The sequence below is a fragment of the Eretmochelys imbricata genome, chromosome 4 (assembly GCF_965152235.1).
Source record: "Eretmochelys imbricata isolate rEreImb1 chromosome 4, rEreImb1.hap1, whole genome shotgun sequence".
NCBI lineage: Eukaryota > Metazoa > Chordata > Testudines > Cheloniidae > Eretmochelys > Eretmochelys imbricata.
The window spans coordinates 129,903,422-130,047,600 of NC_135575.1; positions in this window are offsets into that span (position 1 = coordinate 129,903,422).

Here is a 144,179-nt window from a genome sequence, read left to right on the forward strand (position 1 = left end):
TTGACGTTTTTAGACTCCTCAGTCTTTCCATGATACGATGTATCTCATTCAGCAGTCCTCAGCATAGGTTCCCTTTGCTCTATATTTCCTCAGTTATACCCAGTGGTGAGCTGGAGCCGGTTCGCATGAACCAGTTGTTAAACTTGGAAGCCAGTTTAGAACTGGTTGTTAAAGGGGTGGGCAAACTCCGGCTCGCAGGCACATGCGGCCCACGGGACCATCCTGTCCATCCCGCCTGAGCTCTTGGCTGGGGAGGCTCCCCTGAATTTTCACCCGGCGGCACTCCAAAGCTTCGGCGGCACTTTGGCGGCGGGTCCTTCACTGGCTCTGGGCCTTTGGCGGGACTTCGGCAGCAGGTCCTTCAGTGCCGCCAAAGACCTGGAGCGACTGAAGGACATGCCGCCAAAGTGCTGCCAAAGACCTGGAGTGACTGAAGGAACTGGTTCTTCAGCTTCTGATGTGCTTCACTGGTTATACCCTCCAGTTTCTCTGTGGCTAAGTGTCAACTTATTCATTATCATAGAGTCAGAAAACATAATTAATATTTACATTTGTCCTAGTGCCTTAAGAAGTGAATTAATCTCTGTCCCTTTTCCAAATATAATAGCCAATAGTATGTTATAGTAATTGAGAGGGGAAAATATAGGAATTGAGATATGCTAGAATGCTCTGGAATGCCATTCTGGCACTTTTGGGGGGGACTAGACTGTCATTCCAGCACTTTTTGGGGGAGCTTGAATAAGGTATTTCCAGTACAGTATGAATGATGGTATTGGAATTGAGTTCCAGCACTTTTTTTTTTTTTTGGACATGATCACTGGAAAAAACTCTCTAGTTTAGTTATGTTTCCAATTTTCTCCCATATCCCTCAGCATTTCAAAGGTAAGTTGAATCTATTAAACATCTACATTTACTTTTTTATTTTTTTCATGCACCAAGGTCACAATGAAGTTTGCTGACATACTAAATGTTTATCTTTTCCTGAAAAGTCACAATAAGGCTATCCATCCATCTGCTTTCTACTCTCTGCCTTAATTATAAAGTGAATATATTTTTCAATAATTCCTTATATCGTAACAATATTAATCTGTATTAAATATGATTTCTCAATGGATAGTATCAGTGTTGCAACTGTAACAGTATACTAGTTCAAAATCACACTCCCTTGTTTTCAAAAATCTCCATAACATTAGTATTTTATGTCTGTCTATTCTCTTGCTCCTTCTTTCTCTCTCTTTTCCCCATCCTTTGCAGATGATTCTCCGAGGTTGGAATCCCACTGTCACCTGTGTCGTCCCATTTTTATAAAATATGCACACTCAGTCAGTCACTTTATTTAAATCTGTTACCTTTAAAAAAACCTTTTTCTCTTTTGCCTTTGATTAGTGATAGGGTGTGTTCAAGAAACTGCAAAAAATGCCCAAGGAAACAAAAATGTAGAAGTAGTATCCAGAAGGCCTGAATGGGCATTTTATCTTTTCACATGTATCTAGCAGAAAAGTGGTTAATGAGCACAGGAGGTTTACATCTCAGGAGGTATTATTGCTTCAGTCTTTTTGGCTTCAGATTCAAGACAGCAGTGCATCAATATATGTTGTGAAATCTATTGTGCAAACAGAAGGGCTGGAAACGTGTTTCTGAAGCGAAAGCTTCAATTCTATAGTATACAGGAAAATTCATGAGAATCCCCTTAATCACCAACTTTTCCACAGAGTAAGTTTGAATTGCCTGATGTTACATGATAGAATTATATTCTCCCATTATGATGCCATAAAATTTCATAGCAGAGTCATCTTGGCATATTGAATATTTTTTTCTTTTTTCCCCTCCCTTTTTTTTGAAGTACTTTTATTTTGTTAGCCTCATAAATTTTTCTTGGAAAATATGTCATGATGACACAATAATATCTTATAATTGCATAAATCCATTTCATAATAATAAAATTAAAAGCAATTCTAATTATAACCTGTCCTAGAATCACCCATGTCAATATCACAGTGTTATATGTAGACATTATGTAATGTTAACCTACATTAATGTATATTACAGTAGTACAAGTTTCTTTCTTGAGCACATCCAGTTGTAGATTGGCTGATGTACCAGTAACCTATTGGTGTTAAAGACAACACTAATTTTAATCCTTTTTTTCCTCTTCCTTTATTTTTAAAATAGCTTTTATTGTTAAATCCTATGGTTATCTTGCTGACTCTTGTTCTGACTTGTGGGTAGCTTACTGTATTGAAATGCTCATTGGAAACTGTTAAGTATGTGCTCTTCACAATATTAGTTTTGGAATGTATGTGATTTAGAATCAGGAGATTTGGGTTCTAATCTCTGCTCTGACAGAACTTTTCTGTATTACCAAAGGCAATTCAATCGCTCTGTGCAGCAGTCTCCTCACCTGTAAAACAGGAATAAAAATAGTTTCTTAGGTCACACGTAACTGTTTGTAAAGCTCTTTTGAGCTTGTCAGATATAAGATGCTGCAGAAATATAAAGTATTAATATCATTATTTTGAATGGCATGTGTTTGTTCTATTACTTTACTAGAAGTGCTCGGGTTATTGAAAAGGCAAAGTTGTTTACTTTGCACCTTGAGACTCTAGTTTGAACTAGTTTAATCTGGAAACTATTTCTTTATAATAGTTTGCTTGTCTGTAAGATATCTATCTGTTCTGAGAACTAGAGAGATCATCTCTTGCTACTTAGACTGACTGCTTAACTGTTTTCTTAAACTCAGTTGACTTTTCCTTCTGTGTTAAATAAAAGTTAACCATACTGTCAAAATCCAAGTACTATAAGTGCTGTGAGAGTCTTCAGACACAATGGAGGCTGCTCTTCCTCATCAACTGATCTTTCATTCAGCAGCTAGAGAACAGAAGTGTGTAGGAACCAGTGGGAGCGATGTATGTAGTATTAAAACGGTGACTTTGGAACAACACTTTTAGATTGTTGCACTTAGAAACCTTTTATCCTACAGGACTTTAAAATATGTCCTCAAAAACTTGAAACTTGAAATTTTTTGCAGTGTCTTGTCACTATTGTACAAATATTGAGAACTTGAGGTGAGTCACAACACTATTTCAGTACTTCCCTGTTGGCCCCCAAAATGTCTGCAGAATTTAAACTTTTGTATATATCTTTAAAAGTTTCTAACCCTTATGATTGTACATCTCCAACCCATACACCTGCATACACCCCATACACAGAAAAACCTTCGGAATGTGATCCAAATTATACTTATACAGTGTTGTATTGAGACTGCAAACAGATAAAGTCTCTGAGAGACATAAACTGCTCTCCTTCATCCCCATGGTTGTTAACACTGAAACACAAATGACAACAATGGAAATATCAACATAAGTATTTAATTGGGGTTCAGTTTAACAGAAACATCATGCTAATACTTTTATTCAGTCTTTTCTCTAGTGCTTTGTCTTGTAGGAAGAGGAAAGTGTAATAGTAACCTCCACTGGAGGGAGCAAAATGAATGGAGCAGGCGTGGGGCAGTAGCAGAGGAGAGAGAGAGAGAGAGATTCTTTGTTTTTAATTCTCATTTTACTGTAGTACATTAGAAAAGGGACTTTTAAGATTTAATTATATACAAAACCAAACAAAACTGTGTGTATTATGTTCTTCTCATACTGTATTGTTTAAAGATATCTCTAAGCAGCGGTTATATAGTTCCTACTGGTTTTAAAAAATTTAATGGGATATTTGATTTTTAAAGACCTTAATGTATATTAAGATTAATTTTTAACTTGTCCAAAACTGTATATTTGGTTGCTAACACATCAATTAATTTAAATAGATAATTTCTCTACAGAATTTAATAATAGTGTATTTTGTAATATTTCATTATCTTCAATCACGACTAAACGTATTAGCTCTCATCTGGCAGCAAAAGAGCTAATATGCTGTTCTATTGGATTGAAAAAGGGGAATCCTCTAGACCCCACATGGGGAAGTCAGTTATAAAGTCTAATAGTTGTAGACACTCTATTTACAAATAGTGTAGATTCTTGGCAACTCACATGTTTCATTTTGCTGATTATACCTTGAGACAATAGGCACGAAATAATAAGTTACCTCCACTAAGAGTCTCCATTTCAATGTAATGTTGTTTACAGGTAAATAGTACCATACTAGATATATTACAGCCATAGCCAATACACAAGATGCAGATAGGCCTCAGGGCTACCATCCTGTGACCTTGCCATAAATAAATAAAGCTTGCTTAACGTTTACAATATCAACTTCTAAAAGCTGGATAATATGACATGTTTCTACAAATTATATTCACTGGACAATGTATCAGATAGAAACCAGACCTAAGGGTTGACTACACTGATTGTGGATCAGCAAATAAACTCCTGGACCCCACAATATGATTACCTGCCTGATAAGTGGGTGGTGTATGTGTGCATTCAGTGCCAGCAGTTCATGATCCTCAGAGACTGAGTACGGGCTTTGGAGACCAGAGTGGCTGAACTGGAGGAGCTAAGGGAGACAGAGAGGTACATAGATGAGACTTACCATGACAGAGTAGGATGGTCCCACCTCCAGTCTGACACCCTTTGTACTGTTGAGGAGGATGAGAGTCTCAGGGAACGAGAACATCAAACTGGGGCGGAGGGAAATGATCTCATAGTTGGGACCCTCCCTTCTGAAGATATCATGGTATCCTTTTGCACTAAGGATATCTCTCTAGAGGAGGGAGCTCCAGTTATTAGAAAGAGACAAGTAATAGTAATGGGGGATTCGATCATTAGAAATATAGATAGCTGGGTTTGCAATGACTGGGAGAACTATATGGTGACTTGCCTGCCGGGTGTGAAGGTTGCAGATCTCTCGAAACATCTAGATAGACTTATGTGTAGTGCTGGGGAGGAGCTGGTGGTCGTGGTACATGTAGGTACCAGAGACATAGGGAAAGGTAGGAGAGAGGTCCTGGAGGCCAAATTTAGGTTGCTAGGTAAGAGATTGAAGTCCAGGACCTCCATGGTAGCATTCTCTGAAATGCTTCCAGTTCCATGTGCTGGGCCAATTAGACAGGCAGATCTGCAGGGTTTCAATACATGGATGAGGGGATGGTGTAGGGAGGAGGGATTTTGATTTATTAGGAACTGGGGAACCATTTGGGAAAGGAGGAGCCTATACAGGAAGGATGGGCTCCACCTAAAACTGAAACAGAACCAGATTGCTGGCATGTAAAATTAAAAAAATCCAAGAGGAGCTTTTAAACTAAGTGCTGGGGGAAAGCTAACAGGTGCAGAGAAGCAGGCAGTTCGGATAGACACATCCCTTAGGGGAGGATCTATTAATGGGGATCTCTATATCATAATAAGGAGGAGAGGATGGAAGATGATAAAGTGCAGGTAGGATCTGATGAGAAACAGTCAAATGAGAGTCTCATTCCATTCATCACATAATGGCAGACAGCTAAAAAGTGACAAATTTTATAAGTGCTTATATACAAATGATAGAATTCTAAATACTAAGATGGGTGAACTAGAGTGTCTCATATTAAAGTTTCTTGACACCATACATGACTGATTCTTGCATCAGCTAGTCCTGGAAGTCCCACAAGAGGAGAGGCAATTCTTGATTTAGTCCTAATTGGAGGACAGGATCTGGTTCAAGAGATGAATGTAGCTCAATGGTGTGCAATCAGCACACAGCTGTGTCCAATGTGATATCCGCAGGGCCATACAGGTAGAATATATATTGTGTGGATGCAGCCCACATAACACAGAGAGCTGCATATGCGCCCCATGGTGGTAAATAGATTGAGAATCATTAATGTAGCTGAGCTATTTGGTAATAGTGACCATAATATAATTAAATTTAACATCCTTGTCGGGGTGGGGAGAACGCCAGGGAAGCCCACCGTTTAATTTCAGAAAGGGGAACTACACAAAAATGAGGATGTTTGTTAAACAGAAATTAAAAGGTATAGTCCCAAAAGTGAAATGCCTGCAAGCTTCATGGACACTTTTTAAAGACACCATAATAGAGGCTCAAATTAAATGTATACCCGAAATTTAAAAACATAGTAATAGGCCCAAAAAAGTGGCACAGTGGCTGAGCAACAAAATAAAAGAAGTGATAAGAGGCAAAAAGGCATCCTTTAAAAATTGAAAGTTAAATCCTATGGAGGAAAATAGAAAGGAGCATAAACTCCAGCAAGTCAAGTGTAAAGGTATCATTAGGCACGCCAGAAAAGAATTTGAAGAGCAACTAGCCAAAGACTCAAAACCTAATAGCAATTTTTTTTAAAGTGCATCAGAAGCAGGAATCCTGCCAAACAATCAGTGGGGCCACTGGACAACTGAGATGCTAAAGGAGCACTCAAGGAAGATAAAGCCATTGTAGAGAAGCTAAATGAATTATCTGCATTAGTCTTCACTGCAGAGGATATGAGAGAGATTCCCAAGCATGAGCCATTCTTTTTAGGTGACAATTCTGAGGAACTTTCCTGGACTGAGGTGCCAGTGGAGGAGGTTTTGGAACAAATGGATAAATTAAACAGTAACAAGTCACCAGGACCAGATGGCATTTGCCCAAGAGTCCTGAAGGAACTCAAATGTGAAATTGCAGAACTACTAACTGTGGTGTATAACTTATCATTTAAATCAGCTTCTGTACCAGATACCTGCAGGATAGTTACTGTGATGCCAATTTTTATAAAAGACTCCAGAGTAGATTCTAGCAATTACAGGCCAGTAAGCCAGTACCAGGCAAATTGGTTGAAACTAGAGTAAATAACTGAATTATCACACACCTAGATGAACACGATTTGTTGGGGAAGAGTGAAGGTGGCTTCTATGAAGGGAAATCATGCCTAACCAATCTATGAGAATTCTTTGAGTGGGGCAACAAACATGTGGACAAGGGTTATCCAGTGGATATAGTTAATTTAAACTTTAAGAAAGCCTTTGAGAAGGTCCCTCACCAAAGGCTCTCACACAAAGTGAGCAGTCATGGGATACGAGGGAAGGTCCTCTCATGGATCAGTAATTGGTTAAAAGATAGGAAACAAAAGTTAGGAATAAATGGTCCGTTTTCAGAATGGAGAGAGGTAAATAGTTGTGTGCCCCTGGGGTCTGTACTAGGACCAGTGCTGTTCAACGTATTCATAAACAATGATACAAAATTACTCAAGATAGTTAAGGCCAAAGCAGACTGTGAAAAGTTAAAAAGGATCTCGCAAAACTGTGTGACTGGGCACCGAAATGGCACATTAAATTCAATGTTGATGAATGCAAAGTAATGCACATTGGAAAACAGAATCCCAACTATACATACAAAATGATGGTGTCTAACTTAGCTGTTACCACTCAAGAAAGAGATCTTGGATTCAATGTGCAGTGGCAGTCAAAAATGCTAGCAGAATGTTAGGAACCTTTAGGAGAGGGATAGAATAAGACAGAAAATATCATAATACTTCTGTATAAATCCATGGTACATCCACATCTTGACTCCTGAATGTAGATCTGGTCGCTCCATCTCAAAAAAAGATATATTGCAATTGGAAAAGGTGCAGAGAAGGGCAACAAAAATTATTAGGTTTCAGAGTAATAGCCGTGTTAATCTGTATTCACAAAAAGAAAAGGAGTACTTGTGGCACCTTAGAGACTAACCAATTTATGGTATTTTTTCATGCTTTGTGTGTATAAAAAGATCTTCTACACTTTCCACAGTATGCATCCGATGAAGTGAGCTGTAGCTCATGAAAGCTTATGCTCAAATAAATTGGTTAGTCTCTAAAAATTATTAGGGATAGGAACAGCTTTCTTATGAGGAGAGATTAACAAGACTGGGATTTTACAGCTTGGAAAAGAGACAACTAAGGGGAGATATGTTAGAGGTCTATAAAATCTTGAGTGGTGTGAAGAAATGAATAAGTAAATGTTATTTACTCCTTCATAGAACACAAGAATTAAGGATCACCCAATGAAATGAATAAGCAGCAGGTTTAAAACAAACTAAAGGAAGTACTTCTTCACACAATTCAGAGTCAGCCTGTGGAACTTGTTGCCAGGGGATGTTGTGAAGGTCACAAATATAACAGGGATCAAAAAAGAACTAGATAAATTCCTGGAGGATAGGTCCATCAATGACTATTAGCCAGGATGGACAGAGATGCAACACCATGCTCTGAGTATCCCTAGCCTCTGTTTGACAGAAGCTGGGAGTGGACAACAGGGAATGGATTACTCGATGATTACCTGTTTTGTTCATTCCCTCTGAAGCATCTGACATTGGCCACGGTCAGAAGGCAGGATACTCAGCTAGATGGACCATTGCTCTGACCCAGTATGGCCGTTCTTATGTTATTATGTGACAAAGGAAGCAGAAAGGGATTGCTCCTACCTTAGGTGTGTTACCTTTCTCAGTTTAAATGACCCCTCCCCATACTGGTATTAACGTTACTACACAACTTTTAATTGCAATGGTTTGGTCTCCTAGTCTATTATTTTCATTAGAACTTTGTATAGGAAAGAAAATAAAAGTGTTTTCATTTATATTTAGAAATACTTTGATTAGGAATAATGTTATTTGCGATTTCTGAGGACCTCAGCATTCAGATGTTTTATTTTCTATTCAAGTTTTTAAGCTACATGCATCATTGTAGTAGCTGAGCATTACTGTATACAAATAAATAAAATAAAGTTGAGTATTTATGGGTGTAAATGAAGGAATTCAGAGTTCAGTTGTTTTGTAATTGATGTGGAGATGTTTAATGTTATCCACTGTTTGTAACTATCTGGTAGTTCCTTGCCTAGGCATAACAAGAACTGAAAATGAAACATCTTTAACTCTGGATATAATTTCTTTTGTAGACTTAAGATAGATCCATAATGTTGTTTTAAGACTATTGTTATTGAAATAGTGTACATTAAAATTTGGTAGAATGAAACATTTTTTTTAAGTTTTTGTTTTGAAAAACAAAGAGAACAGAAGATTACACGTGTATATTCACAAACACACACTCACACACACACTTCTAAAGCCATCTGATTTGCTGATGAGTAATGTCTAAAGCCTCTGCATTGGCCAGCAGTCTCTTCACTTTTCCTCTTTCAACACATACAAAATTATACAAAGTTCACAAATATCAATACATCAGACAGGTTTTGCTGGGTAGTGTCAAAATTCACTGTTTATTTCGTTTGAACTGTAACTTCTTGCCCTACTGCAGCCAGGTTGAAAGCAAAACTGCCATCTGAAGATTGATTAATTTTGCCAGTAGTTAGGCTTGAATTATGCGTGTCAGACTTGGGCCTGCAGAACTGTTCAGAATGAAACATTCAGGCTCCATACAATAAATTGTTTCTAAATTTAAATGTAGCATATTAAAGGATAGACCTAAATGTAAGCCCTGAGGTCACTGGCCCTACTTACCCAGAAAACCCATATTTTTGGTAATAAGTACATGTCCACATTGGACTACTCAAACCCAGGATTTGTCCCTTGGGGCAAGCTGTTCACTGAGTGTGTTGTGATTGCCCTCAGAACTGCTGTTCTTAGATCCTGAACATTAAGGACTCTCTTGAACTGCTTTAAAGAGATTCTGCTTGATCATTCTACGAAGAGACAGACAGGTACAAGCAGAACACTGTGTTTAAAGTCTTCGTATTGGCAATGCTTCTAAGAACACTTTACTTTTTTTAACGGAACTGGTTTTTAGGAATTTCAGGGAATATAAAGTGCCAAAGGCAGATATGCTGTATACAGTAGTAAGCCTTTTTTGCCTTTATCAGTGAAGTCCTGATTACTAAACTACAGTCAGTTCTTTGAAATACCAAGATTATCCAGTTCCAAATAAGCTACAGATCAGCTGTCAGCAGATACAAGTGTTGTCAATTTTCTGGAATGCCAAGTTAAATATGAGTTAATTCAGGCCTCCTAAAAGGTACTGTATATTGTTGGAGATAATTACAGACATCTGATTTATAAACTACAGGAAGCAATCAAAGAGAAGTGCAGAAGCAAACTGAGGTATAGTGTACTGCTTGCCTATGAAAATTAATGAACCTATGCAGCAGAATCAAAAGTTAAGAATAATACAAAGACCTTAACAACATGTTACTTATGAAAATCTGGGTTGGAATGCTCCATGATTTTATAAGTAGGGGGACAAATTCAGCCTTGGAGTCCATGGGTGCAACTTCTGTTGACTTCAGTGTTAACTGTACCCTTTTGTACCAGGGCTGAATTTGGGCATATATATCTTTGCTCTCCTGTTTAGATAAGATTATTCAGAGCTGTTGCCGCTGGCATTATGAGCTAGCTACATAAAATTACCTTACAGTTTATCTCATGATAAATTATTTACTTCTATATCATTCTGTGCAAAAGACTTTACCTTCAGTTTTGCACAAAATGCAGACATCTTTTTTTTCTTCTAAGGATGTTAGCCAGAAATATGGGTTAAAGCCAAATGCCATAGACTAGCCTTTGCATATCCACCATCTTGCCTCTTGTGTCATGGGGGGAAAAGCAATGAAGACCTCATTATTATTATTATTATTATTTATTTATTAGTATTACCATAGCGCCTACGAGTCCTAGTAGTGGACCAGGATCCCATTGCAATATATGAACAGAACAAAAAGGTAGCCCTTCCCCAAACATACTTGTTTGTTTCCCAATGAGATTAAATACCTTTAAATTGGAAGGTCGCTAATATATGGAATGTTTTAATAAAATTGCAAGCATAAATGTCTTTTTGAAAGAATAGAGAGGGAAATTTAGGGAGTAGTACGTAGGCCATATCTCCCCTGTTATTTCTAGAGTGTTACTATGTTTATCAATTGCTGTTCTGATTAAACTCGTGGTTTCTTAAAGGAGTACATTAAACTTCGGTATAACATCAGTTTGTTTTCTTATTCATATATTTTTACTGTGAATCTTTTTTCCCATCTGATATGCAAATGACACCCCTGCAATATCTGCTATCTTAACCATGCATATTTTCAGATTTTGATGAAGATTATGGCAGTAAAGAAGGAATGTCATTGGTGTTGGCAGTTTTGCAAAATGATGAGTATATTCTACCCCAAACTTGCATTTTAAGTAAAGGATGAATCTTTTTAATTCTTCCATACAACAGATTTTGACTTTATGAACAGTGTTTGCTCATGGGCCTGGGATCAGAAGGTCTTGAGACTATTTAGTATGGTGATGAATTCTATCACCATCTAAAATCTGTGTGGAGAGACATTAGTATATTTTCTCTCTTAACAATTATGTTTTCATTTTCCCGCTATGCCAGAAAATGGACAAGAGACACTGGATGTGGTTTAATTAGGCCACAACTTTATTATTAACTGTCTGGGGATACCTGCTAGGTAAAACTGTACAGTGCAGGTAATTCCATAATCATTTCAAATATAGCCAGAGGGCTTCCATCAGCCCTCCTCATTTCCTATCTTGGCCCCCAGTCTACCCGTGCTTGGGACCTTACCATTCCCTCTCCCCTCGAGTGAGGGTTAAGGTCAGCTATAAAAGAGTGGGGGGGTTGGCTTTCTACCGTGCTAGTTGTACAAGCCCTGCACGATGCTATTTCCACTCCTTTAACAAATGCCTCCTTTAAATCCTTTACCAATCCATTTATCTGATCACTGTATACCTCCCGAATGGAGTACCTACACTGGACATCTGTTCCACATCAATATAATGAGTTGTGACACCATAGCCTAACTCCAGTTCCATGTTTGTCCCAACTAAGCCCCCCTGAACCTGCTGTGGGAGGGAGGACCCGTCCCCCCGCCCCCCCTTTGGTGAGGGAAATATTCCTTCCCAACGCCCTGAGAAAGGAGCAACTAGTGCATTGCCCACAGTAGATCCTGACCCAACTAATATTTCACCACTTCCATTGATGGGAGGGTCCAGGTAAGAGAGGGTTTTCCTTGCCCAGCATGTATTTATGTAACCTCCCTTCTCTTCAGGGGGATGGATCTATGTGCCCACAGCCGACTCTGAAATCGGCTGCTAAATCACTCTGTCTCTCTTAAAGAGGTACACACCTTCCTCCAGCAAACCGTACAATGGACCCCTGGTTAAATGTGTGGTGCGGTCATTCTCAAAGTACTGTAAGGCAGGGGTCATGTGCCCTACTTATTAAGACTATAACTGCTGCTGCTTATATTAATCATAATTGTCTCGGTAGCATCTTGTTCTCCCTCTCCTCCCGCTGCCCCCATCAGCTTGTTGTAGTCCCCTGTTAGATTGTGGGCTCTTTTGGGAGAGGACAGTCTGTTTGTTACATGTGTACATGTAGATCAGGGGTAGGCAACCTATGGCAGATGTGCCAAAGGTGGCACGCAAGGTGATTTTCAGTGGCACTCACACTGCCCGGGTCCTGGCCACCGGTCTGGGGGGCTCTGCATTTTAATTTAATTTTAAATGAAGTTTCTTAAACATTTTAAAACCCTTATTTACTTTACATACAACAATAGTTTAGTTATATATTCTAGACTTATAGAAAGAGACCTTCTAAAAACATTAAAATGTATGACTGGCCCATGAAACCTTAAATTAGAGTGAATAAATGAAGACTCAGCACACCACTTCTGAAAGGTTGCCGACCCCTGAGGTAGATCATAGCACAGTGATGGTGCCACTCCTTGGTTGTCGTTTTAGGCACTACCACAACACAAATAAATAAGAAGAAAAAATAGTGTGCACTACTGCAGATATTGTTCACTATGCCATCTGAATTACTTTGTTATTTATATAACACTATAAATATACTGCTTTAATAGATGAATAAAAGGGTTTCTGCCATAAATTTTCTCAGAACTCACAATAATGAGCATAATATGCATGCCTATGTATAAAGCATGCTTTTTAAGGCCCTGCTCCTGGAAGTTATTTTATTTGGGGTACCCCCCGCCTCCACCCACACAGCTTTATTAAAGTCAGTGGGGCTCTCTTTAGATTCAGGGGTCTACCCATAGTAGAATCAGCGGCTCAGGCATACATTGTAGATTGATTATTAGCACTGGCATGGGGAAGAGAGAATAAGAGTAACAACAATAAGATCAAGCAATAGATTTATTTGGTAATGTTCACACCACAGGAGTTCCAACATTTTAAATGTTTTATTTCTTGTGAGATACTGTTACTAAGAGGGGACAACTAGGATTTTCAGAGTTCCATCGCAGTCAGAGTACACGTTACAAATTATGGGCTCGATGCAGGAATTACTAGGTGAAATTCTACAGCCTGTGTCATGTAAGAGGTCAGACTAGATGTGTCCCTTCTGGCCTTAAAAGTCTATGAAAATATGGTCATTTCACCCTTAATGAAAAGAAGTACCATCCATACGGTTGGCCATAGTACAATAACAAAAAGTCCGTTTGTCACACCCAGGTCCTGGGCATTATACAGATAATCTTCAGATATTTATGAGCAGTAGCATTAAAAACTGTCTTTGATTTGGATTTAAAGTCAGAAGAGGATTTCTAACTTTGGATGAAGTCTGTTTAAGGGCCCAATTGTCATTTTAATAGAACTATTCATGAGTTTAAAATTAAGCATGTACTAAATGTTCACAGTATCAGAGCCTACACTGAGGAATTATAGTTGCTGGAAAGTCCCACAGACATCAGTCTGCACTGTAGACATTTTATGAAGTGAGCTGTAGCTCACGAAAGCTCATGCTCAAATAAATTGGTTAGTCTCTAAGGTGCCACAAGTACTCCTTTTCTTTATACATTAAATAACTGTTGATTTGAGTTTGTAATGGAGGTTTATGGTGACAAAACAGTTGTAGCCGAACAAACTTCAGATGTGATGCTGAAGCTATTGTCATCTTTACTTCCTACCTTGAAGTGGTTAGTATTGGTTCATGTTGAATTTCAATGTCTAAAAAGATTCTGTGCTTCAATAGGGCCAGTTTCACAAAGCTGAAAACAATTCTGAGACAAATCAGCTGGAAGGAAGCATTTAATTAAAAAAATGTTAATTGGGAATCATTTAAAAACACTTTACCAGATACCCAAAAAGCTACAATCCCACAATCAAGGAAGAAGGCCATATTGGTTAAAAAACTGACTTGGTTTAGATGGGAAGAGAAAGCAGCTATAAAAAATAATATATAAGAAATGGGAATTCGATAGTAATGAATATAAATCAGAAGTTAAGAATTGTAGAAAGTTGATAAGGGAAACAAAGGGACACAAGGAGAAATCTGTGGCCAGCAGTGAAGGATAATTAAAGGATTTTAAAAATATATTAGAAACAAAACAAAAAAAATCCTGACAATTGTATTGGTCAATTACTAGGTGAAAATGGTAGAATTATCAATAATAATTTAGAAAAGGCAGAACTGTTCAATAAGTATTTATGTTCTATATTCGGAGAAAAAACAGGTGATTTACTCTCATCATATGGTGATAAAATTACTTCTATTCCACTGGTCTCTCTGGAGGATGTTAAACACCAGCTATGAAGTTTCACATTTTTAAATCAGCATTTCCAGATAACTTGCATCCAAGAGTTTTGAACTCACTGGACCACTAATGTTGATTTTTAATAAGTCTTGGAGCACTGGGGAAGTTCCAGAAGACTGGAAGAAAGGTAATGCTGTGTCAGTTTTTAAAAAGGGTAATTAGAGGCCCCATCAGCCTGACACTGATCATGGGCAAGATAATGGAGCAGTTGATATGGGACTTGATTAATATAAAACTAAAATGTAATTAATGCAAATCAACATGGGTTTTTGGAAAATAGATCTTGTCGAACTAACTTGTAATCTCACCGAAAAAAGATATCACATTTGGGTGATAAAGCTAATAATGTTGACGTAATATATTTAGATTTTTTTGTACGGTGTTTGACTTGGTACTGCACAATATTTTGAGTAAAAAACTAGAATGATAAATTCACATGGCACACATTACATAGATTAAAAACTGGTTAACTACTAGGTCTCAAAATGTAATTGTAAACAGGGAATCATCATTGAACAAGTGTGTTTCTAGTCAAGTTTTGCAGGAATTGGTTCTTGGCCCTACACTATTTAACATTTTTATCAAGGACCTGGAAGAAAACATAAAATCATCAGTGATAATGTTTACAGATGACCCAAGAATTGGGGAAGTGATAAATAATAAAGAGGAAAGTCACTGATGCAGAGAGATCTGGATCACTTAGTAAACTGGGCTCAAGCAAACGATATGCATTCTAATACAGCTAAATGTAAATCTGTACATCTAGGAACAAAGCATGTAGGGCATATTTACAGGATGAGGGACTCTATCCTGCGAAGCAGTAACTCTGAAAAAGATTTGGGGTTGTGGTGGATAAGCAGCTGAGCATGAGCTCCCAGTGTGTTGCTGTTGCCAAAAGGGCTGATGTGATCCTGAGATACATAAACTGGGGATCCTAGAGTAGGAGTAGAGAGGTTATTTTATCTCTGTATTTGTCACTGGCTTGACTGCTGCCAGAATTCTGTGTCCAGTTCTGGTACCCACAATTTAAGAAGGCTGCTGATAAATTGGAGAAGGTTCACAGAAGAGCCATACGAATGACTGAAAGATTGGAAAAGATGCTGTAAAGTGAGAGTCTCAAAGAGCTCAATCTACTTTGTTTAACAAAGAGAAGGTTAAGGGATGACTTGATCATGATCTATAGATAGGGTGACCAGATAGCAACTGTGGAAAAAATGGGACGGGGGCGGGGGAGAGAATAGGTGCTGGGCTCAAGCAAATGATATGCATTCTAATACAGCTAAATGTAAATCTGTACATCTAGGAACAAAGCATGTAGGGCATATTTACAGGATGAGGGACTCTATCCTGCGAAGCAGTAACTCTGAAAAAGATTTGGGGTTGTGGTGGATAAGCAGCTGAGCATGAGCTCCCAGTGTGTTGCTGTTGCCAAAAGGGCTGATGTGATCCTGAGATACATAAACTGGGGATCCTAGAGTAGGAGTAGAGAGGTTATTTTATCTCTGTATTTGTCACTGGCTTGACTGCTGCCAGAATTCTGTGTCCAGTTCTGGTATCCACAATTTAAGAAGGCTGCTGATAAATTGGAGAGGGTTCACAGAAGAGCCATAAGAATGACTGAAAGATTGGAAAAGATGCTGTAAAGTGAGAGTCTCAAAGAGCTCAATCTACTTTGTTTAACAAAGAGAAGGTTAAGGGATGTCTTGATCATGATCTATAGATAGGGTGACCAGATAGCAACTGTGGAAAAAATGGGACGGGGGCGGGGGAGAGAAAAAGTCCCAAAAACGGGACTGTCCCTTTAAAAATGGGACATCTGGTCCCCTATCTATAGGTACCTACATGAGGAACAAATATTTAATAAAAAGAAAAGGAGTACTTGTGGCACCTTAGAGACTAACCAATTTATTTGATTAGTCTCTAAGGTGCCACAAGTACTCCTTTTCTTTTTTGCGAATACAGACTAACACGGCTGTTACTCTGAAATATTTAATAATGGGCTCTTTAATCTAGCATGATCCAATGGCTGGAAGTTAGTCAAATTCAGACTGGAAATAAGGAGTAAATTTTTAATAGTGAGAGTAATTAACCATTGGAACAATTTATGAAGGGTGGATTTTCCATCACTGACCATTTTAAAATCAGGATTGGAAGTTTTTCTAAGAGGTACGCTGTAGGGATTATTTTGGGGGAAGTTCTGTGGCCCTGTGTTATAGAAGAGGTCAGACTAGTTGATCACAATAGTCCCTTCTGGCCTTGGAATCTATGAAATATGTATTCTCATTATAATAATTATACTAGAAAGAAAGTGTATGTCCCAGTAATGATCCCTATTAAGAAGTCTGATTTGTTAAGAATTTATTTGAAGTATAATAATGCCCCTTGGTAGGTAATAATTTTAAAAATGATTTTAAACACAAAAATCAACAAGATGTTAGCAAAAATAAATTATAGAACAAGGGAACTCTAAAAAGTAATTATTATTGTGGATATGGTAGAGGATTCTGTAACTACCATTCAGTGATTTTTTTTTATATTGGTTTGTGCTTTATAAAACATGTTTATAGACTATGTCAGCAATGTTCTTTCCCAGTTGCTGTTGCAAAGACTATTTTTGCAGTTTATCACAAAATGCCAGATTTGCTCAGCATGTAATTAAATCTTATGCTTGGAAGCATCCACAGTACTTGGTTATCATGAAATTATTCTTTAATAAAAATGTATGCTTTGTGATCTATATTTTATTAATTTGGTGAGTCAGTTTATCGATTGTTGCAGATGCCATGAATGTATAATTTGTCACTGTTATTGGTTGCCTGTCAGCAGTTACTAGCACCACAGAGTTCTTGGCTGTTGGGGCACCTTAGAAATATGTCTTTCTTGATCTGCAAAAGAAAACCTTTCTACTGTAGATTGTCCTCAAGACTTCTGAAAACACAATGAACAAATGAATAACATGGCCTGTTTAAGCAAGAGTTTGCAACAAATATGATTTTTATTTTTTGGGGAGAGAAGATGGAAAGAAGTGTTGCATCATAAAGGAGAAAATCCGGTCTTCTCATTCTTTTTTGTTAATTTCAAACCTATGAAAGTTTGGGGTCATAGACTGTGAAGCACAAAGAAACAGTATGAGCTTTTCTATTTATCCATTTATGATAGTTAGCTTTCTGGTTTTAAGATTTACTGATAGTGACCTGTGTGGACTCAATCGTTTATTTTTAGAACTAGATATTAGCGAATGAGTTTTTAAAGAGAAGGGTTCTAATGTTGAAATGGTTAGTGTCTAATTTATAAAAATGAAAAGGAGAATTGATGGGATAATGCAGTTATTTTTTCTAAAGTTGTTGGATTTGGCTTACTGATTAAGAGGATAATTTACATTTGCTTTAGAATTCTCCACATAAATAAGGTAATTTTCCACATAGTAAGGTAATGTAAATCTTAACGTGCCAAATGTAGATGTGTGGTTATAACGTTTTTTTTTTTCAAAAAGGCCAAGTTGGGTTCACGATATGAATGCACGATCTGTTAGAATCTTTATGTATTGTATACATTTTGATATATGAAAAAATTGTTGGTAAACAGCCACTCTGTTTCTCCTTTCTGATCCTGTATTTTATTAGGAATAAGCTTTTTGTTTGTTTGTTTGTTTTTTTAATTGGGACTAACATTTTGGACTCTCTAAATATTTGCCTTTTCTGACACTAAATGGAAACCCATGTTCATTTTCAGTCCCTTTCTGTACAGAGGTAATACAATTGCAGCAGGGCCTCTTAAAGTTTTAATTTATAATTTAAATTTTAGAAAATGCAAAATTGCATTCTGACTGCTTCTTTCAGACAAAAAGAAATCTTACTGTGTAACACAAAGACAAGCCTTTATTTCTTAATCTTGACTAGTTTATATTATATTAGCCATCTCTGAAAGGGTTTTTTATTATTATTATTTCCCCTCCCCCAGCCTTTTGCTGTCTGACTGAGTAATGAGCTATGATATGGTTGGCTAACATCCAATGGTAGGTGATTGTGATTGGCTAACTTGGAATGCCTGTATACACTGATTGGTCTTGAGCCTCTTTGCTTCATATTTTCACAAGCACTAGCATATTCTGGTTGAAAACCTGAAGGTGGGGATGCAAGGTTTGTATCATCTTTCATTTTCCTTTCATTCTTTCATCCACATAATCAGCAACAAATATTAAATAGTCTCCCGTGACTGTCATAATGAGGCTGGATTCATTTTTATGATGTGAAAAGCCTTGGGTGGGGTGCCTCTGATCCCACGCTGGGCAGTTCTCCTGCGAGTGTGTTATGAGAGGATGAAAAGGGGGTGGCTTGTATATTTAATAAGCACAAGCTGTGCTGGGATTGAGCTGTTGTTTTCTGCTTTTCTGAACTCTCAGACACAGGTTTATCAGCACAAAATGACACATCCTGATTTGTTCTATTGTTGTGAATCAGGGATCATAAATATTTTTCATATGTTTGGAAATGCATCGATTTTTGAAGGGATTCTTTGTTGTGTGAATAGAAACCCTTTATGTAAATGTCCATATGAGGATATACAAAGGCTATTGTTTAGCAGAAGTTTGTGCAGAGAGCTTGCCTCGAGGGCAGGACTGGGACAGCCCCATGTAAAAATGATAACAGGAGCTGATTTCTTCCTCCTGGTTCAGAGCACACACTGTTAAAATGTGAAATGCCAAAAAGCAGAGCTTTGATAAAATTGTTTTTATTTGAACCGCAATTGTCACTATTTTTTAAACAGAACTGTGTTCATTTGATTTGGTTCAGCTTTGTACTAGTGTCCTGAGGAGAGACTGCAACTGGGATTTGAATTTTATGTATATTCTTCATTATGTGTTATTGAGTAGTAGAAAATTGACCAAAATAAACTGAAGGCTGAGTTTATCAGTGATGTGCATTTATCTAATCATTTAAAAACTGAGGTTTGTACGCTTTATTAAAAACAATAAGAATCTAATTAGATCATCAGATTCTTTGCTGGAAAAGCAAAATCCGTTAACTGTTGAAAACTGGTTTCACAATTTCATGCTTTTTCTGCAATATCAGACAGCAACTTATAGTTAGTTAGAAATGAACATGTTTGTGTTTCATCATCTGAACGTGTTTGACTTCACCGTTATTTAAATTAAACAAACAATAAAAATGAAGTTAAAAGAGAGTAGGATTATTTTTTATATTTGCAGATTTTTTTCCTGACCTGTTGCAAATACTCTTGTTTATAGTTTCAGGAAAAGTGTTGCATTTATTTTCTTTTGTATCATATCTCTGGTCTTGTCATTCCTTTCAGGGGAATTGCTTGGTAAACTTGCAGTCGTCTGTTTATACTGTGTTTTCCGCATGCATTTCAGATGAATAAATGGGTTTTTTTTCATTGAAAGTTTTAACCGTTAAGCTTCCCTAATATGTCTAATTTTAGGAAGGTTACTTCTGATCTTGATACTTTTTAGCAATGAACAAGTTCCCAAATATTTTATGGCATAGTAATTTTTTCAGCATTTTAGTTTTATCTTGCACGATTGGGATAATGTGAAAGCTTGCAATAGGCTAACTGCGTATCCTCAAAATGTATTCTGTTCAGTAAATGTAGTCTCAATTCTGTATTCCTTATTCAGGCAAAACTCCCACTCTCAGTAGTATTTCCAAGCACTGGATAATAGTTGAAGTTGCATTGCATTCACGAATTGACTTCGATATGACACAGGTAACTCACAGCAAATGTTAAGCCACCAGGTGTCTAATTTAAGGTTAAGGGCCAGAGCCTGAACATCTTTCTCAGGCAAAACTTTCATTGAAATCAGGCCTTTAATGTGTCCATGTTAGAGTAGATATGTAGGGTAAAATCCTGACTCCACTGAATCATAGAATATCAGGGTTGGACGGGACCACAGGAAGTAATTTAGTCCAACCCCCTGCTCAAAGCAGGCCCAATCCCCAATTTTTGCCCCAAATCTCTGAATGACCCCCTCAAGGATTGAACTCACAACTGTGGGTTTAGCAGGCCAATGCTCAAACCACTGAGCTATCTCTCCCATTGAAGACAATGGGCGATTTGCTGTTGATTTAACTGTAGCCAAAATTTTACCCCTAGTTATTGAGTGTTTATTCTCAGCCTAAAACCTTAGGGCCTGGGCCAAACACTAGAGAGTTATTCCGGTGCTGGGGAGGAAGAACTCCTCCTCCTCTCCTACCAATACTGTGAAGTACTAATGGAGCTACTCCATGGCTGTTAGCCCAGCCTCAGAGCAGGACCAGAATCTACATTTCTGATCCCTGCCACGAGCAGCGTATGAGAAGTAGCCAGAGGATCTGCACTGCTGCAAATCCACTGTTCCTAGCCTATCACCCAGTCTCAGCTGTGCACTGCTACACAGGAAGCCAGAATGTATAGGAGGGATGCATGTTCCCAGTATGGGGTCTCAAAATCTTAATAATAAAGAACACAAATTGCACCCATTTCACTGCACGAGGGCTGTCCACAAATGCAAAGGAAAGGTCAATATCCTCCCATCAGTGAATATAATGCAAGTTCAATTATTTTGCCTGAAATTACGTATTTCCGATTGAATTTATATAAAAGTGGAAATGTTAATAGCCTATTATATCTAAGTGACCATGAATATTTGTATACATAAGTAATTCAGCTGGTTTCATATAAAATCTCTTTTTTATTGTGAATGAAATGTTTTATTTAATAGAACTGATAATATTTCTTTAATCTGGTATTTATGCATATATCACATGCTTTCAAGGAAAATATAACTGTGTTTCATTAGTTAAAGTGTTTAAAAGATTATATATACTACATATAATCTTTTTACTGATTTTTAATGGACATGGACATTGATTTTGACTATATAATTATATAAAGTAAACCTTTCAGGATTTCTTCATAGAACAACAAGAATAATACTACATGGAATTATATACGTGTTGAGGATTTTTGAGTGCAAATAGAAAATGATGGAATTCTAAACATTTTAGGCCAAACTGTGGCCAGGTTATCATGGGAGCGCCACACTAGCTACCCACATCATGCGCAGCAGCACAGGAGAGGGATTCAGGCTCTGCAGAGCTGTTATTCACCCCCCCCCCCCCGGTACAGGTGAGTGGAAGGGACAGAACCTTGCTCCCTCCCACAACATGCCCACCAGCATGTGTTGCACCAGGTATAGTCTCAGTGCAATTTACAGCAAGGGAACTGGATGCTCCAGGGGCAGAGTAGCAGCCTGAGGCCTCTTACTCTGTGCGCCTGGCTAGCCCACTATTGAGCCCTCTATTTATTGAAAGTTGTTGTTAAATGTGAACTATTTCCTTTATTTTCCAGATGAATTAGAATCTTTTCCCTCCTTTTATTAAGTATCTAAAAGGAAAAAGTTAAATTGGAGAGCTAGTTCTCCAAATGATCGAACATGAGAATAAAGATTTTTCGTCGCTGTTGTGGTTGGATTTTTTTGTTTTGTTTTTGTTTTCCACAGGTTAAAATAATGATGTTCCCAGCCAATTTTACAATCTTGATAATTTTTCTTATTATAATAGCAGGACTTTCAAAGAGTTGCATGCAGGTGCAAAGGTCTGCCCCTGCAGAGGTCCTTGCAGGATCCGGGCCTAAGCACATGCATAACTTTAATCACAAATAGTCTCATTAAACTACTCACATGATTCAAGTTACTTCATCAGGTGTAAGTGTTTGGAGATCAGGGCCTTAATTGTGTGTGTGTGTGTTTAAATTCAAACCACGTGTCATATAGTGTTTTGCTAGAGATGGGAAGGAATTGCTCGGTAAATGATTTCTATGAGATATTTGTTTCTGTCTGTACTATCTTGCCACATATTGATAAGTTTAACCTTTAGCTGCAATGTCAATTTAAAAATTAGATCTGTTTAAATATGAAGTTATAAAGTTAGCGTACAGTATTCTTGTCACTGATGTAGTAGTCTAATTCAGTACTTGCACTCTGCAGTTATTTTAAATGCATACTTTCAGTGACCACAGAAAACAAGGGTGATGAAGAGTTTTTAAAGATTTGTGATTTTCATTTAGTAGTAACGTGTTAATGTTGTCACTAACCTCTACATCACTTGCTGCTAGTTTATTATGAAGTGCAATGTGCAGATTTTTATGCTGCCAGATTTGTTTTAAGTAAAGAAATAGTCTGAGAGTATAAGGATTTTTACACTCCTCTTGTCACAATTTACTGTGTTTAAGAAACTTTGGGGACCTGTGTTTCTCTCTGTGATTGCTTAGTTTGCAAAGCATGAGCATTATGGCAAAAGCATTATAGCAGGAGTGGTACACCTCAACAGGTATGGAGGTGATTGGAAGTTTGGGGAGCCAGGGGAATTAAAACCAAGTTGCAGGAAAATTTTTATTCATCTTATGTGTAAAGATTTTCATGTTGTAGAAAACTTGATGCAGTTGATGTATATATTTTCCAATATGAATTTAGTTTCAATATTAGTTGATCCTTCAGGCCCCAGAAGATCCCTGATCCCTGACTGGCCTTGCATCTTCCCTCTACCTCATGCCCTCTCCTCATAGTCTTCATTATGGACCTTCATTATAGGCCTGCTTATAGAGGTGGATTAAGATTTATTGGGGCCCTGGGCACAAAGAACTTTTGGGTCCTCCACTCCTCCTTTGCCATGGGGCCCTGCCTCCTGCTCCTCCTCTCCTCCCAGAGGCTCCGCCCTATGACTAGGCCAGAAGTCGGAGCTGGGCCATGTTAAGAGATGATGCCTAGGGAGCCCAGGCTTCTGTGGGCAGCTCTGGACCCTTCACTTGCCCTGGGTAGTATTCCCCGGGGAGCGGGGACACAGGCCAGGGACTGTTCTCAGACCTTCCGGTCTCCCACCCCAGGCAGGTGGAAGGTCCAGGGTTTCCCACAGCGACCAGGGCTCCCTAGGCGGCTCTTTACTATGACCTGGCTTCGGCTTCTGGCCTGGCTGGGATGGGACCGCAGAGGGAAGAGGAGGAGCAGGGGACATGACCTCAGGGGAAGAGATGGAGCAGGCGGCAGAGCCACAGTTCTGGTGCCGGTGGCCCCCTCCTCTTCTACTCAGGTTCCAGCACTCCTGCAGGGGTCCCCAAATTGGCCAGGGCCCCTGGGTTAATCCACCACTGCCTGCTAAGGAGTGCAGGAAATCCTGTTTCCACAGTCTTTAGCAGGTCTGCACCTATAAGCTCCAGTGGAACAGGGACCCGGTTCTGGCATTGTGCAGATCCTTGTGTTCAGAGGAGTAGGTTTTATTCCGAAGGAACTACTAAACTGTTCAAGGTCAGGCACTCCAGTGATATCCAACTAGATAAATTCCACAGTTGGAACTATCTGCAAGGCTACAGATTATTTAAATAAAATAATATAGGATAATAATTATATTATTTTGTTATACACAAGCAACCTAAATTGATTTACATTGTCCATATATTTGATCATTATTCAAGAATGAAAAATATGTATGATACATTGATAATTTGAAAAAATATTATGTGATCATGAAATTAAAGGCTATGTTATAATATATACACCGAAGGGGTGATGTTACAGTTGCATGTATAGGCTTAACTTTATTTCCTGACTTTTGACTACTTAAACATCCAATTAAATGTTTTCTTAATTGTTTTTAGTGAATATTCCATAATGAACTAGATATTTTGCTCAAACCCAGAATGTCTTATAACACATGGTTATTGACTTATTTTTTCATTTGTATTCTCTTGCTTGCTGCTGTTGTAATAGTAGCTAAGCAACAGGATTTTCACAATACAGTATATAAGCACAGGAAAGCTAAAGGAACAGTATCAGTTTGAACACGGAGGAGAGTTTCCCATATTAGCTTCTTTTGTTGAATCTAGGTGCTTACTGCTGGATACCGTGAGACGATTTCTGTCACCCTTACTCATAGTGGAATTAAGGAGGATACTTTCATTGAATAAGGTTCTCTCCAGTGAAAGTGTGGGAGTATTTGGCTCTTTGTGTGATCTTTACTTTGGGATTTCAGCAGCTGAAATAAAATTAAAATTATATTCAGTATATCATGATGAAAGGAGGTAGGGAAAAATACGTACACCTATTCAGATATTTAGTTTAGTATTCCATTGACTATTGACAGGCGGGTTTTATTGCTAGTTGTTTTTTATTGATATTTGCAAATTATTGTTAATTGATGTGTCAAACTTAAAAATTGTGTCCAACATGTAGTCATCATTATAATGAAGTTTCATCATATGTTATACGTGAGGTAGTTTAGTTTGGTGGCTAAAACACAGGAAAAAGAGTAAAATCTTTTGAGTTAAATTCCAGCTCTGCCATTGACTTGCTATGTGACTTTGGGCAAGTCATTTAACCACCCTCTGAATCAAGTTACCCATTTGTAACATGGGAATAATCATAATTCAAAGGAGTATTATAAGTCTTATTTAATGTTTCTGGTATACTTTGAGATCCTCTGGAGGTGCTATGGAGTTGTTAATGAGTGGATTCTTGTTGGGTCATGAAACTGTTAGCCTTTTTTATTTTTGAAGTCACACCTGGATCGATCGGTCTTCAGCTGTTATTAACACTGCGCTGATCACAACACATCCACCATTGTTTTCACACTCTTGCCTTTCTTCTGCACGTACACGCAGGGAACTGAGGCCCATTTACTTGTGTTGTTTTAGCTGTTGACTTCAAGCCATCCCACTGGCTGGGCAGGCAGGCATGCGTACGTCCTCAAGCTTAGCTAGCCTTCAGACCTCTAAGAAGAAGGACAAGCGCTCTTTCCTCTGAGAGAGCAATCCCCCTTCCTGGATTGGGTAGTCCGACACCTTTGTAGCATGGTTAGACCTGCCAGGGCATATGGCCCACTACCATAGCTGTCAGACGGCCAGGGTCACCACTGCGCCACGATGAGGCGATGAGGTGCTGAGGTAGGATTTCCTGCTTGCTGATTTAAATAATGATTACAATTGGTGTATTAAATTATTTTGATTTAAATCAATCCACCCTGCATTTTATTATTTCTCTTCTTACTAATATATTATTTTACAGGTCAATGTTTTGACAACAACATCATAGCAGTAAACATAAAAAATAATTCTTGGCAAGATTTCGAGTATTATATGAGTATCTTGCTGTGGGATGCAAAGACTATGGGAAATAAAACTTTCCTTCGCCCACCTTGACATACTAGATACTTGTGAAAATAAAAGATAAGATTATAATTTCAGTCAACAAACTGAGGTGTGGCTGTTCCAACAGTATTTTATATAGATAAAGAGCATCTACTTGAAGATGTTTCTAGACTGTGACCGCACTGCTGTATGTTCAAAGGGTATGATGAATATTTGTAAAATTATTCTTGGACAAGGAGTATTAACCTCTCTTGAAGCATGGAAGAGCTGATAATTTTAACCTTTTGCTATAGTTTATTAGAAATGGTACTAAGAATAGCAACCTGAAAATAATTGATAGACATTAGCAGCAGGAACATTAGATAGTCATGAGACTTCCTGAAATTTTTCCTTCCTTTGTTGTCCTCCTTCTAAAAATAGATAGAAGCAGTTATGGGACAACTTTACCCTCTAAATATTGGCCCCACCCCCTGCTTTACATTTCAGATTGAAAAAATGACACTCAGATTATTCCCTCCCATGGTAAGGAAGGAGTTTTGGGGCAAAAATTCCTAGAGGGATTTCCTTGGGGAGATCCTTCCCACAGTGTCCCATCAGGATAAGTGGGGGTAGGGTTTGTCTGGCACCTCCATGGAGTAAGCTGCAGGGCCTGCTCAAGATCTGTAACAGGTTAAAACCACCCCAAAGTTCCGTAACTCCACATCTCTGGCCCCTAGCAACTCCATGTGGATCCCAGTGGAGCCACACTGCCAAATACACCCATGTGCTATTGAGGACCCTGGGCAACATTATCGGGCAATGGAAATCAGTGAAGGGGCTGTCTTGTCTATTCTGCTTAACCTGTGGGCCTGAAGGGTAAGCAATATAGATTCTCCCTCCACATATGGACTGCCCAGTCTTCCCTCTGGCCCACATCGTCTCCAGTCTTTCCCATAAAGGAAAGATAAACAGTGTCCTCTGTGGGATCCAGGGGCAGAAGGATGGTTCTGTACACATGGCTGAGCAGTCCCCTTCAATTTGGGAAGGGAGAGATCTACATGCAGAGGTTCTGCCCTGTATATGGATCTACATGGATGATTAGGGACTTAATTAATACTACATTAACTTGTGCTTTCCCATGGTGTCACTGAGTACTAGATACGTGATTTAAAATTATATAGCATTACAGATATTGGACAAAATTGGTATAAACTTATTTGTTACAAATAAAGAAAAAACTGTGGCTGAAGAACTATTTTATGTATTTTTTTCTTAATGGCCTAAAGGCAATTACTTGGAAGCTAGGATTTTAAATTCTATTGCTTGTATTTTGACATAATATGTTTGTAAAACGTGTCAAATTACTATTTGAAATTAATTTTATCTTATGTGAAATATAGCTTTCATATCTTCCTAGTTTCTAGTACCTATTTATGAAGAATATGAACGATAACGTCCGAGTTCCATTGTGATATATTTGTACCATACTCTTAAACTGAAGACCAAGCATCAGGTTTCCTTCCCATTGCCCAAAATTTTTACTATAGTTTGCTAAGTCATGCAAAATCTTCATGTGTCTCATACTATAGGTACCCAGTTCAAAAACCAAGATGTCAGCAGAGACTTCATTAAAACGATTTCTACCCACTCACACATACACCAGTTCACATGATTCTTGTGGGCCAAAAACTGTCTCTCTGATTTTTTTTTCACTGTTTTTTTTTTCATTCAGTTAACTGCTTGTTCCCAGCAGTTCTGGCACATTCCATTGTTCCCTTCAGAATACATGCTGAGAAAAGCGCGTTTCCAGGGGCAAAGAGTTAATCCAGCTCAGAGTGGATTGAACTGTTTCAGAAGTTCATGATAAATGTTTGTTGCACTCTTCATACATGGGAACATTGCGTTCGAAAGTATTTAGTGCAGTATTGTACCTATGTACTGTGCCTGTGGTTCTCTGTCTGTGGTGCTTGTTGTCTAATTGTTAAACTCTTGAAATCAGTTATACATTCTAGACGAACAGATATTTTAGCTAAGCAGTCTGCATAAAAGATAAATACAATCGTGTGACTTAGGGAAAAAAATGTTACTCTCTTGAGTGCGGCCCTCCTATGCCAGAGCCACCAAAATGTTCTTACTGAAGCACAGGCAAAAGCATAGAAGCATGTGTGTGTTGAGAAAAAATGAGCTGCAAGAGTCAGGTTCTGGGCGTGTTGCCATAGGTATCAATGTTCTTTTTGAGAATGTTCAGTGGAGTCCTTTGGGCATCATCAGTGTGGGCCGTTTTCCATATGAGTTTGGTGAGATCTGACTTGTTGTGTGTACTAGAGCTGAAAAGCAGTGTGTTGCTTAAACCTAGAATCTAAGGCTGGATGCAGAGTGCAAAGACTTTGGCAAGTAGAACTGAATATAGCTTTTGAGGAAATTTTCTGCTGAGGTTCCTTGGAATCTTAATTAAATAAATGCTAGATCCTTTAATGGATCAAGCAATAGTAATTTCCCAAACAGTTTACCTTGTAAATTAATTGTTCAGAAGCTACAGACACTGTATTTTGAGAATCAATGTTCAAAATGGATATCAATAGGCTCATGCCAAAATCTGTCAGCAGATAAAACCACTAACTATCCATTCTGTTTCTCTTGAAAAGAATTAAAAATTTAGAAAAATATTTACATGTTTAATATGTTACATTATAAAAGTTTCCTTGGGAATAAAGAAAATTGTATTTTGTTATGCTAATGGGAAGGATGCTTTTCTACCATCCACACAGACACAGTATTTGCTCAAGCGGTCTCTGTTATCAGCTGGACATGTATATTTATTCTGAGGCTCCCTAAACCTATGATGACCTATGACTCTTAAAGAAATCTTAAATCAGAGTGCTTTACTTCCCTCTGAGGTGACACATTTGATTCTCACTTTCACCAGAACTGAAGACATGCACATAGTAACCTAATGTGTGGATGATGAAAGAGAGAGACTGTTACACATTCATAGATCATAAGGCCAAAAGAGACCACTGTAATGATCTCGTATGATTGGCATAAAACAGGTATAAATATTCCCACATAACTAAAACTGTTGGAATAATTGCAGGTATGAGAAAATCCAGGTTTCTACAATTTTCATATTTCTCACTGATTTCCTTACACCTAAACAGAAACACTTGTTTTAATGGATACTAAACTCAGAGACTCTTACTAGGACAGTTACGCAGTGATGCCATAATTATCAGGAGCAATGCTGTGCAGCCTAACACCTAACTGGTTCTTCTGTACTACCCACTCCAGAAACACACTCCCGACTCCATTGCTTCCCAAGGGTTGATAGGAAGGTGAAAGAAGGAAGAGACTGAAATGTGAAGGGGAGCATGGAAAACACGGGAAAGAAAGAAGAAAGGGATGGACATGGGAGACCAGGAGAGAAGAGGAAAGAGGGAATGATTATTGCACAATATAGAAAAATAAGACTGAAGGAAAATAGACATCTGAAAAAGACTGAGGCGGTGACAAATCAGGGTATAGAGTAGCGGGAAATAAAAATAAATGAAGAAGAAGCTGGGAAGAAAATAGGTGGAAGGGAGTACTTTGAAATTTTAAAATGTTGTAGTAACTGCTGGTGTACTCGCAAAAAGAAAAGGAGTACTTGTGGCACCTTAGAGACTAACCAATTTATTTGAGCATGAGCTTTCGTGAGCTACAGCTCACTTCATCAGATGCATACCGTGGAAACTGCAGCAGACTTTATATATACACAGAGAATATGAAACAATACCTCCTCCCACCCCACTGTCCTGCTGGTAATAGCTTATCTAAAGTAATCATCAGGTTAGGCCATTTCCAGCACAAATCCAGGTTTTCTCACCCTCCACCCCCCCACACAAATTCACTCTCCTGCTGGTGATAGCCCATCCAAAGTGACAACTCTTTACACAATGTGCATGATAATCAAGTTAGGCCATTTCCTGCACAAATCCAGGTTCTCTCACTCCCTCACCCCCCTCCAAAAACCCACCCCCATACACGCACAAACTCACTCTCCTGCTGGTAATAGCTCATCCAAACTGACCACTCTCCAAGTTTAAATCCAAGTTAAACCAGAACATCTGGGGGGGGGGGTAGGAAAAAACAAGAGGAAATAGGCTACCTTGCATAATGACTTAGCCACTCCCAGTCTCTATTTAAGCCTAAATTAATAGTATCCAATTTGCAAATGAATTCCAATTCAGCAGTTTCTCGCTGGAGTCTGGATTTGAAGTTTTTTATATTCTCTGTGTATATATAAAGTCTGCTGCAGTTTCCACGGTATGCATCTGATGAAGTGAGCTGTAGCTCACGAAAGCTCATGCTCAAATAAATTGGTTAGTCTCTAAGGTGCCACAAGTACTCCTTTTCTTTTTGCGAATACAGACTAACACGGCTGTTACTCTGAAACCTGCTGGTGTACTGAGACCACTGCCTATCAGGCTGACTCCTTGTACTCCCCAGTCTGTCAGTATCCATTTGTTGTCTCTTGACTTATACTTAGATTGGAAGATCCTTGGGGCAGAGACCACACTACATTACCTAACATAGCAGGGAACTGGTCCATAACTAGGCTCCTAGGGGATAGGGTAATATAAATAATAATAATAAAGTAGCCCAGTAAAGTTTTGGGGTTTTTTAAAGGATGATGGATAGATGCTGCTCATCTTGAAGTGTAGCTAAGCCATGCTCTATTCCTACAACATTTTCAAACAGCTCTTTTACTTCATTCCTTCATGGACAAAAGTGGTTAGTGTTTAAAAGGAGGTGGATAACAAAAAGGGACATGAGAGGGGAAGCAAAGCTGGGAGCTCAATTTACAATTATTAGTTTTATTATCTGACAAACAGAAGACCTATAGAGCTGGAGATAATTTGTGAAATGCCTAATGAAGGAGATTCTGTGAGAATAGTAAAACAGCTGGCCTCTGTAGAATGGCTTCCCACACGAGGAGAGTGTTTTCTGCAGTTTTTCATTGATTCTGCACACAGTCTTTCTGATGCTTTTCACAAGCCCAAGACCTTATGTATTCTTAGATGTGCTGCTTTGGTGTCTCAGTGACACTGCATTAAGGTTGATGCAGAGCTTTACAGCCATTACTTTCTAGGACAGCTAAATACGTTCAATATACTGAAAGAACAGTGTACAAAGTAAATGATTTGTTGCTTGCTTTGTCTAGATTAAAAGGTCTGATTAGGAGAAACTATTTCTCTGTCAGTGTTTATAAGGCAGTGAGAAAAATAATATGGTGCCTAGATATCATTGTTATTGGCACCCAATCAATATGTAGATGGAAGGCTACTGTTCTTCATGTTTTAAGTCACGGAGATGTGGGAGGGCCATTTTTTTATATCTAGTAAGTTGTTACTCTAGCATTTATAAACCAGGTTTTGAAGGGTTTTTAACTTGACTGTTTACAAACTGCCGTCTTATTTATTGTGTTTAAAGTGAATTCAAGAATGTTATTTGTGCAGAAATGCTGTAGTAGGGTAGTCCATATGTTTATCAGAATAAATAATGCAATTTTATGGAGTTTGCTACTGGTTATTGGGATCTTATTGCATGCATCAGGATCATAGATGGGTGGAAGATGGTTCAGGTTACCGGAAGGTGAAAAGAGTACGTTTTTCAACGGCTTTAACATATTGAGCCTGCTCCTTGGCTGTGACAAGTTATTCTCAATACAGTCTAGGAAAGGAGAGAACAAAGGTGGCTTTAAGATACCTTTGGGCTCTCTGGTCTGGGGGGTTGGCCTGGTGCCAGTCTGGTTCCCAGCATAAATTAGAGCAGTGCAAAAGCTGCTCTAATTTACACCGACTGCTAATAGTCCCAAGAGGCCAATATGGCAGCTGGGAATAGGCCTAAGGCAACCCTGGTATCCTTTTCTCCTCCTAGTTCTTTTCTCTGGTTGTGTCCCCAAAAATTCTTCTGCATTGGGGGATTCCTATTGTAGCAGTCTATGCTGGCTTTGGGACAGTTTTATGCTGGTGGATGAATCAGGCTCATTATTTGTAGAAATGCAGTTTCTCTAAGATGAAAGTTTTAACATCTTTTGAGGAAATTGAGCTTTCCCACTGTATTTGTGCATCTCTGAAGAACCTGGATCTTCCTTTTACATAATTGTAACTGCTTCTGAGATGTGTGTGACTTCTGGGAGTGATTAAACATGAGTTTGTGTAAAACAGTTTCCACAACATCTCTCTCACATTAAAATTATTAAAAATAACTGAGCTCTAAAGAAGTATATAAGAATAAAATAAAATATTTTAAGGGATAGTATTCTGGAATATGTGTTCACTATTTTTACTGTGTAAATTCTTAGCCATAGGTTGGTAGAACCAGTGCACTGAAAACACTGTGCATATTTTTGGGGGGATTACAATAACAATATTCTCTTCTGTTTATTGGGATATTATACAAAATCCAATTAACAAACAGCCACTAGCTTCAACCTTTTAAAAAGAATAAATAAAGTGGATGCATTTTAAAAGGTTTTAGAGAATCTTTTTAAGAGTGATTCTGCGTATAATTTCCTGTGATCCCAGTGTTGGCCTAACACCTAAAATATCCTTTTAAAGTACCTAATATGATTTCATTGGCGCTGACTCAATAAATGTATTGTGTCTGTACATTCTATTCTTAACATGAAAGTATTCACCCTTCCATTTTCACATACCTTGTTACAATCTCAGTGAAAGAATTTTACTGTTGCTACTGCTCATAGAGTCAATGCATTTTCAAAGGAAAATTCCTGAATCTGAGGGGAAAATAGATTATGCATTTGCACATTGATTTACAGTAATACCTTACACCCAAAGACTTTATTACGATGTATAATTTCTTAGTGGTTTCTTTACTAAACATGCATAATACTGTACTTCTGGCACATTGAAATGTCTCACATACTTCCATTGAGCTCTTAATGGCTCTATTAGTGCTGTTAAAATATCAGTGGAAGAATTATAATTGGTCCAATGAAATTGTATCAGAAAGTAGCCTTTGGTCTCACAGGATATTAATGAGAGCCTTTTCTTCTTTTTTTTGAATGTATGAATTACTGTTAAGTAAGAGAAAATTAAACCACAAAAATAATTTACAATAATATTAGGGTTGAGAGACATAATAGTAAAACTCATTGCTCTTTACTCCTCCTTTCCCACCCCAATCAGTTATGTCAACTGTAGGTACTACAGAAATCTGAGCACAGGGTGCAATATGTGCTTCAATACCGAGGCACAACAGGGGCTGAGTTGAAGACTGAATGGCAGTCTTAAAAATTAATTTTCCTGTTGTTTTTGTGTGCATCAACTTTACATTATTTTAACCATTTTAGTCTTTAAAATGTGTACATAGAGATAATATTTAATGCAAGTTTGAGATTGAATTAAAGTCATTTTTATTGCTATGGAAAATGCAGACAGAGCATTGTCAGAATTTACAATATGTAGCTATGGTATTTGAAGTACGAGTGTTTAAAATACGAGCAGTAGTTTATTTTCATTTCCTTCATTAAATATCTTATTACCATCTATTTATTTTTCCCTTCCTCTCCTACAGTGCCAAAAAAGGCAATTACTAGAATGCAGGAAGTATACAACTGCTGTAAACTACCTTAAAGCATTGACCTTCCGTTGACCTCTGTGACTGCTGGTGTGAGCCTTATTTTGCTCTAATATAAGTCACTACCTTTGTGATCCTCTTTTGTTTTCATAAAATCATATTTCAGTTTCTTTTCTGAGCTGCTGCATCACCATGATATAAAAAACATGAATAATTTAATAAATTGTACCTTCTTATCTTGTAACTGTAAACATAAGGTGTCAGTACCTAACAAAATTACAAAAATGTATTATCTGGGTCTGTTCTAGCTTTCAGATAGGAGAAAGTTTACAGTTCATATGCGTCTACCATAATTTCAGGCATGGTTTTGCTAAAGGTTGTCTCTAAATGGGCAGATGAGCTAATATATAACGCTTGTCTTTCTGCCGAACCATTGATCTCAATGACAAATATCAAGCAAGTATTAAGTTCATACTTGACCTAGCAGAGCTTTAGACTAGCAGTGGAACATTTCTAAAATATTTAATCCTTTATCAGTGTTGTGCAAAATCCCTCCATGTCCCCTCATTCCCCCTCCCCAACTCAAAGTCAGTTTCTCTCTCATCCATTTACAAATGAAACTTTAAAGTCTGCAGTTTTATACTTTGTTTTATGTTATTCTGTTAGCCTGGAGCTGTTTTTAGTGTCTTTATTGCAAGTAGACAGATGGTGATATTTGGTTTCCTGTCAGTTTTAATGAATATAGATAGAAGCGATAAGAACATTTGCTTCGTTTAGCAAACTTCCTTCTCTGGCTTTTAATTAATGAAGTGCTCACTGGTGTGCCGCTGCTTTTGTATATAATACAGTTAAATCTTCTACACTATCCAACTTCTAATGTTGTCTAATGAAAAGAGATGGCAAATAACTTCTTGTTTCAATAATATTCTTTTAAAGTTTGCTTACATAAATTTTTAGTGCTACAAAGTGTCAAATTTCAGAACATCAGGGAATTTAACAGCCTTATGAGAATCACAATAACTAACTAGCAACTGTTGTTTCTCTTCATAATTTTAGAAATGTTTTTCTTCCATATAAAATTCTCCACCCCTTTGATAGACTGTGGGGGCGGCGAGTCTCCTTGTTGTGATTTTAAAGAAATAACATGCTGAAATAGACTTGTAGCTAATTTTGAAGCTAATTTTGTAAAGAAAAGAGCCCAGTTTAGATTTATGGAAACATATTTTGCTTCCCATAAAGCTTCAACAGAGTCCATTGCAAAAAGCTTGATAAATTCAACTCAATAACTGTTCATTTTGCTGTTCTTTCCATTCCCTTCTGTTTCCCCCCTCTTCACAAAGTAGTAGAAGATTGATTCAAAGATTAATATAGTTCATTTCAAACTGTTTTATTCCTTTTTTGGATTAGCACCCAGGTTAGTTTGGTTCTTTATTGGTAGCTTATATTTTGTATGTATTTTCCTCAGCATCTGTCTCCTAGTTGAACTCCAGAGGATTGGGGTTTGTTCTTCTCTGTGTTATGTTTTTAGTGTAGACTCTGTCCTGTGGGAAGACTGAATTTGCTTCTGTTACAGCAATTTTCAGTTTGTCATGGCTGCTTGCATTCCTTTCATTTGTAAGTTTGTGTGTGTGTATATATATATATATCTCCTTTTAGAAAATAAAGAAAATGTATAATGTATTATATATGGATGTGAAATGCCTGATTTCCCTTTTTGGGATATCCTGGCTAAAAGACTTAATTTGTAAACAAAGGATCTTGACCCGTGTTTTGAAACAGAACATATTGGGGCGGGGGAGAGGATTTTTGTTGTCTTATCCAGCTGACCAATGTTAAGATTTTTCAGAGACTAATTTAAAAATTCTTGTCTTTCTAAATTACCCTGTTTACAGCACTATTAATTTTCTGAACAGAACATATAGGGTCAATTTTAGTTCTTCCATGGACTTCTGGGTCACTGCAACCCCAAAAGTTCAGGATCATAGCTCCTTGGGAGACCAGTGTATTCAGAGAAAAAGTCAGTGTACTGTGGAAAGTCATTAAAAATCCCAGCAACCTGTCAGGAGATAGAAAGTTGAGTAACTGACTAGGAAGCAGGGACCTCGGGCAAATAGTAATAATTTTCTTTATATGCTGCTTATTTTCCATATCTTTCTCAGCATATCATAAAATAAATAAAAGTGATCCCTGCTCCTTTAGAAAGACTACTGGGATGGAAAGACCATTTACTGAAGGACACTGATTCTTTAAAGTAACAATTTAAAAAACACAAACTTTTATTACTAGGTTTGGTTGGTAGTGGGAAAGGTGAAAGTTAGAAGTCCGTGTGTATCACCCATTTAGCTTCTGCAGATTAGCAGCACCAAAGGCTGTTAATAAATGTAGTCCTTGGTTGTTCAAGGTCACAACAAACAGGAAAAAAAATGAAGACCTGATTTTTATAACATACTTTCTTTATGTACTTTTACTGTTGCAACATTACATCTCAGGAGCCATAATTTGACAGCTAAACAATTCAGATTCCAGAGTTGTTTTTTACAAGAGTGATAGGTGAAAGGGTTACTAGCCATATTACAAACAGTGGTGAGGGATTTTTTTTTTCTGGCAGCCTCTTCCACAGGGCTTTCTGCCTGAATACCAGGGAAATGGCTTCCAATACTGCATCAAGAAGAACTCTATCTGAGAGCCTAAGCTCTATATGTACATTTGAAGGCATACCTAATATGTATTCATTACTAAGGGCCTTTCTTATTTGAACCGGATGTCGACACAATTCTGAAATATATGGCAGAATTTAGTCCATTTTTTCATAATTTTAATCCATTTTTGGCATTTAAAAATGGTTTAAATTTTTTTTAAAGTGGGAATGTCCATGAATTTTTAGACAAGAGCATCCATAACACAGTAAGTTACTGTATTAAGGTCATGCTTTTATTTCTTTCAGATTCCCTTTCATGCTTCATGAGGCAGAGCTAAATGCCCTTTCTCTTTATTATAAAAGCACACACTCTAACCCATCTGTAAGCTGGTATGCACCACTGTATATATGACATTTTTATTTATGAATTTCACATGAAGTCTCTACACTGACTAATCTGTGAAAAAATAAATAGCAGATTTAATGTAGTCTGTTCAAATAAAACAATTCACTTTTGGGAAGAATCCATAGTCTACATTGTTTTACATATTTTATTTTTAGAATTTGCTTCTCAGTCTTCAAATGATTGTTGTTGCATGTCACTCCTTTTTCAACCTTACCCAAATCCTACAGAAGTTCTTACTCTAAGTTATCATGATTCACATAGGGAAAAAAAGACTGACAGTCACCTACGGAAAAGAAAAACTACAGTGTTCCACATCCTTATTCTCAATCATTTTACCTTCTCACTTGCGGAAGCATGGAGCAATTCAGCTCAGCCCTATTCAACTTTCCTTTTTCCTAATCTGATCACTCTTTTTGAAGAAAGAAAGAAAAGAAGAGTTCAGAAGAAAGGAAAGGAAGAGAAAAATAATGGAGAGAAACAGGATAGAGGAGTTACCCAGGAAGCAAAGCATGCAGCTTCCCTCCTCTTCTTAATCCACCCCAGATTCTACTATTTCAATTAAGTGGGTCAGGCTGATGGACAACAGCAATTTAACCTGGTTGCTTTGGGGATGAGGGGTACCACAATAAAGAAGGCCAATTTAAGTAAATTCTAGGAAGCCACTCAATTGGGAGTCCCCTGTTGAATGTCAAGATTGAATGTGCAATGGGGTCTTCTGCGTAGCCATGCCAACCAGGTGGGAGTGGAGTTAAAATGGAAATACAACAGGTGGTGGAGTAAAGGAATTGCAGAACTAGTCCAGTGCAGTGTGTCTGTGCTGTTGTTGGAACGGTTAGGGGAATGGTGGATCAAGATTTTCTGTTGAACAGGACTGTTGAACAAGGTCAGCAACTTGTGATGTACTCTGACCAGTGCTCTGGCAGACAGAGAAAGATCAGATTTCTTATGGTAAAGGTTTCAGAGCGGTAGCCATGTTAGTCTGTATCAGCAAAAACAACAAAGAGTCCTTGTGGCACCTTAGAGACTAACAAATTTACTTGGGCATAAGCTTTCGTGGGATAGAACCCACTTCATCAGATACATGGAGTGGAAAATACAGTAGCAGGTATATATATATACATAGTACATGAAAAGATGTACATGAGTGAACTAATTAATTAGTACACTCATGGCAGGACTAAGTATTATCTGGACCATCTCTGACAGTTGTTTGTCTAATCTGCTCTTAAAAATCTCCAATGATGGAGATTCCACAATCTCCTAGGCAATTTATTTCAGTTCTTAACCAGTCCGACAGTTAGGAAGTTTTTCCTAATGTCCAACCTAAACTGCCCTTGCTTCAATGAAGCCCATTGCTTCTTGTCCTATCCTCAGAGGCTAAAGAGAACATTTTTTCTCCCTCCTCCTTGTAACAACCTTTTATGTACTTGAAAACTGTTATCATGTCTCCTCTCAGTCTTCTCTTCTCCAGACTAAACAAACCCAAATTTTTCAATCTTTCCTCATACGTCATGTTTTCTAGACCTTTAATCATTTTTGTTGCTCTCTGAATTTTCTCTAATTTGTCCACATCTTTCCTCAAATCTGGTGCCCAGAACTGGACACAATACTCCAGTTCAGGCCTAATCAGCACGGAGTAGAGTAGAAGGATTACTTCTCGTGTCTTGCTTGCAAAACGCCAGCTAATACATCGCAGAACGGTTTGCTTTTTTTGCAATAGTGTTACACTGTTGACTCCTATTTAGCTTATGGTCCACTATGACCCCCAGATCCCTATCCGCAGTGCGCCTTCCTAGACAGTCATTTCCCATTTTGTATGTGTGCAGATGAGGATGTAGTAGAGGCATAAGAAGAGGTCATTTAATATTTTGAGAGCAGTTTCAGTGGAGTGGAAATGGTGGAAATAAATCCGGAGGTGTTTTTGAGAGCTTTAATGGGTTCTTCTTTAATGGGTTCTTCCTTTGAACCCAGAGGGGAAGAAAGATGGGGGAATATTGATAATTAATTTTCCATTTTCTTTTGGCCAAGAACAGCATTACATACAGCAATAAAAAGAACTGCAATTTATTTTTAAAGGAAACGTTCATAATATTAACAGGATGACTTGTTTTTTGTTTCTGTTCAGTTTCTGTCACTCAGAAAAAGCAAAGGAAGTTGCTCAGTATTTAAAAATGGAAACTAAAATCCTGATCTTTTTACTGAAGGGATTTCTTCATGGTCTTAGAAGGCACAAGTTCTTCCTTGTTCCAGGACTCCAATTTCTTGAACTTTTTCTTGTAACTTATTTTAATGGACATAATTTTCATTACCAGTTCATGCCTTTCATGCCTGCTTTTCAACCTAAGAAGCCTAAGAAAAAAATGACAAGTTTATCTTCTGTTTTGGATAACTGAAATTTCAAAATCCCTATGTTTATTTAAAAGAATCTAAATGGACAAGGTCACACCTTTAAGAATAATGTTTTTCCACCCTTTCTGTTGCAGTAACACAGACAAAGAGATCAATGGCATAAGGCAAGTGATTCATTTTGTGGGGAAAAAATGCTAGTTTTCTTAAGGCATGTATACTGGTTTTCAAGGCATGTACAAAGCAAATACATAGAGATTAAAAGCAATACTCTCTTATATAAACATCCAACAGCATACAGGAAACAGACATTGACTCAAGAGATATTCAAGAAACTTTGGCTAGGCTGCAATAAACATCTTATTATGCATTTGAAAAGCAGTGTGGTCTAATGAAATGGGCATGAGGCTGGCAGGCAAGAATGCTGACTTCTAATCCTTACTCTGCCATTGACTCACAGTGTGGCTTTTTGTAAATCAACAAGCCCTACTGTGCCTCAGTTTCCCTGCTTTGAAAATGTAAAGTATTAAATAAGTGCAAAGCACTTTTATTATTTTTCAGCAAACCATGTTGTCATAACTGTAGGAGTTTTAGAGCACAGTCTTTCCTAGAGAAACTGGAGTTGTGGCAAAATACCTTTCAACTTCACCTAATCCTTGTGGAGTTTACGAGGAACAGGTTATTTTGGTAAGTGTGACACAGAGGGCTGGTTCAGTCAATTGATTAAAGCATCAAAGCACATTTTAATCCCTATACATTATTCCACTTTCTCCTTTTCCATTTGGTGTGTTTCTGTCCTAAAGGCATAACTGTTACTCAGATCTAAATTAAATGAATATAATGAACATTCCCAACTTTTAACACTTTTCCCCTACAGAATAGTGCTCACTGTTAACCATATAAAGCAAACTTTGATGTGGATCTATTGCAGTATTTACTCTAGTGTTTTACTGTTGGTGCTCTTGAAGAAAGAAGTGTTTTATTTTGCTATTGTCTTTAGGTTTTATTTAATATTTTTAGAAGGAATCTGTCAGAAAGCTATCCCAGTACTAAAAGCATTTTAGCTGTCTGTGTTAGAAGCTCTATTAAACATGCTAAAGTAAATAAGCATCTTCACATTTTTGTCCTCTTTTAGAGTCATTGATCTCCTTAGGTCCCCATGTAGAAAAGCAGTTTGTCGATGAGATTTTATCTAAGATTTGAGCTAACTTTCTCTGTCTCTGGCTCCAAGCCTTCACAAGTCAAAACACTTTTTATAATTTTCCTAGTCATAAATTTTGCTTCTCACCTGAGTTTTGTGGAAAGAGTAAAAGAGCAACAAGCATTTTGTGTTAAGTCTTGCTTTCAAAGTTTTTCAGAGAAGTGGAATATGGAATTTATACTTGTAGTTATTGAGGCTTTCCATCTAATTCAGTGCATTGTTAGTTAAGAAAATCCATTAATTTTTTCTGGATTCTGCAATCTAAGGAATGTGTTAGCAACCTCTAGTGGCAAGTTTTTGTGTGTTTTGGTTTGGTAGTAGTGAAAATGTAGTCAAAATGTAGGCCGCTAATAAGGGTTGGGGTTCCCAATTTATGTGTAGTTGGAAAGTGGGTGTAATTTACCTCCTATGAATAATAACAAATTGACCATAAGGGATTAATGGAAAATTCATAATGAACTGTCTTGATTTTTATGCACAAGATTTCATCCTTTCATAGGTACATCCTATTACAACCAGCCTATTAGCCTCTTAGATGGTTAGGTGAGAGGGGGTCTTTGGGACATCAGACATCTTTGGGAATCCCTTGGTAAAGGATAGATAGGAGAGGAGAAATTATATAATCCCATCCATTTAATTTTCAAGGACTATCTGACCATAGTTTCTGACGGAAAATAAATAAAATTGATAAAATGCAAATAGTAAATAACACTGAAATGGGTCCTAATTCTTAATTAGCATGTGTGCTCTTTTTACTCCTATCTATAGGAAACCAAAGTCTGATGTTTAACTTTTACACTTAATTGTGTATGAAAATTGAAGAAGTAGCAGATTTTCTTTAAATATTGTTGTTTTAGGGTATTGGGCTGCTGTACGGGTGCTATATAATTTTGAGGCACTTTACCAGGCAGTCGTTGCAATGTTGGAGCACTGATGCATACCAAGAATAGGAAGAAAACTGGTCTTTCAGATGGCTAGTGACTTTTCTGTGTGCTCACTTCCAGTGCACTGGAATATTTTTTATCATACCCATGTTCCTTATAGAGGTGGAAAACCTTTTATGGCAAAGTTAATAGTAAGACATTATAAAAATAGTTAATACAAATTATTGCAGCATTTCTCATGATTGTTGGTGATTGTAAATTTGACCTATGTATTAAATATCTTTGTTCCTTAAAGTAGAAAAGATGGAAGTACATTTTAAAAAGTTCATGCTGGATATACAGCAGCATGAGCTACTGCTTCACGTGCATATTTAATAGTCTTAATACATTTTGAGGGCAATGGAGCATTATTATAATATTAAATATTATTTAGATTAAGTAGTCTGTCTAAACTGAGCGCTTAAAAGAACACTAAAATGTTTTTAAGTTGTTTACTTTTATTCTTATTGTTTGTAATTCTGGTTTAGAAGGTTGAAAAAATGTTATTTCATCTACTGACTTTGTGTTCTTGCAATTGCCAAACATTGATTTTTTTCCCCCTTGTATTTTGAATGGGGCCGAAATTAACATGCCTGTCTTTACCAATTATGGCTTCAACTTATACAGTGCCATATAATGACAAAACAACTTTGTTTATTCACCAGTACCATTGATTATGTCAGTACAGCTTTATGAATAGTATTGTGGCCACCCAGAGAACTGGATCAAGGTCCTTTTTAAACAAGCAGACGTTTTTACACCCATCTGAAAAAAGAGAGACCAAGTTCAGGCAGACAGGCAGCTTGGAAGTTTTCTTCTTCATCTCTCCTTGAGGAAAAATCACAGAATGACTATGAAGAGAGGCCCTTCTGTGAGCTGGTCTAGTGCTGTTTCTGCTACTCAGAAAAGTGGTATCTGAGTAAGAGAGACATGGTGAAATTTTTGATTAGTGGATTCTAGGAGATGACTGCCCTCAGATTTTCAACTGCTGTTTTGGAAGTAGGAGGCCAGTTGTTGCACAGAGGGCACACCAGTCTAACTAGGGAAACAAAAACAGACCAGGAAGCCTTACTATGAGAAGGGGACTGATAGGAAGAGAAAATTATTATCCTCAGTTATCTAGACAGAGTAGGGGAAAGAATTGGAATCTGGAGTTAAAAAAATTGCTGTCTCAAGTCATAGTCCAGAAGGATACGCTAGGAAATACTCAGGAGCTAATGGAGGGAAAAAAATGTGCAAGATGTTCTTAAAACAAAACAGTGGCGACAAACTAGCTAGCTAGCAAGACAAACCGTATTTACTGTAGTTTTTCTTGAATGGCGCAATTTAAGTCCAGGTCCACTTTTTAGATCACTATTTCTACAAGTATAATTTATTTACCTTATGCCAGTTTAAACAATGAAGGTTTTAGAATGGCAGGTATACCGTTAGTACAGGAAGAATAGTGGTGAGAATTGGTCGGCTCAGAAACGGGAACCTGAAATTAGTAAACTGCAATAGTTGAGGGATACATCTCTTAAATCATGGATGAGGAATATCAGAAAGGAAAGTATTGTAACTGACCCCCCCTTATCTTGGAAGGCATAAGCTGTAATCTGCATGAGCAGTGGTGCACACAAAATTGGTTTGAGTCAGTAGCCATGACCTACACTAGCATAAACTCTCCAGAGGCAAGCACTGAAAATGCACCAACTATTAGAGCCATGTGGGCATTTAACACTTGATGGGTTCACACAGGAATGAGACTCACATACAGGGGTCACAAAACAAACAAGGAACTTTACTCCCAATCTGGCAGAGAGATGGTTAGAAAAGACTACTGGGAATACTGGGTAATTCAATAAAAGGTATTACATTAAACAGCATTGAAAACACATAGATAACCTTTTTAGACAATAACACAATTAACAAAATTATAACTACGCCCCAGGCTTTCCACTTTGCAGGCTGGAACTTTAAACAGCCAGGTTGCCAAATTGTGATTTTTATCTCAAGTCTCAAATTATACGGTGCTTGTCTTAAAGCCTCAGCTCCTGGAATTGTCTGATTATGTGAAAAGAAAAGGAGTACTTGTGGCACCTTAGAGACTAACCAATTTATTTGAGCATGAGCTTTCGTGAGCTACAGCTCACTTCATCGGATGCAAATTGGTTAGTCTCTAAGGTGCCACAAGTACTCCTTTTCTTTTTGCGAATACAGACTAACACGGCTATTACTCTGAAACCTGATTATGTGAGAATCTCAGGAGGTTTTTTTTAAATAAGTTTCTAGCTCTCACAGTTGCAGAGAAAACCTTGACAATGGGACCGAAGTTCACCCTAAAGGCTTATAAACAGTTAAAAAAATCTTTATGATTTTGGGTGGCCTGACTCTCATGATTTTTGAGCACTTGTAATTGGCAATACTGGAGCCAGTGCCTGCTACAATCCTATGGATGAGGGCTCACTTCTGTGTCCCAAGCCTTCTTGAACCCTAACCTGGCTACCTTTGTTTGTTAACTGGGTTCCACTAAGATTCCTCATCAGCACTCCCTTTCTGCAGTGCTTCTTCTGGCCTTTTTTTCCTGACTCCTTATAAGCATTGCACAGGCTTTACCTTTCCTGGGCTGGATCCCCAGTGTTGTGTTATGTGAATGTTTAGAGTGACCACTAGGGGGCATAGAGCAAGGAGATGAGAGTCTGTGTAAATGTCAGTCTTCTATTCACTCAACCATGGTGTACTGGGTCTCTGTAATCTCTTCACCCAGAGCCTTTCTGTCTCCCAGGTGAAAGACACCATACTCTGTCCTTTCCTTCCACTAGTCAGATCCCAGGAGCTTCCCTTGCTCCCCCAGCACCACAGATGCTACCTCACTGTCCAGTCCTGGCAAGATGGCTCCTGTCTTGAATTGCACCCCTAGCATGATCTGATTGGCTGAGGGGAAGGGACTCAACTGTCCATCAAATCATTAATCTGACAAGTCCCAAAGCAGTAGATCCCAGATCCACAAAGATCAATTACTGTATTACTAACTGATGCAGGAAATGTAGTAATGCATAGACCGTATTAGGTGGGATATTGGGGATTTGTGTGAATGTTTAGTGACCTGGAGGTAATAAAGATGCCACGGCTTTTTCCCTGAAAGGATAGTTGTTGCTTTACATGCAGGAGAGCTTTTGTGGTGGTTATCTATTTATCGACAGGTCCCTTATTGCCATAAACATTGAGTGTCTGTTGAATAACCTGTCTCTTCTTAGTTTCTAGCCTGTACGAGTAATAGCTTGATTAGTTTATGGGGTCTTTTGTTTCTGCTTTATTTGTCTGAGTATGTGTTGTATCCTCTTTGTAGATTGTGCATTGAGAACAACTTGAGGGAGAACTAAGTTGAAGAAATGAGCTTTGCATTTAGTTCTGAAAGCAGTGGGGTTTATAGTTACTCTTATATCTTACCATAGTAAAGTTCTATGGTTTAGGACAATTTCCTGTGAAGGTTCTGTCTTCCACACCCATGAGTTCCCCTCTACTGGTTGATAGCTATTGGAGAAAGTAAACTGTCCCAGAAGTCATGGCGGCAGAGGAAGAAGCAATCTCATAGGCATTACAGATAATCCCATGGAGGGCTCTGTATATCAGGTTAGAGACCTTGAACTGGACTCAGTCTTCCACAGGGTTCCATGGTAGAGAATTCCTCACTGTGGTGATGAGTTTAGAGTGATCTGTTTTGGTAACTAGGTGGGACTGCTGCTTTGTTTTTCAGGTGGACTTTTTTTGGTTGTGGCTTCCATTCCTCAATAAAATGAGCTGAAAAAAAAATGAATCCTCGATGTAACAGATGCATGGATCACCATGGCTAGGTCTCTGACCAGTAAGATGGGACACAATCTTCTGGCTAGTCACAGATGTGAGTAGTTTTTGCTACCATAGCTCATGGGGTATTCAGTAGAATCCATGAGTCCTAAAGGGCACCTAAGGTTGTTGACCTACTTAACAGTCTGAGGGCAGATGACATTGGAGTATGTTGTAAAAAAGGCAAATTTCAAAGTGCTTCTTTGTTCCTAACAGCATTATTTTAGTCTTGCAAGGATGAGCTTTAGCCAGCTGCTCTTCATCAACATACTAATTTTGACTAGGCATTGAGAGCTGGGAGAAGATACTATTTGTGGTTCACACAAAGGAGATGTACACAGACAGCACTCAGATGTACTGCTGGCACTTCAGCTCATGCTATCTCATCAACTTGCTCTGTAGTTTCATAAAGACATTGAATAATGTTGGGAGAGAAAATGGTTGAGTCTTGTGGAATTCTAAAATAAGGGTTGTCATAAATATAAAGGGAAGGGTAAACCCCTTTGAAATCCCTCCTGGCCAGGGGAAAGCTCCTCTCACCTGTAAAGGGTTAAGAAGCTAAAGGTAACCTCGCTGGCACCTGACCAAAATGACCAATGAGGAGACAAGATACTTTCAAAAGCTGGGAGGAGGGAGAGAAACAAAGGGTCTGTGTGTCTGTCTATATTCTGTCTTTGCCGGGGATAGACCAGGAATGGAGTCTTAGAACTTTTAGTAAGTAATCTAGCTAGGTATGTGTTAGATCATGATTTCTTTAAATGGCTGAGAAAAGAATTGTGCTGAATAGAATAACTATTTCTGTCTGTGTATCTTTTTTGTAACTTAAGGTTTTGCCTAGAGGGGTTCTCTATGTTTTTGAATCTAATTACCCTGTAAGATATCTACCATCCTGATTTTACAGGGGGGATTTCTTCATTTCTATTTACTTCTATTTTTATTAAAAGTCTTCTTGTAAGAAACTGAATGCTTTTTCATTGTTCTCAGATCCAAGGGTTTGGGTCTGTGGTCACCTATGCAAATTGGTGAGGCTTTTTATCCAACATTTGGGAGGATTGTTCATTGTTCTTAAGATCCAAGGGTCTGGGTCTGTAGTCACCTAGGCAAATTGGTGAGGCTTTTTACCAAACCTTGTCCAGGAAGTGGGGTGCAAGGTTTTGGGAAGTATTTTGGGGGGAAGGACGCGTCCAAACAGCTCTTCCCCAGTAACCAGTATTAGTTTGGTGGTGGTAGCGGCCAGTCCAAGGACAACGGGGGGAATATTTTGTACCTTGGGGAAGTTTTGACCTAAGCTGGTAAAGATAAGCTTAGGAGGTTTTTCATGCAGGTCCCCACATCTGTACCCTAGAGTTCAGAGTGGGGGAGGAACCTTGACAAGGGTTTTGGAGATAGAGTTACTTTTCACCATAAAGACTTTCTATTTTTGGTCTGAGAGGAAGTACCTAAGCTGTTGCAGGTTATTTCTTTTCACCCCTTCAGTCTCGTGGAAGGAGAAGAGGAGAAATTGGTGATGAATGGCATTAGATGTCAGATACAGACAGCAGAATGTGTATAGATAGCATTCCCTTGAAAATGGACAAGAGGAAGCCATCTATCAGAGCAACACATATTCTCTGTGCCATGCTTTATTGAGAAGGTTCCAGAATACTAGTAGCTGATAGTATCATTAGAGGCTGTTTTTTGTTAGCTTCTTGATTAGGATATGGGAGGTAATTTGTGATGTCTTTAGTACTGATCACGCTATAGTATGTTTTGGGGAGGTTAGTAGATTCCACTCATCAAAGGAGGTGTTGACATTCTATGTTAGCAGAAGTTGGAGGTGTTCTCAGACTTGTCTTCCTGGCTTGTGGGGATGACAGGAGTTGAATATGATTAAATTTAACTATTTAATGTAAAAATATAAAGCGGAGGGAGATGGTTAATCCATATTTTGCCATTGTTTTTTTCCCCAAAATTGAACTCAGAAGAGCTAAGATACACTTTAATGTAAATATTAGCTTTTTAGCTATCAAAATATGCAGTATTTTGTACTTCAGTAAACTGAAGTTATATTTAAAATTTCTGGATAGTAATCTCTGGTTGGACCTATTTAGAAAAAAAAGCATTGTGTGTTGCAGGGAAAATATTTCCTTAAGTGTTGAGTGTTTTGCAAAATTGCGAAAAGTTATTATTTTTTCTATATACTTGTTTGGTCACTTACCTATTATTTGCCTGTTGTTCATGTGGCCTCTGTATAGTTTGACTTCTAGGATCAGTGCCTCCTGGTGTTGAGCTGCAGAATCAGAGCAGCGTCCATTGGGAGCACTCATCTCCACCCCTTATAAAGGATTCCAAGAATGTGAAAGGGGAACTGACTCACTGCCCTTCAGTTCCTTGTTAATCACCAAAGGTACAGTGAGCTTGGATCTCTCACAGTCTTCTTGACATTTCCCTCATTGATTGTTTTTCTTTTTCTTCTGCCCTTTCAGGGGTTATTTTTGTTTTAGTTAGACTGACAGTACAGAGTATTTTAGGTAGAAGACAAAAGAAGAAAAGGTACCCATCAGATTCAGGTGTTGTCTGGATCATCCTCAGGACCGGGTGGGCCGCTTCACACTGTGCTACTGAAGGGGGAGACTCTTCAGGCCCAGTCAGCTTAGCCTAGTAATGTGTAAGTTCAGCATCAACTCTGGATATCTTCTAGTCTATGTGGATCTATGCCTGGTTTAAGCAACATCCATGTCCCCGGTCTTATCTGGCTGAGGTCCTAGTACTGTTGAAGATAACATGGCTTATAATGGTGAGGTGAAGCTGGATAGAGACCACCATCTATCTGGTATTCAGAACTGGGGCTAAGGGCAGGAGAATAGTAAAGATAATAGCAGAAGCTGTGACTTGCAGAAAGGGAGTAAGAGAAGTTAAGTCACTTGTGCTTGGAGTGGGGGAAAAAGAGGGGGGTGAGGAAGCTTGAAACTGGGGATCATGTCATGGGAGCAGGGCTGGATAGAGGAGGAAAACTAGGGGGCCTTCAGAAGAAAAGAGAGGAGTTGAGTCTGGGGCAGCGGATGCAGGGAGCTTGGATGAGGGAAGGGTTTTGAGCAATGGTAGGGGGAAGCTCAGGGAGTGTTTGGTAGGGGTGGGAAGTGGTCAGGAGAGTTCTGAATAGTGGAGAGAAAGGAGCTTGAATCCAGGAACCCCATAAATGCTACAGTGCTGCACAGCATTGCAGAGTTCCTTTGCTGGAGAGGAAACATGGTCAGTGGGGTCTGTGGAGCAAGCAGGGGCGTATATATGTAAGCAGTGTCAGGATGAGCTCCACCCTGACATTTGGTGGTGAGGTGTGGCAAGTTGTGGAAAAGAACTTCGGGGGCCCATCTCATTTGGATAGGCACACCCACCCCGCCTAGAATGAGGCCATAGCTGCCCAAATGGTCACTTTGGCTGCTGTGGGATCCCCAGTGTCTCTGTTATTGGGGCAGGAAGAATAAATTGTTATTATCCTGATTATGGGAACTGTACTTGGCCTTTTGTTATGATGGAGGAACTCACCATCAACTAAGTAGCACTCGCTAGGCAAAGGTCATGGGTTCCAAAACTCTGTGAACTGAGAGAGGCTGGGGACAAGTAGTAATACTTGGTGGTATGGGCCCCTTGGTGAGGGCCTTACTTGTTAATTGCACTTCCTCCTCTCTCCACTGTGGAATATCAGAGCTAATTTTGATTTCATTAGAAGTCTAGTTACAGACTGCTGAGCTCACTTTGGGCTAATAGAAAAGGAGTACTTGTGGCACCTTAGAGACTAACCAATTTATTTGAGCATGAGCTTTCGTGAGCTACAGCTCACTTCATCGGATGCATACCGTGGAAACTGCAGCAGACTTTATATATACACAGAGAATATGAAACAATAGTCTGCTGCAGTTTCCACAGTATACATCCGATGAAGTGAGCTGTAGCTCACGAAAGCTCATGCTCAAATAAATTGATTAGTCTCTAAGGTGCCACAAGTACTCCTTTTCTTTTTGCGAATACAGACTAACACGGCTGTTACTCTGAAACCTGTCATTATTTGGGCTAATAGTGCACCAGCACTGAGGCTCCCCTACTACATGCTGAATTCACCAAAGAGCTGAACTGACTAAGAGCTGAAATCACTGAGTGTTGTGTTAAGTAGTGGGGGAGTCTGAAGATATATTGTGGAGCAGTTTGCGGGACGGCTGGAGTGCCTTGTGGACAGGCTGGTGGAGCAGTTCATAGGATGGCGGGAGCTGCTGGTGGGACGCGGAGCAGTTCGTGGGACGGCAGGAGCTGCTGGTGGGCCGCAGAGCGGAGCTGAGCAAAGCAGTTCGTGGGGCGGTTGGTGGAGCGGAGCGGAGCGAAGGCCTATGGAGCTGTGGGGCCTCAGCTTCAGGTCATGTAAGGTGCCTCTTAACCCCGCCCCCATCTCCACCCAGGTTGGGAGGTAAAGCTCTGCAGATAAACTTTCGAACTCTGGGGCTGCCCTGACCAGGGACAGAGACTTTTGGGTCATTGGACTTTTGGGATTTTGGGTGATTTGGGGTTGCTGGACTCAAGAACCAAAGGGAAAGGGCATGCCCCAATTTGCTTGGGGTGGGTTTTTTTTGCTCATGGGTTGTGTTATGAATCCTGTTGGTGGTGTTTCGCCAGCATAATGCCACATTGTTTCTCTCTGTTATTAAAAGGCTTTTTGCTACACTCAGACTATGTGCTTGCGAGAGGGGAAGTATTGCCTCTTGGAGGGGCCCAGCGGGGTGTGGTATATATTTGTCCCAGGTCACTGGGTGGGGGCTCGAGCCAGTTTGCATTGTGTTATTGGAATGGATCTCCTAGATATTGAACCCGGCCCTTGTTGCTGCCAACTCTGACGGCAGAAGGGTTACATATAACACTGTATAAGATTGTGTATACATAAATAGGGTCATGGGAAGTCGGGAAGGGAGATGCATTGTGTCGTCATGAAAGGAAGGGGAGGGACTCTGGAGACAATCTCACCACTTGGAAAGTGTCTGCATTATGAAAATAGATAAAAAATTGAGACCCTCTGATACTTATAAAACATACATACCTATGGAGTGGTGAACGGTAACGAGGATGTATTGTGAAAATAAATATTCTACTTCAGGATGTAAAAAGAAAAATTCATAGCCAAACAACACATATGTTGTCTGTTTTCATAACCTGCTGTACCCAATGTTAAGAAACTTCATCATCAATCCCTAAAATGTTTGTTCTCTTTGGAAATTATACCTAAAAAGTTTAACCATTTTTATGGTGAATAGTGATTGTTCACTGCTGACTACTATTCCAGAAAATCACTGTGATATTTGATATTGGTAAATGGCCCAATTCAAGTGCTAAGAATGCTTTCTTACTGCAGTCCCCTAATTTGAAGAGAGTTAAGAAAATATGAGATGGAAACTGATGAACTGGATTCCCACAGCCACTGCCTTCCTTGGGGATATGCAGCAATATGGGTTGTTTGATATGCTAGTGAGATTATTATTATTAAAGCTGATACTAAATTAATGAGTGCATAGTGACTTCTGCCAACCAAAATAAAAACATTTACAATATAACTGGGACCCTTCAGGGGTGCATCAAAAATGTAAGTTTCAATAATTATTCAAGTGTATGTACAGCAGCTGGAACTGCTTTAGGTTACGTTCCTAGCTGATCTGAGGTGATGTTATGAAAATCAAATCATTTTAATAGTTTTTGAGATTTTCTACAGGAATTTGTGTTTGCTGTAATATATGGATTAATTAATATGTAATTTTAATTCAGAAACCTTCACTTATTGTAAATAATATGCACTACAGTTTTAATAGCTTCATACTGTGTTTAATCTATTACTGAAAAGAGATTTATGTGTAAACATGGGATCTTCACTGAAAATATAGTTATTTTCAATTAAAGGGAAACAGTCAACTTAAAAAAAATCAACTTATTTCTGAAGATGTTACATATACTACGGTTGCAAATAACATTTAGGTTATCCTGACTAAAAGAGGTTAATGGAAAAAAATCTCTATTTTTCCCCAGTTTGTGTGCTTTGTCAAGTCAGTTTCCCTGTTGCTTCTGTACAGTCAGGTTCCCCTTTTGTTTGTGTGGGTTTGACACAGAGGAACAAGGAGTATATGGAAAACACCACAAAAATTGGTCAGGGGACTGAGGAATAGGAATAACATCTGAATTATTATAACACATTTTTTTAAACTAATTTGATTTTAATTTGTCAGTATCCCTTTAAATGGTCATCTTTGTCTCATTAAGAAAAGATTTTAGAAACTCACTGTTTTCTAGAGTTAGCACTGTTAGAGAGTAGTTAAGACTAATTTCAAAGTGTGAAGTTAAAACTTCAGAACAATCATTGATGTCAGACATTCACCAGCAGTCTTTATTGTATTGTGATAAAATTATTTTGTGAAAGAAACTGTTATCCACACATTTCCTGAAAACATACTTTGCGGACACATTTTAAATAACTGGAAAGTACAGAACACAATTTTCTCTTTTTATAGATTTCCTAAAATATCTTATCTGAGCAATTGCTTGTTGTCTTGAGGAAGGAGGTAGTAAATGAGTTTCCATGGTGATGCTATTTCATTTTCACTGCTAGTCAATAAAGCAGTGCTACTTCATACATTTGGCCTCTCTATTGCCCTGGATGGAGACCCCATTCAGGATTTTTTAATTATATTTTCAAAGTGGGGCAGTAGTAACCATCTTATTACACCTAGTATTGCTACGTGTGTGGAGAGAAACTATATTCAGATATGGATATTCTGTAAAATGGGAAAAACCCAGAGATGTTTAGAGACAGATTTTTTCTTTCCCTGATTGTATTTTGTTTCTTGTGTTTATAAAGCAAGAATGATTCTGTAAATGCCAGTTGAGAATTGCAAAGTGGCTAGTAAGTTCAGTGCTTGGATACGCAGATGCATTCTGTGGTAGCTCTTTTGTCACTATTTAGCTGGTTTAAAGATCCATGTACAATCTTGAGGAAAGTTGAGTCAGATAATTTCTATTAATCATCAATTTATCAATTGTGTGTGTGTCACAGGAAAGCAGACCTGAAATAAAGCTCTCCAGACTGTCAGGGTTCCTTCCCCACTCTGAACTCTGGGGTACAGCTAGTTCTCCTTCCTCCCTGAGCTCCAGGGAGTGACTGACCAGCTCTGGTCTGCAGATCTTCTTATATGGGCCTGTCAAGCCCTGATTGGCTGCTCCTCATAGCCCTCTCCAATTGGCTGTCTCCTGCACAGCCTCCCTAGGGTCCTCTCCAATTGGCTGTCTGTTGCGCAGCCTCCCTAGGATTCTTTTAACCCTTTTTGGGCTAGTGTGGGGAAGACATCCCATCACACCTGGGCAGATCTGTTTCTACTTTGTTCAAATACAGAATTTAAAACGTAATATCCCAGGACATCCCTTATTTCACAAGCTGCATTTTCACACACATTCCACAATGATATTACTGACCAGTGTGTTATTAGTTTTCAAATGATACTTCACAAGGGGCAGTTTGTACAATATCATTGTAGTAGGGCAGCTAGCACCTGGAACAGAACAGAGCAGTGCTGGGCAGGATCTGGGGAGCCAAGGGAAGCTCCTGGCTGACTGCTGGTATGCTGAGGCCCTGAGACAAGGGTGGAGAAGATGCTGGGGCTGCAGGGAAGTGGCCCAGGGAACTAGACTGTGGGATTGGAGGGGACTCAACATGTGGCTGCCATCTACAGGGTCCCTGGGTGGTGACCCAGAGTAGTGGGTGGGCTTGGGTACCTCGCTCACTCCCACTTGCCACAGAGGAAGTGGCTGGACAGTGGACTACAGTTCCCCCATATTGCTGCATATGCCCAAGGAAGGCAGTGGCTGTGGGAATCCAGTTCATCAGTTTCCATCTCATGTTTTCTTAACTCTCTTCAAATTAGGGGACTGCAGTAAGAAAGCATTCTTAGCACTTGAATTGGGCCATTTACCAATATCAAATATCACAGTGATTTTCTGGAATAGTAGTCAGCAGTGAACAATCACTATTCACCATAAAAATGGTTAAACTTTTTAGGTATAATTTCCAAAGAGAACAAACATTTTAGGGATTGATGATGAAGTTTCTTAACATTGGGTACAGCAGTTCCCCTGGAAGGGGGGAGAACAGAGAGTGACACAGCCAGAGGGCTGTGTCCTGAAGAGGACACTGTGTTCTTTGGGACAACTTGCATCTGGGAGCAGTAGTGACGGCGGCGAGATGTCACCAGACGAGGGCGCATGGGTGGACTAAGCTAATTCTCAGGACAGCCAGCAGGAGGCACCACAGTGGTGACTCAAACCTTGTCACGCCAGGTCTTGAATATAAATGAAGCAGGGTGACCAGTGAAAATGGAATTGCAATTTATATATGCTGTAAACAGAATCATCGAAGCTCACATGGTAGCTGTGGAGTCCGCATGCCTGGATCATAAAGAATTGTGTATTTGCTTGTCTAACCAGCCTGGTTGCCAGGCAGAGACAATGAAGGAAAATTTACATAACAGGTAAACAAAAGCCAACAAGCTAATAAGGGAAGGAGGGAACTACTAACTATCAATATTGGAATGCAGACTGCACCTCCAGGAAGCCTTCTTGCTTCTTGAAGCAGAATCAGCACATTTTAAGAGAGATGGTTTTCAAAGGGTTCCTGGACTATAAAGAGAGGAGAAAACTTTCACCAAGGATGACAAGGGAAACTGGCACCTCATACTTCTGTGGAAGATCCAGATCGAGAGACAGTCAGCCATGCACCCAGAGTAATTGGCTAATGAAACCGTCTTAAAGACTTGCTAGATTTTTAATCTTTTAGATCTGTGTTTTCAATTTTATCTGCTTCTAACCTTCTCTTCCTTTATTTCTTGGCACCATTTAACCTATGTCCCATTGTTAATCAAATTGTTTCATTTTAATCTAAACATATGTTTATTTTTGAGACTGTTGGTCACACTTGCCACCCAGTGCTGCACTTTGAAATTGTTTTCCATTCTTCTTTCATTTGGGGGTCAATAGTAATACAATAATTGCACTTGTTCAGCTGTTATAAATGTGAGTGCAGGTTTGATAGCTTTTCTCAATATTTATTGGATATTTTAATGTAATGTATTCTTCTGGTATTTAATTGTTCTCTAAAATTGTGCTTTAATGCTCTACACCAGAGGTCCCCAAACTGTGGGCATGTCCCCACAGGGGGGCATGGAGGAACACCTGGTGGGAGGTGCAGAGGGGCCCGGGCCGGCCCACATGGGGGGGTGGGGTGGGGAGGAAGTGCCACCCAGCCCCTCCCCACCCCCAGCTCTGCTTCAGTCCCACACCCAGCCATGTTCCCGGTCCCGGTCTTCGCCCCATCCTCAGCTTCGGCCACTGGCCATAGCTCCGTTCCTGGCCCAAGGCCCAGGCTGGGGGCTGGGCCAGGAGTGGATCCTCATCTGGCCGCAGGCTCAGCTGCGACTCCACTCCCACCTCGACCCAGCCCCAGCTCCACCCCCACCTGCTGCCCCAGCTTTGGCCCCCCTACCCCGTCCATGTCCCACCACCCAGAGCCGTGGCCCAACTCTGGGAGGGGGGCACGGACAGGAGTAAGGGGGGAGGGATGACCCTCAAAAGTTTGGGACCACTGCTCTACATTAATGTGCACCATTATTGAAATGTACTGAGCTAGGCTTTTTCTAAGGAATTTTATCCCTGTTGCAACAAGTTGATTTTTTTTAATTGGGTTTCTCTTTTGAGCATCATCAAACAGGTAATTTCAATCATAGTTTATAGATATTTATATTGAACTTGAAACAAGATAATGACTAGAACTGAAAGTTACCTGTGGTGGATAGTGATAGTCTCATATTGTGGTTTTTGGCATTAGTCTTTTGTTGCTCCCTTTTTAAACCTAAGAGATAATAGTTCTCCACAAAATCTAAACTCCATTCAGTAAATGCATGTATGTTTATAAGCTGTATAATCAATAAAGAGATGATCTTTTTCTATATTTTCATCAGGCTTAATTGTATTGTAAGAAATCTCCTACAAAATGTCGAGGCATTTACAAGTTTCACTTTAAAGGAATTGGGAAAGAAAATAGTTTAGTTTTCAGAGTAACAGCCGTGTTAGTCTGTATTCGCAAAAGGAAAAGGAGTACTTGTGGCACCTTAGAGACTAACCAATTTATTTGAGCATGACTCATGGTAGCATTTCTGTATATTAACACCATTTCTCTATTCATGGAGGTTAAGCTATACACGCAGAGGAGAATTATTTGCAGTATGATAGAGTATTTACATTTTTTGGAAAGGTTAGTAGGAGAAAGCTTTCCTTTTTGTTCCCTTAAGGTTTGAAAGTGGTACTTGTCACTTTCCATGGGCATCAGGGACAGTATTGACAGCAAACAGATAAATTGTTATAAAAATAGTTGCCTCAGGTACTAGCTTTAGCTTATTACATGCATGTCTTCTTTCCTTTTTTAATGTGATTGTTTCCCAGAAGTAGTATTTGACTTCTGTACAGAAAATTATGCAAGTTTTAAAATTCAAATTTAACTGGGAATATTTTGGGCAGAAAACCAAGTAATGTTAGTGATAAACTATGTGCGCTGGTCTTCAAATATTGTGTATTAAACAACTCTTATTGATATAGTCTAATCAGAGGTGGTTATTTATGTTTGAGCAGGAAATGCAAATATATGGTAATCCTAAAAGGGAGTATTCTCTAAAGCCAGAATTCCGCAAAGCACTTGAGCACTTGCTTAACTTTAGTGGGACTTAAACAAGTGCTTAAGTGTTTTGGTGACTAGGGATCAACTGCTAAACCAATGCCTAAAAGAGTTACAAAGGTTCTGATAGTATATTGATGTGGTTATTTTTTTTAATCTGGCTTAGGCACTGTGTTTGTTCTCAGCTTCTTTTGTTAAAGTTTTCTGAGAGTGGGGATCTAGTGAGTCATTTTGTTACCGCCTGCCTCCATCATGATGGAATCTTGCTTGTGCTAATCTGGGTGTCAGCTTCCTAACACCATCAGCCTTTTAGTCACTCAAGCACTCTCCTCTGGGCTTTTGCCAGCCCTCACTTTGCCTTGCAGGTTAACAGTATGTGCACCCCAACCCCTGAGTCCCTTTGAAGCAATCCCCTGTAGTGTCCACTCCCTTATCCACCGACCACTCTTGGAAATACCAGGTCTGCTGTCCCTCAAATGAATCTGCTTGTAAGATTCAGCTCTGGATCAGCACTTTGCATAATATCACAGCACTTAGATATATTTATAGTGAAAGCAAGAATAAGTGTATTATCAAAGGTTTAAATGATCATGAGTAAGACTACTGGAAACCAAATGGTCACATATAAAACAAAATCACAACATGTTTTCTAGAGAATAAATTTAACTAAAAGGTTAATCTCCTGTCTGAAGAAATTTCTCATCCAACATCTTTTACAGCTTTTCAGACAAGGCTGGCTGAGATCACATTTTCATGAATGTACATGCACTGCAGGATGAGGGGGTGTCATCTTTGGCTTCTTCTTCTATCCCCAAAATTCATTTTTTGCACTCAGAGACAGTGTAACTATCCGTCCCTTGTTTTTCCGATGTGCTACTTTCCTGTTGACTTCACATCCCTTCATTGTCTTTGTTTGTAAATGGGCATACATTGTGTTAGCCAGCAATGCTTAATTTACATCCCAACAGAGAGTCAGGTGAAAAAACAGCTCTTGTCTGACAGAAAACCTGTTATTTCACCTCTGCTGGTGCAGACTCTGAGAACATATTTTCAGTATATACACATAACTCCTTATGGAGTATTGGTGCATACATTTCAAAATATTATTTATGACTAGTGTGACCCTGACTTTCATTTAAGACCTCACTTGACAGTCTTTGTTGAACCAGAATGTAGCTCAGAATCAGGACATTCTTGTAACCCCATTGTCGCTTGGCATTAAGGGATTCTTGGGTCACATTGAGAGTTGAGCAAGCAATTATTTATTTATTTTTAAAAGACTTAAATGTAAGTGGAGTGCTGCAGAAAAGGCTCCGCTGATGTCACTGAATATGATGGGTTTAATCAGCCAGCATTTCTGACTCATTTCAATTAATATTATCAATTCCCTGGGGGCGTGGAGTTAAGTAGAGAGAACTTTCTCAAAACATCAAACATTATTTCTTTATGTATTTTAAAAATCTTAGGCATGTGACCTTTTTAGGCCACCTTTTTAAAACAATTTTTGGCGAAATGTTTTTGTTCTTAAAAAAATATAGACATTAAAATTACTTCAGCAAAACCCAATATTAATTAGTCTCAGCTTTGTTGTTATTTACCGCCATAAGAGAGAGGTTCAGCAGCAGACACAGGAGTGTTTTGCAGTCTCGTCACTGGATACTGCTTTGGACGTTGTTGCTGAGATGGCAAAGTGAAAACACCTAGATGTATAGAAAGAAATAAACATGACATTTCAGTGAACTGACATCTACATAGTGAACTGAAAATTACTCTGAAATAGCTATTTACATCAGGAAAGGAGGCACTTTTACATCTAATCTGGTTTCTGCATTGAGGAAGGTGTGTAAAATCCATGGAAGGTGTGTACAATCAGTTTTTCCAGGTTCATGACAGTGTACAGATTTCCACAATGTACAAGCTCAGACCAATATATCTTACTTTGTTGAACCTAGGCAATTAGGACAGGCAAGAGGACAGGACAAGGAGTAATGGTCTCAAGTTGCAGTGGGGGAGGTTTAGGTTGGATATTAGGAAAAACTTTTTCACTAGGAGGGTGGTGAAACACTGGAATGCGTTGCCTAGGGAGGTGGTGGAATCTCCTTCCTTAGAAGTTTTTAAGGTCAGGCTTGACAAAGCCCTGGCTGGGATGATTTAATTGGGGATGGGTCCTGCTTTTGAGCAGGGGGTTGCACTCGATGACCTACTGAGGTCCCTTCCAACCTGATATTCTATGATTCTATGAATTAGAGATTACAAAACAATATCAAGGGGGTAGTACAGAATCCTGAGCCGAACAGCCAGTTTAACAATCAAGTATTACTATGCACTACTACAGGGTTTTCAGAGGTTATGCAGGTAAATTACAGACCAAGGGGAATTTATCTAGAAATGCAGATCGGTGCCATTTGAAGACACCTTCATGTATTAAACAATATAACAAAAATACAATAAGACAAATAAGAAAAAAATCGCCAAGATATCTGTCTATTATCAGAGTTTGGATTAATAGTGTACTTCAGTCATCATATGAAACAAACTGCATTATGAAATTTGTAATTTCATAATTTTGGAAGTAGTCATTTGCAGCTTTATACCTTTGTTCTAATGACGGATGATATTTACAGTAACATAATTTGGTAGATTTCATTGAACTCATTGTAAAATCTGTTTGTCTACTGAGCTTTATCTTTGTGCAATTTGTTGCTTGGAACACTTCTGTTCAAACAGAAAAAGTGGGTAATCATTCACCCCTTGTTATATCTTTGCGGACAGCAGGAAAATTTAAAGTTATGAATTTTTTTGTGAAGATTGAATGCATAGCAGAAAAGTAGACTCTGAGTTGATGATGATACCTGTCCAGGAAAACCCTTATGCTAAATTTGCCACATTTTCTGTTGTTAGAATAATAATAAATGATGCCAATTTTCCAGTTAATGTACCTTGAGATGGCAAAAATAATATTAACTGGAAAAAAACTTGCTAATCAAGGGGTGATATTTGATCATTAACCATGTTAATTAAGAGGCTTAAAGGCTGCAGTCTTCCATATAGAAAATGACTGCACTCTAGTACTGAACAGAATTGATATGTATTTGTGACAAATGTTGGGGTGCTCTTTAATAATTAGTAATATTGTATCTGGAGCTGTCACTAACATGTTGCGTTTGTAGTACAAAGGGGTGGAGATTTCATTTTAGGGATCTGTCAGGATAGCAGAGCCTATCCACCTGGGGAAAGAGAGAAATGGCCATTTGTAATGGTCACCTAACTTTTTATACTTAAGGGTCATTAAGAGACAGTTACAAAGCGAGTAGACTTAATGCCTCTAATCCACTCTCATGGAGAGGACCCAATCCAGTCTGAACAAAAAGGAAACCGATTTAGAGGGCCACAAACACACACCTACACTGGAGGATCTGGGCTTGCTAGGAGAATGTTGCTCCTGTTCTGTTCCTGTAACTTTATTATCTAATCAAATTTGTAGGAAAGTGTAGGATTTGACAGGTTTCAGAGTAGCAGCTGTGTTAGTCTGTATTCGCAAAAAGAAAAGGGGTACTTGTGGCACCTTAAAGACTAACCAATTTATTTGAGCATAAGCTTTCATGAGATACAGCTCACTTCATCGGATGCCACAAGTCCTCCTTTTCTTGTAGGATTTGAGGAGATTACGTCTAGGAACAAAGAATACTGGTGATACCTACAGAATGGTGGATTGTATCCTGGAAAAGATTTAGGGGCTACAGAGGGCAAGCAACTAAACATGATCTTCCAGTGTGATGCTATGGCGAAAAGGGCCAATGTGATCCTTAGATGTATAAACAGATGAATAATAAATAGGAGTAGGGAGATGATTTTACCTCTCTCTGCATGACTGGTGAGGTACAGGAATAGTGTGTTACGGTTCTGGGTTTCCACTTATTAAAAAGGAAGTTGAAAAATTAGAGAATATGCAGAACAGAGCCAAGTATTATAGGGCTGAAGAAAATGCTTTACAATGAAAGACTTAAAAGAGCTCAATCTGTTTGGTTTATCGAAAAGAAGATTGAGAGGTTACTTGATTACAACGTGTGAATACCTTCATGAGGAGAAATCATCAAGGCAAATCCCAAAAGGATATAGCCTCCCTGCAAATTGAGCACCACCCCAATGGACATCTAGTTAGTTCCTTAAGATGGTCTAGCTGGATGTTCAGTCCATGTCCATCATTGACAATCTTATCACAGTACTAAACTTTTTGGTGACTACATGATTGCCAACCATTTACAGGCATTCATTCTTTGGTTCTTTGCAGAGAAATGCCTGTTACTTTAATAAAGTACTCTTTCATCCAGCAGAGTGGAATCACTAGAACCAATGAAGCCAGCTAAATTTAATTTAGCAATTAGGTATCCATGTTTAATAGTGAGGCTGATTGATCACTGGAACAAACTACTAGGGGAAGTGGTAGATTCTCTAACTCTTGATGTCTTTAGATCAAGACTGGATGCCTTTCTGGAAGATATACTTTTGACAAACACAAGTTACGCTTTAGTCAGATGCCAAGTATTGAGCTCAGTACAGGAGTAACTGGATGAAATTTAATAGCCTGAGATATATGGGAGGTCAGACTAGTTGATCTAATAACTCCTTCTGGACCTGAAGTTTATGAATTAAATACACATGTTTTCTGTTGTGTTAAAATGCCTTTTTAGCTAATGCTTTGTTCCAACTATTAAATAAAACAATTTTGTTTTAAGAAAGCTGTTGGTCATTTATCACTGACTGCAGGTTTCTAAAGGGAAGAAGTGTAGGTGCCCTAAAGCCAGTTGATCCTTCAGGTCAATAAGTGGTTGATATGAATGAGGTCGTGTACACAGGTTCCACAGCGAGAGGGGTAAGGACAAGATCAGAAAGAGGAGAGAAATGTAGCTATCCTGTACTTGTGATACTATTATAAACACTTACTTTTTTTATATGCATCACACTATGGTACGCCTAGTCCTTGACTTCAGAAAATATCCTTGTAGATGGGAGGGGAGAAGTTCTTTGATTCTTGGCTGCAGGTTATTGTGTTTAATTTAAGAATTATAGGATAAGGTGGTTACTACAAAAGAAATACCTGTGGACAGAAGAAAAAGATGTGGAGGTGGATTGGTGTTGTTAGTTTGGTACAAACACATAGAGAGAGAAAGTGTGTGTGTGTGTGTGTGAGAGAGAGAGAGATCATTTTAGTAAAGGAAATAAAAATCATACCCACACAGCATGAATCAGTACATGTAAAAGAGATTCATCAACAATCCTGTCAGTTGCTGGTTTTACTGTGGTTTGTAATATATGGCAAATTTAATCAATGTTTTTAACCTACTTTATCAGTAATCTGCAACATTGTTCTTTGTGGTTATATGATTTAAAGGTTGGAATTACAACTATTAGCATTTAAAACCTTAGACTTTCCCCCCTCTGCCGCCACCCCACCACCTTGCTTTAAAATGTTCTGACATTTAATCATAAAATTTAAGTTATATAGAATATAACGGCTTAGGCAAATAAAGAATTCTGTTATTTTCAGCATCTGGTTGATGACTAAATGTTGGTGAATTTCCCATATTGATGGCTGTTGTCACTGAAATATTAAACCTGACTGGGGAATTCAGTTAGTACAAATGTTTCTGTAGTATACAGTGCACTGAGAAACCCTGAGGGTTGACACGGGATAATATCTCCATTTCAGCTGGTTGAGTGAACTGTCTGATGAATCCTCATATTTTGGAAGGAGCCAGCTGTTACACTAATTCTTTCATATGTTTCAGGAAAGACCATTTTTGATATGACATTTTTATGTATAGAATTTGTTCTTGACTTTCCTTCTGTTCTTTGAATAAGGGTCTGTTATGCAAAGGTATGATAATGCTGTTCCTTGCATACAGTTGGAAAAGCTAGTCCCCATGATTAATTCATTTCTTGAGAGATGATGGAAACCTCTGTATGGGTTTTTTTGAATGATTTTGGGACTTCAGTTATCCCATCTTTGTTATTGTGTGTGTTTACTCTTTGAGATTACTTCAGAACTGTTTACTTACTGATCATTTTCTACATGTCCTGTGTCTAACGATTTTATCTCATAGACATAAAGTATGACCAGCTGTTGCTTGTAGTTTTCTGTTCTAAACGCTACTCTTTGTTCATTCCAACAGTTTGTGAAACCCTGGCATTGGGACCTGCAAATAGAGAGCTCTTGTATCTCATGTTTCAGAGTAACAGTCGTGTTAGTCTGTATTCGCAAAAAGAAAAGGAGTACTTGTGGCACCTTAGAGACTAACCAATTTATTTGAGTATAAGCTTTCGTGAGCTACAGCTCACTTCATCGGATGTCTAAGAGTCTCCTAGAGGAACAAAAGGAAAAACCAAACAAAAGCAATCACCAACAACAACATACCTCAAAAAAAAATCCAAAGGAAACTTAAAAGGGTTCAAAAAAGAACTAGATAAGTTCATGGAGGACAGGTCCATCAATGGCTACTAGCCAAGATGGGAAGGGATGCAAAACCATGTTCTGAAGTGCCCCTAGCCTCTGTTTGCCAGAAGCTGGGAATGGGCAGGGGAAGGATTGCATGATGATTACCTGTTCTGTTCATTCCCTCTAAAGCACCTGGCATTTGGCACTGTTTGAAGACACAATACTGGACTAGATGGACCACTGGTCTGACCCAGTATGACTGGTCTTATGTTCTTATCTTTTATCAATCTTCCTTCCATTTGGAACTTTTAGAACTTACAGTCCTTTCTGTTAGTCTGTTTTTCTTTTTGAGTTCCTGCTGACCTAGTGAAAGCATATCTCTACAAAGACTCCAGAGAATAATGTTCTCTGGACTGTGCTAATTCCTAGACAAATTAGAGGATTGGGCTAAAATAAATCTGATGAGGTTCAACAAGGACAAGTGCAGAGTCCTGTACTTAGGACGGAAGAATCCCATGCACCGCTACAGACTAGGGACCGAATGGCTCGGCAGAAGTTCTGCAGAAAAGGACCTAGGGGTTACAGTGGACGAGAAGCTGGATATGAGTCAACAGTGTGCCCTTGTTGCCAAGAAGGCCAATGGCATTTTAGGATGTATACGTAGGGGCATTGCCAGCAGATCGAGGGACGTGATCGTTCCCCTCTATTCGACATTGGTGAGGCCTCATCTGGAGTACTGTGTCCAGTTTTGGGCCCGACACTACAAGAAGGATGTGGAAAAATTGGAAAACATCCAGCAGAGGGCAACAAAAATGATTAGGGGACTGGAACACATGACTTATGAGGAGAGGCTGAGGGAACTGGGATTGTTTAGTCTGCGGAAGAGAAGAATGAGGGGGGATTTGATAGCTGCTTTCAACTACCTGAAAGGGGGTTCCAAAGAGGATGGATCTAGACTATTCTCATGGTAGCTGATGACAGAACAAGGAGTAATGGTCTGAAGTTGCAGTGGGGGAGGTTTAGGTTGGATATTAGGAAAAACTTTTTCACTAGGAGGGTGGTGAAACACTGAATGCATTACCTAGGGAGGTTATGGAATCTCCTTCCTTAGATATTTTTAAGGTCAGGCTTGACAAAGCCCTGGCTGGGATGATTTAATTGGGGATTGGTCCTGCTTTGAGCAGGGGGTTGGACTAGATGACCTCCTGAGGTCCCTTCCAACCCTGATATTCTATGTTTCTATGAATTCCTCAGTTTTTTTTTCTTGGATTCAACTTTCCTAAAGAGTGTTGGCAATTTCTTTGTCTGTCAGGCTTCCCAAGTATTGTATATTTGGAAAGATTCCTTTTCCACTGATGTTTTGTCATCTATGTTATGCTGTAGTTAACTGAGTCATTGCAAGTGCTTAAGCAGCTATTAAAGACTTGTTGCAATTTTTACTCCATTTATGAGAAACACATTACTGAAGCTTTTAGTTTTTTATTTTTCCAGATCCCTTAATCTGAGATTCTGAACATTAAAATAGAAGTTAAATCAACATTAACTCATGGTAATTACACATTTTACAATACCTAGCAGGATATTCTTTGTACCATACATGAGAATCACAGTGGTAAAAATTGTTGTGCAAGTCAAATTACATTCAAGCAAACAGGCCTGAAACACACCTTCTCATTTTAACTCCCAAAAACTAAACATACTTGTCAGCTAGTGGGTGATCAGTCATTGTTCTGTTTTTTACATTATGTATATGTTGTATGGAGAGGCTTTCTAGCATCAGAAAGAATGATTTTTAATGATCATAGTGCATTCTCAGTTAAATGATGAAATGTAGGCGTAATCCAAGCTAAGTAAAGCGACATTGGACTTACAAGGCCTCTTTACCAGGTATGCTCATGGTTTGGCAGTTTGCTTTTTCAGCTTCAGAGTTCAGAAGTAGTGAGTCGGTCCAGGCAAAATTAAAAACGTCATCAAAAACAATTTACTGTAACAACAGAAAATGAAAAACGTGTTAGAACGAGCAGTTTCCCTTCTCAAAGAGTAATACAACTGAGTAGTCCATATATTTTCTTTCCGCTACTAGCCTCGTCCATCTCTTGGAAACATGAAGTTCTTTCAAGGGCTCCTATAGGAAAATAGCTGGTACTGCCTACCAAGGTTGCTGTGCTTTTGCAACCTAATTTGGAACCGCTATGAAGAAGTGGTGGAAACTCCACACACACCTCACTCTGTCTTGAAGACAGTTGGATAAGAAAAACAAGCTCACCAAGGATTCCAGTGGCTTTCACCCTTTGATCAGAGCTTGGTGGCACAGGCAGCCTTGGCTTGAGGGAAGACCATTCACAGTGCTGCCTCCAGAAGCTGAAGCTGTGGTACTGAGATTATTTTGATCATATTCATCTGAATTAGACTATAACTTTTGCAGGGCAGATGAATATGACCAAAATAACTTCAGCTCCAGATTCTGGGGCAGTACTGTGAGAGTGGTCAGGTTTCCATCGAGCTAGGGCTGCCTGAGCAACCAAGTTTTTATTTATATTTTGTGTGTGTGTGTGTGTGTATATATATATATATATATATAGACTGAGAGTTGCTGCCCCCAAAGAACTTACACATACACTATGTATAAAAAATAGCACCTTGTCTATTTCTCTTCTCTCTCAAAATATATGAAATTAGTAATGATACTACTCCAAGCAGCATAAAATACTTTAAAAGAAGCACCTACTCTTAAAGAAGTTTTAAACATGGAAATCTGTCAAATGTAAAATAACAGCATTTATACACATGAGGTTCATTTTACTTCCATAAATTTTCTTACTTGCATTGAAATTTGAAAATATGGTGCCTGTAAATATTTTAATCATATTAGAAAGAAATACAGCTGTTGATATATTATTTGCATGGAGATTTTATCTTTAATGACTACTACTTTCAGTTATTGAAGTTCTAAAGTGCCCTATAATGCTCAAATGCTGTAATTTTTAGACTGAGCATCTTATCTAAAAAATCATGTCATACTGAGCAAAATATTGCAGTATGCAATAGTGATTTTGTAAATAATCAAAAATTTTAAAAAGAAATGCTACTCTGTATTTAAATATTTTTCTATGTACCTTGTTATAGCATATCTTGTCTCCTTAGCTGTCAGCCCTCTATATAATCTTCCCTGAAACAATCACAGGGATTACTCTCTCCAAACGTAAAAACATTGTACACAATATTTTATTCAGGGTTTGGTAATGAAGAAAGTGAGCTGCTTTGATGGTATTGTGCTCAAATCAATGCATAATCGAGACAGGTGCTGTCTAACTTTCCTCACTTTGCTCATCAGTGGATAATAGTCCTTAGCTAAAATAACTATTCTTAGTTCTAGAACTTTCTTGAGAAGAAACTGTCAGTGTTATGAAGTCATGCCAAATTTGTGGAGATTTTTTATATGGCTCAAATACAATCCCAAAATAAAAAAAGGAATCCCCAAGCCACTATACCTGGTGAGTTGGAGACATAGGGAAATGGAGCAGAACCAATCTGCTCCCTTTAAAATCTTGTGCGTGGGGAGAAATGGCAGAACAACCAAAATGGAAATAAGAATTATAGACTCAGTCACTTCTTAGTTTCCTGCCAGAGATAAGGAAAAAAAGATCTATTAGTTAAAATGCACAACAGTGGGTCAGCAGATCTGAGTTCTGTTCCTAGCTTTGCCACAGGCTTCCTGTGTGATTGTGAGCAATTCAAATTATTAGTTTTCCCATCAGTATAATTGAAATTGTAATACTTCTGTACCTCTCATGGGCTTATAAAGGATGACATAGAAGTGAAAACAGAGGTGAAAGTAAGCCGGTACGCCCCAATACGGCGTACCGGCAAGAGCTGGTGCACCGTACTGGGTCAGCCCGGCTTCCCCAGGGGAAAATTTAAAGGGCCTGGGGCTCCCAGCAGTGGCTGGAGCCAATTGCCTCCATAGCCTTGCTGCTGGAGCCCTGGGGTAGCGGCTGCAGGGCTCTGGCAGCTATTTAAAGGGCCTGGGGCTCCCCTGCTTCTACCAGTCAGGCCCTTTAAATAGTCACTGGAGCCCCGCCGCCGCTACTCCAGGGCTCTGGCGGCTATTTAAAGGGCCAGGGCGGTAGAAGAGGGGAGCCCCGGGCCCTTTAAATAGCCCCCAGAGCCCCGGGCTGCTGCTGCTACCCTGGTGGGGGGGGCACTTACCTTACAGGGTGGGCTGGGGTTGGTTCTGACCCCCTCAACCTCGCCCCTTCCACCCTAGGCCCCGCCCCTTCCAGGGGCCAGAGCTGGCCCCAGAGTACCAGTAAGTCACTCGACTTACTTTCACCCCGAGTGAAAAGTATTATAAATTACGTTATTCGTAGGACTCATAGCGGGAAAATCTTTTCCTAGCCCAGCTTCTACTTGCTGATTGTACAGTGTGCTTTGCAAATAATATGGTGAAACCAATAACATCAGGATTTTAAGAAAAGTTAATTGTAAATGTTCCTTCAAGATAACATAACTGAATATGCAAGCTGCCAAACCTTCTTTTAAATATTAATTGACAGTATTGTAAATATAAAAATCTGCAAAAATCGTTGTTTATATACTATATATAAATCCCATTTATAGTAACTCAAACCTGCTACTTGAGACCACTGTTCATTTAGTGGAGGGTTTGAATGTCTCATCAGGTCATTCATAAAGAAGGAAAGAAATCCCTCTCACCTACATACACACATCTTCCACCTTCTGTGCTTTTTTCGGTATCAGACTTGTTACCCAAGGTTGAACCTAATTTTCTTAGCAGCTTCTGAATCTTTATACAAGCTTCAGAAATTCAGGTTCACCACTCCAGAATTACTGCTAGAAATATTAAAACAGCCTCACTGACTAAACTTCCTGAATATCAGTTTTCTTTGGTTCTTAAGGAATTAGCACATTGACAACTGTTTGGAAACATGCTTAGCTCTTATGCAGATGTTACTGCTAAAATCTTTTTATGTAGACAATTTTACTATACAACCTGGTCTACACTTAAAATTTTGATCAACATAATTACATCCCTGAATGACACAGTTATTCTGACGTACCCTTGGCATAGATGCAGCTAGGTCGATGGAAGAATGCTTCTGCTGACCTAGCTACTGTGGCTTGAGAAGGTGGATTAGCGACAGTGATGGAAAAACCCCTTCGGTTGCTGTAAGTTGTCTACACTATGGGGATAGTGCAGCATAGCTGTGGCCCTGCAGCTGTGCTGCTGTCGTCTCCGTACCATAGACAAGCCCTAAAGGAGATTTTTTAGTGGTGACTTCCTGAGGGATTAACAATATTAACTTGAGATATGGGAGTCAGGTGCACACTTCCTTTTTATGAATGAGAATTTGTGAGTTGAAATGAATTATGAATTAAATTTCACATAATTAGCCATGAATTAAAATTCATTCAGTTTATGAATTAGAATCCCAATTTTATGCTTGAGAAGTAGTTTTAATTTGTAGTACAGAATATAGATTTGCAGGGATCATCACAGAGTATCTCAGATAATTGTGTTAATGTTTGTTAAAAATAAACTTCGAATAGTACCTATAATTCATAGTTTAAAAATGTGTCCGTGAAGGTTTGTTGGAAAGGGTCTAAGTTTGGAGTGCGTATGTTTGTTTCCATTCTGTGACCCACTAAACTAGCGAAGAGTGAATTAGTTCATCCTATGTATGTTTCATAGGCAGATACCAACTGATGAGAATTGAGCTTCTTGGCACCCACCTACTGGCTCACTTTTTACTTTTTCCTCCATAGGGCAGTGTTGCTTCCTTCCTATGCTGGAAGAAGTCAGGGTGAAATTGCTCTGCCATCTTTCTCTGTTGTATATTTGAACCATTTAAGGCAATTTATTGTGTTTACATTATTTATCCACTGAGCTGTGATGGGTTCTACCCGAAAGAAGTGCCGATAGGTGTGTCACATGAAGAAAATTATTACGTCTCTGTTACCTGATCTTTCTAATCATGGTTGAACAAGCTGAGAATTTTCACTCTGATTTTTGAGGCTTTCTCTGTCTCTTCCTGGAGCCATATATACTAGAGATCACTTAAATGTCTCAGTTCAGAAAGATGTTCAGATAACAGAGCAGTTTCCTCTCAGCAAAAGAGCTTCCAGCCTACAATTAGGAACAGGGTAGATATTTTTGTACCAGAGATGGAATCCTGGTTGAATCAGGCCTAATTAGCTTCTTTGAGATGGCTGAACTCTGCCCTTTTTGCTTCCCAAGTAAATCCAAGTGAGGTGCATCATATCCTGACATCCACTCAAAGTTCCATAGGGATCACAATGTCTAGGAGTCTGTCTTAGGAGCCAGCATGGCCACTAAGCATGAGAAACTGCTAGCTCTTCTACCCTACTTCAAATATTACTGATCTAGATGATGGCGAGACAAAGATCTCATCTTCTGACCCACAGTTGACTCTTCCCCTCCTACTTCCAGTTGACACAATGCTGAACACATCTCTGGGACCTGGAGCAGAACCTACACTAGAAGTTCTAATCATGTATTGATGGATGGGAGTCTGTAGAATCATAGAAATGTAGGTCTGGAAGGAACCCTTTGACGTCATCAAATCCAGCCCCCTGCACTGAGGCAGGACCAAATCGACCTAGACCAGTGGTTTTTAATCTTTTTTTCATTTGCTGACCCCTGAAAAATTTCAAAAGGAGGTGTAGACTCCTTTGGAAATCTTAAACATCGTCTGTAGATACCCACAGGTTGAAAACAATTGGACGGTATTTGTCCAAAACATTGTTAAAAAACTCCAGTCATAGGGATTCCACAATCTGATTTGGAGGCCTATTCCAGATCTTAAATAACTAACTCTAGTTACAAAGTTTTCCTAATATCTAACTCAAATCTGATGCAGATTAAGCCCATTACTTCTTGTCCTACCTTCAGTGCACATGGAGAACAACTCATCTTTATAACAGCGCTTATCAGATTTGAAGACTTTTTGAGTCTTCTTTTTTTCAAAACTAAACATACCCAGTTTTTTAATCCTTTCCTTATAGGTCAGGTTTTCTAAAGCTTTTATTTTTGTTTTTTGTTGCTTTCTTCAGGATTCTCTCCAGTAAAAGCACATTTTTGTAAAAGTTCTCTTAATGTAGACAAGGCTACAAAGTTAAGAGGGCATAAAAGTAAAAGGCCTTTTGGACTATATGAAGATGTCTTCCTTACAGCTTCTGCTGGGTGAAGAGGGAAGAAGACACAAGTGATTTGTTTTATCAGGGCTAAGGTTTCTGTTTACTTAAGCTAGTCCCCTGTGTTGATAAAAAGGATGGGAAAGTGAGAACATTTAAAAACTAGAGTCTGTGTACTGATTTGAACTTGAATTTTCCCTGACTGACTTATATTTTTCTCTTCTGTAGTGCTTCCATGATCTCAGTCTTTGAGTCCCGACTCTGATGGTGGTTTGTCTTTGGTAGTTGAATGGAAGGTCAGTGTTTTCATAACACAACTAAACTTGCCTGCCATTATGCTTTGTCCGTTAGCTGCTGTAGAATATTTGAGACTTTTATTTTTAGCCTGCTATGGGTAGATAGTGTTTGATTGCCTTTAAATCCCCTTAAATGGTTTTATTTCATTAGATGTCTACATAAGTTTCCCAGTAATCTTGCATTCTTGATTTGTGGTTATTCTATCCCGACAGTTAATGCAGTGGACACTGCTCAAAGGTTGAAGATGTTTCTCTCTCTCTTTGGCTGCTTGAATTGACAAAAATTCATGGGCATTTCATTTGACATTTAAAATGTTGGCTTATAATAGAAAGAAATAGAAAAGACATATTAGATCTTCAAGTCCATAACCAAGGCAAACTGTAGGAATTTCCTGTCTAGCAAATTCAAATATAAAACTGCAGCATCTTCTGCATCCAGTCTTTTAGAGACTGAACTAACTACAAATTTAGAGAATAGACTTTAGACATTGTGTTATACTATGCTCTCTAATGTTTCATGCAGCTGCTTGCAGGGCTCTTTGTGGTGTATAAACAAATGCTACTAAATCACTAATGTGATGTGTGTAAAGCTGAGCATACTGATTTGCCCTGCGAAGTTTTGTACTGTTTTCCCTACAAGAGATTCTTCCTGAATATAATCAGTAGCACTGCCAAAGAAAATGAGAAAGAATCCAGTCTTGTCCCCTACAATAGATTTACCAGATAGCTTTCTATCTAATGAAAAGATCAGGGACAGGCATTAATAGAATCTCACAAGTTTCAAATATTTGCCACCAATGCCAATGTTGATTTGTAGCAACTTCCTTGGGCACTGACACAAACAGAACAGATAAATCAATTACTACTACTTAATAAGTATGTTGTAATCCATTTGCTTGACTGTGAAAATATGCTGTGAACACCTCATGACTGATATGAATCCTCTGGATTACTGGAATTGTATCAGTTTATATGCTGCAAATACTATACATATATTTACTAAGCAGAGCAAACCAAACTAAAGCACCAAACATGGTAAGAAGACTGATAGGCATATTTAGAACACGCTTTAAGGGTGCCACCAACATGACTCAACATCAAGTGATAATGTGGATGCCACCTGGGAAGAGAAAAAGAGGGTGACATAGAGAAACATTATGCAGAACAATAGAGGAAAAAAGCCCAATCCATCAACATGACACACAGAAGCCCTGCAATAAATGTTGAAAACAGATAGCTGCCCTTGAAGTTGCACTTGAAGTTGCAGGAGGATAAAGAAAGAAAGAAGATCCTGTTGAGCATGTTGTCTGTCAAGCTTCATGGTTTCTATCTGTCTGGCAATTCTATAGCCAGAATTATACAGAATATTATGAATGTACAATGGCTAAGGCTGTAGCATCAAATACACTCAGTAGGATCATCACCACCTACCGTAATTACTGTGTGAGCTGCACCACAGAACCCTTTTTTGTTCTTCTTGAGTGCCCCCTCGGTTGGCAGGCCTGGTTTCCTGTACATCACTCTGAGTGGAAGCATGCGGGCCACCCACAATTTGACTTAGGGTTGCCAACCCTCCAGGATTGGCCTGGAGTCTCTCAGAATCAGCATGGATCTCCCAGTGACTATTGAAAGCAATCTGGGAGATTGTAATAGGATATTTTAAGAAAACAACATTAATCATGTTGGGGGAGGGGAAAGGAGGGGGAAATCTCCTGGAATAGCTTCAGTCAGAGTTGGCAACCCTGTGGGATCTCTTGGCTGCAGCCTGCCTGTTTCCATTTGTGGTTTTAACTCTTCATGGTGTGTATCTTTGAGTGAAAGAATGAACAATGCTTTGTCTTGACAAAGCTGTTTTTGAGTCACTAACCAGTTACTGTCTCAGGCCTCCAGAGGAAAAGGCTTACAGGTGCCAAAGTGAGTTGGGCCCCCTATTTCCCAGCTGTGTTAACCTGACAGGCCCAACTGCACGGTTCAGGGAGGGAATGGAGTAGGTGTGAGGGAATGGAGTAGGTGGGTGAACCCCTTTTCCAAGGTATTGATCCTGGAGAGCTTGAGGATTTCATTGTGAATGTTGTGACAGAAGGTAATACAGTGGATTTCTATTGTCTCCCTTTAAAGTTGTCACTGACCAGCCACAGGCAGACCAATGGCAGCATGGCAGGGGACTAACAGAACTGCCATTCCTTCAGAAAGATGCGTGTGTCTATATGGAATGGGATTCCCTTTTTTATGAAGCCCCACAAATTGCATGATTGGGATGAGCTATGGCTTCCTGGAGTCAACGTAGATCAGGTCAACTTACCCCAGTGTCTTCAGTGCGCTGCGTTGACAGGAGATGCTCTCCTGTCGACTTACCTTAATCATCTCAGGAATTAAGAGAGAGCACTCTGCCCTGGATTTCCTGGTTCTTCACTAGACCTGCTAAATCAACTTCAGCAGAGTCAGTCTTCCTTTAGTGAAGACCAGCCCTAAGTGAAGTGCATTTTCTCAGGCACACTGTGTGTGTGTGTGTGTATCTCTCACAGTCTCTCTCTCGCTCACTCGCTCTCTTTGGCCCTTCATGTTGGTATTACTTCAGGAAGAGGGTGTTTCTTGGAATTTGGTTCATTTCAGTTTTTGGAATTTAGGTAACAATATTTATTTTACATTATTCAAAATGCTTTCTCATATTTCAAAAATAGATGAGACATCACTTACCAAGAGAAAATAAAGCAAATATAGATTTTTTTTCTTGAACGTTAAGGACCAAACTTTCACAGTTCTCAATATGGCCCCTCAACTTGTACCTGTAATTTTTTTTAACCCACAATTTTGCCATTGCAATCAGTCAGGTGCAAATAATGGAAAATGGACATCTAAGTATCCACTGTGTGTTCTGGACTGTGTTTGAAATTTTAGCTGTATGGCATTATCATTTTCAGTGCTTGTTCGTGCATAACAGTGAAATGTTTATCCTTTCTTTTGTTGAAAACTTCTCAATATCCATTTAGTTTTAGTCCCTTAATATATTTCTAATGTATTGTTGCATGGATTTTAAGCCTCTCATAAAAAAGGAATTCAAACCAATGTTTGCTGCACATGGACAAGCACTGAAGATAATTTATTAGACATGCAGTAATCTGCCACTTCCACCAAAGAAAAGTCATTCTGAGTTGTCAGTATAAGCAAGTGAGGAAGATGATTTTTTATTTTATTAATTTATTATTATTATTATTATTATTATTGTTATTTGGGAAGGGGGAGGGAAATGTCTAAACTTTATTCTTCAGTACAACAAATTTTAACTCAGATGCTAAAATTACCTTAAATCTATTACTGTGGTTATGTTTTCACATTGTATAAGTGACAAACTTTGCTAACGTAAGGTTTCAGAGTGGTAGCCGTGTTAGTTTGTATCAGCAAAAAGAACGAGGAGTACTTGTGGCACCTTAGAGACTAACAAATTTATTTGGGCATAAGCTTTTGTGGGCTAAAACCCACTTCATCAGATGCATGCAGTGGAAAATACAGTAGGAAGATATATAAACAGAGAACATGAAAAATCTAACGAGACTAATAAATTAAGGTGGGCTATTATCAGCAGGAGAAAAAAACCTTTTGTAGTGATAATCAGGATAGCCCATTTCAAACAGTTGACAAGAAGGTGTGAGTAACAGTAGGGGAAATATTAGCATGGGGAAATAGTTTTTAGTTTGCAAATTAACTCCAGTTCTGCAGTTTCTCATTGGAGTCTGTTTTTGATATATGCCATCATGTGCCAGCAAAGCCTCTCTGCCATGTACACTGGCCAAACCCGACAGTCTCTATGCAAAAGAATAAATGGACACAAATGAGACATCAAGAATTATAACATTCAAAAACCAGTCAGAGAACATTTCAACCTCCCTGGACACTCAATTACAGACCTAAAATTCTTCAACAAAAAAACTTCTAAAACAGACTCCAACAAGAAACTGCAGAACTGGAATTAATTTGCCAACTGGACATCATTAAGTTAGGCTGGAATAAAGACTTGGAGTGGATGAGTCATTACACAAACTAAAAACTATTTCCCCATGCTAATTTTTCCCCTACTTTACTCACACCTTCTTCTCAACTGTTTGAAATGAGCTACCCTGATTATCACTACAAAAGTTTTTTTTTTTCCTTCTGCTGATAATAGTCCACCTTAATTTATTAGTCTTGTTAGAGTTGGTATGACAACCCTCATTTTTTCATGTGGAGTGTGTGTGTGTGTGTATATATGTGTATATAATATATATATATATATATATATATAATCTTCCTACTGTATTTTCCACTGCATGCATCTGATGAAGTGGGTTTTAGCCCACGAAAGCTTATGCCCAAATAAATTTGTTAGTCTCTATGGTGCCACAAGTACTCCTCGTTCTTTTTGCTTATGTAATAACACAATATATTTGTTATATATAAACAAAATTCATGCTGCTTTTTAAGGCTTAGTAATGAAGCAGACAAGCTTCTGGCTCTGCAACGTTAACTCATATACTAGCACAACTGGTGCTTGTTAGTAATATCGTGTTTAAAGATTTACAGTGAACAATAGAAGTATAACTAGAAAATACTATGTATGTAATACTGTGTATGTGGCTGAATTATTCTTGTGCTGAAAATAAGCTCTTAGATTTTAGGAGTTTTTGTAATCTTCATAAATTATTTCTTGAATTCACATAGTTAACAAAAAAAATTTATAATTGTAATTTAAACCCATAGCTGTTTTTTTTTGTTTTTTTTAAATCAGGGTAATTCAAATTAAACAACCAACGGTTGTATTTAGCTAAAGGGAAATCTGTGTTTTGTATTAAAGATAGAAGAACACATCCAAGTCCCCCAAAAGAATCTGCATTAGGCTGCAACAATTGGTGCTCTATAAACAGTTTTTAACCTTAGAATTTTTATTCTGTTTTTTTTTTCTTTTAATCTCCCTCTATTTGTTTTCCACTTCCAGTACCCTCAGTCCTTTTCCCACACTCTGGTTAGCAGAATGTGAATTTAATAATGTTTGAATTGAACTTTTCAACTGACAATTATAGAGTTGGGTCAAATTTAAGCAAAGCAAGTTTTATTTGTTGACTTAATTTTGAAACCTTAATGTGTTAATTTTTGTTTATAATGTCCCTATTTTAATGTAATAAAGAAGTAAAAAGATGTAAGAAACACAAAGGCATCTTTAACATAGTATTCCTTACCTGAGGAAGGCCCGTCTCAGGCCTGATTATCTGCACAGTATTCCACATACTCTGTGTTAAGGTTCCGATGAAAGACCAAGCAGAAAATATTCAGTACTTTAAAAATCTCAAACCTGTTTTCTAAAGATTCAGCTGGGTTTGTAGTTCCTTCTTTAGCAAGTTCTATAAAACAAATCAAGTGTAAGATTTGTAAGCTGAAACTTTTTAGTTGGGTAAACACAATTTCAGGTGGAATGTATTGTATTTTTTCACTCATAATTAAAAAAATATCTGAAATGATCCTACTCAGACTTTCCCAAAAGCTTTGAGTTGAGAACAAGCTGTCATTTTAGCTCTTCCAGCTCACCTCTCATCTGTGTTCTATAGGCTTTTTCTGTGCTTTTGGCTGACTGATGCCAGAGCTGGAGCCAGAGCCTTTATGGAGTAGGAGCCTGGTCTGTGCCTTTCAGAAGCCAAGCTTAATGCTTAGGTCCAGAGTCCCCTCTACCGCACATTAGGATGAACCACAGTAAATTTATCATTAAAACAGTCCAAGACCAAACAGATCTTTAAGAAAAAAGTTTATTAGACAACAGAGAGAAAAACAGATTAAATAAAAAATATACCATATATAATTATTTCTAGTCTAACTCTGGGCAACTGTGTGGCTAAATTAGGTACAGTCTTGCAGTTAGTTAACTACTATCTGCGTATCGTCAGCAAGATTTAATTAGTATCTACTTACATCCTCATGCTCAGTGATTCATGTCATTCCATCTTCAGGTTAGTTCCCACTCACCTTCTGTTAGAATCACCGTCTCTCAGAAGCCCATCTCTAATCAATGTGCGCACTTCTGTGTCATCCTCCTTTCTCTCATTCCTGATTTATATACCTAACAATCTTTGATGTTACTTTGAAGTGTTGTATATGACTCTTACATTACCATAGTAGCTGCATGTTTTCTATGGAGTCATGAATTCTATTCATAGCATTCTGTTTATGTAGATGCAATGTCTAATCTCTGGCCCTTTCCCAATATTAGAGACATTGGACACATTATCAGGTAAAACATATATACATGCACCATCCAATCAAGGTTTGTTTTTTCAATTTCCTTCAGTATTTCAAAAACACTTTAAACCTGCCCAGGTGTCAGCTTTCCTCTGCATCCCCATGGGTCAGAATAAAGTGAATTTGTATGATAATAGAACCATATCCCCAAGGGGTCCTCAACTGTCTTTCTCTGAAGTATGCAGTGTAGTTATAGCCATGTCAGTTCTAGGATATTAGAGAGACAAGGTGGGTGAGATAATATTGTTTATTGGACCAACTTCTGTTGGTGAGAGAGACAAGCTTTCGAGCCACAGAGCTCTTCTTCAGCTCTGGGAAAGGTACTCCCAGCATCACAGCAAAATGCAAGGTGGAACAGACTGTTTAGCATAAGTAGTTAGCAAATATTGACAGCCATAAAGCCATACTCATTGTCTGTCTTTATTTTAAAGTGATTAATTTTTTTCATTAATTCCCTGTTTACTGTAATACAAAATAAGCTTTATCAACAGACAGAATCCAGCCCATAATACAAGCATGGAGAAATTTCAGACCCAGGAATTTGAGAAGATTACAATATTGAATGGAACTCAGCCTTAACTATTGCTTCCACTGCCACAGAAACTATTATGAGTAACTTTATTCTTAACAAGTAATGTGACAGCAGACTTTGCTTACTTTACAGAAAGAAATAATAATTATTATTTTTTTAAATTTACCATTTACTGGTTTGAGGAAAATGTGAGTTTGTTTGTTTTTAGTGGATTCTACCAAACAGAATAATACTTACTCATTCTGAAACCAAAATTGGATTAAAATCAGTGTTTTTCTCTTGTCAAGTTGGAATTTAAATTCCAAAGTTAATTTAAAAAACTGTTCTAAGCCTAAAGCAGAGTTGTCAGTGTCAATTTATTAAATAGATTCTCCCTATTGAAGGCAATGCCGTGTTCAGTAGGAAATTAATGCATTGTTGGAATCAAGCTTCATGTAGGTCAGCCTAACCAAGGACAGGTCAGAAGCAGTAGCAGATTTAGAGTTAGTGGGGCCTGTACGCAGCTTCATTTTCGGGGGGGGGCCTCCCTCGAGACCCAGCCAAGAAAAAGCATATTCTCTCATCTTCCCCCCCCTCATTTTTCATCCATTTTTTTCTTCCTCCTCCTCCAATATTATAAGTCATGGGAAGTAAATGAAAATAAAGTGAGGTACCTTGATTGGGGCAGGGAGTTGGGGTGCAGGAGGAAGTGTGGGGGTTGGGTTCTGGGATGGAGTTTGGGTGCAGGCCCTGGGCTGACCAAGGGGTCTGGGTGAGGGGTCGGGCTCTGGGAGGGAGTTTGGGTGCAGGCTCTGGGCTGACGCAGAGGGTTTAGGTGAAGGGTCGGGCTGGGGCAGGGGTGTACGAGGGGGCAGGGGAGTGCAGAGACATCCCCCCCGCAGGGACATGCTGGCCACTTCCGGGAGCCGTGCAGCACAGAGGGAGAGAGGCAGAGCGGGTAAGGAGCCGCTTTAGCCCTGCTGCTTGCATGTTCCTGCATGCTCCTTAGGGGGAAGGAGGCAGCGGGTCTCCGTGCAGAGCCACCTCTCCCCCACCAGGGTGCACAGAGACATGCCAGCAGCCAGCTGCTTCCAAGAGTAGTGTGGGGCCACCAGCCCTGGCATGCAGGCATCCTGCCTGCCTGAGCCTTGCTGTGCTGCCAGCCGGGCTGTGGGGGCAGGTTGTCAGATGAGATTTGTCCTGCATTTTGGGGGCCCCACCGATATCAGATTTTTATGATGGTGTATAATGCGAGCATTAGTCACTGCTTTTTTAAAAAAAGTATTTCCTTTATATTCTAAACTAATGGCTGATATTTACCTTACCTGATCAACCTATGTGTATTTCCAAAGTATACCAAAAGCAAATAATGAAATATATATTAAAAAAAACACCCTGCTGTTTGAACTCAGAGGCCCAAATATTACTGTGATGGGTGTAGTATAAGAACCTGTATATAGAGCCCTGCAAATCTGTGGACTATATTTTTACAGAGCATGGATCAGATGTAGATACAAATTTTATATCTGTGAAGGGCTCTACCTATATACTTGGTGGAATAGACAGAAATTATTATAATAATGAGGGTGATATTATTTATAATGCAGTATGAAGATACAGTACCTGTCTCAGAGCTTACTGTCTGAAAGAATAAATGAATACAAATAATGAGGGAGGGTGATACTGTTACCCCAGGTTCTCTGAACCTAAAGCTCTTGGTAACTTTTACTCTTTGTGAAGCGGTGTCAGGAAAAAAATCAAGGGGGGGGGACACAACATGTCTGTCTGATAAGTGGTTGGTATAAACAGTGCAAACAAGAGTGCTTTCACTTAAGGCTTTTACTTTATTTAGTCTCCAGCATATAAACACACAAGTAACAGGTTTAGAACATCCCAAATCAAGTTACCCCATAGGTCTGCAGTGGTCTTTGAGTGTTCAGTGACAGATTTCCAGTGGCCAGCCTTCTCTCTGCCCCTGGGGATCTTGAGGCACGTCCACGAAGAGTCTATTTAACTCAGACTTTCCCCCCTTTTATGCATGTTAGTGTTACATAGCTTGTCAATCAAAAACAAAAAAAAAGGCAAAAGTTAAACAAGAATTTTTCAGCCATTAATTGAACAGATGTGTTTTTGCAGAGTTCGCAGTCTTATCAGCCCTGACAAACACACACCAGAAGTCAAATATAAACAGGCTTCCTTCTGTTTTTCAAAGCCACATATTTCACCAGTTTAAAAGAAGAAAAACAGAATGGCACAGGATCACGCCCCCTTCCCTCCCGGCCTGCTTAGTTATGCAAAGGTTGTTGGAAAGGCCTAGTAGCTTAGCTGCTTTTGGCAATTAGTGTAACAATTGATATTTCAGTTACTGGCAGTTCTCTAGGCATTTTGCTGGGCTGTCAAAATCTCCCTCTACAATACAATCAAATATATGTTTTATATACATATAAATAATTTTCTATCTATCCTGTTTCAGATTGGAGCAATACCAATCCTACTGTACCTGGAGATCTGGACCATCATTTTTCTGAGGCCGAACCATTTCAGATTTGCATGTTGAAATGATACATAGCTTTTACAGAGTCCCAAAAGACTCACCCTGATTAATTTTTAAATGTTTTGTTTTGAGTTCCACTTTTTTAATAAAGATATATTACCAACATGCATGGGGAAGAGCAATAGCTTCACAAAATTCCCTCTAATGCCAAATGTTTCTTCACTGTAGGTTAATCACTTTTTTATATTCAGAAGGAATGAAAAAATTTATTGTAAGCTGTTTGGACTGGGAAAACTATTAAGTAATGCAAACACTTCTTGATCAGCAGGATTGTTTGGCATTGAAGTGGGCTGGCATTTTGGAGGCCCAGATTCAAGAATAATCTCTAGACTGTTGCCTGTCATGTTTAAAGGCTTTGCAGAAATGATGGATTTGATGAGAATTGCTAGCCACGCTAGAGTCTTGGCATACAGTCTGCCAGGCTGTTTTTGGATTATTACTAGCTTCCTGCATGGTAGCCATAGATAAGGTACCTTGATGGCAAATAAATGTGAGTAGGCAATAGTGTGAAAACAGAGGTAAATAGTAGGTCTTAAAATGAAGATAGACAACTGAGGACTTCTGTCAAAACTAGCTTTAAACGTGGGGCTGGGAAAATTGGCAAGAGTTGTTAACCAGATGCCAGTGCAAGGCTCACATGCAAAATAATGAGATCAATTTGATGTTTTGAACCTTGCCACTGTTCCACTTCTTGTACAATGCCATCTGAGCCTATGTTATTCTGCAATGCCATCTTATATTTTTGTCCAATTATTTTAAAATGTTTGTTTCTAGGCTTGACAAAATGGTAGTATATTTTAAATGCTACCCTTTATGAGTGGTTTTATGTAATTTGCTGTTTTGGAGACTTGGTGCCAGATTCTGCCACCTTACTCACAGTTCATAGTACCTTACTGCACAAGTTTTTGTACCGTTTATTTCAGTGGGACTATTCATGGAATAAGTTATGACTCAGCATAGGTGCTGAGTTTTACTTTTCCCTGGGGTACTCCACTCCCTCCCTGAGGCCCTGCCCTCTCTCCGCCTCTTCCTGCCCCCACTCTGCTCCCTCCCTGAGGCTCTGCCTGCCTGCCGCTCGCTGCTTTCCACCCTCCCCCAAACCGCTCCCTGAGCTGCCAAACAGCTGTTTGGCAGGGCCTCTGAACATCTGTTTGGTGACATCCCTGATTGGCGGCACTGCCCAACAGTTTTTTTTCCATGCATGGGTACTCCAGCCCTGGAGTACCCCTGGATTTAGCACCTATGGGAGTCAGCATAAGTAAGGGGAGCACAGAATGTGTCATTTTACAGATAAGTGCTTTGCTACTATGGCCCTATCCAAAAATCTATTAAATTATATTATAACGTTTGTGTGACGTTGGAATGAAAACATAATGCCTATATTAGAAATCACTATTTGCAATATTATAAAATTGCCAATTGCAAGACACAGTTTGTAGGATGTGACTGAAGCACAGTATTCATCAAACTCCAACAATATCATAGGTAGACATCTCAGCAATTAATTTTCTTATTTGCTTAACAAACAAGACTTTTACTTTGTGTGTATAATAGAAAAGTATTAGTCTCAAGAGAAAGGTTGTTTTCTGTCAGAAGCAGCTACGTAATTATAATTTAGAGGAGTCAATAGATCTCAAACTAGACAAAGAAATAACTAAGACTTCTTCTTGAACGAAAAATCTCACAAGATCTACAGGGGTATTGGTATTAAATTGTTTTTTCAATACCTTAACTAAATTCTTCTCTGTCCTATTCTTGCTAAGTGATCTATCCATCTTAATATTTTTCCTATGTCTAAGTTCCTGTCTCTTAATGGCATCCTAATGCATTCTGAATGGACACATTTCACATAATTTAAACTCTGCTTACCTATTTATCATGCACAGGTCATACTTCAATAAGTGAAAGTCATTTCAAGGATCCTTTTTGCTATTTTTATAATTCTCTGTTGCCATACTATAAATAAATTATTACTATTCTGGTCAATCATTTTACAGTTATGATAAACAATGTGTTCCTTCCGTCCCCCCTTCTCACATACATAGTGAAGTTTTGAATGTGGTTTTTTTCTTCCTGCTGTTCTGTCTGTGTCAGCTTAACATGATATTAAAAACTGGAAACTGAATTGTTTTTTGTACAGCTGTTGCTGGCTTTGTAAGAAATGCAAAGATGACCTGGTTAGTGTGGCATCTACTCTAAGAGAGTTAGAATATCAAGTCAATGCTTACCGAGGCTAGGATTATATGTCATTCAGTCTTGTCAAAAATTCTATGAATATTCAATGAGGATTTTAATGTATTGTCATCAAGGAAGCAATTTCTATAGAGTCATATTAAACATGTTGTCATCTCTTCAGTTTAAATACATTGTTTTGCCCATGAAGTGACCTTAGGCAATTTTAAAATGGTCTCATTTTTTTCTATTTGGCTTACACCAAATACATTAATTTTACCTAATAGGAATAAAACCTAATAGGGGACCTCATCCACTCATATAGGGTGAAACAGAGTTCTAATAAATAATCAGGGTATAGTCCCACATATAATCAGGATTTGTCTTTATAGTTTATATGAAAACAAAAGATCTAAGATACAGCTAGGTAGTTGTATTACTCAAGCTTCTCAGTGAGAGTTATATTTTTCCAAGTGGTGCCTATTGATTTGGCTTCACAAACCCATTGAAGATACTGGTTCTTGTAGATCTAAGTCATCATGCATTGTTTTGTAAATGTATTCTTGTGTATTTAGGTGTCCTTTAGTTCTCACTGTCCAATCCAGCTTCTAATTTGCATAGATGGGGACACATACATACTTTTAAATTGATTATCCTGAAAATAATCCACTGTACATCAGGTAAAGTGTGTTTAGAGAAGTTTATTTTACTACAAACACTCATTTTCTTGAAATGACAGATGTTACAACTAGACAAAATGAGCCTCTGTAGCTCAGAATGCCAAGAATATTTTGAAGAAAAAAAACATTTATGAGTGTGATTTTTTTTTGCAATATGTACTAAATTATATACCAGTTGTCTTTTTGAAATAAGAAATGAGTATGTATATTTGGTAGAAATGAAGTTGTTTTTTCTAGAATGAGCTATTTCAGACTGTGGATTGAACGTGTCTTGTAACGGAATTGTGGACAAGAGGCTTGTTTGTCACAGAAACCATTTGAGTTGAGTTAGGGGAACAACAGATTTATTGTCAGTTGGAATAGAATAAGGTGACTTCAAAAATCTTTAGCGAAATATTGTAAGAATAGGAAAATGTTTTTATATTGTTCATTAAAAGAACTAATCAATATGGAATGATAAATATTTCCTTACAACAACTTTATAGTGGACTGTCTATTAACTCAGTCCAATACCACTATTGGCTGGTGAAGAATGCAGTGTTATTTACACAGTATTAAGATTTACATCTGGGCCAAGGTTTTGAAAGAAGAATAGTAATTTGAGGTGCCTGCACTTCTGAGTGTGCAATTTGAGACAACTTAAAGGGACATGATTTTCAGAGGATGGGTACTCCGCACTTTTTGATAAACAGGCCTTTTAAGATATCTCAGGTTGGGCACTCAAAATCACTAGTCACTTTTTAACAAATGAAAATGAGTGATAGTCATGTTACTACATAGATTCGTCCATCCACGTATCTAAGGTATACTAAAATCTCGTTTTTGTGCAAGATGGCATTCACTTCCTTGAGCTCTGCAACTGGATTTGAGAAAACTGGTCCTAATTCCTCACTCGGATTGTTCTTCCTATTGTATAGGTGCCTTGATTAAGCACTTTGCACAAGTTTACCCACCTAAGTTCATAGCTAAAAGGCACAGCTAGTAACTCCCTATTTCATCATATCCTTCTGCACATACATAGCGAGCGTGGCCACTTGCATTTAAAAATAAAAAAAGGATGGCAGTATGAAAAGTACAATAAAGCTTATTTTAAGAGACACTATTACACAGTGTTTTATTTATGATACAAACCCATACATTTACGTTACATGATTAGTGCTAGAAAACATACTTCTTATTTGATGAAATCAGGGTGGATTAATTGAAATCCGCAAGCAGGAAAACTGGATTTAAATCAGGGCTTTAAATCAGAGCGAACTCCGGCTCCGCTCCAGCTCCAGGCAAAAACCTGCAGCTCCACTGCTCTGGAGCTGCTCCGCACTCCAGCTCCGGGCTCCACTCCAAAGCCCTGAATTAAATAATTTGTGTTTTCTGTTTGTACTGCTTTGGTTATTTTCTCAAAGAAAGATTCATTCCCATTGGTTGGTATAACTCTTAGAACATGTTGATTTGAATATTTACAACTAGCCTTTACAGTAAATTTGCACTTCTTTTTGCCAACCACAAGGATGCACTGTAACCATGAACACTTATTTATGCAGTTCTATTGCTTAATGTATATTTACTCAGATTCTTATTTCTACATTTTTAGAAAATGGTGAATGATGTATTTCTTATTTACTAGATAATAGTTAGTTAACCTTTACTCGTGATTTGTGTCAAGCTGCACTTGGATGGGAATTGGAATTCAATTAAAAATATACAAAATAAAAACTTTAATTGCTTATTAATTGAATAAAACTACCATTTTTGCCACATTTCCATTGTTGAAATCTACACCAGAAGCTCCACTCTGAAGTAGGCTAGATGGTTCTGATGAGCAGAGGGTTGGACTAGATGACCTCCTGAGGCCCCTTCCAACCCTGATATTCTATGATTCTATGACTAGACTGCAAAAGTGAAACCAAAAGTATATTTGATAAACTGAAACATAAACTAATTAAGGCAAAAGAGTGTGTTAAGATGATCATGCAATAGTGAAGTGCAATAGCATTGTAGCAAGTCAGTAACAAAAAGACACTAATGCATAATAAGTAATATAGGAATGAATTTATCACACATTCTACTCATTTCACATCACTAGGTTTTGCTTCTTGTATGGAAAAAATTTTTCTTCCTGGGTCCTGTGGAGTGTCCCTGATTTTCTACCCAGAGCATTAATGAAGTCTCCAGATGGCCCAGTAACACTCTTAATTTTGTTCCTGTTTGGGTGACTGCTTAGCCAGTTGATTCTTTTTTGTCCATTTTCTGCTTTAGGAATGTGTTGTGGTTTTTTTCCTAATTATTTCCTATTTCCCTCAATTCACTGAGAGGAAGGATGGTCCGATGGTTAGACCACTAGTCTGGAACTTCTGAGACTCCAGGTCTGATTCCCTGCTCTGCCACAGACTTCCCATGTGACCGTGGGCAAGTCACTGAGTTTCTTTTTGCTTCTGTTCCCTACATGTAAAATGGGGATAACAACACTTTCCTACTTCAGAGGGGTGTTATGATTGTAAATACATTATAGATTACAAGGTGTTCAGATACAAAGGTGGTAAGTAGACAGACACTGAAAACCTCAATGGCTAAGTGGGCAGGCCTTAATTTTAACAATTATGCATCTTCAATTAAGAATGGAGAAAAAAGACCAATATATATCGCATATATATTCGTGGTGTAATTCTGGCCCTATTGAAGTCACCAGAACACTTGCACTGATTTCAATAGTCAGGATTTCACCTTCAGTATTTTTATTATTTAATATTCATAACAAAGTAATACCCCAGTGTGCTAGGTGCTGCATGAACACCTGCTAATTATTTGTGCGTTTTGTATGCTTATTTTCTGTGCTGGTCCCTACAGTGGGTCATGTTATCTTTCTTTGAAATACTTTTACCTTAACTAGAGCCTTGCAACCTGACCTGAACCCAAGGGGACCCAACCACAAGTGTTGGATTGAAGCTGGGTCTGACAACAACCCAACACTCTCTCAGGATTTGGTTGGGTAGTCTCTGATTGCCTCCTTCTGCCCGTGGGGTCACCACGGTGGGGGCTGCATGCCCTGTGCCTGCAAGCTGCTGCTGCCTCACTGGTCTGTGTGCTGTGGGTTGAAAGACAGTGCAACTCATCAGCGTGCTCACTCTGCAGCGCAGCAAGGCAGTAGCAGCGGGCTGGAGTGGGGCATGCAGTCACTGCTGCATCAACCAATCTGGCAGAAGGCAACCAGAGAACGATTGTGACCACAGAGCATGGGGAGTGGAAAACCCCTGTGAGACTGCGCCCCAGTGATAAGGTGGCAATGACCGAGGTTTGGGGGGCAAGTGTTTGGGTTCATGTTTGATTGAGTCTGAAGACAACTCAACACTTGGGCTCAGGTTGGATTTGGGTTGGTTGTTGGCTAGTTGGGTTCAGATTGGGATTTAAAATTAGGCCTGAGTAGACCTCTGTGTTAATTGCAGGAAAAAGTCTACTACACTGTGCTTTGTGTACTTTTTTTAGTACTGATTTTCAAATGAAAACTATAATGCTTATCCCAGCTAGATTATATCCTTCTTTCTTCAGGCAGAGGAGAATACTGTACTCTGGCATTTGTTATTACATTAAAAAAAAACTACTGGACTAGATGGGCCATTGATCTGATCAGGTATGATTTTTCTTAAGCTATGGAAGATGCAATAGAAAAAGTCCTTAGTAAATTAGCTTAGCTCTATTGAGGATAATGAGGTTTGGAAAATTTACATCAGCTCAGGATACATCAGGCCCAGTGTATTTTAGACTCTGATAAGAGGATAGTCAGGTTGCTTTATGTTGGGTTACACTGTCACCTGTTCAGATACCAGTATTAACTGAACTCTAAAGGAAGTTGAGTTCTCCTTAACACAAACCAGGCCTAAGATTCACTTATCCTTAAAAGTTACTCCAATATAGCCATGGCAGTTAGGGTGTGATTTCTTTACCAGTAAAAGGACACCTATACACTGTGGTATAACTAAAGTGACCATATGTCCTGTTTTGACGAGAATGGTCCCCTTTTTAAGCCCTGTCCCTGACATTGCGACTTTTTTGGCAAAACTGGGTGTTTGTCCCAGGAAATTTACATCAGTGTGAGTGACATTCCCTACACCCCTGATCCCCTGTTGCTCACTCCTCTCCCTCCTCACTGGCGGGAGCAACCGATCACTTGCTCCTCTCCACCTCCCTTCACCTGCCGGGAGCAATCTGTTCCCCTTTGCTCCTCTCCCCTCACTGGCTGGGAGTTGCCCCTCCCCCATACCAAAATCTGAAATAGTAGCCAAAGGGGCATCACACTGCTAACTGGATCATAGTCCAATAACTTCACTTCATGGCTCTGAGCCCAAATGTACTCACACAGTGTTTTGATGTCCAGATCCCAACCCATATACATTCCTCTTCCTCCCTGCCCCCATCTCTACTACTTGGCTCAACTGGAGGTATGAACAGATGTTTGCAGGGGCGTGGGGTATGAGCGAAGATACCAGGTAGCTTGGAACAGCCCCACATGTTCCATTTGGTCACCATAGATAGGTATAACTGCATCTACACTAACAGGGTTTTGCAGGTTAGCTGTGTCGGTATAACTATGTCTGCAATATCCTCCTAGTGTAGACAAGGCCTTAGTGACATGTACAGAGAGAAGAAAAGGATTTTTGTAAGGGAAAATGCAAAGTTTGTGAGTGTGTACTTGACTGGATACATTACTGCCTAAGTTATTCTAATGAATAAGCTAAGGACCTGATCCTGGCAACACTTCACATGAGTAAGTTCACCTATGTGTAACAAATCTATACACTCAATGAAATATTTGAGGGATCAGTTGACTTTTTTTGGTAAATGCCCAATATTAGAATTTTTATTCTGTAGTTTAAGCCAATGAATTGTTTTTTGGGGAGAAGATCTAGCACAGGGATGTTAGATATAAATAGTAGAAAAAAAATTCACATTAGCAGTCATTGCCAAACCAAAGGCTAAGAATATTACTAAAGTCCATATGTGCAAACACCTCATTAAAAAAAAAAATTCTATAAGCAAAGTAAGTTTGCTTAAGTTGCATGTCTTCAATTTAAAAAAAAAAAATGTTTTAAAAGCCCTGTGATAAGTCACAGCACATTTGGAGTTGTGGTCATAATAAAGAATATTTTTCTTGTGAATAACACTGAGAAAAAAATCTTAGTATTCTGCCATTTTAGTCACCTTGCAAAGTCCAAAAGCAATTAGTAGTGCAGCCAAGGACCAAAATTTTTTCTGCTTTACAACTTCAATTTGTCCATTTTCCTTTAAACGTGTCTTAGATTTTGTTACTGCAAGAATTCAGATCAAAAAGTGTTTTATTCCTAAGCAAGTACATGTTATTGTTTTAACCTGGGTCTCTAGTCATATACTCAGTTGTGTTCAGGATTTAAATGAGTGCAAAACTATTTGCAGAGGTTAGGAATGGGGACAGAAAATAATCTAGTTTTTACTTGAAGAAATGAATTGTCATACATATCTGAAATGTAAATGCATTATTATTCATTTAGATCTGAAGCTAATTGCTATTGAGTTCTCAAATAAAAAAAGTCCCAAATAGAAAAAAAAACACCAAAACTCAAGTGTGTGTAAATGAAAATATCAGTTCATTGGAAAGCCAAACATAGGGTTTTTTCCCTTCACAAAAAATGTACTAAAGATACCATAAACATTTACCAACTAAATAGTTATTAGAAATAAACCAAGCTTGAAAAAAAGAGAGTCACATCATAATTATGTGAGTTCAGTCTGAGGGCAAGTTCAAAATACCTAGACTGGCACTGTCATTTAACTTCTGGTCTTTGAATAAACCAAAATGTTTTCAGTAGGCATCCATCCACTCCTACCTCTTCCCCATTCCCCTGCCCCGCCCCTTCACTTTGTGGGTACCAGAAGTGTAAGGAAAACAGAAACAGACTTGATTCATTATAGATGCCTTCCTCATTTACAATTAGTGTTCAGAAAACCTGTATATGCAGTATGATGCATTATCGTAATGCTCTTCTAAATCAAGCCTATCTTCTAAAAAGTAGCAGAAAGAGGGACTAATCGTGTTATGCTGTCACATGCCACATTCTGTATTCTTACCAAATAACCTAATTTTGACTGGGTTTTTTTTTCAAATATACTTTCCTAGAACAAAGAACAGGAGTACTTGTGGCACCTTAGAGACTAACAAATTTATTAGAGCATAAGCTTTCGTGGGCTTCAGCCCACTTCATCAGATGAATGGAACATACAGTAAGAAGATTTATAATATATAAAAATAAGTCGGAAGTTGCCATACAAACTGAGAGAGGCCATACAAACAGAGTTTAGACAAGATGTCTTTAACCCAAGAATCCTTAATGCCAGCTGGGAAGGGGGGCTACAAGACTATCTTGATTCTGGTATGTGCACTCTGGTTTACCAGGGAACATCATGTGAGGTCTGAAGAGAAAGCTGGGGTTGCACTGATCCTTAATAACGTTATGAAATGTAGGTGCAGGTACTATGTGTATATATACTGAAAGTGTGTTTTTAAAGTCTGTATCAAGACATGGTTCACAAAATCCATGGTTTTCTATCATATGAGGTGTTTATTCACCTGTCTCCCTGGGGAAAAGTAAATTAAGCATTGTAAGCCAACACAATGGATATCCATTTACACATGAAGTCAAAGAGATGTGAAATCAACAGGAAAGCAGTAGACAGGAAAAAATAAGCCACGGGTGGTTATCCTGAATTTAAGAACTGACAGATACCTTTGAGGATATAAATAGAAAGCAAAGAAATCACCACTTTATCTTGGGCCTAGGAAGAAAATGGGCAATCACAACCAGCCTTGGCTGAAGATGCTGCAAAAGGCTTTGGGAGAAACTTTATAAGACAGGAGATTAACCTAATAGTTAAGTTTCAGCTCTAGAAAGCATGTTATGATTAACTTTTTGTTTCCATCAACCTGACTCACTATGTCTTGAATTTTTGGTAATCATCTTATCCTTTTCACTATATGAAAGTGCTGTGATGTTAAGCAAGATGCTGATCTTGAGTTGAATCATACAATCTAGTGTGTACTCTAGTCCCTTGGGGACAGCTAACTCGTTAATTCTATGGGTAGTCAATAACAGAGGCTGGCTATCACAGGGGAACACTTCAAAGGGACTTAGGTGCACCTATTGTTCACCTGCAAAGCAAAGCTAGGGCTAGTGTTGCCCATAGGAGACTGCTTGGGTGGCTCACAGGTTGGTGGTGTCAGGGAGCTGAAACCCAATTAAGCACAAGCAAATCTCCCTCATGATGTGGGTGGCGGGCAGGGGGTAACAAGGTGATTCTCAGGATACCCTGAGAACCATCACAATGGCATCTATTCATCTTTGAGTACTGGAGTTGCCCAATTGGTGGAAGGACCCCTCCAAAGTATGTACAGAGCTCCCCTTCACCCAGTTCCTCCTGCTGTCACCATAACTTCAGATGTATCCTTTCGGGGGGAGAGCATATCTAGGGATACACACTACTCAGGGCAAATGGTTTGCCCAAAAATCTCTCCTCCACATCAACCTTCTGGAAGTAAGAGCAGTGAGCAATGTCTGCATACAGTTTCTTTCCTTCATCAAGAACCAATCTGTTGAAGTCATGATAGAGAGTGTTGCCTGCATGTTCGGATTCCAAGTGGGAACTCCAATCTTGGACTCTCCAGCATAGTTTCCTAACCTGGAAGTTCCCAGACGTGGACTTCTTTGTAATAGCTGTTAGCAGAAAGAGCAGAATTTCCTGCACTAGAAGGGCTTTGGGTCATCAATATGATTCTCACTTCTTGGCCACCTCTATGCATGTCTTCTGATGACACTGCTCTTGAAGGTATTGAACAAGATCAAGCAGGATAAAACTGCAGTCTTTCTAAATGCACCAATTTGGCCAAGACAAGTATGGTATCCTTACCTGATTCGTCATGCTTTGCTCTTGCCATTATTATTCCCAGCTGCTTGCCATCTGTTATTCTGTAGTCTGGCCAGATTCTCCATCCCAACCTGAGCTTTCTTCAGTTCAGAGCTTTGCTCCTCAGTGTTTGTTGGAGATAGAGGTTTCCTGCTTGACAGAGGTACAACAGGTCATATTAAACAGCAGAAAGGTCTCTACTAGAGCTAGTCACCTTCAAAAGTAGAGGAGATTTCATCAATGGTTTGTGCACCAGAGTTTTCACCTACCTGTTCTTGATTACCCGTTGTAATTAAGAGGACAAGACCTTTATAAATTGTCGAAGTTCATCTGGCAGCAATCTCAGCCTTCCATTCACCTGTGGAGGGATTTTCAGGGTTTGCTTATCTCACAGGGCAAGGTTCATTGAGGGACTGATTAAGCTATTTCCACAAATAAGAGGATCTACTTCAATTTAGGTTTTGAACTTGGTCCTTAATTGCCTCACGAACAAGCCTCAATTTAAACTATCAATTAAATTTTCATTGCTGCACTTACCTATGAAAATGGCATTCTTGATGGCCATCACTTCTGCCAAAATGGTTGGAGAATTAGAGGTGTTAATGGCAGATCTCCTCTTTACAGACTTTTTAAAGAAAAAGGTATTGTTACAACCACATCACAAATTTCTATGTAAAATATCATCCGATTTCTACATTAACTGGGTCATACATTTTCCTGCTGTTTTTCCCTAATCCACACCAATCCAGGGAATAATCTGCTCTTCGTGCTTTGGGTGTGAGAAGAATGCTAGTCTTCAATCCAGATAGAAGGATACCACTTAGAAAATGGTACCATTTTATGTTTTCCTCCATGGACAGATCGAAAGGATCTTCAGTTTCCTTGCAAAACTTTCAAAATGGGTTTCCGGGTGTATTCTAAATTGTTAGAAGACTGCTAATGTTCAGCCTGCTTCTGGAGTAACTGCCCACTCTACCATATCTCAATCTACCTCCAAGGTGCTGTTGAAAAACATGCCAGACACTGAAATTTGCAAATCTGCAACTTGGGTGTCAGTTCACACTTTCTAACACACTATGTCCTGGTACACACTTGCAGGTCAGCCTCCTGGGACTTTGTGACAGAGAAGGAAATGAGGGCTGTTCGCTTGCACGGCTCTATATCCTCAGTATGGGGCACAAGGAGGCCTGGAATTCATGTGCAGGCTGAATAGGCACTGTCAAGGTTCCTCCCCCACTCTGAACTCTAGGGTACAGATGTGGGGACCTGCATGAAAAACCTCCTAAGCTTATCTTTACCAGCTTAGGTCAAAACTTCCCCAAGGTACAAAATATTCCACCCGTTGTCCTTGGACTGGCCGCTACCAAACTAATACTGGTTACTGGGGAAGAGCTGTTTGGACGCGTCTTTCCCCCCCAAAATACTTCCCAAAACCCTGCACCCCACTTCCTGGACAAGGTTTGTTAAAAAGCCTCACCAATTTGCCTAGGTGACTACAGACCCAGACCCTTGGATCTTAAGAACAATGCACAATCCTCCCAACACTTGCACCCCCCCTTTCCTGGGAAATGTTGGATAAAAAGCCTCACCAATTTGCATAGGTGACCACAAACCCAAACCCTTGGATCTGAGAACAATGAAAAAGCATTCAGTTTTTTACAAGAAGACTTTTAATAAAAAATAGAAGTAAATAGAAATAAAGAAATCCCCCCTGTAAAATCAGGATGGTAGATATCTTACAGGGTAATTAGATTCAAAAACATAGAGAACCCCTCTAGGCAAAACCTTAAGTTACAAAAAAGATACACAGACAGAAATAGTTATTCTATTCAGCACAATTCTTTTCTCAGCCATTTAAAGAAATCATAATCTAACACGTACCTAGCTAGATTACTTACTAAAAGTTCTAAGACTCCATTCCTGGTCTATCCCCGGCCAGGACGACTACAGACAGACACAGACCCTTTGTTTCTCTCCCTCCTCCCAGCTTTTGAAAGTATCTTGTCTCCTCATTGGTCATTTTGGTCAGGTGCCAGCGAGGTTACCTTTAGCTTCTTAACCCTTTACAGGTGAGAGGAGCTTTCCCCTGGCCAGGAGGGATTTCAAAGGGGAAATCCCTTTATATTTATGACAGGCACTGCTACCGAAAACCCCCAATCAGAGGCACATGGGGAGCATGTGCTCCTGAAATGAAGCACCCATAGGGATACACATCTCAAAGAGCTCCAGTTACTGTACAAAGTAAGTAACCTCTCCATCTCCAAAGAAGTTAAGTCCCTCTTATAGAATTTGTTTATAATCTTTAAAGTTCTCAGTTGATCCTCTTTTGTACCTGTAATAGAGCTGGACTCACCCGGCAGCGCCTCCTACTGGTTGTCTTTGGAAATTAGCTCATCAACCTCTGGAGCGCCCTCTGCGATCTGGTAATCTGCCTTACCACCAGCCCCAGTCCGCCCCAGGACCCAGTGCCTCCTGCCACTGGGGTGCTGCCCCCGGCAGTAAACCCCAACAATCCCTGAAGGTCTCCCCTCCCCAGGGAACCCCCACCTCACCTCAGTCTTGGCTACTGCCAGTCATCGCTTAGCCCTGCTCCCCAGGGCAGACTGCAGTCTATCAGCCACTCATCATGGGCCAGGGGGTTTGGACCTGCTACCTCTGTCTACCCGTGGGCTGCCCCCTTGCAACCCCAGTACCTAATAGGCCCTAATCTAGGCCTCACAGCTTGGGGGTTTCCAAACTGGAGCTCCCCTGGCCTTTCCCCCTCAGCCCTGCTCCAATCTAGGTATTCCCTCAGGTCCTTCACTCTCTGAACACAGAGACAGACACTGGCTAAGCTTCAGCCTAGCAGCCCCTTTATAGGCCCAGCTGCGACCTGATTGGGGCGTGGCCAAGCTACCGCCATTTCCCCAATCAGCCTAGCCTTGCCCTCAGCCCTAGCTCTCTCCCAGGGCTGGCTTTTAAGCCGCACAGGGCAGGAGCGGGTAACCATGTGAACTATGTGAACTTGTAATCAGTTATGAAAAACTTTTTTCTGTGTCTTCACCCTCAGTTCTCTTCACCCCCCTCCTCCTTGCTCCCCTGCGCACACACGTACTTTCACAAAAATATCACAATTTTCAGCCTGTATTAGACCAGACTCTCCCTAAACATGTTCATACTTTTAGGATAGTTTTAAAATAAAATTCTAAATTTGATTAAAAAATAAAAGGAACCCCTCCCTTCCATGGTATTCTAAGAAAATCAGACTGCCTAATAAAATTGTGATAATCCAGATTCAGAAATTACTGGCTATTGCGTAAGAATCGAAGTAAAGTGCCAAATGACTATCATTCTAGCAAATGCGTTACTTCCTCAATTAAGCTACATCCTGTGAATGTGAATACCTTTATAACAATAATACACAGCAAGGTTTGTATTAGAAAACTATGGTATTGGCAGGTGATGAGCTGGGAGACTGCAACTTATTATGCACATCCTGGTCTTTTTATTTTTCCCTCATCTTCTGACTCCTGTTTGCCTACTTCATCTACCCTTTGCATCTTGTAATAAACTTACATTGTAAGCTTTCTGGTGTAGGGACTGCTTTTGTTATGTGCTTTTACAATGCTTAGCATAATGATCCTTGATGGTGCTAATGTGTTACTACTAGGCATATGGCCTTCATGCCATAAACCACCTAAGAAGTGCAACACTTTTACATAGACCCCAGCATAGCTTGTTGCTATTAGACTCTGACACATTATTTTAAATTTCAATTTAAAAAAAATATTTGAGTGGTTAATGCACAGATGGGGAGCTGAGGAATAGAGACATTAAAATGAAAAGTATCCACTAATTTTGGGTGCCCAATTTGAGACGCCTAGGACCTTATTTTTTCAGAGCACTTATCATTCTATAGCGCAGCGGTTCCCAAACTTGTTCCACCGCTTGTGCAGGGAAAGCCCTCTGGCGGGCCAGGCCGGGCCGGTTTGTTTACCTGCCACGTCCGCAGGTTCAGCTGATCGCGGCTCCCAGTGGCCGCGGTTCACTGCTCCAGGCCAATGGGAGCTTCTGGAAGCGGCACGGGCCGAGGGACATACTGGCCGCCGCTTCCAGCAACTCCCATTGACCTGGAGCAGCGAACCGCAGCCACTGCAAGCCGCGATTGGCCGAATCTGAGGATGCGGCAGGTAAACAAACCAGCCTGGCCTGCCAGCGGCTTTCCCTGCACAAGCGGCGGAACAAGTTTGGGAACCACTGCTATAGCACTTTATATTTGAACCACGAAGTGGATGCACAAATTAAGAAAGCTAGCTCCGTATATGGTTGCCTTTATAACCAAACCTGGAAGCAACACAGAATCTGTCCATAGGCAAAAAAAAATTATAATACTGTTGTCCTCATGACATTGCTCTGCGGATGGACTTATTATCAATGGCACATTAAAAATCTTGACAATTTCCATTTGCAACGCTTACGATGACTGCTGGAAATCAAATGGCAGGACCGGGTGTTCAACATAGAAGTTTTGGCAAAAGCTGGTTCACGAGCAAGACTCATTAGATTTGCACCCAACTAAGATGGACTAGACGTGTAATTTGTATGCTTGGGACCCATCTATCAAAACAGATTCTATACTCTGAATTTAAGTTCTGGCAACCATAAGAGTGGAGAGCAGATGAAACACTTCAAAAATACTCTGAAACAAAATCTGCACAAGACAAATATTTCTCACTCAACTTTCGAGCAACTGGTTGCTGACTGCATCAAATGACACTACGACATAAGGGTAGGCGTTCATGATTTTGAGAAGTACCACATTGTGCAGCTGGAAGCACAGCAGCGGGTATGGAAACAACACACAGCTTAAGCAACACAACCATGCAAATGGCTTTGTGGTCAGTGAGATAAATGTCATTCTTCCAGAATTGGTCTATGGAGCCATATGAAGACCCAATTGTACAAACTGTCCTCAAAATCAGTATGACTAGTGTTTTATATTTTTAAAGTACAGCTCCCAGTACCTTCAGTTGCAGCTGTCAGTGCTCAGCACTTCTTCAGATCTGACCCCTGAGTCTTAAATCAGACACCCAGAAAATGAAGAACATAGAATTAGTGACCACATGTGAAAAGTTTGATTTAATAAAAATAATAATAATAATTAATAATTAATCATCAGAGCTCTTGTTGCCCTGAGGTGGAGCATGGTGAATTGTTCTGTGTGGATGGTACATGTTCACAAACACATGTAGGAGCTGTGAGGGGGATGAAACTTGCTCAGTGGGGATGGTGGATGTGCTGTCTGGTCAACATAAGGAAGCACAATGGACTGGAGCATGCTCAGTGATCATGGAAATTTCAGAGATTTTAACTGCTAGATTTTAAATCTCTACTGAGCATGTGCAAACTGAGATTTTTCTGAGGCTTATGACATGACCAAATTTGGGAAGGTTTTCACATGAACAGCAAAAGGCACGTTCCTGACAAGAAGTCCTCGTCTCTGCCAAATGTCAGTTTCCTTCTCCCAAGCATGGGGATGGATGGTAGAGCTTCTCAAAGAAAAGATAGCCAGAATGTTTTAATGTTGCAAAACAACGTATTTTTCCATAGCCTCATTCTTGGAAATAGCTCAACTCTTTTGGCTGAAGGTTTCAGGAAAAAAAATTAGCCTGACAGACAAATGGCATGGAAAATTACAGCCCAACAGTTAAAGTTTGGCAAAATTGTAAGCAATTGAAAAGAGGATCTTATATTGGGAAGTGTAGGGTGACTTTAACAATAAGTGGTGCAAGCAGCCCCACTTGTAATAATGGGTGTCTGTATATGTCAGTCATATATGGGCAAGGGTCCTTATGCATGGCCTGAATGAGACTACTCACACGCTTAAATTATACACATGTAAATGTTTGCAAGATTGAGGTGTCTGTGTGCGCTCTGTTCACCAGAAAGTGCTCTCTGAGTTTGACAGTCACCTGCTTTATGGAAGAGGTACAAATGTACCACTTAAGCCCTCAAAAGTATGTCTTAAGGGTATTTAAGTAGTGTATAGGGCTTGTGCTAGTTGTCCGTACAGGAGTGAATTTCTCTGAGTCAGTCCCAAGCCCTATACTGTCTATTAATTGTATGCCTGCAGATTGTCTCATAGGACAGGCTCATCAAAGGTCTGATTCACTTCCTCCTTCAACAAGAGCTTAGTTTTCAGCTAATCTGGAAATATAATGTTGTCCTTTGATACCAAAGTCACTCAACTGATGTATTGAGGACAGTAATCTCTTAAAGGGATTTGACCATAAGAACAAAACTGATATTCCTAAAAGGCGCCAGTCTCTGCGTGGGATATTTGATTGAGATTGGAACCCCAAGTGCCTTTAAACATTCTAGAAATGAGTTGAATGGCCAAGCCACTTTGTAAAGTCAAAGTTTCTTCGTTACTGCTGTAAGAAATAGACGAGGGGTTTGAAAAGAGGTCCACTCTTTAGTTAAAGACTGTTGCTCATAGTCTGCACAGAAAACAACCTGAAGTTTCTCAGACCATCCCACCTCCAGGAAAAATAATTTGTCTGTGGACAGACTTGGCATATAACCATTTCAGGTAAATGGTTGCTTCATTCTGAAATCGTTCAGTTCTGGTAAACATTTCTATTTTTAAATCTCTGCTCTGATCCTGTCCATTTAAGTGTATCATTGTTTTATTTAAAAAAAAGAGAGAAATTACTAGAGATGAGCTGGAACTAAAAATCAAAATAACACGTCTATTTCTTCACTTTCTTGCAACTTTTGTGGTAATTCATACCTGTGCAAAATGGGTGTAATATGTAACCAGCTCAGAATAGTTGTATTCTAGATATACTTTGCATAGGTGTAAATGAAGACATTAGCTGCCATGGGTGATTAGAGACTAAACCTAGATATGAATTCCCAAGATGGACCACTCTCTGCAATGGACTGAACCAAAATGCATAGGTGCTATAGATTTCAAACCCGGGTCCACTGGGTTGCAAAATGAGAGCCTTACATTCTGTGCTACCATGTGTAAGCTCAAATCTCTAAATTTAGTGGTTCTCAAACTAGGGCCACCGCTTGTTCAGGGAAAGCCCCTGGCAGGCCTGGCCGGTTTGTTTACCTGCCGTGTCTGCAGGTTCGGCTGATCGCGGATCCCACTGGCCGTGGTTTGCCACTCCAGGCCAATGGGGGCTGCAGGAAGCGGCCTGCGCTGAGGGATGCGCTGGCCGCCCTTCCTGCAGCCCCCATTGGCTTGGAGTGGTGAACCGCGGCCAGTGGGAGCTGTGATCAGCCGAACCTGTGGACGCGGCAGGTAAACAAACCAGCCTGGCTCGCCAGGGGCTTTCCGTGAACAAGCAGCAGCCCTAGTTTGAGAACCACTGCTCTAAACTACAGTTTATATTGTACAAACAGGGTCTACATGTGTTGACTCAGCAGGATTAGCTGGCTAGCAGCAGACTGCTGATTGGACACATCTTGGTATAATAAAGCTTTTTGTTTTTGCCCCACTACTTGTCTGAGCAGCTAGTCTTAGGCCCATTGCTGTCCAGGCCCCACCCTCCTTTGGGACCAAACTCCTGCTTACCCAAGCCACTCTTCTGACCCGCCTGAACCCTGGTTAGCCAAGCCTGTCGCTTAGTCTGCCCGCTACCTATGTGCCTGTCTAGGCGCCCTGTCTGTTCATCCACTGCCTTCCTCCAGACTGATACCTAACTGCTGAACCTGCCTGCACCCTGGACTATGCAACCTGGCTCTCCCTTTGGACAGTAACCTCTCACTGATATCTCAGAGAGCCCTGGCTGCTCCCCGAGCACGGCCGTCTGGCTTCAGCCCAGGTCTTAACTCTGAGGCTCGGCCCGCTCATAGTGGGCCTTGATAGTCATGGATCTGATTCTATCTGAGGTATTTCTGGGACACAGATCACACTAATGCCTGAGCACCTAATACAGTAATTAAGATTTAGTAGTCTCTGCTCTTCTCTCTTAGGTTAGGCAGTTTCTCTTCCTCTCTCCCTCTCTATTAGTGTAATTGCATGTCTTTATTTCAGGTAGATTTCTGCAAAACGGTCAGTATTATAGCATGCTCTGAAAACAGTTTTGGTTTGGGTTCATTCTTATCTCTTCTAGTCAGCTTTTCCATAGACAGGATCATTGACCAAGAATGTCATATCTTGGGCTCTTTCAACCTTTGGCCTGAATACTGTTAGCTACATTGACTCAGAAGAGTGCTACTGTTTTCATTGGTCATGAATAGAGAGGTGGTCTCTGATGGAGCCCGGTCCAAAGTTACTGAAGGTTTTAAGGTTTCAGATAAGGGATTTGAGTTAGCCTAAGAGGAATAAGCACATGTAGCTGTATATTGTTGCTAAAAGGATTAGCAGCAAAAGAGTTAACATTCTTGACTTTAGGACTAGAAACCTAATTTTATCTTAAGGGAAAGTTTAAATTTTGGAGCACAATTTTGTGGCAACTGATAGATTTTACAGCAGATTTTCAACCAGACACATAAAAACTGCTTACTAAAATGGAGTGATATCATTCTTAATCAAATCAGAAGAGATAACTAGAAAATACAACATGTATTGGAATAAAAGACAGCCTACCCTCAGAAGTGAGAACAAAGGTGTGGTAGGGTTTTATTTAAGTTTCCGTCTGTAATTTGAACCAGTTGTTTAATGTTAGTATATGTTTTAGCCTATAGCTGTAAAAGCATATCAGAGACCACTTAAATGGATGCAATATTGTTTCAAGTAATCCATGATCATATTCTATAGATATCGGAATGGAAATTTTGCTGTAGTCCACTGAATATAGGTGTTTGAACATGAATAACTGGAGGCCTTTTTGTTGGTAAACCCTGACAATAAACAGAATTATTTCAATGTGGAAACCAGTGCTTTCCTCTGAGCCTGAGTTTGGTTTTCTCTCTTGTACTGTATAGTATAGAAAAATCTCTACTAAAGAGGAAAATATTGACATGATAAAGAATATTAACATACTACATATAGTAGTAAGAGATTTTTCTTGTGAATACCAGTGTTGTGAACCTATGTTAAGGCCCAAACTTATTATAATCTATTAAAATTAAATAAAAAAATATATACTAATCATTTTATGTTTGCTGCCAAGTTTTAAAGAAAGTTCCACCAGATCAGTGGCTTGAGTTGTTGGCTAAGCACCTAGAGCCAAAGCTTGGTAAAGTGCTGAATGAGTTTTTGACAGTAGTAGCCTCTTCTGCAGGCTACTACTTCTGCAGTTTATTCATCTTGTTCAGTTCAATGTCTCTCTATTTCATTGAAAGTTAAGAAAGCAGTTGGGAGTTGAAAAAGCAGAAGGCCTGGCTTCCTCTTCCAAACTATGAGTAAAAAGATGGTGTCAGAGAATGAGATCTACCAGTTCTAAAACCCTGAAGTACATAGTGATCAGAAGCAATCAGTTCAATTCACTAACTACTGTTAATACTTCCTTTGTTTGTCAGTTAATTTTAAATCCAAAACATGTTTTGATAAACTTTTTAATAAACTTTTTTGCTTATGTATCTAGCACATTTAAAATAGTTTCTATTTAATAAAATAAAATAAAAATTCTGTTTTGGGCATTTTAAATTGAATTGGAATTTCCATCCAAATACAGCATGACATAAATTGGAAGTGAAAAATTAATCATCTTATAAATAAGAACTGAATCATTCACCATTTTCTAACACACTAAAAAATGTAAAAATTTAAGAATCTGAATATATTTAAGTTAAGCTATATAATTGATTAAATAAAGGTGTACAGATATAGTGTATCCCCCTGGTTAGCAAAAAGAAGCACCACATTTAGTGTAAGGATTATATTTAATTATAACCATATTTTAATGGTTACCAACCAGTGAGAATGAAACTTTCTTTAGGAAAATAACTGAAAAATACAAATGTAAAATATGACTAAAATTGCTGATTTAAATCACAATTAAAATGGGCGATTTAAATCAATGCACCTTGCTTGTGCTGAACTAGACGTAGATGGATATTCCCACTGACTTCCATTGAACTATTCATGTGTAAACTTAAGTATGTCATAAGTGTTTGAAGGGTTGAGATTTTAGTTTAAGACCAGAGGCAATGAGTGTTAAATAAAATAGAGAGAGAGGATGAGAAGGGTAACAGTAAAACATTTTTATATAGACTGGTGATGATCAGTTTCCCGGTACTAAGTCATTTTTTTTCATACTGATATATGTAAATATATTAGTAATTGCTTTGGAATTCTCTTCCTTTTGTGGTTTACCAAAGCCTGAGTATGACTACCTTCAGCATGGTGTGTAAGACTGATATATTTAATCTTGAGAAGGGGATCTGTTGTCTTTGGGGCATGGGAATTTGTTGTTGTTTAATTGAATAGTTTTAGTGAAGGATGGGTACTGACGTGGGTAATATTTTAGTCCATACTGCATGCATTAGTAATTATTTTTAAATGTGCCCAAGGTGTACACAAATGTGTACACCTGCTGATGGGCGTGTAATAAAAAAATCCATAAAATATTTAAAACTTAGTTACATGAATAAAACCAGTACTTAGTTACCAAGAACCATTACATTATGGGTCATGTGATGATTGTGCCACATGCCTTCTTATTTCTTACACAGGCATACAAATAACTGCTTTTTTTTTCTTGTTAGTCAGAGCAAAAATTTGTTAAATGAAATAAGTGTTTGTGATTGTTACAGCCTCTTTCTCATTCTCTGATGTAAAATGAAACAATCTACATATTTTAACATAAAAATGTATCACATGAGTACAGTCAAGTGGCTAGAAACTGGATCTGGGATTCTGGGATTTGCCACATTTAATATACACGGAACCCCCTCATATCTGACATTTGTATGGAAACTGGTTGCCTAATGACATTTCTAATGAGCTACAAAGTCTTTCACCAGTTTAAATCCAGACCAGCTCATTAAGGATTAAAGTTGTCCCCATCTAATGGATGTTTAGTGGTCTCTGTATGAGATAAATTGAGTGACTCTCATTTCCAGCTCCTAATCACAAATTAACCATAAGCTCTGAGCTAATTGGCAGATTCTGCAAAGACACTTAAGGACAGTATGGACCAGGAAGATTGAGATTAACCCTGTTTCTCCTAGAGGGAGACCTTCCCCTCTCCACCCTCACCACTCCCCAAGCTCAGGGTAAGACATGCCAATGAGAGAGTGTGTAGGGGAAACTTGCCCTGCTACTGTCCTGTAGAGGACTTCATTCACCAGGGCAGTGAAGCTTATGCCTTTCACAATCATAAAATCAACAATTTTTTAACTAAAATGTATGGGTATATACAAATTATTGGAAAATACACAAATTAGCTCATTAAAGTATTTACATGGAATGCCATACAAGAGTGACACCAAATTTGGTATCTATGCATCAGTTTACCCATATGTAAAAAACATATACAATTATATGCACCTCACATGAGTTTTCTGAGGATTACTTCACTGATGTTATTAAAGTGCTTTAAGACTCTCCTACAAGAGATAGTTTACACTTCTATGGCATAATATAAGTACTTAGAAAGAATAAAGACTTTGCCTGTAACAGTTAAAAATGATTGCACAGCATCTTCTCTTTATCTCATTGTAGTTTTCTTGTGCCATCCTCATCAGTAAAATACAGTGGCCTTTCTCCCACAATTTAACAGTAATCCAAGCAGATACAATACAATACAGTGGATGCCAGTTATTAGCAACTTCTTGCTTCCCAGCAAAATGTTGCCATTATTCAAAAGTTGCCAATAAGCAACTGCCCCCCCCCCCAGTTTTGTGTATATATAGATGTGTGGAACAACAATACACTGTAGTTATAGAAGCATGGCATTGAAATACATTTATGTATTACATTTTTGTAAGATATAGTGTTAAAAAATAAACCTGAAAAATCCAAACATACAATACTTAGTTTCCTTTAATACTATAAGTTTACCCTGTGTAATTGCCGAAATATGGTAAATTCTGTTCACATTCAGACTCTATGCTCCCTCCCAGTCAGTTGCTTACATGACACATGTGAAAAACAAAAAGGAATTGTGTGTGTATTAGGGCTGTTGATTAATTGCAGTTCATTCATGCGATTAACCCCCCCAAATTACTCGCAATTAAAAAATTAATCGCACTGTTAAACAATAGAATACCAATTGAAATGTATTAAATATTTTTGGATGTTTTTCTACATTTTTAAATATATTGATTTCAATTTACAACACAGAATACAACGGGTACTGTGCTCACTTTATATTACTTTCTATTACAAATATTTGCATTGTAAAAATGACAGACAAAATAAATAGTATTTTTCAATTCACCTCATACAAATAGTGTGGTGCAATCTCTTTATCATGAAAGTGCACCTCACAAATGTAGGGTTTTTTGTTACATAACTGTACTCAAGAACAAAACAATGTAAAGCTTTAGAGCCTCCAAGTCCACTAAGTCCTACTTCTTGTTCAGCCAATCTCTAAGAGAAGCAAGTTTGTTTACATTTACAGGAGATAATGCTGCCCACTTCTGAATTATAATGTCACCTGAATGTGAGAACAGGTATTCTCATGTCACTGTTGTAGCTGGTGTTGCAAGATATTTATGTGCCAGATGCACTAAAGATTCATATGCCTGTTCATGCTTTGGCCATCGTTCCAGAGGACATGCTTCCATGCTGATCATGCTTGTTTAAAAAAAAAAAGCGTTAATTGAATGTGTGACTGAACTCCTTTGGGGAGAATTTTATGTCTCCTGCTGTTTTACCCACATTCTGCCATGTATTTCATGTTAAAGCAGTCTCAGATGATGAACCAGTACATGTTGTTCATTTTAAGAACACTTTGATGGCAAATTTGACAAAATGAAAAGAAGGTACCAATGTGAGATTTCTAAAGATAGCTACATCCCTCGACTCAAGATTTAAGAATCTGAAGTGCCTTCCAAAATCTGAGAGGGATGAAGTGTGGTGCATACTTTCAGAAGTCTTAAAAGAGCAATACTTTGATGCAGAAACTACAGACCCCAAACCACCAAAAAAGAAAATCCAGCTTCTGCTGGTGGCATCTGACTCAACTGATGAAAATGAACATGCATCAGTCCACACTGATTTGGATTGTTATCGAGCAGAACCCATCATCAGCATGGATGCGTGTCCTCTGGAATGGTGGTTGAAGCATCAAGGGACATATGAATCTTTATCAAATTTGGCATGTAAATATCTTGTGAAACCGGCTACAACAGTGCCATGTAAATGCCTGTTCTCACTTTCAGGTGACATTGTAACAAGAAGCAGACAGCATTGTATTCTGCAAATGTGAACAAACTTGTTTGTCTGAGCGATTGGCTAAACAAGAAATAGGACTGATTGGACTTGTAGGCTTTAAAGTTTTACATTTTATTTTTGAATGTACGTTGTTTTTGTACATAATTCTACATTTGTAAGTTTAACTTTCATGATAAAGAGATTGCACTACAGTACTTGTATTAAGTGAATTGAAAAATACTATTTCTTTTGTTTTTACAGTGCAAATATTTGTAATAAAAATAAATATAAAGTGAACACTGTATACTTTGTATTGTGTGTTGTAATTGAAATCAATATATTTGAAAATGTAGAAAACATCAAAAATATTTAAATATTCTATTATATAAGTATTATATTGTTTAAGAGCATGATATATATATATATATATAATATATATATATATATATATTAGGGCTGTCACACAATTAAAAAAATTAATTGAAATTAATTGCGCAATTAAAAAAATTAATCATGATTAATCGTGCCATTAAACAATATAATACTTGTATAATAGAATATTTAAATATTTCTGATGTTTTCTACATTTTCTAATATATTGATTTCAATTACAACGCATTGTATATTATTGTATGCAGTATATGATTGCAGAATTGTATATATTTCTACAATTATGCAATGATATACTACAGTTGTCCTTACAGTGAGCAAAGCACCCTCAGCTGTAAATCCCTATCAATTTTGCACACAGCTTTATAGCTAATTTCAAAGCCACAATTCTGGTATATTTTGCGGAAAATGTCCATGGCATAAAACTCTTCTTGAAGCAGAGGCACTTTGGGTTGCTCAGCTGATGCACTATCTGCATGTGGCTCTCCAACCTGGGGGTGATCAGCAGCTGTTACTATCTCAAATTTCCACAGCAGTGAGCTCACCTGCTGTCTCCACATGACCATTAAACTCAACAATGATCTCAAATCTGCTGTCAGATTATCAGGAACGGCAATGTTGGCCAGTACATTGACGTCCATCAGCCCAGCATTATATGTGGTAGAATAAAATCTCTCTTTCTGAAATAGTTGTTAACAGTCGGGGGGAGAACAGTGCCCTAAGATTCCTTAGCGAGATGAAATGCATCAAAGAGTACTGTGGTTTTTGCAACATCCAGCACCCAAAGGTGTGCATCAGCATCAAGAGAGGCAATGATATAGACATTCAGATGAGCATAGTAGTCGCCTTTGAAGTTTTTAATTACACCCATGTCCATCGGCTGCATGAGTGACGTTGTGTTGGGAGGCAAAAAATTCAACCAACTGTGCAACAGCTCTGCATTGAATGAATCGACTGGAAAATTGTCAATCAACAGACATGTGTGACATCTTGTAGGTGCAACTTCCTGTTCCAATTCTTCTGCCATTCTTGAAACGATGACTAGTCATCCAAACATTATCAGAGTTCCTGTAGATCACAGGCAGTTTTGATTGTTCTGTATGGAAACAGTGAGGGCTCTCACTCTTTCAGATAACCATAAGAGGCCATTTCTCATGTCCCTTCCATTTTTTCCACACTACAACAGTGTAAATGTGGTACATAGCTTTTTTGCCTCCTGCAAACTCTTCACTTCAGCATACCAAAGCCTCTGTCCAGAAAGCCCCAGTATATGCAGAGCAGTCTTGTCAACACTGAAGAGGTCACACAGATGAAACTCATCCAGAATGCTGGGCAGGGATTTCTGCCTTCCATTCAGCGTCTATCAGAAGAACAGCATCTTGTTTCTTGCTGCATTCCATATGTTGAACCATGTTGTGTTGGGCTTCCCATTGACTGAGCCAATGTCTGAAGGATTGAACTTCTTCCCCTGCTCTGCTGCCAGCTCTGAGTCACTCTTTGTTTCAGTGTAGGCCTAGAGAGAAGACCACTTTGGCCAAGTTTATGCTGAAACCGGAGCCACAGGTCTTCACCAGTGTCCATCTCCTTGCATTCACATTGATGCTTGCAGCCTCCACTTGTGCTGATCTTGTACTCCTTCAAAATGTCATCACTATTCTTTAGAATGTACAAAAGAACAGATTTTGAGATATCAAAGTTGTCAGCTACTTGTACTTGCTTAGCTCACATAGGGACCAGAACCCAAATTTTACTGGCAAGAGACAGGTCCATATGTTTGGAAGACATGACATACAGGAAAGATGCACAACAGTGTATTATGAGTGCTGCATAAAGTACATGCATAAGAACACAAAAATGGCCATACCAGGTCAGAACAATGGCCCACCTAGCCCAATCTCCTGTCTCTTATACCAGTGGCCACTGCTAGATGCTTCAGAGGGAATGAACAGAATAGGGTAGTTATCAGGTGATCCATACAGTGTCATCCAGTCCCAGCTTCTGGCAGACAATGGCTTAGAGACACCCAGAGCATGGGGTTGTGCCTCTGACCATCTTATTCTCCATGAACTTATCTAATTATTTTTTTAACTCAGTTATACTTTTGGCCTTCACAAAATCTCCTGGCAGTGAGTTCCACAGGTTGACTGTGCATTGTGTGAAGAAGTACTTCCTTTTGTTTTTTCTAAACCTATAGCCTATTCATTTAATTGGATGACCATTGGTTAGTATGTTATGTGAAGGGGTAAATAACACTTCCCTATTCACACCAGTCATGATTTTATAGACCTCTATCATATCCCACTTAGTTGTCTCATTTCTAAGATGAGCATTCCCAGTCTTTCTGTGGGCATACTATGGATTTATATAGCAACATTATATTTTCTGTCTTATTATTTATCCCTTTCCTAATGGTTCTTACCATTCTGTTAGCTGTAAAGCATAACGCATAGAATCATAGAATATCAGGGTTGGAAGGGACCTCAGGAGGTCATCTAGTCCAACCCCCTGTCCAAAAGCAGGACCAATCCCCAACTAAATCATCCCAGCCAGGGCTTTGTCAAGCCTGACCTTAAAAACTTCTAAGGAAGGAGATTCCACCACCTCCCTAGGCAACGCATTCCAGTGTTTCACCACCCTCCTAGTGAACAAGTTTTTCCTAATATCCAACCTAAACCTTCCGCACTGCAACTTGAGACCATTACTCCTTGTCCTGTCCTCTTCCACCACTGAGAATAGTCTAGAACCATCCTCTCTGGAACCACCCCTCAGGTAGTTGAAAGCAGCTATCAAATCCCCCCTCATTCTTCTCTTCTGCAGATTAAACAATCCCAGTTCCCTCAGCCTCTCCTCATAAGTCATGTGTTCCAGACCCCTAATCATTTTTGTTGCCCTTCGCTGGACTCTTTCCAATTTATCCACATCCTTCTTGTAGTGTGGGGCCCAAAACTGGACACAGTACTCCAGATGAGGCCTCACCAATGTCGAATAGAGGGGGACGATCACGTCCCTCGATCTGCTCGCTATGCCCCTACTTATACATCCTAAAATGCCATTGGCCTTCTTGGCAACAAGGGCACACTGCTGACTCATATCCAGCTTCTCGTTCACTGTCACCCCTAGGTCCTTTTCCGCAGAACTGCTGCCTAGCCATTCGGTCCCTAGTCTGTAGCTGTGCATTGGGTTCTTCCGTCCTAAGTGCAGGACCCTGCACTTATCCTTATTGAACCTCATCAGATTTCTTTTGGCCCAATCCTCCAGTTTGTCTAGGTCCCTCTGTATCCTATCCCTGCCCTCCAGCGTATCTACCACTCCTCCCAGTTTAGTATCATCCGCAAATTTGCTGAGAGTGCAATCCACACCATCCTCCAGATCATTTATGAAGGTATTGAACAAAACCGGCCCCAGGACCGACCCCGGGGCACTCCACTTGACACTGGCTGCCAACTAGACATGGAGCCATTGATCACTACCCGTTCAGCCCGACAATCTAGCCAACTTTCTACCCACCTTATAGTGCATTAATCCAGCCCGTACTTCTTTAACTTGCTGACAAGAATACTGTGGGAGACCGTGTCAAAAGCTTTGCTAAAGTCAAGATACAATACATCCACTGCTTTCCCTTCATCCACAGAACCTTCAAATCATAGAAGGCGATTAGATTAGTCAGGCATGACCTTCCCTTGGTGAATCCATGCTGACTGTTCCTGATCACTTTCCTCTCATGTAAGTGCTTCAGGATTGATTCTTTGAGGACCTGCTCCATGATTTTTCCGGGGACTGAAGTGAGGCTGACTGGCCTGTAGTTCCCAGGATCCTCCTTCTTCCCTTTTTTAAAGATTGGCACTACATTAGCCTTTTTCCAGTCATCTGGGACTTCCCCCGTTCGCCACGAGTTTTCAAAGATAATGGCCAATGGCTCTGCAATCACAGCCGCCAGTTCCTCTAGCACTCTCGGATGCAACTCGTCCGGCCCCATGGACTTGTGCACGTCCAGCTTTTCTAAATAGTGCCTAACCACCTCTTTCTCCACAGAGGGCTGGCCATCTATTCCCCATGTTGTGATGCCCAGCGCAGCAGTCTGGAAGCTGACCTCGTTAGTGAAGACAGAGGCAAAAAAAGCATTGAGTACATTAGCTTTTTCCACATCCTCTGTCACTAGGTTGCCTCCCTCATTCATTAAGGGGCCCACACTTTCCTTGGCTTTCTTCTTGTTGCCAACATACCTGAAGAAACCCTTCTTGTTACTCTTAACATGTCTCGCTAGCTGCAGCTCCAGGTGTGATTTGGCCCTCCTGATTTCATTCCTACATGCCCGAGCAATATTTTTATACTCTTCCCTGGTCATATGTCCAACCTTCCACTTCTTGTAAGCTTCTTTTTTATGTTTAAGATCCGCTAGGATTTCACCGTTAAGCCAAGCTGGTCGTCTGCCATATTTACTATTCTTTCGACACATCGGGATGGTTTGTCCCTGTAACCTCAACAGGGATTCCTTGAAATACAGCCAGCTCTCCTGGACTCCTTTCCCCTTCATGTTAGTCCCCCAGGGGATCCTACCCATCCGTTCCCTGAGGGAGTCGAAGTCTGCTTTCCTGAAGTCCAGGGTCCGTATCCTGCTGCTTACCTTTCTTCCCTGTGTCAGGATCCTGAACTCAACCAACTCATGGTCACTGCCTCCCAGATTCCCATCCACTTTTGCTTCCCCTACTAATTCTTCCCGGTTTGTGAGCAGCAGGTCAAGAAAAGCTCCCCCCAGTTGGCTCCTCTAGCACTTGCACCAGGAAATTGTCCCCTACGCTTTCCAAAAACTTCCTGGATTGTCTATGCACTGCAGTATTGCTCTCCCAGCAGATATCAGGAAAATTAAAGTCACCCATGAGAACCAGGGCGTGCAATCTAGCAGCTTCCGCGAGCTGCAGGAAGAAAGCCTCATCCACCTCATCCCCTTGGTCCGGTGGTCTATAGCAGACTCCCACCACTACATCACTCTTGTTGCTCACACTTCTAAACTTAAGCCAGAGACACTCAGGTTTTTCTGAAGTTTCGTACCGGAGCTCTGAGCAGTCATACTGCTCCCTTACATACAGTGCTACTCCCCCACCTTTTCTGCCCTGCCTGTCCTTCCTGAACAGTTTATAACCATCCATGACAGTACTCCAGTCATGTGAGTTATCCCACCAAGTCTCTGTTATTCCAATCACGTCATGATTCCTTGACATCACCAGGACCTCCAGTTCTCCCTGCTTGTTTCCAAGGCTTTGTGCATTCGTATATAAGCACTTGAGATAACCTGCTGATCGCCCCTCATTCTCAGTATGAGGCAGGAGCCCTCCCCTCACAGACATTCCTTCCTGTGCTTCCTCCCGGTATCCCGCTTTCCCACTTACCTCAGGGCTTTGGTCTCCGTCCCCCGGTGAACCTAGTTTAAAGCCCTCCTCACTAGGTTAGTCAGCCTGCTCGCAAAGATGCTCTTCCCTCTCTTCGTAAGGTGGAGCCCGTCTCTGCCTAGCACTCCTCCTTCATGGAACACCATCCCATGGTCAAAGAATCCAAAGCCTTCTCTCCGACATCACCTGCATAGCCATTCGTTGACTTCCACGATTCGACGGTCCCTACCCAGGCCTTTTCCTTCCACGGGGAGGATGGACGAGAACACCACTTGCGCCTCAAACTCCTTTATCCTTCTTCCCAGAGCCACATAGTCTGCAGTGATCCGCTCAAGGTCATTCTTGGCAGTATCATTGGTGCCCACGTGGAGAAGCAGGAAGGGGTAGCGATCCGAGGGCTTGATGAGTCTCGGCAGTCTCTCCGTCACATCGCGAATCTTAGCCCGCGGCAAGCAGCAGACTTCTCTGTTTTCCCGGTCAGGGCGGCAGATAGATGACTCAGTCCCCCGGAGTAGAGAGTCCCCGACCACCACCACCCGCCTCCTTCTCTTGGGAGTGGTGGTCGTGGAACCCCCATCTCAGGACAGTGCATCTCATGCCTTCCAACCAGCGGAGTCTTTTTCTGCTTTCTCCCCCCAGACATATCATCTGGTCCACTCTCCGCAATGGTACCTGTGGAGAGAACATGAAAGCGGTTAGTTACCTGTGTCCGAGTTGCTGGAACCCGGACATTCCCCCTTCTTCTTCTGGAGGTCACATGTTGCCAAGTTTCTTCACTGGCCTCTTGGCTCCGCTGTGCAACCTGCTCTAAATCTTTAGACCTTTGTGCCCGTAGAAGCATATCCTGACTTTTGTCCAGAAAATCCTCCGTTTCTCGTATGCAACGCAGGGTCGTTATCTGTTGCTCCAGACCTTCAATCTTCTCTTCCAATATGGAGACCAGCTTGCACTTTGTACACAAAAAGTTGCTTCTGTCCTGTGGAAGAAAGACAAACATGGCACATCCAGTGCATGTATAGCAGTAGTCTGTGCACTGTAGTCCTGGAGATGTGCATGAGTATTCATGTCCTGCCTTGGATTCAGAGCCAAAAAATTCATTACAAGTGGAACCTCTCTTCTAAAAAAGTTGTCAATAAACAGCATTCCAGTTGCTAATATCCAAGTTCTGTTAACATGAAAGTCAGTGGGATGGGACTGGTTCTTGGGAAAATGTTGATGATAAGGATTGCTAATAACCAGAATCCACTGTATAATCGTTTCTTCTATCCTTTTTAACAACAGTACATAGAATTCATATAGCACTTTACAAATGCTAATTAATTAACCACCCTCTGAATTAGGTAGATAACTATTACTACCTTATTTTACATATGGGGAAATTGAAACAGACTGGTTTATTGACTTGCCCAAGACAGCACAGTGAGTCAGAAACAAAGTTGGGAATAGAAGCCATATCTCCCAACTTCCTGTCCTATGCCTAATCCTAGTACTTGTGTTTACAATACAAACAATACAAATACAATACAAAGAATAAACTATTAAAAACTCACAATAATGCAATTTTTGGTGAAAAAGTAGATGGTTTAACTAGTGACAAGTTTGTTACTGATTAAAGATACATTGAATATTTTAATGTTATTTCAGTTTGAAAATGTTTGATACTGACCAATACTGTAAAGAACACAGTAGTAGATCATTAATTCCATTATGGTAATATTCATTATGACATTATGTAGATATTTATGCAGAAAACTATGAATTACATTACAAATTTAGCTTGAATTAATGTCCATTTTATTCATTTATTTATCTTGTCTGAAAAAAATTAAAATAGAAGATTAACAGTTTCAGGGGTTGGCTAAACTAACTGGAATGAGCAGAGAACAAAAACTAGCAACAATATTTCAGAGTTCAGCCGTCCGTTATTTACTACAAGTATGGTAATGTGGCATTATAAAGTAGTTCTATGTCTTGAAAAGGAATTTAATTACATGCATCTTTGAGCAAAGTTCCAGGTTGTCTGTGCCTTTAGGATATTTTTGTAGCCCTAAACAAAATGGTAGAAAACACCACTAGCCTATGATATGTGTATGCAGCTGTGCAAAAGGAGATAATGGTGTATTCAGCTTTTGGCTAAGATTCAGTATTTTTCATCTGTCTTCTGAGGTTGAAACAACAATGCAGAGCAACACTTTTCTGCTACAGTGATGGTAGTATAGTATTTTTATAATCCCTATTACAGTAAAAGAATTAATATGCCCCTTAGTTGTATTAAAATAGGCAATTATCTCTTGGTATGCTTGTTTTAGAGGCTTTTTCTTTTCTTTTAAGGAACAATATATCCTGCCTAGAGTTCTAAGATCTTAAAAATTTGTCATAAATACAAAGTTAAAAATCCATCCATGTTTATGAAGGGTAGATGTTATGTGCCAATCATTTATCAAACAAAAAAGCTGTGTCCCCATTAATTTATTCCTGATACCACCTAAAAACCCCAAAATCAGTCAGTTACCACTGGTTTGGGTTCTGAAAATCCAGGGTAACCATTATGGTACTATAAATACCTTAAACATACTCATTATAAAGATTACATTGAATGTTGTGCTAGACGGTATGTATAATTTGTGAAGAAATCTGAAGTTAAAATCTATGATAACATACATTATATCCTTAAGCAGAATAATTACTGGATAAACCTGTTATAGTGTCCTGAGTGTCCATGTGTCTCCCACCCAAGGAAACAGAGGGCAAGGTAACCCCAACTTTAGTAATGTTAGTTACTTCTTATTGCTCATTCCTAAGAGTTGGAACCTGAGCAGTGTCTGAGTTTCTTGCTCACTGTGCAATCTCCTTTTCTTGTGTAAATAGTAGTAAATAGCTTTTGATAGTTGCTTAATTACTAATTAGTCTTTAGTCACAGTGTGTTTCATAGTGTTTCCTTTTTTAGTTATTTATTTTGGTGAGACTTTCCTGGTAGCAGATTGAGTTCTTATTGAAGAATACAAGTCTGCAGGTTTTAAAAACTGTCCTCCTTGTGGGGCAGTAATGCCCCTGCATGGTGGCACTTCTGGTGTTTATTATGCCTTTTGCAAGTTCTCAAAGAGAACACCAAAAGCAAGAGAGAAAGTTGTTTTTACTGGAGATACCAATAGTTCTTTAGATCCTTTAAAAAGTGTTTCTGTGAGCTTGTAGATCTGAGGGTCATATCTCTGAGAAATCCTCCTCTTCAACCAGTACAGCTTCTGAGGTCAGGGGTTGAAAGGAGCACTGCTTCTCTCAGGCAGGTAGATCCACATCACCCAGGCTGGGTCCTAACTCTGAGAGAAATTCTCTCACTTTGCCAAAGAAAAGGGTAGCTCAAGGCCCAAGAAGGGTCCTTCTGATGCCCCAGTACTAACTCATTCAGAGCTTCATGTTTCATCCAGTACCAACACTTCAGTGTCTTCTGTACCAGTGCCTTCCATTCATCTGCCCACGGTTCCAGCATTCTCAGTACCAAGATCCTTTATGATGCTGGTAAATTTCTCTGTGCGGTACCAAAGACACCTCTGTTACTGGTGGTAAAAGTTCCACCTACTGTACCTCCAGTTACCTCCAGCACAGTACCAAGGTAGGGCACATTTGTTACTACCCTAGGCCTCAGTGCTCTGAAAGGGACACTGACACCCAATCTGATTTCTTTTCTATCTACATGTAATCTTCAGAGGTGCAGAATATGCTTATCCGTATTAGAAAGGACTTCACTTGACATACATACGCTAACAAGTTGAAGGGATTTACTGTGTGGATCCAGCAATATCCATTATCTCCAAATGATGTTTAGATTCCTGAGATACCATCTACTGGTTGTTAAAGAATTGTTGTTAAAGGCTGTATACAGGTGTATTCCCCAAATCAGAAAGCCTCCTGCTTCCTGCAATGTCAACCTAGTGCTGACAGGGTTGGTGGGTTTACCCTTTGAGCCCATATGTGCCATCCAGCCCTTAGCTCTATGTTCCCTTTTCCATGTAGCCATCAAAACAGCCTTTCAGGTAGAATAACATCTGCTAGAAAGGTGAGAAAAATACAAGCACTCGTATTGGGAGCTCTGTAAACTGTATTTCCTATATATAATGTGCTCTTGAATCCTCTCCCTAAGTTGTTGCCAAAAGTAGCCTCTAGTCTCTATCTTCACTAAATAATACCCTTGCCTGTCTTCTTTCCCAGGCAGTACTCCAACAGAGGAGAAGCTAAATATCACACCTTCACTGTGTTTAGGCTGCTATCCTTCTATCTAGGTAGAACTGAGCCTTTCAGCGTGTCCCCTATGTAATTTGTAGCACATGCAGATTGGGTAAAGGGTCAGGCTATAACTACATGTTACTTGCATTAAATTATACTATGAGATATCTAGCTTAGACCCACCATTGAAAGTTACAGGCCACTCCACAAGGGCTAACGCAGCTTCTACCAGTTCTTTGAGAAGTGTTCGAATCTTAGAAATTTACTGGGCACCGTCATGGGGGTTCAGTACATATTTTTACCTAACACTAAAGTGGAGGCAGTAAGATCTGATGCTCATTTTGGCAAAGCTGTCTTACAGTCATAGTACTCACCTCCCGTCACTGCTTGTGAGTCACCACGTCTGGTGTGTGTGTATATACGAGCAAGCACTTGAAGAAACAGTTGCTTTTCTTCTAGTAACTGTGCTTCTTCAAGATGGGTTGGCCATATATATAGTCCATGACCCACTCTCCTTTCCTGCTACTATGGAGTCTTTTAATACTTGGATTGTCCCACCACGTATGCACTCGGGTGGGAGGCCCGAGGACACTCTGGGTGAAGTATGGCTCCAACAGACTCTGTAGGCCAAAAGAATCCGAACTTGGGCACATAGGGCACATGCACACCAAGAGTGGAATATATAGATGGACAACACCTCCAGAAGAGTCAGTTACTGTAAGGTAAGTATCCATTTCAACCAATAAGCATTAATATTCCCCTTGAAATAGGGGCCTACATGCATTGTAGTTACAATCTGGCCCAGATAAAAAGAGCTGGATAGTTTAATGACTACTAACATAGTAGCTATGGAAACTAATATAATAGGAATGATCAAGAACCTCAGGCTTTATGATACAAGATGACTGACCAGGTGGGTCAGGAATGATTTTTTTCTTCCATGGAGAATATTAGAGTTCCCTTGCCTCTCAAATGTCATGTGTTTGGCCCTGGTAGGATATGGACTAGACTGACCAATGTTCTGATCTATATGACAGAGTCTCTGATACTGCATTTCACTGTGATTGGGATCTGATCTCTGGCTAACCTTGTATACTGAAGGGACTGGAAAGATGCCCAAACCAAGCTGGCTTCTGAAAGAATTTTTTTTTTTGTTTAGGTTGTAAAGCTTTAAGACGAAGGATAATATGTCTCAGCATAAGTTGGGAAGCAGAACCATAGGAATGGAAATATTCAATGAGGTACAGCTTGTAGCCTGGCCATTAAAAAGTTGATAATGTAGAGGAATCCCCACTTTGCACTGAAAAGAAAATAAGAAATATCTGCTTAGAGTTACAGTATTTGAAAATATAGGTGGATGATGTAGAAAGCTTGGTATTGGGGGTTTAGGTGGGGGATGGGGTTGATTTGGTATGCTTCAGACTGGTGCCCAAATACTTATACATGGCTCTGATACTTATAAATGTGCAAGGAAGCAGCCCTCTTGTGTTCAGTGGGACAACTCATGCAAGTTAGCATTTGCATGATTGGGTCCTCTGTCTGTAATTAATAATAACTCTCTCGGTAATCATTTAGAAAATCTTAGATAGGAATTAAATTAGAATCAAATTAGATAGGAATGTGTGAGTCTCTCTCAGATGCAACAGCATTGTGTCTCTTTCTTGTAGGCCTGTTGCATACAAACTACCGAAAATAGCAGAATTGACTAAAATTGAATAAACCCACATTTTTTACTTGCTTTTATTTGTATTTGCATTTGAATAGAAAAGGTCTATTAATAGGGCATCTCTCAAAACTATAGTGGGTTATACAGATAATGGTGCTCAGATTAAAAAAACAAAAAAAAAACCCCAAACCAAAAAAACCGTCTTCTGTCTTGTATGTAATTGCTTTAAAATAATTGCCCCAAGAAAGAAATCTTCCTTTAAAGGGCTAATTTTACTTCCTAAATTTAAGAATATAGGTAGCTAAATATCTCTTGCTTTTCCATTTTTTGTATACTGAGATGTTACAATTTTAAAGCATAACATCATCATGAAAATTTTTAATACTGAACTCACACATGAGTATTCCACTTTTGTTTACCAAAAGCTGTAAAACATAAATGTGAAATATTTATATGGTGATGTTATCATCTCAAAGTGTTAAAAATTCTATTGAAATATTCTTATGTTGATATCAGCACATGGTTGAAAGCCTCATAAATCTTATTTTTTTTATCTGTATTACTATTTTAACTTGTCTAAAGGGTACAGGACAACATTTTAAAACTTAATATTTAAGGACATGAGTGATTGTACACTTGTGACTCTCATTTACACAGCAATATATACTCAATATAATTTACATGTTTACACTGCTATAGAAGTGTAAAGGGGCCTTTTCATAAGAGACCAGTAGGACTAGTTATATGTGTAATCACATGCTTAAATCTTTGCAGGATTGAGTGATTAGGTTTCTAATGTGAGGCAAATCAAATTGGCCTCATTTTCAGAGGTACATTGCTCATCGTCTGTGTTTGCCATTTACTCAGTGGGATTTGTGTCTGATCAGCATCTTGGAAAATCAGGGCCTTTTTCAGATGTCTAAATTTAGGCATCCAAGTTTGAAAATTGTCCCCCGTGTATATGTAGTAGGTGTATTGTACTGTATGTACATAGATTCATAGATTCATAGATTCATAGATATTTAGGTCAGAAGGGACCATTATGATCATCTAGTCTGACCTCCTGCACAACGCAGGCCACAGAATTTCACCCACCACTCCTACAAAAAAAACCCTCACACCTATATCTGTGCTATTTATACATGTGTATAAAGAGAACATTTTTGTGCATACAAACGTATACATCTATTTCATCATTCTAATACTTTATTGAATTAAATTAAAACAGTTTTTCCACAATTTGAACTTTTAAGAGACCAGTTATTGTCATTCTGCTGTAATTGCACTTTAATGTCATTTGAATAACAATCAGAAAGGGGAAAACAAAATTTATGTGCAATTAAACAGCTGCAGCTGCACCAGACACAAATGTGTGAAAGTTTCCAAATAGGAACTTTAATTTGGCAGTGATTTTGGCAAAATAACTGTCCTTTTAGTGTAGCTCAACATCTGTGTGCAGTTTAACAGTTTTGTTACCTCTGTGGATAATTAGCTGGATAGCTTTTATTGTTTTTTAATGTGGTAGGACACCCCAATACGAAATATTTCAACCTTAAAAATAATTGACTATGCTGTATTCTGTTGTTAAATTTAAAGTTCAAATCTGGTTGTAATACATTGTTTAGGGACGTGAAAAAGTCTGAGTTGTATTTATTAAAGAGTGTGCTTGAGGACGCGGTGGATCAAAAGATATTTTGGAAAATGTATGAAAACACACCCATACTCAGACCATTCTTCTCCCCACAAAATTCTCACATTTGACCAGAAATTCTTTGGTTGTGACTGACTTTCCACTGAGCCAGCATGGTGTGTGCAAACCTAAATGTGGAGACAGTAGTTTAGTTAAAAACAAACAAAAAGGAAAGCAAAAAAAACCCCAAACCTCCTCTACTCGGAAGACCCTAATCAAAAGAAATAAAGCATTAGAGACACATACATTGAGGGTAGATCTTTGTGGGAGAACTTATAATACATACATTGTATATGTATACAAGCCCTATCTTATCATATTTAACATTTGAAATGTGAATATTTGTGGCTTTATATGCCACTGGTGCAGAGCCATTTACTGGTTTCAATAAATACATGTTTGTGCAGGGCATTTCTATAACAGTGTTTGGTTGTGTCCTCTGAGAAGAAGATACAGATGAAGATGTCATCAGCACATCAGTGGCACTGGTGCCTGTGATGCTGCATGACCTCTCTCAAGCTTTTCACATGTTTGAAAAGGTCAGTCCATGTGGCATTGCTGATAGGTTAAAACAAGCTAAAAAGGACGTACATCACCTACATAACACGTGTTAATAGGGGCACAGTGATATTTCACATGCCTGGAATTTTGAGAGTAAAAATGTATTAGAAAATTAAATGCAGGTGTGTGGCCTCGTTTTCAAAGTTACTTTTGTGCTGTCTCACCAAAAAGAAAAAAAAATAATTAAGTGGTGGCACAGCAGTTACATACCAACAGCCCTGTGTTCTCACCATTTCTCATCCTTCCCAAAATTAACCATTCACTTTTACCGAAACAGGATAATGTTAAGAAAAACTACAAAATGAAGACGTCTGAAATACTTTCTGTGCTCCAGTACCACCAGTATAGAGGAATGGGTTCTTTCTTATCTGTGGCGTAGTGGCCCATCACAGACAAAAAGGCCAATGGGGTTCTTTGCCCTCAGAAACAGCTCATTCTTACCAAGTCTTTTGCATTAATATTGAACTAGTCAGCAGATACAGGGTTCTGACAAAGCCAAGGAACATCTCCAGTCACATGAAGAAGACTGAAGGATCTTGCCAGGAGAGCTCCATTAAGGCTCCTTTTGTAGGCAGGATTTTCTCTGTCCTCTCCATCTCTCACCTGAATTCACTGTCTCATATAATAACAATAACCTGTACCTTGAGTTCATGAGCTTTCCCGGTACAGTTCCGTCCCTTGTTTACCTGCCTTCTACCGTTTCATTGCTATGGTAGGCTGTTCTGGTATTTGAAGACCATCACACTTCTCCTTCTCTCTTTTAGTACTTATGCACATGGTCAGCTATTTTGTTTAATAACAGGGGCTTGTCTACACGAACACTTAGTTCGCAGCAAGCTGGGGTGTAAATCTACTCCGTACTAGCCTGCTGTGCACTAAGTGTCCACGCAGAGCCCACTGCCGTGCACTGAAAATTCCCTAGAGGGCTTTGATCTACCTTGCTTTGAAACGGGAGTAGATTAAAATGCATGAGGGAACTTTTAGTGTGAGGCAGCAGGGTCCACATGGATACTTACTGTGGAGTAGATTTGCATCCCAGCTTGCTGTGAACTAAGTGATCATGTGGACAAACTCTAGGTTAATAACTAAACTTGGACTTGGTAAGGTTATATAAAAGAAGTAGTTTTCTTTCGTAGTCCAAGAAAGAACAATGCAAGCTACTTCTCCTCCCCTCCCTTGTATCTCAACCCTGAGCTGGCAGGACCACTAAGAGTGAAAGGTAGTTCAATCTCCATTCCCATTCAATCCTGTTGAGACTGCCAACTAGTGCACAGAGCCAATTGTGATGGTGGGTTTTGTGACTGTGACCCTCTGAGCACTCCAGTGACACTTGGCCCACTGTTGTTGTGATATTTACCGAAAGGATGGCATGTAATGTATCACTGGAAAACTCATAACTCTCTGATCATTAATATTATTTTGTGGTTTATGTACAGGCAACATATGCAAAATTACAAACATGTTGATATTATGTTCTTAAAGTGTGTGCCAGGCAGGACATCAGGTACCTCATCCTAGAGAAAGGAGTATGGTTACCTGCTTGAATATGTCTCCAAGGTAAATCGAGAGACACTGAAAATGTATTCCCATAAAAGATAAACAAAGTCATCAAGCTAACAAGGGAGGGAGATAACCACTCAACTATCACCAATGGGGGAGGAACCAGCATGAAGGCTTCACCATTCTGCATGGCATCTCTTGTCAGCAGGAGAAAAGAAACTTTATCTGAGAATACATTTCAAAGGTTTACTGGTCAGTAAAGAAGAGGGGGTGTAAGCCCCTAAGTTATCCTTCTACCTGAAGAGACAAAGAAACCAAGCTCTTTGGACTCTTTAAAGATTCCTATCCAGAAAGGCTGATCAGCCATTTCTAGAAAAGAGACTTGGAGAGAAACGCTGCTTTTTTGAACAAGAGACTTCAGTTTGTTAAATCAGGATTTAATATTAGGAGAATATTTTTAGTTTTGCTTGCTTATAACCCTTTCTATCTTTATGCCTGATACTTGGTATCACATCAATCTATGCCTTCTTCAGTGATAAATTTCCTTTACTTTTAAAATAAACCAACATAGTGCTGTGAGTGTAATAAGAGTGTTTGTCAAACTCCATTTAAACTAACAAGCTTCTGTTTACTGTCTCCTTAAAGGAACAGCAAACTTAACTTCTGTGAGCAAGCCAAGGGAGGGCTGGACACTACAGGGCAGACAGTTTGGGGGAAATTCAAGACTGGAGGATGTTGGGGTCGCCTTACAAGGAGTAACCAAGGCTGGGGAAAGCCAGGTTGGTGCTTTGAGCATGCTACTGGTGTCAGGGCTCTGAATCAAGGCTGCACACCACAGAAACACCCAAGGTTACAGGGAAGGTGGCAACACAACCCCTTACTAGTCTGGTTTGAACCTCAAAACGTTGCAGTGATGCACATAACAGTCAACTAGGAATTGAACTGAGGCCACAAAAATACAAACAGCTGGTTTAATACAGGCCCCTGAACATTCCTCCTATATGCTAATGTAATGTCTTCCGTACACTAGCAGCCTACATCAGATTTGCCCTGTGGACTTTGGCTCTGTAACCAATGCAATTTCCAATACGCTGGCCCATCCAGTCCTTCAGAGTTTGGGGAGGGGGTTGTTTTGTATTGTTCTTTTTGTGCAATATTAGTTAGCAAATGTTTTACTAGCATTCTATTAAAAATATTGTTCTTGTACCATTGATGTGACCTTTCGAATACATCAGAAATTCATCTAAAGAATTGTTCCCATTCACCTCTCTATCTTAGCTCTGGGGCATCTTTGCCGTTAATCAAAATGTCTCAGAAGATTAGCCTCCAAAACATTTTCTCTTTAAAATCTATTTTTGACATTAATGGTCTGGGCTCTTAGAACTTTTGTAACATATTAACACTGTGTGTTTAAACACCTGTATGTCTTGGAAAGGTCCCCCCTCTGGAAGGTGACTTATCTCCTTTTTGGTGTGATTAGGGGATAGTGTGTGGGGAGTTAAAGCTACAGGCAGGGCTCAGTTTTCATGGTAAGAAGGCAGAAGGTGATTTTAGTCCCTAGGGACAGGTCTGACACATTTTGTTTAAAACACAACCATGCCTAGACACTGTCAAGTCTGAAATCCATTCACACCCTTCAGATGAAACTAGAAACCATACAGTCTAATTACAAAGGGAACTGAAGGCAGATGTTTTACTTTCTCTGTGGACATTTACTATGACACACATTTTTTTAATCTATTTTTCTGTTCAGATTCTGCTAGGTAAAGAGACTTTTGTCTTGTGCTCTAGTTCTTCCCCTACTTTAAACTCAAGTACAGAAAGTTGTTGTTATTATAGTTCTTTCGGGTTGTATGCGTTTTTATTTTCTTTCATCCGTAATCTAGAAAATTGTTTTATTAAGTTTAATTAATATCACTGTTATTCAACCTATTGTTCAGACAGATAATAATAAAAAGTTGTAGACTCTCTTTTTGGGAGACTCTTAAGAGATAAACCATTGCACTTTTTTTTTTTTGTTAAGTCTCAACTTGATTTCTTGGCCTCAGACACATTCCATGTTTGCAGTTCAAACATGCCCCCCCCCACCTATCAGATTCCCAAGTTAATGCTTTACTTCCTTATTTTGTGACTTAGCCCTCTGAGCTTCTACCATTAACCCATTCATACTAGTCCTAGATGGTCACATTCTTACTGAAAGTTTGTTGGAAGAATTAAATAACTTTTATTAGGCTTTGCACATAGTAGATGAACCCAAATCCTTTTTTCATGCCGCTGAGTTATCATTGGTGATGGCAAAAAGGGAATTATTGACCCAACCAACCAACCAACCAACCAACCAAAAAAGTTGTAAATTGTGCTTGGAGGGCCTGTAGGCCATGTGATGAGTGGCTGAGAAGTCAGGTAGAGCACTAAGCTAATCACGGTAGATGCCATATCACATCAATTGTAGTAGATGGATAATTTGTGGAAGCCAAGAAAGAGGGCATATCCAGTTGTCAAAATTACCTAGTCAGTGTAGATGTACTCCAAATCTTCAATACTGGTGTCAGTTTCTCTTCTTCGCAGAGCATTCAGATACAGGTGAGGACACGCTATTAAAAAGCACTCCTAAGTAGACACTTTATTGGCAGTTATTTAGTGTGTGTGTGTGTGTGTGTGTGTGTGTGTGTCACTTGAACACATTTACTTTTTATATCTTACTAGCTCTCTGTGTGTACATGCACTATAAATTTTCTTCCCTTGAAGTAGATTATTAATGTTCATCCTTCCTTTACTACATATTTGACTATTAATTGAAAGGTGTTAAAACTTGCAGTATAATTCTGTACCTATTCCACAGAGTCATTTCATGAGTCAGTCATGTGAGCTAGATGTTTTTATGGGTGGATTTACAGTTTTATGCGAGCCATTTTGTAGGGAGTTCAGTAGGTATTCTTATTTTTAAAGGAGTTTCTGATGAGATTAAATAGGGTACATTAAGAGAAATTAATGACTTTTAATACATGTTTAAAATACTGCACCAACCCTTAATGCTTGCTTTGTTTTTCTCATGTGCACACAATGGAATATACTCTTTAGAGCAAAAAATAAAAACCGGTGATGAAGGTGACAGTGTAGATTGCCTCCATTTTCTGGAAATGACATAGAGAAAGTTCTGTGTAGCGTGTGAAAAAAATCTATCATCATATGGTTATACCTGAGATCACATTAGAAGTCAGTAGATTTTCTCCATTTGGACATACCAATTCTGGTTTTTGTTCAATATTATGAAACCGGATTTCCTTGGGCTCTTACACTGCTGAGATTTGCTCCTTTCCTCAGAGCCATTATAATTTTCCATCAGCGGGAGCATGCTTTCATAAATTACAAAAGAAAAAGCAGTATTCCCATGCTATAGCTCTTCTCCCAAGGTAATCAGGTTTCTTAGTTGCTCTGCCGCTGCATAGACAGTAGCACTGCAGCACTTGGGGTCTGATTTCTATGATGGTTGGGCATAAAAGGTGCTTTCAATATAAAAATATCCTAAATATACTGTGTGTTTCTATACCCCAATATATTTAAAATTTTGTATGAGTTGGGCTAATTAGTGGAGTTTGATTAAAGCAATGGCCATTGCTTCCTATCTTTCTCCTTTACATTAGTAGTTTGTTTTTTTAAAAGGAAGGCAGTGGAGTGTTTGTTATTTCTTCCCACACGTATGTACCCTGATGTCTATGAAACAACATCAATATGCACTGCATTGGTACTTTTTGTCCCATCAGGCAGCGGAATGGTGCTGAATTGCAGAAAGATACTTCTGGGCTGAGCAGAAGTGTCTCTGATGTGTACTTGCAGAGACTCTTTGAAAACCAACTTATCTGGCTTCTTGTGCAAATGCTGTTCCATAGCCTCCATTTTTCAAGCTGGAATTAAGAACTTCAGTGTCACAGCCAACAATATTTTATCTCTTGATCCCAATACCTTTTCCATAGCCTACAAATTTATTAAACCAATTACCCCTCCACTTTCTCCACAGAAGAGGTACTGCACTAGCGGCTAGCATTCAAGTTACCTTCGAAGGCATCTCAGCTCTAGCCTAAAAGGATACTCCTCTCTGTGTGAGAAGAGAGTACAGCTGGAGAGTACCAATGCCCTGCAGAATTCCAAATCTGCTCCAAGTTGGGATCCAATAACTTCAGTGGTGTAGTCTCAAAAGACAGCCCTGTAAATATAATGAGCTGTGCTCACAGCAATCAGTGTTTCTCAGATGCAGGCTATTAAGCCCAAACTGTCTGCACGTGAGAACAGTGAACAAAAATTGGCTAAAAAAGCACCCAACCCAAACTGTCTGACATTTCTCTCTGGTATTGCTCACTCCCAATCTAGAATGTCTCAGACATTTGACTGGGTGACTTTTGCAAACTAGTGGGTGAAATATTTTCATGGTTAAAAGGTTAAGAATAAGAAATTAAAAAGAAACATTATCACTGTTCCTGTGATGGAGTAGAAGTAATTTCCAGATATATGTGGAAAAATTCTACCCCTGAAGAAAATCCCCAAAAACCTGGCCTTTACATTTGGTTCCAAAAATACAAAACAATCATTTTCTTCTCAAATTTCATTCCAAAGAAATTGTTTTGTTTAGCATTAATCAAAGTTTTGTATTGGAATTGTGCACCATCAGTAATGATTTACACTGAATAAAAGGGGGCTTGACACTTTCCCTTTCATTGTAATAATAAGTCTTTCCCAGGATGAGGAAGGTCCTTCAAATGTGCAAGAGTAATGCCTGGATAGTTCAGCTGGTGCCACACCAGCATAGACCCCGGACTTCTGATCTGAGAGGCCAAGATGCCTGTTCGGCATCATTGGTTGGGGAGACAGAGCGGTCTGATGGATAGGGCATTGGTCTCGGACTCTGGAGATCTGGCTTCTATTCTCAATTTGACCACTGACCAGCTGTGTGGTTTTGGTCAAGTCCCTTCACCTCTCTGTGCCTCTTTTCCCTTCCTGTCTTATGTATTTTGACTGAACGCAGTAACTGTCTGTCTGACTGTGTGTTTGTACAGTGTCTAGCACAATGGGGCTCTGATGACCGCTAGAACCTCTAGTCACCGCTAGAATACAAATAATAATTAATAGACTGTTTAATGTATATTATTTCTCAGCTGGGCAACTTGCCAGCAATAAATGCAGATTGCCAAATTTGTTTTCACTTGCAGATATATGACATGAGCACCCTTATACAGTACTTTTTATACCACATGGAAGCTCTACACCTGTGAAATGTCAGGGCATATAAACCTCTGAGAAGCCTGCATTTGCACATAGGATTCTTGAACATTCCTGTAACTTTCAGACACAAAAATGAACGGCATGATACACATATCCACAGCCACAAAATGAGTAGATCTTATTTCAAGCCTACTTGCCTCAGCAAGTCCGTTTAACTTCTGGTTAAAGTCTGTGGCTCGCTGGTAAAATTAAAATTTCTCCTTTAAACAATGAAGTGATACACAAACCTTATGAAGCTGAGATAAAATCTGTTTGTCTGTTTATGCATTTCTAAAACACCTACCTCAGTAAAATTGATTTATGTCTTGCAATCCTCCTTAGAAAAGAGCGATTCTGGGCTGTGTTATTTTTTTTACCAATAGTAAATATAGTAGTTATTCTGTGTCTTCTCTCTGACATGTTATTACTTTTTACTGAGCGCTATTCAAAATAGTTGACAAAAAGGTAAATATGTTTGTTGTCCCACAACCTCAGTACAAAACACAGTAAGCCAGTTTTCGTCCTGCTTTAATTCTGGTTTCAAAACAGAATAACAAATATAACGTAAATATATAAACAAAATTTTTACACCGTAACTTTTAAAAATGACCCTTCTGATTGTTTTAAGACCGTACTGAAAGAGGTTAAAAATTGATCTACAGCCATTTATGCTGAATAAACTCATAGTGTTAGTGTCAGCGATATCACTCTTCAACAGGATGGCCCACTACCAGAAGGGGCTCATAAATATCAACATTAGTGTTAAACAGTATTTTCAACGATATTTCACAGTGCCTGCATACTTCAGAGCAATTCTCATCACATGAACTTGTTAACTATTATACCAAGCCAAGTAGGTAAATAGAATAAAATAGCTTCTTTAGAGTTCTTTCTTATCAGGAGAAAAAGGCAAAAATATGGAATAGTAGCAATAGTATCTCCCTGCTCTGTATGCTTGCCATTTATGAAACCAACTATTAATGCCAAGACTATTATCTCATTGTTCAGGATGCCGAAAACTGTTAATCATCTCTTACCTCAAATAAGCCAGTCTCTGCACTGAATTGTGCCAGGACTGGATCAGACAGAAAGAAACATTGTTACAGATAGACTCTAGGGCAATGATGGAAGTAAAAAAATGAACAGCCGTAAAACCCTGAAATTTAGAAGTGTTCATGTTTCAGTTTGTTGTTCAGGACATTTAGTTTCACTGGTTCATGTAGTTGCTGACTAACAAATAAATAAGATTAACTTTGTGGGTTCCCCAGAACTAGAATCAGAGTAGCTAAGTGCCAGCTGCCAATCTGTTTTGTTTTGCAATAATACATAGTGAAGGGGAGTCCTTATTTTCTTTTAATTTTAGAGATTTATATTTGGTTTAAAAATTGCTTACATTGGGTTTCAGCAGCACAGCCATTCCTGCTTGTGTCAAATGGGCCATGCACATTAACCATGAAACCCTGAAGAAGCACTGGAAGATAGGCAGTATGGTGTTATATGAGTGCCTCTTTTAAAATGTGTATATATATATTTCTAATGTTGATGGAATTTTGTTAAATTCCTGCATAGCTCACTTTTCATTTCATTCCTCTGAACCTTTAAGCAGATGTCATATTTAATTTTCCATTAATCAAAGTCACTCTCTTATGATTATTCTTGTTCCAGAGCAATGAAAGTGAGGAGCTGCAGGCTGCCTTGATCAGAGATTCTTATCCCCCAAAACTTTTTGGGAAACTTTTCCATTGCAAAAGTGCATTAGGTTTTTCCCCAAGGTCGATATTTCTTTCAGCCTAAATTATTACATTGCAATTGTAATGATTTTTTTTCTGTACCAGCACAGAAACTTTGAAGAAGAACCTCATGGGTGTTTGGCTGTACTACAGTATTCAACCCATATTTGTACCCCCATTTTCATGTCTAGGATGGACATAGTACTTATTTTTGTATCCTCAAAATAGTTACGTCAAGGAGGGCTAGTCTGTTTGACCAAAAAAAGTTTTGTAAGCTTGTTATGGTACAGCATTTATCCTTCATTTGTCCTCGGACTTCTTTCAGGGCCAAGTTAGGAAGAGATGGCTGAGTTGGAGCAATTTCGGACTAATTATTGTTCTCTGGTTGGTTGTTTATGCAGTAGTAGAGTGAAAACTGCTTAATAATATACATCACATACTAGCCTTACAGGAAGGATTTTTACATACAGTAAAGAAATCATAAACCAGGGCTGGAGCACCCATGGAAAAAAATCAGTGGGTGCTTATCACCCATGGCAGCCAGCTCCCCCAATCCTTCACAGTGCTCCTTGTCCGCCAGTGGCCCCACTGATCAACTCCTCCCCCTCCCTCTAGCGACTCCCATGCTGCTGTGATCCGCTGTTCTGTGGTGTTCAGGAGGCACTGTGTGGGGGAGGAGGAGCTGGATGGGGTGCGCTGGGGGAGGGGGAAGAACTGGGTGGGAAGACGTGGGGTGGGGGTGGAGTGGGGGCAGGAAAAGGCAGGGCAGGAGTGGGGCCTGGGAGGGGGGGTGGGGCCTGGGGCAGAGCAAGGGGGGTTGAGCACCCCCAGGGCCCAGAGGAAGCCAAGCGCCTGTGAGGTGAAGTACAGTTTCCTTTCACATATAGCTACTTTGTCGTCTCAAAGCAATCAGGAACCTGGTGTAACTGTGCAAATATTATAGTAACTTTGAATTATGTTGTACTGCTCTTTAATAGAGGGTATCTGAAATCTTTTGTAAGTCAAGCTTGTATTCTCACAATATTTGTACACTTTTTTACACATTCTCTTGACATTACTTTTCCTTTCCCTTAGATTTTAGTTTTTTCATCCCTTATACCCTCTCAGCTTTTTAAAAATTGTTAAAATTTCATCTATAACATCATCATGTTGATGATGTCAATCAGATTGCTGCTTCCCTTCGAAATGCTGTGTTTTACTCCTTCTAGTGGTATATTCATTACTTACAGGACAGACCACTAAGATGAATTAAAAATCAAATAGTAAAAGTAGCGCTGAAGATGTATACCAGAAACAAAGTTGATAGCAAAAGTCCTTCTTTGGGAGCTCCACCTTTGGTCAGTTTGGCCTGTGCATGTGTCCCAAACATTCTCATGCCCTGCGCTGAGGATGCATAGGGCTGTAGGAGAGCCGCTCTCAGTTCCCTTTCAACTGCCCTTGTCCCAAGACAGAGCCTATTGTGTGCCTGTTCTCAAATATTTAACTTTTTTCTCAGATACTGACCTTATAGTTAGTTACTTTTTTAGCATTATAATTGTTGGAACAATTGTTCCTTTTGTTTTTTCTTAAAAAGCAAACAACCCTCCCCCCCACTGAAATAGTTAAATAGTTAAGAGATTTCCCCTTCTAGGGGTTAAATTTTCATTAGTTTTGCTTGGGAATGCCAGGCTCCACAGAATTCAAGAGGTGCCTCTCCTGTCAGGAGGCTATTCCAGTAAGTGACGGACACTCCTCTGCAGTCTGAGTGATACTCAAATCCCACATAAGTGCAAGCTCTGCACTTCCTGCAAAGATAGATTCCCCCAAAATAGAGAAATTAAGTTGAAACTCCTAATGATGGAGCAAGCTTTACATCCAGTTTTGCATCAAGGAGTAGAGGGCCCCTCTGTACACAGAGCTCCCAGTTTAGCTACTGCCCCGCCTACATCAACATCTCAGTTACTAGAGACTATTGGAGAGGTGGGTGGTATCATGGTACCAAGTACTCTGTGATACCAAACTCCTCATCTACATCTGCCTCTAAGCAGAAGGCGGTAAGAGTAAACTCCAAGAAGATCTTCGTCACTGTCTCACAAGAAGGTTACAGTGACCTTAGGTCCCAAGAGGAGTTCAGTGCAGACTCCGAGTGAGGCAGGCACTGCAAAGTTGAAGAGGAGTCAGTCATCTAAGACAGACTTGGTACTGAGTTCAAACATGATTGAACATGGCCTCAGCAGACATTTCTTTCTAAATTATGAATAGGATCTAAACTCCGGAGTCCTCTACAAGACATTCTGAGCCTGGGGGTTCCCAGTGGTGGATCTGTATTCCATGGCAGCCAATACAAAATGTGTCCAGTATTGCTCGATGTGGGGGCTCAACTCCAATCCATAGGAGATGCGTTCCTCATCTCATGGATGAAAAGACTTCTCTTTGTGTATCCACCAACCCATTACAGTTAAAGGTTCTCGGTGAGATCAAACCAGAGTTATACTGATTGCATCAACGTGACCAAGACAGGTCTTGTACCCCTCACCCTTTGTTGAGGCTTCTCATCAGTCCTTGTCTATTGATCCAGAATGCTGGTTAAGGACTTCACCACAACCTGCAGATTCTGAGGCTCCAAGTATGGTTCCTTGATGCTTCTTGGAAATAGAGATTTCTTGCTTCTCAGAGGTACAACACATTTTATTAAATACTTACCTCCAGAAATGGAAACAATATTAACTTTGGTGTAACAGTCATCAGATTTTGCTGACTCGCTCTCCTCTTCCCAGGGTATTGGATTACCTGTAGGAACTGAAAACATTGGTTCTTGCTATGAATCCTCTTAGGGTTCACTTAGCAGCCATAGCAGCTTTTCACATACACATAGGGGAGTGTTCACTCTTCACTCACCCAACTACAGCAAGATTCCTAAGGGCTTTGTCACAAATCAGAGATCCCATGCCAAGATGGGATTTGAACCTTATACTTAGTTGCCTTATGAAACATCCTTTTGAGCCACTAGCTATATGTTCTTTATTAGATTTATAAATGAAGACAGCCTTCCTGGTAGCAATCACTTCTGCCCAAAGGGTGGGTCAATTGGGGGCTTTAATGGTGCTATGGCAAATCCAAGATTTTTACCTAAGGTGTCCTCAGAATTCCATATTAATCAAACCATTCATCTCCCAGTTTTTTCCCCAAAACAGCACTGGAATATTCAAGAAACCATATTCCATACCCTAGATGACAGGAGAGCATTAGCCTTCTACGTAGATAGGACCAAACCATTTAGAAGATCTCCTAGACTGTTTGTGTCCATTCCAGACAGAAACAAGGGTTTGGTAATTTCTAAACAGAGGGTATCAGAATGGATCTCTGGTTGTATAAAGATTGGTTATGACAAAACTCATGTTCAGCACCCTTCAAGAGTAAAAGCACATACCACAAGAGCACTATCTATGTCTGTTGCCTTACTTGAGGATGTACCAACTGCAGACATCTGTAGAGCAGCAGTTTGATCATAGAATCATAGGACTGGAAGGGACTTCAAGAAGTCATCTAGTCCAGTCTCCTGCACTCATGAAAGGGCTAAGTATTATCTAGACCATTCCTGACAGGTGTTTGTCTAACCTCCTCTTAAAAATCTCCAATGATGGAGATTCCACAATCTCCCTGGGCAATTTATTCCAGTGCTTAACCACTCTGACAATTAGGAAATTTTCCCTAATGTCCAACCTAAACCTCCCTTGTTTCAATTTAAGCCCATTGCTTCTTGTCCTATTCTCAGAGGTTAAGAAGAAGAATGTTTCTCCCTCCTCCTTCTAACAACCTTTTATGTACTTGAAAACTGTTATCATGTCCCCTGTCTTCTTTTTCCAGACTAAACAAGTCCAATTTTTTCAATCTTCCCTCATAGGTCATGTTTTCTAGACCTTTAATCATTTCTGTTGCTCTTCTCTGGACTTTCTCCAATTTGTCCACATCTTTCCTGAAATGTGGCGCCCAGAACTGGACACAATACTATAGCTGAGGCCTAATCAGCATGGAGTAAAGCGGAAGAATTACTTCTCGTGTCTTGCTTACAAGACTCCTGCTAATACATCCCAGAATGACGTTCACTTTTTTGGCAACAGTGTTTACACTGTTGACTTCTATTTAGCTTATGGTGCACTATGACCCCCAGATCCCTTTCTGCAGTACTCCTTCCTAGGCAGTCATTTCCCATTTTGTATGTGTGCAACTGATTGTTCCTTCCTAAATAGAGTACTTTGCATTTGCCCTTGAATTTCATCCTATTTACTTCAGACCATTTCTCCAGTTTGTCCAGATCATTTTGAATTTTAATCCTGTCCTCCAAAGCACTTGCAACCCCTCTCAGCTTGGTATTATCCACAAACTTTATAAATGTCCTCTCTATGCCATTATCTAAATCATTGATGAAGATATTGAACAGAACCGGACCCAGAACTGATCCCTGTGGGACCCCACTCATTATGCCAACATGACTGTGAACCACTGATAACTACACTCTGGGAATGGTTTTCCAATCAGTTTTGCACGCACCTTATGGCAGTTCCATCTAGGTTGCATTTCCCTCGTTTGTTTTTGAGAAGGTCATGGGAGACAGTATCAAAAGCTTTACTAAAGTCAAGATATACCACGTCTACTGCTTTCCCCCATCCACAAAGCTTGTTACCCTGTCAAAGAAAGCTGTCAGGTTGGTTTGACATGATTTGTTCTTGACAAATCCATGCTGACTGTTACTTATCACCTTATTATCTTCTAGATGTTTGCAAATTGATTGCTTAATTATTTGCTCCATTAACTTTCCAGCTACAGAAGTTAAGCTGACTGGTCTGTAATTCCCCGGGTTTTCCTTATTATAGATTGGCACTATATTTGCTCCTTTCCAGCCTTCTGGACTCTCTCCTGTCTTCCATGACTTTTCAAAGGTAATTGCTAATGGCTCAGATATCTCCTTAGTCAACTCCTTGAGTATTCTAGGATGCATTTCATCAGGCCCTGGTGACTTGAAGACATCTAACTTGTCTAAGTAATTTTTAACTTGTTCTTTTCCTATTTTAGCCTCTGATCATACCTCATTTTCACTGACAATCATCTGTTACACTTTTGTACCTGTGGCAAGATCAGATGCTTCTTTAGGCAATGCAGTTGTCTTTTCTTTATTGGACTCTGCTCCAAACCTTCCACTTCTTTAATGGGGGTACTGCTTCATGATTCACCTGAAGTGGGGCACCCACAGGACACTACTTGAAAAAGGAGAGGTTACTCACCTTGTGCAGTAAGTGGAAGTCTTAGAGATGTGTGTCCTTATGGGTGCTTCACTACCTGCCCTCCTTCCCCTCTGCTTCAAGGTCTCCCTTGTGGGTCTTTGTGTTGGAGAAGGTGATTCGCCCATGCAGTCCCATATAACCTTGGTGCAGGGCACGTGGATGAGTGGGGCGCATGATGCGCAGGCTACCAAAAATCTCCAATCAAAGTGGCAAGTTGCAGGTGAACCTATTGGAGCACCACCAGTGACACGCATCTTGAAGAACTCCAGTTACTGCACAAGGTGAATAACCTCTCCTTTCATAGATTTGGGTAGCACACAAGGATTAGATATGGTACTAGGAACTCTTCTCAAACCTTGTTTGATTTTAGGGGAAGTGTTTCACCTGATACTGTTTTGTATGCATCCTGGTCATTTGTTTTTAAAAATAGGTTGAAGTTAGTACTTTGGTTTTTGAAAAGATTTACTCCGATTGTATTCTAATTATAACTGTTAATAAAATGACTTTACCCTCAAGACAAAAATTAGATCAACCACAGTTTAAATATGAAGTGTGTTGTAGCTTACTTTGAAATTATACAGACTGGAAACTACATATAGGCTAGTCAAGATTCAGGCCCTGAATTTATTTAACAGTATTTTATGGTACATCCAGGCAGTTGAACTACATTTCATCTGTTCACCTGCATTTTGTGTTAGTCAGTAGCAGTGACTATATTTCAATGTAATATTTATTTATTCCAGGATAAAATATATTTAAAGATGATGTTCAGTGTTCATATGTACAAAGTAATGCACATTGGAAAACATAATTCCAACTATACATACAAAATGATGGGGTCTAAATTAGCTGTTGCCACTCACGAAAGAGATCTTGGAGTCATCATGGATATTTCTCTGAAAACGTCTGCTCAATTTGCAGCAGCAGTCACAAAAGCTAATAGAATATTAGCAACCATTAGGGAAAGGATAGATAATAAAATAGAAAATATAATGCCACTATATAAATCCGTGATATGGCCACACCTTGAGTACTGCATGCAGTTCTGTTCACCGCATCTCAAAAAAGGTATATTAGAATTGGAAAAGATGCTGTCATAAATATAAAGGGAAGGCTAACCACTTTTAAATCCCTCCTGGCCAGAGGAAAAAACCCTTTCACCTGTAAAGGGTTAAGAAGCTAAAGATAACCATGCTGGCACCTGACCAAAATGACCAGTGAGGAGACAAGATACTTTCAAAGCGGAGGCCGGGGGAAAAGAAAGGGTTCTTTCTGTCTGTGTTTTTTTTTTTGCCGGGACCAGAGCAGGAATTCAGGTCAGAACTCCGGTAAAGGTCTAATAAGCAATCTAGTTAGACATGCGTTAGATTCTGTTTTGTTTAAATGGCTGATAAAATAAGTTGTGCTAAATGGAATGTATATTCCTGTTTTTGTGTCTTTTTGTAACTTAAGGTTTTGCCTAGAGGGATTCTCTAGGTTTTGAATCTGATTACCCTGTAAGGTATTTACCATCCTGATTTTACAGAGGTGATTCTTTTACTTTTTCTTCAATTAAAATTCTTCTTTTAAGAACCTGATTGCTTTTTCATTGTTCTTAAGATCCAAGGGTTTGGGTCTGTGTTCACCTATGCAAATTGGTGAGGATTTTTATCAAGCCTTCCCCAAGAAAGGGGGTGTAGGGTTTGGGAGGATTTTGGGGGGGAAAGATGTTTCCAAGCGGGCTCTTTCCCTGTTATATATTTGTTAGATGCTTGGTGGTGGCAGCAATAAAGTCCAAGGGCAAAAGGTAAAATAGTTTGTACCTTGGGGAAGTTTTAACCTAAGCTGGTAAAAATAAGCTTAGGGAGTTTTTCATGCAGGTCCCCACATATGTACCCTAGAGTTCAGAGTGGGGAAGGAACCTTGACAGATGCAGAGAAAGGTAACAAAAATGATTAGGGGTATGGAAGAGCTTCCATATGAGGAGAGAGCTATTAAAAATATTGGACTGATCATCTTAGAAAAGAGATGAGTAAGGGTGGATATGGTAGAGGTCTATAAAATCATGAATAGTGCAGCGAAAGTGAATAAGGAATTATTTACCCCTTCACGTCACACAAGAACTAGGGATCACCTCATGAAATTAATAGGGAGCAGGTTTAAAATAAACATAAGGAAGTACAACTTCACATAGTGCACAGTCAATCTGTGGAACTCATTGCCATGTGATGTTGTGAAGCCAAAAGTATAACTGGTTTCAAAAAAGAATTAGATAAGTTCATGGAGGATACATCCATCAATGGCTATTAGCCAAGATGGTCAGGGATGTAACCCCATGCTTTGGGTTTTCCTAAACCTCCAACTGCCAGAAGCTGTGACTGGACAGCTGGGGATGCATCACTTGAAATTGCCCTGTTCTCGTTCATTCTTTCTGAAGCATCTGGCAGTGGCTGCTGTCAGAAAAGAGGATAGTGGGCTAGATGAATGATTGGTCTGCCGCAGTGTTGCCATTCTTGTGTTTTTATGATCTGCCATACATCATAGAATATGTCTGTTTATGCTGCAAAATTCAGCAAAAACATTTATAGAGATTGAGCGTTTCTTGTTCTCACAAGTAACACAACAAAGTACTGCCATCCATGACAATAGGATTTTAAATACTTTACTTTCAGAAAGGTGTACCTGTATTTTGTGGAAGTGTTAAACATGATCTTTACTTTGGAAACATTAAAAGGGAAATCGTGGAGGTGTTTTCTATTTAGAAAGAACCATATTGTATATCTTGCCAATTTAATTCCCAGGTTTACTCTTTGATACAGTAAGAATGAAAACACAACCTACAGCATAAAGTATGGATTACTCAGATATTGCCTTTTACCAGTATCTTTAGTAAATTGTTTAGAAATAAAAATTACTTCAGTATATTTGAATGCATTTGGTACTTAGTGAGATTAAGTATATTTTAATCATTACACTTGTGCTTTCAGTTATTAGAAAAAGTGCTTTATCTGATGATAGCAGTTAGCAATTAAAATGCAATGCTTCTGCTTTCTATGACAATGATAAATACCTATTTAAACATCCTTGGGTATGGCCCACTCAGCATTGATTGAATTTGTATTTTTTATTACCTAAACATTGCATTTATTTAAAACTAGCTTTCTACCTCACTTTATCCACTGTGCAGTATTATTTCCATTTGGAATGATAATTCCAGGATTGGTATGTCTATTCTGTGTCTGTCTATTCCACAAAGCATGCTCTGTCATAAAAGCAGATATCTTTGCGAACATAGGAACATAGGCATTGCCAGACTAGTTTAGTTTATGGTCCATTTGATCCAGTATCCTGTCTCCGACAGCGGGTAGCACCAGTTGCTTCAAAGGAAAATCCTGCGGTAGGCAATTCTAGAACAATCTGCCCCATGAAGGTCTCATCCTAATCCCTAGAGATTGGTTGAAGCATGGAGTTTTTATCCCATCAAAACTATTTATTTTATTTTATTCATTATTTTTGCACTAACTATTTAGATTGTAAATTCTTTGAGACAGGGATAATTTCTTTTAGTCTGTTTGTTCAACTCCTAACACAGTGGGGTGCTGGTCCATGGCTCCAAAAAGGTGCTACCACAGTACAAATAATAATAATACTTAATAATGAACTGTTACATCTCTGGACAATCTTGTTATCCATGTAAACATCTAATTATTCTTTGAATCTTATTAAGTTATCTGTCTCAACAAAATCCTGGGATAATGGGTTATACTGTCTAGGAATATGAATTGAATAAAAAATTGCCTTTGATCAGTTGTGAATTTGCTACCTTTCAGTTTGATTGAATGTCCTCTTGTTTTTGTGTTGTGAAACATGGAGAACAGAAGCTCCTGATCTACCTTCTTTATACCATTCATTATTTTACATACTTTTATCATGTCCCCTCTTATACCTTTTTATGATAAACATTCCCAATCTTTTCAGTTTCTCTTCATATGAGAGTTTTTCCACTCCCATAGTCATTCTTTTACCTTTCTCTGATCCCTGACCAATTCTGCAATGTCCTTTTTGACATAGGGTGATCAGTACAGCACATTTATTCCATGTGAGAGTGTAGAGTTAATTTGTATAATATTTTCTGTATTATTCTTTATCCTATTCCTTATGCATCCTATCATAGTGTTTGTTTTGACTATATTTGCATATTTAACAGATGTATTCATTGAGCCGACTACAGTGACACCCAGGTTCCTTTCTGGGGTTGTTACAGTTAATTTAGAACCCTGTAAAGTGTGTATATGTATAGCTCAAATATCTAAGCAATGTTAATAATGATATTTAGATAATGTTAATATGCATTAGTCCACGTGGGATATTATGAGGGCAGGGTGGCCTGGAAAAAGTGATAGCAGAATCAGGTGACTTAGGGTAATGGAAGAGGTGGTCATGAAGACTCTTTCAGGAGTATAGAGTAGCCCTTCATCCCTGCTGGGGTAATGCTGTGGCAGCATACTTCCTAGGAAACTGGGAGGACAGTGTGACCATAGGGGACATGCTGGAGGTACACTTTATAGGGGAACACAGTAGCTGCAGAGGTTGATGGGTTCAGTGTACCCTCCCCAAGGGAACCTGTTGAAGTGGGACTTGCAGAAGCTTAAAGGTCTTTATTGTCAGTTTTCTCTTCCATTATTCTGATAGGTGGGATGTTTTTCACTCAGTTTGTGGGGAGAAAAGAGCTAAGGGGAAATGAAGTTAGAGAGAACTTTTGCTTAGGGTACCCTTGAAGAGACAGGTCATTTGAGAGGGGGAAGGGAGAAGAGACAAAATATTTTTTTAAAAACCAAAAAGGAACTAATAATCATAGAATCAAAGCATATCAGGATTGGAAGGGACCTCAGGAGGTCATCTAGTCCAACCCCCTGCTCAAAGCAGGACCAATCCCCAACTAAATCATCCCACCCAGAGCTTTGTCAAGCCTGACCTTAAAAACCTCTAACGAAGGAGATTCCATCACCGCCCCAGGTAACCCATTCCAGTGTTTCACCACCCTCCTAGTGAGAACAGTCTAGATCCTTCCTCTTTGGAACCTCCTTTCAGGTAGTTGAAAGCAGCTATCAAATCCCCCCTCATTCTTCTCTTCTGCAGAGAAGAAGAGGCTAATGGCTGAGTAGAAGGGTAAGCTGAGGTGCAATTATATTAAAACAAACAATAAAATAAAAAACCCACACCATGAACTAATTAGATATGTCTGTTATCACATGATCATTTTGTTTGTACGTTTCATTCTTTCTCTCTCTTTGTGTATCTTGACTTTTTAAATTGTAAGCTCTTTGAGACAGGGAGGGCCAAAATCCTCTTATGTGTTTGACCACACTACTAGCAGAATGGGGTCTGATCATAACTGGATCTTGAGGCTCAACTGCAATACAATGAATTGATGATAATATATCAATAGCCTAATATCAGAAGCTTAAAATCTCATTTTCAAGATCAGAGTACCTCAATTACTCAACAAAAGGCAAAACATTTACTTTCTGGAGATCTGCATTCCTTATATGTTTTAACCCCAAGCACAAGTAAATAGTAACTTCTTATTGAATGAGATTGATTTTTTTATTAGTAACACAAAGATTTCTTCAATTTCAACACAAAATAGGCTTATATATGAAGAAATTTCTTGGTTCAAAATCAGACAGTTTACCAGATCTCCTTGAACATCTAAGGGTATATTTTTTCATATTGCTCTGTGGTTGCATAGAACTTATTCCTCTGTTTTTTGTAATCCTAGACTTGGGAGAGAATTTTTCTTTAAGGGTGGGATATGATAGGCATGACCAGTGATGAGCTGCCAAAATCTTAACAACTGGTTCCCTCCTCACCCCACGAGGGGGTCGTTGCCCACCCCACACCCCCCAGGACTCCTGCCCCATCCAACCTCCCATGTTCCTTGACGCCCCCCTGGGACTCCTGCCCCATCCACCCCCCCTCCCCTGTCCCCTGACTGCCCCCAGAACCAGGTAGGAGGGTCTCGTGGGCCACTGTAGTGGCTGCCCACCCCACCCTGCCCCTAAGAACCAGATGGACCTGCCGGGGGGCGAGGTGGGAAGTTCCGGCAGCGCTTACCTGGGGTGCCTCCCAGGAAGCATCCGGCAGGTCCCTTTGGCTCCTAGGGTTGGGGTAGCATAGCTGGGGGGGAGCAGGGGGAGAGGCTGCTCCCGCACTGATCACATCAAAAGTGGCGCCTTAGACACCGACTCCGTGGGTGCTCCGACTCTGCAATCACCAAATTTTCCCTGTGGGTGCTCCAGCCCCGGAGCACCCACGGAGTCTGCGCCTAAGGCGACACTTTTGGCCGGTTGTTAAATTTAGAAGCCCTTTTAGAACCGGTTGTCCCTTGTGGGATAACCAGTTCTAATAGGGCTTCTAAATTTAACAACGGGTTCCAGTGAACTGGCTCCAGCTCACCATTGGGCATGACCCAAACCCCCCTCAGGGAAGGTGCAGCTTTGATAGCCTCAACTCACAGGAAGTCCAAACCAGATCTAGAAGTGTGTTCTGTGTTGTGTGCAATGTGTTAGTCCCAAATGGCACTGGATACAAGACAGCCCTTCTCAAAAAACTCATCTGCTAAAAGATGGTAACTGCTCGCATCACTGAGGCTTGCCTGACACGAAGTGATCAAGTCACTGTGGAAGGAGCAACCTTCCTCCACTTGGTCGTCCAGACTTCAAGGTGTTACACTGGTTATTAGACAATCTCTAGGACAGATCTTAACCACATGGAACCTTATCTCCGCAAGCTTTATGCTCAGCTTCCACTCATCTGTTGTTGTGGCATACGCACCAACAGAAGATCCATCATCTGCGGAAAAGCATTGATTCTATCACCATCTAGCAGCAAAAATCTAGTCAATGCCACATGACATCCTGCTAGTGCTCTGAAATTTCAGTGCTGTGGCTGACAGTGATCAAGGTATGATAAGTTCTTTTGGTTTGGATTCCCCAAATAACAGTGACTCTTGGCTTCTGACCTTGTGTGCTGGCCGAGGGTTTGTCTGTTATGGGGTCCTCAATAACCATCACACAACCTGGGTTTCAAACAGTGGACATGCCATGAAAGAAACTGAGCACATCCCCATCAGAAATCATTGCACAGTGAAATTGTGTCTTTGGCAGTGCAGAATCATCAACAAATTCAGACCATAGACTAGTTGTCAATCAGCTTTCACTGCATCTTCCAACTCCTTGCAAGCCAGATGTCCACCAACAGTAAAATGCCCAGCATCTTTCCATCTTTCCTGTTAAAGCTGTGAAATACACACAGGCCAACAAAGATTACATATGTGCCCTCAGTACCCTGTCAGACAATGTGGAAATTGCCTGCAGTGGCATATGTGATACTATATCACACACTGCCACTGAACCAATCAGCTAATGCAACAAACCTTGACTTTCTGAAGAGGCCTTTGCTGTATTAGCAAAAAGGGCAGAACTATGCAAGCAGAAAATGTCCAACAACGTAAATGGTTGAAAGACATTTTCCAGGCCATGGCAAAATGTGACTCTGAGATTTACATAAATTCCTTAGCCATCAAAGCAGAAGATGGCCTGAAGCACAACAATCTACGTCTTGCCTACAGAGCTACCACATGCCTGGTTGGCGACCGTAAACAGCCTTTCCCGTCATGAAACCAGATGGCTCTCCCTGCTCATTAATGGATGAGGTCCTGTACAGATGGAAAGCACATTATGAAAGCTTGCTGAACCATGCATCTGATGATGACTGTCCAGAGCTACATGACCTGGCAAACTGTACAGCTGCAGACCCAGGGACAATCACTGAGCCTCCATCACTCAAGGATGTACGAAAGGCCATCCAAAAGATACTGAATGGACATGCTGCTAGACCTGATGGTATTGCATCTGAGCTGCTTACAGGTGCCTTGGAACCAGTGAGCACTGGCCTGCATTAAATGTTTTTAAAAGTGTGGGCATTTGGCAGAGTACCACCAGAATGGAAAGATGGCATCAATGTAAAGGATCTTGCATTGAGTGTGGCAACTATAAGCCAGTCTCATTCCTGTCAGTCCCTGATCTTGCCTGGCATCACCTGTGGGGCTTCCACAGAGATTCATAGATTTGCAGAATTGAGCCAGATATGTGAACTTCATTCTACAATGCCTCGTATGATACCATCAACCAAGGTCACTCTGGGTGGCACAACAGGCCTCAGTAGATTATGTGCGTTTGATGATGATGCTTATGTATCTAAAGCTTTTTTTTTGCTTTCTCTACTTGAGGATAACACTTCAAAGTTAAGGTTACATTTTACAAAGGAATGGGAGAAAGTGTGGAAATGTAGAGTTGGGTTCCCTAAGTTATATTATTTCAGTTTAGCTTAAATATAACAGTATATATGTTAATCTATAAAGTCCTAAATTGTTTGGGCTATATTTACATGAGATATTGCCTGTCTTTCCTGGTGATATCGGCAGTTGTAACCAGGTGAACTAATAGACTTCTGGTATGAAAGGGGAAAGGACTAGCTAGCAACAGGGCATTGCCCTGAACTCTGGAACTTGCTCCTTTCCCTGGTCTGAGAAACCCTAAAGATTAACAAATCCAGGTGACGGTTTAAAGCTCATATTCTTTTCTTGAGCTTTCAGAGAAGGAGTGGAGCAGTTTAATGTGCTTTTGTGCTATTGTTTTTATTTTATATTTATGTTGAAGATGGGTAGACCATTACGTATGGTGCATTAACCCTTATTGCGTAGAGTTTTTTGTCTAGATACTGGTGTGTTTTAATTGTGTAACAATGCCTAGACCTACAGGCAGGTGTTGTAAATAAAGAAATCAGAGATATTAGCAAATTGCAGAATAGAGAGAAAGCATAAAATAAATATAGTTCGAAACATACATGCTTTAACAGGAATCCACAGTTAGACCCTCAGAACTGGCTCTGAGGATTATATCAAAGAGAAAAAGTTACCTAATTAACTCCATCAGTTAAGCTGATTTCTTGCATCTCCTGCCTATCAGAAATGTAACCTAGGGATGGGTTCCTTGAAGTAAGGAGATTTTTCTCTCTCTCTCCCAGGTGCATCTTTTTGCAATAAATGTCAAAGTACATATTAGCATTTGATTAATCCATTTTATCCTTTGAAGTTACTTTAAATGTACATCAGGGGATCATCTTACTAACTTTGGAACAACATATATAATAAGTTCCTGATTAAACATCTTCTGTCCTGTGGAAAGTTAACATAATTATTTTTCTTCTATTGGTTTATGGTAAAATTCTACCTTTCCAAAATTATAGCAACCTTGGTGCCCATTTGAAATGAATCCTTTTATTGTGGTTCAGGATGGATAAAACAAAGATCATACAATCATATTTCTTAGCATCCTTTTTTGCTTTCCTAGTGATTTTAGGTAATACCTTTAAAAGCACTCCATTACAATTTTAAATGGCAAAGTCACACTTTTATCCCCTTCATGTAAAAGAGACAGAAGCTTAAATACCAGAGCCATCCATCCTGGCAAATTATAGATATGCTAATTGCAAATTTAAAAATACCCAGCCTTAATGCCATTCTGGTCTTTGATTTTTCTTCCATTCAAATCAGAGCCCTGTACTAGAACCTACCTAGATCCTTTCTTCTTTTAGGCAACAGTACTGCAGTTTGATCTGTGGGGGCTGAGATGATAAAGTGCAAACACATTTAATATAAAACAATTATTTTTTAATTCTAGTATATCTAAAAATAGGGATTAGGAATGAAAATGCCATCACAGTTATAACTATGCCATCTCTACTTTAATACTTCCAGACATTATTTGTGTGAAAACATTTGATAATCACACAGCCACACTTTTCATTTGTAATAGTTTTTATTTAATGCCAGATAAAATGCAATACGTTACATTCTTATTTAAAATTGATTAAAACTGATCTCTATTAAGAGGTCAGCTATATTAATATCAGTGATTATTAGTGCAATTTAAACTGATCTTTCTTTTATAGGAATATTGAATTGTTTAAACTATATTTAAATTATTAGAGTGACAAATCACACTTCAGGCTTCCACTCAAGTTTTCCAATATAAGGCTACCTACACGCTGCTGCACAACCTTGGTTTAAAAACGATTGTTTAACGTGAGAAGATGGTTTCCATGCAGGGGCGGATTTACCACGAAACACAGGGTGCCCTGGCATGGGGCCCCCCAACAACAGGGGGCCCCAGGGCCGGGCACTCAGGCTGCTATGCAGGGGTTGGGGGGGCCGCGGGGGCAGAAGCTGTGGGAGGCAGGAGAGCAGGGAAGGGGGCTCCCCTGCAGCCTCAGGGGAGCAGGCGGGCGGTGCAGGCGGCGGGAGCGCCAGGAACGCGGGCGGAGGACTCAGAAGGAGCCCAGGGCGGCCGCTTCCCTCCGACCGCCAGCTGCGCAGCGGCCCCTGCCGCTCCCGAGTCCTCCGGCCGCCGCTTCCAGGGCCAGATTCCGAAAGGGGCGGGAGGGGCTCAGGCGCCTGGCGGGGGGTGGGGCGGAGGCGGCTCTGAGAACCATGGCCAATAGGAGCTGTGGGGGGGGGGCGGTGCCTGCAGGCAAGCGCAGGGCCGCGCGGAGCCCCCTCCCTCTCCTTCCCCCCCCCCCAAACAGGAGCTGCCCCAGGTAAGTGCTCCACACCCCAACCTCCCGCCCCAGCCCCGAGCCCCCCATCCCCGAGCCCCCTCCCACACCCTAACTCCTACCCAGACCTTCCACCTCCAGCCCACTCCTGCATCCTAACTCCCTCCCAGCGCCCTCACCCCCAGCCCTGAGCCCCAGGAGGAGGATGGAGGGAAAAAAAGAATGAAAAAAACAGGGGGCGGGGGGGGGGGGGGAGAGAGAGAAGAGAGAATGCTCCCCCTGTGGGGAGGCCCCAAAAATGAAGCTGAGCACAGGGCCCCACTAACTCGAAATCCGCCACTGCTTCCAAGGAGCAAATTTTGAAGTGCAATGTACTTCCTTGCTGTATCAGTACAGGTGTTGAGCAAAATATGTCATGTATGTGAATTAGTATATATTGAAGCTTTCCAAAAAGTGCTTTTTGAACATATTAAGTACACCAGTGAATCATGATATTTCTGTGCTTGCTAATAGAGATGCTTTAGGAAATACTGCTAATTTCTGTGAATCTACCAGATTGTGTCATGTATGGAAGAATCACAACAGATATTGCTATGTGAACATCTGTAACAAAATGGTTAAGTTGTATTGTTAAATATAGGTAACAGATTTTTAAAAGAGATCTAAGCAGCTATCCAATTGGTTTTTGAACACCAACACACTTCTTACTAGCCATAATTTCACTTTGGATAGGCTTTCAGGTGCCTCTAACATCCTTTCCTCAAAGCACTGCAGTAGATGTTTATAAACTTTGCTAAAGTACATCTTGTAACAATAACCTTTTTCTTTTGCTGTATGAAACCTGGAAATAGATCACTAGACTAAAATTGCCCAGGTTTTCCAACAGGCTAAATATACAGGACTTGAGAAAAAAAATCTGTGAGCATCAAATTTTTTAATTAGTTACTTGATCTTTAGTAAATGAAAGGGTATGATGTATGAAGGTTAGCAATGAAAGATGCAAGACAAAACGAGTTTTTATTGGGAGAGACTGAACTAGGTATATGAGCAATCAATTTTTGGTATAATTGAATACAAAATATTTGGTATAATATTTAATCAGATACATAAATCCAGGAAACAAGTCATATTACACATTTCGAAAAAAATAGTGGATTATTTATTGAAAAACATGGCTTGAAAGTCACTGAATTTAAGGCATCTCTATACAGCATATATTGATTAGTGCATGTACTCGTGTATGAATGCTGTGTAAATCGTCAAAACTAATTCTAGCATAAGCACTTCTTAAAAACAATGACCTGCCTACAGACTTCCCTGTTCATCCCACCCTGTCTTCTGCACTTAGCAGCTCAAGATTGAAGTAGGCCTCCCGCTCTTCCCCAATGAGCATACATCAGATAAAATCCACACTCTCACTCCTTATGCAATTTGCCAGATGTTCGCACTGGTGAAGAATTAATCTCTGTAAACGTATAATATCTTTGCTGTTACGAAGGTCAGTGAGATCAGGCAATAGATTTGCTAATATATGCTGGTCATAGAAGTTAAAGCTATGTGAGAACAGTTTTACCTTTTATACTAACCTGTTCCAACATTTCAAAAAACTTTGAGGAAAGAGTATGAGTAGCTAGTTTGTCATGAGCTGGAGTAGGACTGGTGGTCTTCTCTTTGACTTGCATATAGCAGGATTCTTCTCATACTTCCACCCAAAGTTGCCTTGCTTTGGCATCAATTTTGGCTTATATGCAAATACGTAGGGATAACTTGAAGTGAGCTGTAGCTCACGAAAGCTCATGCTCAAATAAATTGGTTAGTCTCTAAGGTGCCAAAAGTACTCCTTTTCTTTTTGCGAATACAGACTAACACGGCTGTTACTCTGAAACTTTTCAGCGAATGTAAGTGGGCACATTCACATCAGCTGAGGACCTAGCCCATCATGTAAGTAATAGCTTTCATTACAAAAGTGAGATTTAGAAAGATGCAATACATCAATAAATATGGTAAAATCAGAATAGATTGTTTTAGATTTCAGAGTAACTGCCGTGTTAGTCTGTATTCGCAAAAAGAAAAGGAGTACTTGTGGCACCTTAAAGACTAACCAATTTATTTGAGCATAAGCTTTCGTGAGCTACAGCTCACTTCATCGGATGCATACTGTGGAAAGTCCACACATTCCACAGTATGCATCCGATGAAGTGAGCTGTAGCTCACGAAAGCTTATGCTCAAATAAATTGGTTAGTCTCTAAGGTGCCACAAGTACTCCTTTTCTTTTTGCGAATACAGACTAACACGGCTGTTACTCTGAAACCTGTCAAATAAATTGGTTAGTCTCTAAGGTGCCACAAGTACTCCTTTTCTTATTGTTTTAGATGCTACCAGTTTAATTAACACTAAGAAATTAAAGCATATGTGATTACTCATGATAGTCAGCACAAAAATCTAGTGATGCACTAATAAAAAGAGTACTTTAAGATTTCCTTGGGCTGTCCAAAACCTATACTTGTGAGTCATTACAAATTTCTTCTGAGAGACTGAATTTGTTAGTCGCATCTGAAGTTGGTACTTTATTAGTCAGATCCCTATATCAGTCTCCAGTCAGGAGAAGACCAAGAAAGCATCTGTACCACCTTTGTGCTAATGAGAAGTGGTTAACCCTGCATCTCTGAAATATTAAACATGGATAACTGTTAAAAGTAACTCCTTAATCTGAATATGTTGTGGGGGTGGGGATGTAAATGCAGCTAATGAAGAACTTGTTTTCTTAGCCAAATAAATCTACTGAGCTTCTTTAACAGTCATCAAATTTAACTGGCATTTGGTTAATTTTAACTGGTAAAATGTAAAACAGGATGAAGAGGCCTGTCTGTGCTCAGTCCCTGTGACAAAGTGGGAGAGGTGCAAGGAGCCTCCATTCCTTGTAACTGCATGCAAAAAGGTCTTTACACTTCATGAGCAGGATGACTGCTCTAGGCTAGTGCTGATGCTGGTTTCCCCTGAGAGGGTGAGGAAGGGTCAGAACTATGATCCCATCCTCCCTCTATGCTGGTCTGTGAAGCTGCATGTGTGCTGCACCCAATTTTAGGTCTGCACAGTTGCCACTCTGTTCCTAAAAGCATTGTGCCCCAGGAGCATCTGGTGAGGTGATGTGCCTCTGCACTACCCCCTACAAGTAGCTCAATTGTAATGGGATAATTTAGCCTGGATAATTTATGATATCAGATTGTTGTAATTATCTGCAATTGTAAATTTTAAAATAGTCCAGCAACCAAGTTAATGTACAGTACATTGATTTAAAACTGTGTTTTAAGAAGCTATATTTTATTCCTTGAACTACAGCAAACATGTTAATAAAATATGGATTTATATTACTGAAAATCTTTCAACCTTCTAATGCAACTGTGAATTAGAATTCATT